Consider the following 144,179-nt stretch of genomic DNA (forward strand, 5'->3'; position numbering starts at 1 on the left):
AAAGGATTTAGTAACACTTAAGCAAGTAATAAATCGTAAGAATTTCAAAAGTATATAGTAATGGCATACACAAAGCACATGTGACTCAACACTGCCAGAAAGATTGGCTAAAGGGTCTCAGGAAAGTTCCAGAAGCAAAGAATAAAGTAATGCAAGGGGCAAGGCAACCAAGCAGTGTTGGAACTAATGGACCATTTATGTCTAGACCTCATTTCAACATCTTGCTTCCAATATGCAAGTATGCATTTGGTTGACATAATAAGGTGAAATACTTGGAAGGGAAAAGAAAACTCCTCTAACAGTAAAAAGATCGATCAGAGATGGAAGAAAATTAATACTTAATTGTTTATAATCAATGCATGGAGCAATGCTATAAGCTGACCAACTAGTCACTTTTGAGAAAGCCAGTACTTATCATGCTTCACCCTTTATTCCATGAGAAATAAACCCAACAAGTTAGGAAAGGAAATCCCCACATAAACAAAACCACATCATTAGTGTTCTTTTTGGTTTGTATTAAATCAGGTGCTCATTTGATTTAGAATTTGAGTGTTGGTAAAAACCTTCAAGAGTGCTTCAAATTATTTTAGATGAAATGTGATGAAAATATAAAATTCTCTCATTTTGACAATGCTGTTTTACATTTAATGCTTTAAAAAAAAAATAAATTCTTTAGTCAGAGTAACTGATACTAAATGACCACCCATTCCTAATACAATTATTTGAGAGTATCTAAAAATCTAGCAGGAGATGAATAATAATTATAAATATTGTAATAGGCTTATGCCCATCTTCAAAAGAGATGCAGCCTAAGGTAACAGCAGATTCAGACATATACAGCTCTCAGACTTACAACTGATAAATAGAGACACATTTTGTCAGGATCTGCCCAAGGTACACACAAACATCTAAATTAAGGCTTTGATAGACTGGTGGTAAGTCTGTGGGTGTGCAATGCAACGCTGGATTTCTTCACAGCATCTCCAGCTCCTATTACTATCCAATCTGTAAACCAGATGTAGGTGGGGAGGGTCTTCCGGGGCTAACAATCGACCTGCTAGAAGCCTTGTTTATAAGCAAGTTCTGAAATAAGAGTTGGCAGTGAAACGACTGGGAGGGTGCCTCACATTTTGTAGAGGGGAAAAGTGATGGGCACCTGCTGATAGGGATGGACTTAAAAAAGGGGGGGCAATAACTGAACTTCAGTTCAAGACTTTGAAATTTAGAGACCTACGTTTGAGCCCTACATCCAAGCCAATGGTTCTCATACTTCAGTTTGCAAAGTCAGCTGGACGATAGCTATGAAAATGTGGAAGGGTGCCTGGGCACTAGACCCAAAGATTCTAACCTGGGTGAAATAAGTGGTCCAAGAACCTTGTTTTTGAGAAACACCTCTCATAGCAAATAGCAGCACACACTCTGATTAAAAGGCCAAGATATTCAAGAAATGACACCAATGGGGTCATTATGTATAGGCAAATCTCTCAGCAGACTCCACCATAATAATACGAGGACCAAATTGACCCAATTAAGTTTCCTCTCCTTGTTTTTAACTGAAAGTTTGAAATGAACATTTAATAATGATTGTACCAACTCTGAGGTAAAAGGAAGAGCACCAGGGGTTTCAATGCTAAAATCAATCGAATTCCCTAGGAGGCCCATGCTACATAGAAATTAAATTTCTGCAGTGGTATTACAGTTATAGTATAGTGCACAGGGTCTTATTTTATTCTTTGTGTAGTTTGTATACTTTTGTATACTTTTACTATATTACCTACTCTTTCCAGTTAATGTTTTAGAAGAACTCCAAAGAGGAAAGTTCCTCTACATGCTCTCTCAGGTTTTCTAGACATTAATGTTCTCTGGTTTATAGCAATACACAACAAAGTTATTTACTTGGTTTTTTTTGGATGCTGGACACAAACATCTTTATTAAAGATACCACCAAAATTTTGGCAAACATTTCAAAACAGATTTGTAAACATAATGCTTCCCTTTTTAACTGGCAGCACTTTGAAAAGACAATACGGTAAGACAACACAACTTGAATCAACATTAGTTCAATATCCTTGTATTTCTGACATAACTTACGTTCCCACATGATAAAACAAGTGATAGTTAAATCAACGTCAACAGGTAAACTCCATGAAATGAAAGCTTGTGCTGTTTGATGAATCACAGTATGCTATGGTTAAATATATCCACTCTTGTTTATATTCCTGGCACCCAGGATGAAAAACAAAAATCTTTAAATATACATTTCATGTAGGTAATAACTTCTTTGCATATCTCTTTTCAAAAAATACTTTATAGCAGTATATAAATAGGTTACCTACATATTTAATTTTACTTTTTAACTACATATTTTATAATTTTGCCCCAAAACTATAGATTTGTTTCATTTTCATAACATATCAATTTTGCCCAAGAACAAAGCTGACAAATGGTTGAAATGGAAATGCTTTTGTCTTCCACAACAGAAGGAGCAATTTGATAGGAAGAAAAACCCACCTGCAGTCACACTCGCCAGTTGTCTCACCTGCGCGCTCGGCCTGCGGACAGTAGCAGCTTCTCTCCTTCGGGCTCGTTCACATCCACACCACCTCTGCACACACACACGGGCTGCGCACACGCTCTCAGACACACAGCGTACTTCCCACTGCTCCCATCATGTGGGAGGCAGCGTAGCTAACGATTAACACACTATTTACACAACTAGCAAACACCTTAAGGCAACCATTGCAAGGGGGGTTAACTCGCAGGGTGGACTTACTGTTCTATATCAAGTCAGTCTGTATACATGTGTGCAGCTACCACACACACACACTCATAGACCTTTCCATTTCTTAACCCTCCAAAACAATGTTTTAATTTTTTTTGTATTTTGTGCAAATTTCCAAATATTCCACCATTTAAGGCAAAGAGTTCTCATTAAGAAAGATCAGAAAATAGGCTTATGTTTATCCAAAAGCATTTCACCTTGCACCTTACTTTTTTTTTTTTTAAACACACATAACTTTGAAGTGTGGACACTGGATCCCCAATATCTAAAAAAATTATTTCTAATTACAAACAAGTTTTTAAGAAATAAACTGATTTGAAGTATAGATACTGGATCCCCAGTATCTAAAAACAAATTACTTCTATTGACAAACACAAGTCTTGAGGGGGAAAGAAAAGGACCAGAAAAAGCAGCTTCAAAAATAAAGAGAAGCAAAGAAAAATGGGGGGAAAAAAAGTAGGTCAAGTTTACAAATACTGAAACTTTCAACAGGTAAAGTTTCATTGTTTTAGAATCTTAGAGCAACTCATTTGGAATTTTAAATAAATAAGCTTCAGTTTATTCACATCTTCCGGTCCAAACAGAGCTCTAGTGCCAGGACTCCGCTTGCTGTTGGTCGAATTCTCCTATGAGTCTTTTGATGTGAGCCAGCTTGTTATGAAGATACTCGCATCTGTATTTTTCTTCATGGTAATTGGGACTAGACTGTGGGGGAAAAGACAACAAGGAATCAGGTTGTAGAATTGTAATTACTTCCCGACTTCATGCCAGAAAACCCACAGTGATGATACTTACCTGCCTGATCTTCTGATATTCGTGTAAGACTTCTTCATGAACATTCTATAACATTAAAAATTAAAAATCAGAAGAGAACCTTTTTTGTTTGCAAATTAAACAGTTAACACACATATGGCAAGGGAGTGGTAAATATTGATGATGGGAGGTAAATTGGTACAATCTTTAAGGAAGGCAATTTGGCAACTGCTATCACTACAGCAAATGCAAATCTGACTTGAAATTTACACTTATCTTTCAGATTTACTTGTGCCCGAGTGAAAATATCTGTGTAGAAGGTTACTCCCTACAACATTGTAAAACAAAAGACATAAAACAAAATCTAAGAGTCCATTAATCCACCCAAAGAAATACTAAGGAGACTATTGAAAAAGGGGGGAGTGTTCATGTACATATATAAAAAGAATTCTCTAATATGCGTTACGGTGTTCAGTGAAAAAAGTAAAGTGCAGAACAATTTATACAGTTTGCTATAATGTTTTAAAAGGGAGAAATAGGATGATAATACACTGCTTACAAAAATTAGGGGATATTTCAAAAATGAATATGAAGCAATAAAAAAAAGAAGCATTTGATTTTTTTTATTAAACAAGAACATCAGAAAAGCAAATGACAAGTCAAAGAAAGTTGTTCAATTATGCAAATGAGATGCAAAACCAACTTTTATTTCATTGGTGAAAATGCACTCTACAAAAGGCTGAAAGCATGTTCCCTGATCTTGAAAGAGCACATCCTGCAATTTCCCACTCTTGCAATGCCCCTGCAACACGATTTGCCCGAATGTGCAGTCTGGAGAGCCTTGGACATCTTGAAGTTGGTCAAACACAGACAACAGTGGCAACAGCACTTGGAACATCCCAAAATGCGATTAACAGACTGTGGAATCACTTTCAAGAGACTGGCACAGTATGAAGAAGATGGGAGCAGGGTTGCCCATCTGCCACAATAGCAAGAGATGACCGCTACTTGACCTTATTGGCAAGAAGGAACAGGCACTGTACTGCAACAGAGCTGCGGGGTAGTTTCTTGCTGCCACACGATGGATAAGCACCCAGACCATACGAAACCCGCTCCATTGTGTTGGACTGCACGCCCGAGAACTAGTGGTATGCATTCTGTTATCTGCTGAACACCGTAGAACCCACAGAAGGTGGGCTGATGAGCATCGTCATTGGACCCGCAATGAGTGAACTGTCCTCTTCTCTGATGAGTCACGGTTCAGTCTGCAGCCTCACAATCATTGTGTCCTGATCTGGCGTGAATGAGAACTACAGGAGAATCCACGTTTCATGTGAGAAAGGGACTCAGTGGTGGTGGAATTATGGTGTGGCCTGGCATCAGCATTGGTGGTCGTACCAACCTCTACGTCATCAGAAACGGATCGCTGACTGCTGTCAGATATCGAGATGAGGACCTGAACCCCATAGTGGTACCCTGTGCTGGAGCAGTTAGAAACAATTTTCTTTCCATGGATGATAATGCCAGGCCCCACCATGCACATCTCGTCAACCACATGCTTCAGGAGGCTGAAGTTGAACACAAGGACTGGCCTTCACGTTCTCCAGACCTGAATCCCATTGAACATGCTTGGGAAGCACTGGGAAGACGTCTGGCAAACCATCCAATTCCTCTCACAGCACTTCTTGAGCTGGAAGTTGCCCTGGAGCAAGAGTAGTGGAGGATCCCACAAGAACTGCTGGGCAGTCTGATCCTGTCCTGCCCCATCACTCTCAGTGTGTTTTGACAGTCTTGGGAGACCATACACCCTACTGAGCAGTCAATGTGTGGCACTCTGGTCCAGTCTGACATGCTTCTGTTCACCCCCACCAGTATGTTACTTGCTACTCAATCATGATAATTGAGTTTGTATCTCATTTGCATAATTGAACAACTTTCTTTGACTTGTTTGTTTTTCTGATGTTCTTGTTTAATATAAAAAAAAATGTTTTTTTTATTGCTTCATATTCATTTTGAAATAACCCCTAATTTTTGTGAGTATATATTCTAATAATTTTATTACTTCTAAGATGCCCATTTATTTTAATGAAATCAGATAATAATGAATCATACTTTTACCTTAACAATGATGACTCTTAAACTGATGACATCTTAGATTTAATTACATATGGTATATTATATGGATTTGCTTGTGGATATACATCTTACACACACACACACACACACCCCTCTGAAAGATACACTGGAAACCAGTACTACTGATGGCTTGTGGGAGGGGAATCAGGGGGCTGGGGAAAATGGCTAACCCTTATGCACCATATGACCGCATGTATGATGAAACTAAGCAGTTTCCAAATACTTACATTTATTCTGCACAACTCTATAATCACCTCATCTTATGGATGGTGATTTTGAAGCAAGTTAAATAACTTTGTGCCCAAAGTCACACGTATTAAATAGTAGGAGCTAGAAATCAAACTCGGGCATTCTGGCTCTGGCTCTGCAGCCTGCTCCTACCCACTGAGCAATCTTTGGAATTACACTGCAGTTTAAATATAATCACAGTGCACAGGTAAATACAGAAAAACAAACAAACCCAAACTATCATATCACCAACCTCTTGCACCCTCAAACACCAAGTCCTCTAGCAAAATCTATCATTCTAGTGGCTTAAGAAATAAGGCCCACTAAGGAAAGACATGAGGAATCTAGGGCAAGGTGCTCTCAGGTTGATTTCCCCACTGTGGGAAAACCCACCCAACCTCTCACTTAGGCTCCCATCAGAACAAAGGTAGTGGACTGGGATGAAGGCACCATCTGTGCCTGTGAAGTGTGACAAAGTTATCTGGCTTATACAAGGAAAGAAACATTCATTTATATTAATCCTTTTGCCAAGAACTATGAAAATGATCAGGTCAGGCTTCTACTGTTTTTTGTTAACTAGTAATGTTACCACTTAACGTAGGGTGGTAGGAACTGGTTACTACCTGCTAACAAGTCTCTGTCTCTGGAATAGCTGGAAGCACCATGCTTTTCTTCACTCAGACCCCAGACTTCTTTACATTCTAAGTCTATTCTTTCCTAATCTATGTCAGATTGAGGTTATTTAAAAAATTAATTAAAATATTTATTTGAAATAGCAGCTTTGGGTAATAGCACCAGATCTAGGAGCTATATAGTCTGAGTTAAGTTGGCAATGCAATAAAATATTTCGGTAAATCCTGAATGCAGCTTTCTTCCACTATTTAGTTGTGTGTGCTATTTTTCCCAGTACACTATATGTTATATTATAGTAAACATATAAGCATATATTACATTTTATACATATTATGTTAACTAAAAAACTTATTTTTTTCCATGGATGGAAATACATGTTCAATATTTACGTATTTTCAAGAACTATTTCAAATATTTAGTTACCTAGCTAATTTTCAATGAAAGCAAAGCTGCAGAGAAGCAGGCCAGCAAGCAGACTTGCTCTGACAGCTAATGGGGTTGGGCTGGGCAGAGGAAGAAAGTAAAACAGGAAAGTCAGCTCATCTCAGAGCAGATGCATTTATTCACCTGATACTCTTTGGAGCCTGGAGAAAGGCGCTTCCGCTGCGCATCCAGCTTGATAAATCTTCTAGCTACAGTCTCCATCCTGGCGTGCAAGGCCCTGTACTCTTCATACTCTGCATTGAAGTCATCTTTGTAATTCTGGCGTTGCTCATAGGAGACGATAGCAATGTATTTTCTAGTAAGAAAAACCGAAAATAGAGCAATAGCTGTGTCACTCCTTCAGAGACCTTCCAGATGAAACTACCCCACTTAAGAACTTCAGAGGCGAGTATGGAAATATAAGAAAGACATGGTGGCAATGGAATTAAAGTGCAACTATGTGAAAAGAAAACAACACTCACACAGATGTAGCTTCCTAAATCTTTCTCCACCCAAAATAATTCACTACATACCAGCGGCAGAGACCAACGTCTACTATAAGTCACATGGAGACAGAGGACTAGATGGGTAATGTGAAATCAGGAAAATGTCACATAGTAAGTGCTAAAGTCAGAGCTGTCCCCGACCTGCTGTGTACAAGGAGACCCATCTTCAAGCCTTTCAAACCTGCTTCCACCAAGGTGCTCCAGGCCCCTCTCCTCAGACCCTGTCCTCCCATTTCTGATTAGGCAAATACATATAAAATACAAAAGGGGAATTGTTTATCATTTTTAAAGATGATATAGTGTAACATGCCATACTATGTGCAATAGAAAGGCAGTGTTGTGCTATTAAGTGTAGTTTACTTTCTTAATAAAAATGCCATGAACCTATACTTCACATTATGACTATTTCTAGGGACCTAAATAAAGGCCATTTTGCCAAAGTGTCAGTTTATTCAGTGGTAAGTAAATTAAATGAGTATTTTATATTAAAACAGAGTTCATATTATTTGTTTGTGGATCTGGGGACTGGGATGACATCAGGTTCTGGTTTGGGTCTTTGCACTCTGCTTTTGTCATGGAATGCAAAATTCCCTTGACTCTTTTGAGACAAAAAGTGAGATTTCAAAGCAATTTCAAGGAGGTAGCAGGAGATTCAGAATGGCCCCGGGGGTACATAATGTTTTTCACTGTGGGAAAACCTTGGAGTTCAGTCCTCTCCAAAATGGCTTCAGATACTCTCACCAGTTTTATTTAAGATGTAATAGCACAGATACCTAGCTGCAAATGTGAGAAAGTGATAACAGCACAAGTGACCTAACGTCCTCAGGAATACTTCTGTTCCTACGAGTGAGTGAGGCAGTGTGTGCAGTGTGCGGACTCACAGCTGCCCTGCTGGTGCCTCTGCTCTAGAAGGAACACCGCCAGCCAAGCGGGCAGCAGTCCCCTCCAGACAGGCACCGCAGCAGAGGGAGCCCCAGGGAGGAACGGGTTCCGGGGATAAGCACGTGAGGAAAACGGCTAAACTGCTTGTGACACTCAGATTCCATTTGTTATACCAAGTATTTATCCTGCTTTCTCAAAACCACACCCTCAATATTTCATTTAATAAATTCCCTAGGAAAAATAAACTGATCAACAGTTGTGTGGCTATTATAGATTATTTGATTATACTGGCATTTTAATGAAAAGCATTTCACTATTTCCACCAAAGTTCAGGAGTTCTACAGTTGGCTCTTAATGCAGTGATGGAATAAAATTTAAATAGTTTATATAATTCACAACCAGAAGTAGAAGTAGTCTAATATATAAAAATTAGGAATATTGTAGTTAAGTATGAATTATTTAAAGCTGATCATTAAGGTTTTGTAGTATGATCTTTTGGATTCTTATGAAGCAACTTAAATTTTATATTTTTGATGACTTCTGAAAAGTCATGCTTTCTCACCATTTTTAGAAAACTTTCTGTATTTACACAAGATTTAATTTTTAAAAACAAATTGCTTTTACTTAAATAAAGCAAGCAAACAATCACATAGGTCATGTAGTTTTGTACTTTTTAAACAGCTAGGATGGTGACAAATGTACAGAAATACACTAATGCAGGTGCAGCAACTGGCCTTAAACTAGTTATTTTTTATTGTTTTGTAATTATTATTTTTTTTGGTATTTTTCTGAAGTGAGAAATAGGGAGGCAGAGAGACAGACTGCCACATGTGTTTGACTGGGATCCACCTGGCATACCCACCAGGGGGTGATGCTCTGCCCCTCTGAGTCATTCTATCGCCTTGAGGCAGAGGCCATAGAGCCATCTAATCTTCAGTGCCCGGGCCAACTTTGCTCCAATGGAACCTTGGCTGTGGGGCGGGGAAAAGAGAGACAGAGAGGAAGGAGGGGGTGGGGTGGAGAAGCAGATGGGCGCTTCTCCTGGGTGCCCTGGCCAGAAGTCAAACCCAGGACTTCTACACGCCAGGCCGACACTCTACCACTAAGCCAACTGGCCAGGGCCAACTAATTATTTAAAAAAAAAAAATAGAAATGGCCCTGGCCGGTTGGCTCAGTGGTAGAGCGTCGGCCTGGCGTGCAGAGGTCCCAGGTTCGATTCCCGGCCAGGACACACAGGAGAAGCACCCATCTGCTTCTCCACCCCTCCCCCTCTCCTTCCTCTCTGTCTCTCTCTTCCCCTCCCACAGCCGAGGCTCCATTGGAGCAAAGATGGCCCGGGCGCTGGGGATGGCTCCTTGGCCTCTGCCCCAGGCGCTGGAGTGGCTCTGGTCAGGACAGAGCGACGCCCTGGAGGGGCAGAGCATCGCCCCCTGGTGGGCGTGCCGTGTGGATCCCGGTCGGGCGCATGCGGGAGTCTGTCTGACTGTCTCTCCCCGTTTCCAGCTTCAGAAAAATACAAAAAAAAAAAAAAAGAATTAACTGATTAATTTAGTAAAACATAGCCTGAATCCATGGGGAAAGGTCAGAATTATTTTTCTGTCTCTCTACCTGATCTGTCACATGTACCAAGTATACATCACTATGACAAAAAACAGGAATTCAAAATCAAAAGAATGAGAGCACAATATTGCAGTTGTTATTTGAGGGGGCAGCAACTTTTTTTTTTCGTTGTGACACCTTAGTTGTTCATTGATTGCTCTCATATGTGCCTGGACTGGGGGCCTTCAGCAGACTGAGTAACTCCTTGCTGGAGCCAGTGACCCTGGGTCCAAGCTGGTAAGCCCTTTGCTCAAGCCAGACGAGCCCGCGCTCAAGCCAGCGACCTCAGGGTCTCGAACCTGGGTCCTTCCGCATCCCAGTCCGATGCTCCCTCCACTGTGCCACCGCCTGGTCAGGCTAAGGGGGGCAGCAACTTTCACAGCACTTTTAAAAAGAAGTGGGTTTACAGGTGGAGTGGTGAACCCCATGGTAAGTGGGGCCAGGTGCTGCGCCCCAACTGACCGCTCCTGGACCAACTCAGTGGTGGCTGCACCCCAGGGCTCCCCCACAGAACTCTGAAGCCTGCACGGCCTCAGATGAGCAGTACTTGGCATGGCTTCCTGGGGCTTCTCAGTTAAGAGATGATAACCAGCGTTATGGTATCCTGCTGTAGCCTTCCGCAGTAAGTACAGCTTTCACACTATTGGTAAGCGGAAGTAATATATTTTAAGTATAAGACGTTCTCTATTCTATCTAGAAATGAGCGTTTCATAGGACCTGGAAGGCTAACGAGCACAGTTTAACTCTGCCTACCAGAGAAAAGATGTTTATGCAGCCCAGATGCCATTGTCCATTCTATATTCAAGCTGTTTGCACATTTGTTCATTTTTTAAGCTATCGATAGACCCATTTGCTCTTTCACTCTCCATTTCTCTAGATTTTAAAACTTAATTATTTTCTTCTTATAGAAGCCATTGAGTCTGTAAAAAAGCTAGCATTATGTGTCCAAGTTATAATTTCTGTGATAGCCAGTTACAAAAATGTCCCCAGCCCAGCATTTAGCAACTTGTCATAACAAGAAAAACATTATAACCTGTACTAAAATGAGATGATCAAATTTTACTATTCTCTTAAAATTAATTTGATAGTTTTACTTAACTAAACCTCAGTCCATCTCCACTTTGTATGAACTGCAGAGGGAAGCGCTTCCTTCATCAGTAACATGTGCAGGAACGACTGAGCAGACAGACTGTCAGCTTTGAAGAGGCTGATCCCTGAAATCTTCCATAATCAAATGCTTGGCCTGGCCCCGGAACAAAGGACAGGCTTCTCTATACTTAAAGGCCACCACGCAGAGCTCAGAGCAGGGGGTGGCACAAGCTGCTGAAGCTGACAGGGTGGATTTGGGGCGAGCAGGCTGAATGGCAGCCTTTCAATTGCAGGGGTGGCTCCAGGACACTATTTCTGGAACTTCTTACTTTTTCGATTTGCAAATTATGGGAAAAGAATTTGCAAGTTTCTAAAATTAAACAGTTTTCTCCCAATGGCAGACATCTGAACTTACATCAAATAATCTGGGAGTTCAATTGTTGAAGAAGGCTCCGTGGAGGCAGTGCAACCCTCTTGAACTCCTACGAAGAAAAAAAATCCAAGTGTTCACCAACGGTATGGTTATAAAATGCCTATAATTCTAAAATAGATCAGAAACATCTGGAAGACTTTTCCTCAAATCCTATTCATCTATCTCAATAAGCAACAGTGAGCAAGGAATACAATTGAACACGAACAATGGAGGCCCTATGACCAGCGCCAGCAAAACCGACGCCAGGCATTGAAAGCACCCTGGCTACTGCAGTGTCTGCACAATAAAGGAATTCCATCTTAACCCAAGGTCAATCTTCTATTCTTTCAACAACAGTTGTGGCATCTGCCCAGCAATTCAAAGACTGTGGTGGCAGATGCAGCCAGACAATGGGAGATACAAATTTTATATCGACATCTACTTTTCATAGGATTTAAACAAGGCAGATGAGACAATGAAGTCAGGTAGCAGACTGTTCTGGTCCCTGTATTTTCATGGCTACCCTTTTTGTATGCAGACAGCAGAAGTGGGTAGGAAGTTTTCCTATTGGTTTAATTTAAAATAAGTTATTACTAAACACTGACTTACATTCCTCTAATTTCTAACCCTCCTAAGAAGAGAGACTTGTTTTAAAAAGAACAAACAGATAAAGTGCTAGTCATTCAGGACTATGCTATGAAAGTGTATAAAATCCCTGAGTATTTCATTTGTTTGCACCATTTCCAGAGGGTATGTTCAGACTTTTTACTAGGGTAATTCACTCAAAGTAGAGTTAAAATAACAACTCAGACCCTAACCCTGCCTGCTGGCAAAACACACAATTTGATGATTTCTTCGTTTAATATTTTAAAGGATGAGCATCTGAGGTGGGAAGTGTGGAGAGTGGGGCATACCCAGGAACCTGGTTTACTAACTCTGAAAATGAGGTGGTATTGCCTCTTGCCCTTTTCTGACCTGGCAAATTCAAGTATGACAGTGTTAGAGAGAAAAAGCTTACATCTACCTCTTGGGCCACTATATAGCATCATACTGATCCCAATATTTCACAAATACACTCTGACATGCAATATGCTCCCCCATGTCAATAAAAGCACTGTTAGCATACTCTTCTAGAGTCAAAGCTTCTTTTGTATGATAAAAATAGTTAAATCTAAGGACTACAGACTTTCAGTATTGTGTGCAAACTACAAAAGACAATACCCTTAAACTTTGTTCATCAAAGTAACTTTTCCAAAGTTGCATTTCCTTGGGGAGTTTTGCCTTAGTTATGCTTAGGATTTGAAATGGGCGGCACTGCTAAATGACCGGCTTGATCTTCTCTGTGCTGGCATAAAAGACACAGTTTTAGAGGACAACTCTTTTTAAAAAAAAACTAATTTTGTCATTAGGTTTTAAAAATCACTATATCCTAGGTAAGCAGTCCTACTGGTTAGTTTAATCGCCAACAGACTTGCACAAGACAAACTGCTTTTACTCTAAATGAAGATAATATTATGGATATGTAAATGTAATTGTACCTTGTCTGTTTTATAAAGAATTTGACATTTCCCCTGTGCTAATATTAATTAAAGCAAGGGTGACCTTGTGTCTGTGACAAAGAAGGAAATGAATATTTTTACTGCTAATTGTGTGTCTGGTTGAGTCAGTTCAAGAATGGCATATAACAGGTCATGTTGAGGTTACACAATACCATTATATCACAGTTATGGAAAAGGGTAACAAAGCCCACTTTCTTTAAAAGGAGGATGACAGGGTCATTTTCAAATGTCACTCACCATCTTATTAACAAATATAAAAACCATATTTAATAGCTGGCTACAAAGAGACCGAAAATGACTGTGGTAAAATGCAAGAAAAACCTGCTCAAAAATACAATACTAATATTAATAACTAAAAGGAAACTCATTTGATAAAAGAGGATTATAATTATGAACAGCACCACCTTACACTCATGACAGTCCCTCTTCCATTCATGTACTTGGGCAGCGGTTTTTAGAAGTATCAAATACCTTCGTTGGAATCTGGACTGGAGTTGTTCAGCTTGGCAATTTCCTCATCTCTTTTAAGGTCCTCTTCCTTTTCCTCCATCATCTCAATGTCGTGTTTATTTATTTGGTCCTTCTCCTTGTGTTTTTTAGACTTCTTTTTGGACTTTTTGTGAGACAGTGAATGGTTTTCTTCCATAGGCTTTGGACACGTTAGCAGAACTGAGTCAGAGGGTACGGTTCCCAGAGCAGTCCTAGAGGTATATTTGTCTTGCTGGTCCTCGTAGACACTACTGTTCTGACTAAAACTGTCAACAGGTAGGTCTTGAGTCCCCCCGCCTTCTGGAGTGCTGGGGGAGTTGGAGTTAGAGTGTACAGTCTGCGGAGGGTTGGGGACGGGCAGGTGGGTGGAGAGCAGGGGCGGGGCGGTGGGGATGGCAGCAGCTGCGGGCGGCGGTGGCAGGCCTGCAGCCAATTTGTCACTGGTGGGATTCAAATGACCGTTTAATGTTGGTGGCACTCTGTTTGTCAGGTGAGATATTCGAGCTTTTTTATTCATTAAAGGATCAATGAAATCTGAATCTAAAAGTCGTTTCTGTGGGGCAAAGGGGGAGAGGAGAACAGGAAAAAATATAATTTAATATATGCATCACTGATTACCATAAGAACACTGAGTATTTTTATTTGTACTTAAGTTTATGACTTGTGTTGTGTTAAACCTTTCTCCAAGCTTAGGCAAAAACAAACAAGCCATAAAAACAAAAGTGAAATAAATTCTCATGTCTAATATAAAAAAGAATCTGGCAAATGCAGGAGTGGACCAAAGAATGTGCCACTCTGACATTCTTTTGAGTTAATACGGCTGTTGTAATATTCATAATGTTCATGCCTTTTTCTATACGAACAACTGTAAACCTACTTTGCCTACACTGTATGTTTCTTGGAGCATTTATCTTTCTGATTATACAGTGTGGGGCAAAAGTAGATTTATAGTTGTTTGTATGGAAAATAATACAATCATAAATAATAATACAAGAATAAACTCTATTTCACATACTCTCAACTGTAAATCTACTTTTGCAGCGCTCTGGACAGGCCCCACCCTAAGTTCCTTGAGACAATGCCAATTTTTGTGAATTATACCCCTCAGGAGAGTATTAGATAGAGTGGCTTCGTTCCTCTGCTGACCGAGTTCTAATAAGCGAGAGCAGGAAGCAGGTTGTATCATCGCACTCTGTCAGAACAAGAGTAGGTAAAGGGCAACAAGCCTACTTACATATTTAACCTCCTCTAATCTGCTAACATGCTCCAGTTATGAATATTTTGGCTGCCATTTATTATTGCACCTGGCAACAGCCATCCCCTTCAGAGAAATTTCTCTAAGTATCTATCATTGTTGAAATACTATTCATTTCCCTCACTTCATTGGATTGAAAAATAAATCTTAATAACTGGTCTAGAAAAGTGATATGGAATTACTGTTTCAAAAATTTTCAAAGTCATGTTAATATTAGCCCAATTCAGCAACAATAATAGTATTTACATTAAAAAAAATTCAGTTGAAAAATATATCCAGTACACTACTGTGGCTTAAATTTCAGCTTGAGAGAAAACAACCTAATCATCCTGTTAATTTAATCTATTTTAAATTTAGTGCCATTGATTCGGCCCCCAGGGTATAATTAGATCAGAACTATAAGCAGCTTCATGGTAAGTGGCATTGAAATTGGGGCTTCTATGGATAGGGTACAGGCAAGAACAGAACTGCTTTGATTTTGTTTCTCCTCTGTTCCTCACAATAGGGTGCTAACATTTCCTGACTTGTGAATAGCCTTTGCCCAGGGCATGCTTACTGTTTGCCACACATCTGTCCTATCTCCCTAATCCTTGGAAGGAGGGTCCAGAGAGAAAAGCACTCTGTCACTAGTACTGGGGTAAAGAGGTCTGTCCCACTGTCAGTCCCAAAGACGTGGGAAATAGAGAGCTCAAGGCTGGCTGGGTCCTCTGAGACCAAGCAAATTTAATTCCAATGCTACCCAGGATCTCCCCCACCTTTTTCCAAGATAAATTGAATAGTTTGGGGGAGACTAAGTTGAATTGAAGTCCAATCGCAGTATTCTGATTGGAATCTAACTGAAAAGAGCTTTAAGAAAACATGTCTGAAAATGTCAAAATTTTTTGTTTACTTATTTAAAGAAACATTTTCCCCAACAAATACTTTTCTGAAACATGTTTCAGATAAAATGAAATATCTTCAGTTTTCTCTGTTATCTGAGACTGTATATGGGAGTGGAAAGGTCAATGTTTTTCAACTGCCAGTCAGCGGACTGGTCTCCCAGAAATTTCATGCCCATCTGCAAAAGAGTGAACCACCCTGATGTTTGTGTGACGATTACAGACCTAACGATGTTAATCAAATTCACTTATGCTCAGGGTGACTCCTGCCTTAATAAGTCCCTGAAATAATTCTCCTATTTTTACTGGTCTCCAAGTGTAAAAAGGTTGAAAACCACTGGAATAGGTCTTCTAGTTAATAATAAAATGGAAAAGTAGATAATCTTACAATAAAAAGTATCCTTTAAAAATGGGAAAGTAGATATTAAGAACTTTGACAAGCACTACAGCCCAGTGGAGAAGAGTTCTGGGCTGAGAACTTCTCCAGGACACAAGGCTGAGTCCTGCTGGAAACGAGCCGAGCACCCCCGGGGGGACAGCCATGCACCCCCGGGAGACAGCCGTGCACCCCGGGTGGACAGCCGTGCACCCCCGGGGAGACTCCCCGTGCACCCCCGGGGAGACAGCCGTGCACCCCGGGGGGACAGCCGTGCACCCCCCGGGGAGACAGCCGTGCACCCCCAGGGGGACAGCCGTGCACCCCCCGGGGAGACAGCCGTGCACCCCCGGGGAGACAGCCGTGCACCTTCGGGGGGACAGCCGTGCACCCCCGGGGGGACAGCCGTGCACCTTCGGGGAGACAGCCGTGCACCCCCGGGGGGACAGCCGTGCACCCTCGGGGAGACAGCCGTGCACCCCCGGGGGGACAGCCGTGCACCCCCGGGGAGACAGCCGTGCACCCCCGGGGGGACAGCCGTGCACCTTCGGGGAGACAGCCGTGCACCCTCGGGGAGACAGCCGTGCACCCCCCGGGGAGACAGTCGTGCACCCCCCGGGGAGACAGCCGTGCACCCCCGGGGAGACAGCCGTGCACCCCCGGGGGACAGCCGTGCACCCCCGGGGGACAGCCGTGCACGTTCTGTGGCTCTCACTTGTCTCACCATAAGTCAGAGGAACTGACCTAGATGGCCCCTAGGTCCATCTCACGACTAGGATTATACAGTTTTATGAAATATGAAATACCTGAGGAGAAGATGCAGTGTCCCTACTAGAACACACAGGAGATTCTGAACGGCTGGTGCTGGCAGTATTTTGAGATGGGTTTAGTTTTCTGTAAAGGATACACATGTTCTAGTTATGGAAAGGTTTTTAACTTTTCATGACAGAAAACTTGTCCTTACTTCTCTTTTCCCAACTCAATGTCAAAATAAAAATGACTAAAATAACTATATTTACATCATTTTTAAAGAAAAAAATTAAAACAAGAACTTACCTTGAGAGAATTGATTCTAATGACCGTCTGTCAAATTCATTATATCCAGGCCAATCTCTTTGAAGCTCTTTAAAAACATAATCCTTTAAGGTATAGGAGAGGTCCTTAGGATTCAGATTGGCTACCTGATACATGGTGTGAAAACAGAACATTATATCTTTTTGCTATTTCCTAACCTAAAAGAGACAACCTTTTGGATTTATATTGAAAGTTACTGTCAACTAGCCACAAAGGGACTGCTAGTTTTGTATATACCAGATCTCAGTAAATGTTCAACTTCATTTGGGGAATTAAAACTTTATATACATAGCTAAATATTTTTTTCCCCTGAATGGCCACTGCATTTATCATTTTTCCAATCAAATACTAAGCCCACAGTAGGCAAGAAATAGAGGAAGACTTTTTTAAATCAATTTTTTCTAGTCAAAGAAACTCAAAACCAGTTATGTTATCAATATCATTATTATCATTATCTACTTTAGATTCACAGTAAAAATCCTTGGTCACTTGTATTACATAGAAACCAAATAGTGCCCAAATGTTAGGTTACAGACTTTCCTTCAGTAATCATGGAAATTATCTCCATAAATAGTATCAATGCTGATACTGTCATTTTCTTAGATAGCTAAGCTTGCTCATTGTAGCTGCCGTGCTCTTGAAGAACCTCTTATTCAAAGTCCTTGAAATTCCAAAAACCAGTAAATGGAAACAAACCAAAATAATCCTCAAATTACTGTTAAACCCATTTATTCCCAAGTGGAGTCTTTTCTCATCCCCTAACGACAGTTCCAAGTGTCTAGGCCTAGATTCTGTTAACAAGACAAATGTAACAAATGTACAGATTTAGGAGTCAAACCAAGAGTCATATTTAAGGCTGGCACAAAACTATTCCTCCTGTCAGTTCCCACTGGAAAGGTCTTGTCAATAACTGGACTTCTTTCTCTGTAAGTAGTACCAAATATATATATGAGGATAGGACATGCTTTTCTCATAGCTGAAGCTGAATACTAATATGCTAATGTTGGTATAAAGTAGAAAATTGTAGCCTTATTTTAAAATTCAAATTAGCAAATAAATTAACATGACATGCAACTAGATGTCTCAAAGTGAAATAAATGTAACAATCCTCAGATTTCCCATTATCCAGGGCACTATACATACTAACAATACCTCAAAACTGAAGATGATGGTTTTATTCTTTTGCAACACTGTATCATGTCTTAAATATAAGAGAGAATAGATAAAAATAAACTTAGAAGTATTATCCTTTGAATAATAGATGAAAACCTGTAGTATTTTTTTTTTTTTTTTTTGTATTTTTCTGAAGCTGGAAACGGGGAGAGACAGTCAGACAGACTCCCGCATGTGCCCTACCGGGATCCACCCGGCACGCCCACCAGGGGCGACGCTCTGCCCACCAGGGGGCGATGCTCTGCCCCTCCGGGGCGTCGCTCTGTCTCGACCAGAGCCACTCTAGCGCCTGGGGCAGAGGCCAAGCAGCCATCCCCAGCGCCCGGGCCATCTTTGCTCCAATGGAGCCTTGGCTGCGGGAGGGGAAGAGAGAGACAGAGAGGAAGGGGGGTGGGGTGGAGAAGCAAATGGGCGCCTCTCCTATGTGCCCTGGCCGGGAATCGAACCCCGGTCCCCTGCACGCCAGGCCGACGCTCTACCGCTGAGCCAACTGGCCAGGGCCAGTATTTTTTTGTGATGGAATTAAAAACAAATTTATTTAGAAATTAAATTTAATGGGATGACATTGATCAAGTACACAGGTTTCAGGTACACATTTCTATAGCATTTGAACTGTTGACTGGGAAAAAAAATGATGGAATACCATTTATGGTAGATTTGAATGCTAATCAACATTTATGGCCCAAAGTCAGTAGGAAAAATATAGAAAGTTACAAACCACTGACTAATTAAATTAATGATCCACTCTTATACTTAAGCTTACTATTGTAAGTTAACTGGTCAGAGCTAATACTTTATATGTTCATATCTGTTAATGAAGAAAAGTGGCTGATCTCAATATAACCAAGAGTAGAAAAATGAAGAGTAATATAGACAGCAAACAGTATGCAGGGCAATACACATTCTAAACTATGTAATAGGAAAAAATATTCTAGTTTATAACAATCAAACACTGATAGTACATTGCATAAGGCCTATATAAACCAATATGAATTACGACAATAGATCAGGTGGTTCAAAACAAAACACCAACAATGGAAGCTTCTTGCTACTTTAACCTGACCAGGCGGTGGCGCAGTGGATAGAACATCGGACTGGGATGTAATGACCTAGGTTTGAAACCCCGAGGTCACTGGCTTGAGCGCAGGCTCATAGACATGACCCCATTGTTGCTGGCTTGAGCAAGGGGTCACTTGCTCTGCTGTACCCCCCCACCACCAAGTCAAGACACATGAGAAAGCAATCAACGAACAACTAAGGTGCTGCAATGAAAAACTGATGCTTCTCATCTTTCTCCCTTCCTGTCTGTCTATCTCTATCTCTCCCTATCTCTGTCTCTGTCACAAAACATAAAAAGCTTCTCACTTTTTAAAATGGAATTTCAAGGCAAAATTTATTTAACTCAAATGAAGATAATGACTCAAACTTTAAATACCCACATTGTCATTAGTTTTTTTTGTTTTTTTTTTACAGGGATAGAGAATCAGAGAGAGGGATAGATAGGGATGAGCAGACAGGAATGGAGAGAGATGGAGAAGCATCAATCATCAGTTTTTTGTTTCAACACCTTAGTTGTTCATTGATTGCTTTCTCATATGTGCCTTGACCAGGGGCCTTCAGCAGACCGAGTAACCCCTTGCTTGAGCCAATGACCTTGGGTCCCAGCTGGTGAGCTTTGCTCAAACCAGATGAGCCCGCGCTCAAGCTGGCGACTTCGGGGTCTTGAACCTGGGTCCTCCGCATCCCAGTCTGATGCTCTATCCACTGCGCCACTGCCTGGTCAGGCGTTAATTAACCCTTTGAGTAGTGAGTTTTTTTCATGCTCGCTGACCTCCGGGAGTGAATTTTTTTTCAAAAAATGAAATTAGTTCCAGTTACAGTTTTATTAACTTAAAATCATGTTTGATAACCAACTTATGGAAACAAGAAGAACATACATTTGCCTTTTTTAAATGTTGCCTTACACATTTTTAAAATAAAAATTTTTGTATGATCGTACTCTGATGGTCAGGAGGCACCAGGCCGTACATGAACAATCGTACTACTCAAAGGGTTAATGTTTAAACCAAGGTGCTTTAACTTAATATTCAGCAGTTATAGTTCATATGGCATTGATCAAAATGATTCTGAAATTTCTCTATCTATACTAATAGATACAACAAGAACAAGCCTTCTAAAATGAACTTCTCAACAAGAAGGTAGGTAAAAGGAACTCTCTCCTCCTGTGCTTACCTGTTGCAGAATTGCTCCGAGGGAGTTCTTATCTTTTTGATTGACACCATCTTTCTGCAGTCGAGCCAGTAGCTCAGGTTTCTTGTAGGCCTTCAGTGCCAGTAAGTGAATCACCCTGTCCCTGTATGGCCGCTGAGAAACACTGCTGCTGCCATGTGTCTTTCGAATGGTGTTTGCAGGGTTCATGGGGGTTGACCTTTTCCTCTCAGGCACTGCATCGGAAACAGCCTGAGGTGCTTTTCGAATTTGCACTCTTTTCCCTAAAGTCCAGTGGAAATGACATTTGTTACACATTTGTGGGTAAGCATCTAAGTTTCCACAACCCTGAGTTAGGTACCTGTTCATTTCTGGAGGGAATAAAGACCACTGCTTTCCTTCAGATTTTACTTTTAAGAGATATGCAAACAGAAAGCATTCTGAATAAATGGCCTAAAATACAAATCAGGAATTTTTTGATGGAACCATTTATTGAAATAAATACATAATATAGAACAGTGGTCCCCAACCTTTTTGGGCCACGGACCAGTTTAATGTCAGAAAATATTTTCACGGACCAGCCTTTAGGGTGGGGCAGATCAATGTATCACGTGACCAAGACAAGCGTCAAGAGTGAGTCTTAGACGGATGTAACAGAGGGAATCTGGTCATTTAAAAAAAATAAAACATCATTCAGACTTAAATATAAATAAAACGAAAATAATGTAAGTTATTTATTCTTTCTCTGTGAACTGGTACCAAATGGCCCATGGACTGGTACTGGTCCGTGGCCTGGGGCTTGGGGACCACTGATATAGAAGTATTTTGGCCATTTAGCTACACATGCATAATAACTAGCAACACACATTGTAGCAACAAACTGGAAATTTTAAGGATGTAGGTATTTGATGTTAAATAGAAATTTACAGAACTTAAATAAACACTTTATATATTACTTTTTCGGCAGATATATTATAAATATAGGAAACATGGAATAGTGAGAAAAACCCACTGTGCCTCGCTAAGAAAACACTCTTGCCTGAACTGAGGCATTACCTCAATTATTTCACAGACTAAGATGCTACAAAGAGGGGAGTCAGGCATAATTTGGGGTCAACATCCACAAGGGCATCCACGAGTACTATTCCTTTTCTACAGGCTGTAACAAATTCAAGGAGTCAAAAAGCAAAAACAAATAATACCAACTGACCAAGCAACCTGTATGAGAGGGCCAGACAAGCAGGATTTCTCCTGCGGAGCCAAGACTCCACAGTGAGGCAGAGGAATGGAAATGGTAAAGAGGCCAACTTCACATCATTTCTGCACAGACTAATACCATTCACAGAATTAATTTACTTTCTGTTTAGACTTAACACAAACAAGTGTTTGGCAAGTGGCTACTTCCAGAAAATATTTTGGACTGAAGTGACCTGTATACTATGTGAATGTATGAAGCAATCAGGCAGTGATTACTTACAACACCTAGTAACCACTTCTTGTTGAACTAAAAGAAATTAGAATGAAACTGTATAAGACTCTCACTTTATAGTTTCAGAGGTATAATTTTATAACTCAGTATATACTAAGCCCCTAACTCTATGCACTCTGATTAAAGAGGAAAGCACTGGTAATGACATGCAATGTGTAGCAGCAGCATTAGGTACAAACTTAATAACTAAAACAATGGATAAGTAAAAGCAGTCACTTAAGTGCTATGGTCATGAGTTAAAATAGCAGGTGTAAGGGGCAGGAGATTTACTGAATAATAATTCTGTCCATGTGAGGCTCCCTAGGTCTGGCCAGAGGAGCTGTTTGCTCGACACCATCCTACCTCAGGTAAAATAGTCTCACTGCCTCTTATAGTTCTTTACTAGCTGGACATAACTAATTATAAATACCAGATCAAATACTACACAACAAAGAAACACAACATTAAAGTGACATTGCCCAATGATAAGAAAAGCTATTAAATTAAGGTACAATTAGCCTGACCAAGCGGTGGTGCAGTGGGTAGAGTGTCCAACTGGGACGCGGAGGACCCAGGTTCAAAGCCCCGACGTCACTGGTTTGAGCACAGGCTTATCCGGCTTGAGTGCGGGGTTGTTGGCTTGAGCCCAAAAGTTGCTGGCTTGAGCCCAAGGATGATCGCTTGAGCAAGGAATCACTCGCTCTGCTGTAGCCCCCCACCCCATCAAGGCACATATGAGAAAGCAATCAATGAACAACTAAGGCGCCACAATGAAGAATTGATGCTTCTCATCTCCCTTCCTGTCTGTCTGTCCCTATCTGTCCCTCTCTCTGTCTCTGTGTCTTTGTCAAAAAAATAAATAAATAAATTAAGGTACAGTTAGAGTTTTGGAGATAAATTTAGATCTGTTCTCTGAGCTATCCTTAATGTAGAGACAGATCAATGTCAGATGAGTAGGGAACTGATTCATATGATGCATCAATTATGTGTTGAGGAGGGCACTATGCTGAGAACTGTACAAACGTTCGCTCTCCAGTATCCTGAGGATATAGATTTTGGTCTCATTTCACAGATGAGAAGGCTGAGACTGCTTGCAGTGGGATATGCTCAAATGGTTAAGTGCTCTCTCAGCATTTGGAGGGTTCTATGATCAATACCCAAGTTTACCTACTTGTACCTCCTTGTGGAAAAGGTTTTATGAACAAATGCCTAATGTCTACTGTTGCATCATGTTAGGCTGCAAGCTCCACGCAGGCAGGGCTGTGTCTGCTTTGTCGCTCAGCTGATTTTGACTCAGAATTTGATGACTAGCAAAGTGTCAAAGTGAATGACAGCAAGAGAGTAATTAAACAGCTGAGGAGCTGGGATCAAAATGGAGTGTATTTCTACATTGCCAGACTGCCAGAATTGGAAGACATTGAAAGTTCTAAAATGGCAAATGCAAACCTTCCAATCCACTATTTCTCAGTTGTAACAGTGTTAACAAACAGTACTATTCCTTGAATTCTTAATAGAAATTTGTGTGTGTGGAGAAGGATCAGGGTCACAAAAGTTTAGGAAATGCTATAAATTCCATATTCTCTTTCCTGTGTAACTTATTTAAACTTACTCTTCTCCAAACAAGTTACTGTGGTACCTCCATTCCAACTCTCTATGGAGGGAGCTAAGTTCAACACACCATGACTAGTCATTTAGAATGAATTCAAGCCAGCAAGGAAGCAAATAAAAACACAAAGTGACAGTACTACCACTGTGTTATGGGCTGCCCTACCTCTCCTGGATGTCTGACTCACCTCTGACCTCAGTCTCAGGAGAGCCCCAAGGTCTCCTGATTTACTCCCACCCTCCCAGAAGTAGACATGGGCAGACAAACAAGGGAGGCTCACTTTGCCCTTAAAAGGAGTGTAAGTATAGAGTTTGATAAGAAATTAGAATCTAGTCTGGGATGCAACAGGGTTAGCCACCTGGGGCGCAACGCTAGACTGTCATAAGTCAGTCCATGGATCTCCTACCCCCAATAGACTCACTTCACATTTACCTCACTTTTCTTTTAAATAGCCAGTCGTGGGGGCCCTGGCCGGTTGGCTCAGTGGTAGAGCGCCGGCCTGGCGTGTAGAAGTCCCAGGTTCGATTCCCGGCCAGGGCACACAGGAGAAGTGCCCATTTGCTTCTCCACCCCTCCCCCTCTCCTTCCTCTCTGTCTCTCTCTTCCCCTCCTGCAGCCGAGGCTCCATTGGAGCAAAGACGGCCCGGGCGCTGGGGATAGCTCCTTAGCCTCTGCCCTAGGTGCTAGAGTGGCTCTGGTCGCGGCAGAGCGACGCCCTGGAGGGACAGAGCATCGCCCCCTGGTGGGCGTGCCGGGTGGATCCCAGTCGGGCGCATGCGGTCGTCTGTCTGACTGTCTCTCCCGGTTTCTAGCTTCAGAAAAATACAAATACAAATACAAATAATAATAATAATAATAATAATAATAATAATAAAAAAATAGCCAGTCGTGGGGTAATCCATTTCTTTCAAATGCTGAAAGAACAATCCAGCCACACTGGGACACTGAGTTTTATGCAAAGATTACTTGCTCAAATACTCCCATTAGTTTGTGCCTATTCAACCAGGAAGGAGTCCTTTGGTTAAGGTTAGAAAGCGCACAGACGAAGAAATCATCAGGGCTAGGAGTAAAGAGTTTAGATGCTAAAGAAAAAAAAAGAAAAAAGTAAAGCAGGAAAATATCAGGTTCAAAGTGGACAGAAGAAAGGCTTTATTTTTATTTCTTACATTTGCCTCAGAAAAGCCTTTTTAATAAAGCCTATGGGAGAACCTAATTCTCTTTCCAGACCCAACTGCTAATCAATTCCCTGGGCTCCTTTTATAAACAGCAGCAGTAGGTCCAACAGGGCTGGCAATCTGGGGCTATAGTAAACTTGTTTCATAACAAGGAGTCTACTTCTAGCCTCTTCATTTAATGAGATGGTAGAAGTATCTATCCTTTCATCTAATGGCTGGAAAGTAAGTCTTAAAACAATCATCAGAAAGAGAGCAGGGGTTGTAGCCACATTCTGCAGTTGCTCTTCTGATCCATGGAACCTGACCAGAAGCCCTGGCAACACTGACCCAAGGCTTTAAAAACACTGGCAGGACTTGGATGATGGTGTGACTATCACGGTTAAATACAAAATCCACTGCAGTGGAATCCATCTCCAGCATTTGGCATTTATGATCACTTTTCAAAAGTTTACAATCAAAATGTATATACACAACAGACACAAAATATTAGAACTACAAAGAGCTGTAGGTATTATCTAATTCAAATATCTTTTATTTAATATTTGAGAAAATTAAGGTTTACTGATATTAAATGATTTGTCAAAGGTCACTCAAATATGCACTAACTCATCAGAAATGAGGATGATTGTGGCAGAAGTCGAGAAAATCAGAAACAGAATCTGAGAAATTAGATTGGTTGGGTTATTTTCTATACCTAAATAAATATTAGTATGTGTAAAAATTTGTAATTCAATAAAATTCCAGAATTTAGGTATGAGTCAGTGAGCAGACTTAAAATACTAGTAAACCTGAAGCAATGGTATTAGTGATTTGTTTTCCACAGACAGAAGAATTATAACACAACAGTGCTTATCACTGATATAAATGCCATGACTAGAAGTGGAAATATTACTGAAGAAATAATGTTTTCTAGGTTAAAGGCTCTCCTGCTCTTCTCCAGGCAAAATAGGTTTTGTTCTTTATAGCCCACAAGAAGCTTTCAGAAGGTCGTATTCTTGGATGACTTGGCCAGGTGACCCCTCAAAGCAGTCTTCATTCCCTTAAACTTGGCTGATTCTCTAAATCAGGAGTCCCCAAACTACGGCCCGCGGGCCACATGCAGCCCCCTGAGGCCATTTATCCGGCCCCCGCCGCACTTCCAGAAGGGGCACCTCTTTCATTGGTGGTCAGTGAGAGGAGCATAGTTCCCATTGAAATACTGGTCAGTTTGTTGATTTAAATTTACTTATTCTTTATTTTAAATATTGTATTTGTTCCTGTTTTGTTTTTTTACTTTAAAATAAGATATGTGCAGTGTGCACAGGGATTTGTTCATAGTTGTTTTTTTTTATAGTCCGGCTCTGCAACGGTCTGAGGGACAGTGAACTGGCCCTGTGTAAAAAGTTTGGGGACCCCTGCCCTAAATCAACAGTCAAAGGCCTGGCCTGGCATTATGCCCTCATAACCCCACAGTGGGACCCATTTGTCCTCTATCTAGCCTGACACCATTGAAAGAAACCTTATTCAGCAGGTACTTCTAAGATGGCATAGGTGAGCTTTTGGTATCATTTTATATGATATATTCAATTATGAATTACAGAGGTATCCCCTATGTCTTAAGAAAATAGCACAACTTGTTGGTGAAGCCAAATCCGTATCATTCGCTATTTGTTGATACCAACAACTTGGTATGTAAAAGGAGAGGCAGTCATACCCTACCTCACAGGGTGGCCGACACGCAGAATGCCAACCATTGCCCTGTGCATCACAGGCACCCAGTAAGTGCTGGGTAAAATTAGTATAAAAGGATAGCTGATTGATTTTAGAGAGAGAGGAAGAGGAGGAGAAAGAGGGAGGGGGAGAGAAAGAAACACAAATCTGCTCCTGTATGTGCCCTAACCAGGAATGGAATTGGCAACCTCCGCACATTGGGACGATGCTCTAACCAACCACACGATCTGGACTGGGCCAGGTTGCATTTTAAAGAATTGAATGAGTCAGACAGTTTTGAAATATTGAAAAAAAGCAGGAAGATATTTAATGAGCTACCTAGAAGGAAAGAAATATGGTAAAGGACTGATAAATGATAAAGTTAAAGGAAAAATATAAAAACATACCATAACAAAGAATGGTACAAAATCAAAAACAAAACCGAAAAGCCAATCTGGATACTAGCATTTTGCTCCCCTCTATTCAGAATTGATGAGAGTTTTCTTAAGGGTAGTCAGTCCAGTTTTGAACTTTGAAGTGAAGAATTGGAGGCAGTACAGAGGAGAGCAATAAACATAATTAAAGGGTTGGGATACAGGCCATATTAAGAAAAGTTAAAAGGAGTTGGGGTTATTTGACCTAGAGAATAAAAGAGTGAGGAGGTTAACGACAAAATTTAAGAGCAGCCGAGAACACAATGCTGTGATGGTGAGCGGCTGGGGGCTGAGGACACAGTACAGACGAAATGAGTGCCCAGTGACCATGGCAGGGCTCCAATGTGGGCACATGTGTGCACGAAGAGGGTGGCCAACCCTTCTAACAATGGTGGAGACGTAGTGTGGTTCAGATTATAACTTAGATGACCTCAAATTTTGCTTGAGTCACTCCCAAAAATGTATATAAATTATTTGAAACCTATAAGAAACCCTGCAAATTCTAAAATTCCCATGCCATTAGGGAGTGTATGGTCCATGGCATTCTAGGTGTTAAAAAACCTGTTGTGTAAGCTGCAAATGAACTATACCTGACCCTATCAAAACAAACAAAAACACACAAACAGAGGGGACACTCAAGGTTCATTCAACAGAAGAGTACAGTAGTCATTGCCAATTTTCAAGTTTTGGAATAAACTAAGATAAGAGTTTTCAGTTAGTTATAGTGGGAGAGGAAAAAAACATTTTGATGGCTTGTGTCTTCTAACAAACATGCCAATTTGTCTCAGTATTTCTAAAATGCTGGTACTGGACAGAGTAAAAAATACTTTCAAAGCAACAGGAATAGCAAATTCATAGTTTGTACTTAAATTTAAGCGCAGATTTTTAGCATTTAAAAATAATGAGATTTAGCCTACTAGCACAGAAAATTAATTAACTTGCTTGTGAGGACAAAGGAGAAAAAGAAGCAGGTTGGAAGTTGCTACCTCACTCAAGTGGAAAGGGAAGATGAAAATCTCCTTGCTAGTAACTTACTGGGCAGGGAACGTGGCCCTGTAGGCACAGATACCTGGGGAAGTCATGAACTGTTGTTAAACCAAACTAAATGTATCTAAGCTAAGCACCAGGTCCCAGGAGCAATGGCTTTGTTCCAAAGAAATGCTTATTCAAGACTCTAGTGGAGCTTCTCAAAGCTGAATATATTGTAGCTGGATCAACAATGAAAAAATACAGAAGCAGAAATCTACCAAACTATGGAAAGACATTGACTAAGGGATCTGGTTCTTCCAGAGACTCTTTTTGTAAGCATTTATGTTTCCATATTAATATGCTTTCACCATTTACTATCCAGTGACGTGTTACTAAACTGACCAAGGCCTCAAAGAGCTCATTCTTACTCTTGATAATTGCCTTTATTACTGTTAAGTCACTGTGAATGGACTCCTTAAAATTGTCAGGGCTACTGCTCATAAAGAAGACTCATCTTTCTGGTCTGATTGGTCTTTCTTCCCTTCAACCTGATGAATACTTGAGTGAGCTGATAATAAATATAATGGAAGTGAGGCAGGTCCTTAATTAATGGATGAAATTGAGGGTCCATAAATGATATCACAGTTGAGGTACCAAGGGCATCACCATAATGCTTGCTATAAGCACATCTCATATTTTGTAATAAAAATTTGCAGTTGTGCAAAGATCCTCTGACAATGTAAGCAAACCTGCAACTATAAGGTTATCAATTCATAAATCCTACTAAGAGAGTTCTTTGTAAAAATAACCCTACAGAAGTGCAAAACAAACACCATACCATCCACCGTTGAAATGACATCACCCAATGACAAAGAATTGACAATGGTATCATTCTTACAACCTCACAAAGTAAAATAACTTGACCAGATCGCAATATGGTAAAATAACAATACAACAGGATTCAGATTTATGAAAGAAATAAAAGCTTTAAATCTGTTCTTCAATTAACCAGCACTCTGAAGAGAATGACTTTTGACCACCATGTTATCCAAAACAGGAGGAAAACTAATTTTTGTGTTTTCATGAAATTAATATTACCAGTATTTACCTACAGTGATCTTGAATTATTCCAGTCAATCAGCGAGAAGAAGAAAGATATCTATACAAACCTACATATGGTCCACCGGGTTTGATAACTTTTGTGCTTCGATTGCGGGATTCCTCCTCTGCCTGGGTCATTCTTTCTCGTGTCACCTGATATGAGTCATTTGTTGCACACACTGTAATTTTATCTTGTATAAATCCCAGGCAATCGAGCTGGGAGGCTCCAGAGCTGTCAAATAAGATGATGGCTTTATTAGAGATGCCCCTCGTTTTGCAAAGTACAAGCAAGACTTGTAAAGCCCCAAGGTCAGCAGCCCAAATAATAACTTTGAAACCCTAAAAAAACTAATATTAGTAATTTTAAATATAGACTATTTAAAATATTTGAGTTTCTCTTCTTCATTTCATGTCACCCACCCATATTGTTAAAAGAATGGGTGAAGTGAGCACTCAGAGACTAAATCATGAAATTTTGAAAAACAATCAGCATTTGGAATGAATACCAGAATCCTGATGGGCACTAAAGTTCTTTCATTTAACAGTCACTATTTTTAAGAATTAGCAACATAGATATAAGAAATGTTAAAAGTTTACTTTTAGTGGGACCATAATATGCATGGTTTAGAACTGACTAGGTTAAACAGACATACCACAATTCTTTTTATCTCTAATAAGATATTAATTTTAAAGCTAAAATACTGCCAAACATTAAAGCTTACTTTATTATCCCAAAGATCCTAAACATTTACAGAATTTTTACTTACCACTTTGTTAAATCTACATAATATGACATTCATATAGCAAATACTGAAGAAAATACTGGACAAGAGATTTTGGCAATAATATATATATTTTTAAACTTTTATTTAAACAATCATGCATATATATTAACACTGGCTCAGAAGATGGCTCTGTTTCAAAGTCTTATGCTAATATTAGGGGATCATAATAACAATTCTACTGATATTTTAAAAATAAATTACTATGGCCTTAAAACAGATTGGAGTAAAAAGGTAATCAAAATATCATTGCAGCTCTGATACTCTTTCTAAATTTAATTGCAATAGCTTTGTTATGATGCTAAGAAATAAGGATCGATAAAAATTTATGTAAATTACTAATAACCTCACAAATACTATTTTTAAAAAAATCAGTTCAGCCTGACCAGGCAGTGGCACAGTGGATAGAGCATCAGATTGGGACGCAGAGGACGCAGATTCACAACCCTGAGGTCATCGGCTTGAGCATAGGCTCACCAACTTGAGCGTGGGTTCACTGGCTTGAGCGTGGGATCATAGACATGACCCCATGGTCACTGGTTTGAGCCCAAAGGTCGCTGGCTTGAAGCCCAAGGTTGCTGGCTTAGCCCAAGGTTACTCACTGGCTTGAGCAAGGGATCACTTGCTCTGCTGTAGCCACCCAGTCAAAGCACATATGAGAAAACAATCAATGAATAACTAAGGAGCTGCAATGAGGGCTTGATGCTTCTCATCTTTCTTCCTATCTGTCTGTCCCTATTTGTCCTTCTCTCTGACTCTCTCTCTGTAAAAAAAAAAAAAAGTTCATTCATCTCATAAATATGTATTTATTGGGCAGAGACTCCATTACAGGCAATGTCTGAGGTACACAGGCTGTGATAAGGACTGAGACAGATGTTCAAGGAGCCATCTAATGGGTGAAAGGACGAGCAAACTGGAAATTACAACAAGGAGACAAATACCAGGAGTAGGAACCTGAAGGAAAGTCCTTCACCTGGACTTGTGGGAGAGGCAAAGGCTTCCGAGAGGTGATGCTCAAGTGATCAAGAGGGATGACTACATAGGAGGAAGAAGGGCAGAAGTGCTTTAGGGGGATAAACAACCTCTGCAGGCCCAAGGGGAGCAAGGAAGAGTTTTTCAGTTAAGCCAAAGACAGCTCTAAAGAACAATTAGAGAAGAGGCTGAAAGTGCATGAGAAGTACAATACACAGGGCTTTGGAGGTCATAGTATGGATTTTTTACTTGGTCCCAAGAATAATAGAGGTTGAAAATAGGAGAGAGAAAATATCTTATTTGCATTGTAGAAAGATCAATCGGGATGAAAAACAGATTGGGAGGAAGGGGCACAGAGTGAAAGCAGGAAAGCAGTTAAGGGGCTAATAAAGGATTACAGGCAAGAAGTGACGGCTTGAACTGGTGTAAAGTGGGATAAATGCAGAATAGTAAACAGATTCCAGAGATAGCAAAGAGGCAGAATTGATAGGATTTGGTCAGTTATTAACCGGTAGAAGGTGGGGAATAGAATAGATCATGCGCAGGTTACCAGGTGCATGGAACTGTCCTTTATTGACACTGGGGTAGGGTTGGAAGAGAGAAATGAGTTCGGTGTTGCACATGGTGATTTTGAAGAAATGAGGAGACATCTCATTTGAGGAGAGAACCAACTGTGAAGAATACTAATATTTAAAATAAGCTAAAAGAAGATTAAAAGACCGGAGAAGACAGAAAAGTCACAGCCAAGGGGGTAGAAGGAAATCAGAAAAGCAGTGTGTAATGGAAGCCATTGGGATAGAATGCTTCAAAAATGCTGGCAACAAGTCTAGAATAATAAGAAACCAATAAGCATTCACTGGATGCAGGGCAAGAAGGTCAAGGCCCCCATAGGGGAGCAGTTTCAGTGGAATGGTAGAGACTAAAGCCAGGTTTTGGCCCCAGAAGTGACTGCAAAGGATGTTGTCTTTATTTTATTTTTTAATGAACAGGGATGAATGCTGAAAACCCAGTTAAAAGAGAGGAAGGAGGAAGGGAGATAAAGGTTTAACCCTCAGGGGAATCAGGATGGTAAAGAAAGAGCAGGAATAGGAGATTGTAGTAGAGTACAGAAAAGACAGTAGTATGAAAGGTCTGGTGGCAGGAAGTTTTAATTTCAAGATCTCCCCTTATTTACTAAGTAATTTACATAGTGAGAATAAGCTGCACCGGTTGCGAATAATGATGGAGTTATAGTTCACACCAGGGGTCCCCAAACTCTTTACACAGGGGGCCAGTTCACTGTCCCTCGGACCGTTGGACGGCCGCCACATAGAGCACTGACTCCTCCCAGAAGTGCAGTGGGGGCCGGATAAATGGCCTCAGGGGGCCGCATGTGGCCGTAGTTTGGGGACACCTGGACACAATTCAAGATCAAGAAACAGATCTTTACATGAAAACTAAATAGCTACACCCTGCAGGAAAGAAAGTACTTTAGAATCCTCTCCTCATCCCTTTTCAACTGACTTACCTTAAAAGTTTAAATATTTTGACATGTGTATAAACATTCTGTTTTGTGTGTGTGTGGCAGAGACAGAGAGAGTCAGAGAGGGACAGATAGACAGGAAGGAAGAGAGATGAGAAACATCAATTCTTCGTTGTGGTTCCTTAGTTGTTCCTTGATTGATTTTTCACATGTGCCTTGACTAGGGGGTTACAGCAGACTGAGTGACCCCTTGCTCGAGCCAGCGACATTGGGCTCAAGCTGGTGAGCCTTGCTCAAACCAGGTGAGTCCGTGCTCAAGCTGGCGACCTCGGGGTCTCGAACCTGGGCCATCCACATCCCAGTCCAACGCTCTATCCACTGCACCACCGCCTGGTCAGGCGAACATTCTTATAGTCTTTCTCTATCCTAGCTCCCTGTTCCCACACTTGAGTGTGCATTACTATACAGGGCTGTATGCCTCAAACGATGTATATATTTTCACTAGGTCTGTGAAGGGGTAGATTTAAGGAATTTTTGAAAGGTAATTTTGACTTTGGAATTTCTTCCATTTTACAAAAGAGAAATACACAGTTTAAAGAGATTTAACAAGAAAGATAAGACTAGTTAATTTGTAATTTTTAAACATTTACTTGTCAAACATTTAGTTTGAGCTCCACCAGCACGATAAGACTAGAAAAATGGTATAAGAAAGCTCCTGCCTAGAAAGTTTGCACAATTGAATGAAAGACAGGATCCATTGGAAAAATAAATTTTCAATGAAATAGGAAAGGTGGTCACAGATTATGAAAAGGTTTGTGTGCTAGGTTGAGAACTGAAAGTTTGAGTGCTTTTATCTTTTTAGAGGCAAATTTCCATTTATACCCATACTTTTTATAAGCATCTTAAATTATACTTTTTTTTAATTTATTTATTTATTTTTATTTTTTACAGAGACAGAGAGTGAGTCAGAAAGAGGGACAGACAGGGACAGACAGACAGGAACGAAGAGAGATGAGAAGCATCAATCATTAGTTTTTCATTGCGCGTTACAACACCTTAGTTGTTCATTGATTGCTTTCTCATATGTGCCTTGACTGTGGGCCTTCAGCAGACCAAGTAGCCCCTTGCTGGAGCCAGCGACCTTGGGTTCAAGCTGGTGGGCTTTTTGCTCAAACCAGATGAGCCCGCGCTCAAGCTGGCGACCTCGGGGTCTCAAACCTGGGTCCTCTGCATCCCAGTCCAATGCTCTATCCACTGCGCCACCACCTGGTCAGGCTCAAATCATACTTTTATACTTGGGTCATACTATATATTTATAAATTATACTTGAATTATACTACTGCATTTATCCCAATTTTCTCACAATAATAATTTCTTTTCTCTTGCTGCATCAGGTATAGCTTTTTTAAGTGTCTTTAAATTCTCCAAATAAGTAAGGTAGAAATAAACACACAGGGTATTTGTAATAGAAGGGAAAAACCATATTACCTATGATGATATAACTGCTTTTGAAAAGGGGATTAAGTTCCTTAATAAAATTCCTAATGGGACATCAGCTTGATGTCAAAATTGTATCACTCTCTAAATTATATATTATTTATAGAGAATTAAATAATAATTCTCTAAAGACAAGCATTCCAGGTGAAAGCACAACAATTAGAAATTGGTGTGTCCTGTGGGGTTTGTAATGAACACTGGACTGGAAGTTAAAACTTAGTTCTCATTCAGCCAGCTAAGTAACTGTGTGGATAAGTCACTTGTGAAAAGATGGGGTTGAACTACACAATTACCAAGGACCCTTATACTTGGTGATTCTGTAATTGATTGCAATACTATCCCATAGTTCTTTTTGCTATGGTGAAAATAATGCATGTGCTGTCCACGATGACAGCAACTAGATATGTGGCTTTTGAGCCTGCAATGTGTGGTTAATCTGAGTTAAGAACTGAATTTTTAATTTTATTTCATTTTTATCAATTGATATGTAAATAGCCACATGTGGCCAGTAGCTATCATATAGTAAATAGTGCGGAAAAGTCTATATAATCTGTAACATATGCAATTTGTTATAGATAACATAAGCCTGGAAGATGCGCAATTTTTAGAAAGCAAAATTAACATACAAAAAATAGTCACCTTAAACAAGAGAAATTCAGAACGCTTTTGTGATGTGTCTTATTTTATATCTCTGCCTACTGTGCTCACTTGAACCACAACTTTCCTTTTGTCCTTCTTCCATGCTCAGCAAGTACTTATACAGTTTCAAGTACAGCCAAGAAAAGAAATAGAAGTGGATGGCCCAGGGCACTTTGGGCCAATATCAGTGTCTCCCCGGAGGTTGGGGGCTCTAAGGCCTTGTCTTGATCCACAGGCAGAACACACTCCCCTACTCAAGGGACCCATTCTTTAATCAGAAACAACCACAGCACAGAAGACTGAAACAAGTAGTTTATTGTATATAGAGGATCTAAGTAGATAACAGTTTCCATGGCACCCTGGGATGTGGGTATGTGTTCTTATCTTCCTCCATTAAAAAAAAAATCAGAAATGACCACTGTACTGGGGTTAATTTCTTGTTTCCAATCTGCTGCAGAATAAAGATTTTTAAAAATCTACCTTAAAACAAGGCTTGCGCTGGGAAGAAGGGAATAAATAATATATAAAGGGTTTCCCTCCTTTACCCTTTAATACGAGCCTTGAGTGTACTATAAAAGACAGTTATTTAAATGTGGCAAATAAAAACTTTTTAAAAGTCACAACCCATGTTTTTTTTTTTGTTTTGTTTTGTTTTTTCCCTGAAGCTGGAAACGGGGAGAGACAGTCAGACAGACTCCCACATGCGCCCGACCGGGATCCACAACCCATGTTTTATAGGTAAAAAAACTGTACTTCAAAAATGCCTTGAAGTAAATCAGAAAAAACTAAGAACTGCATGATTCCATACATAGGTGGGACATAAAAACGAGACTCAGAGACATGGACAAGAGTGTAGGGGTTACAGAAGGGGGAGGGAGAAGAGGGAGGGAGAGGGGGGAGGTGAGGGGCACAAAGAAAACCAGATAGAAGGTGATGAAGGACAATCCGACTTTGGGTGATTGGTATGCAACATAATTGAATGACAAGATAACCTGGAGATGTCTTCTTTGAACATATGTACCCTGATTTGTTGTCACCCCATTAAAATTAATTTAAAAAAAAGAGTGGAAAAAAATTACTCGAGAGTAAGAATGTTAAAATTTTTGTGACTATCCCACAGTGACAAGTGAAATTTCTAGCACAGAGTAGGTGCTCAATATTTCTCAAACAGATAAATGAGCTTTGCAATTCAATTGAATAAACATTTATAAATGACTACTATGTATTTTATTGTTTAATTTTAAAAACTCTTAAAAACTTATTTTCCCTTCAGTATGGCTGAAATGAGCTTACCTGGAGAGCCTCTGCTGGATGCAGTCAAAGCTGCCCTGAGGGTTGTCTTTGCCCACGTTTGACAAATAGAAGTTAAAGGTATGTACTTCATTGATGGGGTCATTTTTGGGAATTTTGACAAGCTAAAAGGAGGGAGAGAGAAAAACACCTCAAATAAGTTCTCCATAGAATAATCTGACGGCTGACTTACTGTTTTTCTCAACGTTCATTTTATACTCAAGGCTTGTTGTGCATTTAAATTACCAAATCAGCCCTGGCCAGTGGCACAGTGGGCAGAGCGATGTCCTGGAGTGCCAAGGTTGCTGGCACAGTCCCAAGGGTGTCAGTTTAACCTTGAGGTTGTTGGTTCGAGCCCCAGTCAGGGCACGTATGAGAAGCAATCAATGGGTGCAAACTAAGTGAAACAATGAGTTATGCTTCCTCTTCCTCTTTCTCTCTCTCCCTGCCCTCTCTCTTCCCCTTCTTCTAAAAATAAATTAATTAATTAATAAAGAAATATAAATTACCAAATCATTCAAGGAATCTGGCAAGCAGGCCTGTAACTCACAACATTCTTATATCCACTTAAAAGAAGTTTATTAATTTTAGGAAGAAAGAGAAGCATGAACTCGTTCTACTTAGTTGTTCTGGTTAGTTGTGTACTCACTGATTGCTTCCTGTGCGTGCCCTGACCAGGGACTGAACCAGCATCCTTTGTGAGCCCAGATGACACTTTTTACTGATCCACCCGGCCAGGGCTGTTATGTCCATCTTTTAACCTTAAGTGCCAGTAATTACTTCTACTCAGTGATTAGTTTATATGAGGAGCCTTCTTCATTACAGTTCACATGAGAGAGTTATTAGTGAAATGGCCAAAATGTTCGTCCTCTTGAGCTACCCAGGTTCTTCTGTCTGACAGATATGACCCCTTGCTTAATAGCTTCTAGATATTTAAATGCTCTCTAAATCTTAGATGATTCTGCAGGACACTCTAAGGGTGAGCTCCAGGCAACACTGTTAAACAGTTGTATGTTTCCCATGGTCTTGCTCAAAATCTGGTTTCTCTAATAGATGGGAGACCCCATGAGTGAAGAGATAGTTGCTCTAGATGACTGAGCCCTTACACCAGGCACACATTCCTGGCAAATGGTAGAAGCTCAATTAACATCTGAACAAATACACTGGAACTTTCTCAATGTCTTTCAATTGCTCCACCCTTTTCAGTTCTTGAGACTTTTCTTCCCTTGGGTCTGCAGGGGCAACCATGGTGACAATTGCAAAAAGAATTCAGTGGCACGGATGTAACACATGACATCTTTTTCTCCAGCCACATCCCCTCCACCCCCAAATTCACACAGTCTTAGTAATTTAGTGGACAAGCAGGTAAGGAAAGGTGTTTTGTAATTTTCATTCTTCTTTCCCATTTCTGTCCTTTCCATGATTGGAAGATTAAGACTCAGAGTTAACTGGCTTCCGTGTGAGCATGCGTGCGTGTGTGACCTATGTTTGGCCCTTCAGGACACCTTGCAGCTCTGACTTGCTCACTCTAAAAGACTCCTAATCTCTGACTTACAGAAAAGCATTTAGAGCAACCAATTCCAATCCACACCCCATCCCTAAAAAAGTAAAGCAAAGTAAGAAGGAAGACATATTGCAGTGTATGACACGTAGTAAACATGCGATAAATATTTGTTAAAAGAATAAAGAAGTAAAATAAAAAGAATGAACAAGGAGAAAAAATAAGAAGTCAAAGAAAACCATCTTTTCATGGGGCAGGGAAGGTGGAGATGGTTGGAGGGGGACAGACGGTGATGGAGGGAGACTTGACTTGGGGTGGGGAACACAGTGCGATACACAGGTGATATGCTGTAGAACTGTGCACTTGAAACTGTTATAATTTTATTAATCAATGTCACCCCAATAAATTCAACAAAAAAAATTTTAAAAAGAAAAACTTTTTTCAAAGGAGATTCAAAATATCATACAGAGCTTGAAACATCAAATTTCGCCAAAGATGTTAAATATTAGATAATACTCCACAGAGCCTCCATTATTCATAAATTTAAACTATCTTCAACTCTATTGCAAATTAGTTCCCATTCCTAGAGTAACAAACCTCTACATTTATATCTACCATATAAATTATATCTTTTTTAGGGCCCTAAAGTTACTCCTGTTTCCCCAAACTTCCCCTAGTTCAAAAATGCTGGAACTTTGTGAACAGGGCTTAATGTATTGTCTCTCTATATACACCAGGCCAGCCCTTGTGACCAAGAATCACCCAGTCTACAATGTCAGCGGGGCCAAGGCTGAGAAACTATGGATCAGAAATATAAGCAGTCAGTCCTTCAGACAAGAAGTCAGAGAATTCTGACTCCATTGACTTCTGAAAGTTTATAAACAAGTAGAGGGAAAAAAGTACTCATTTTATTTCAAACAAAAAGGAGCCACTTTAATTTAAAACACTCCAGTTTCATAATTTCCAATCACAAGACACTGAGAAGTAAGTGCACCTGAGCCTTATGTACAGTTTATTTAGCCATTGAGAGAATGTGAAGATTAAATACGTACTGCAAATTAATTTCTACAAACTCTTCTAAACCTTACAAAGCCAACACATAAACAAATGGCTTAACAGGAGTTATAAAAAAATACTTTATTTGGAATGTCTACTCTAGATATCAAAGGAGGTCTTCAAGAGATACTGATTATGAACAAACTCTCAAAATAAGAAAGGATCACTTCAGGATAAAGTGAATCTTTGTAGTGACAATTTCTGAGAATTTTGTTTCCCTACTAAGTTCCAAAAACTTCACTGGCAATAATAATTTAAAAAGAACCAGTATAGTTTTCAACTTAAAAAGAAAATAAAAGAGTAACACTTATCTGGAGTACGTTTGTAATCCCCAGCATTTGTCCTTATCCTTACATATACTACACATTCTAATGAAGTTCCCAGGCTGCCAGCTATCAGTGTCAAGCAATATTTGTCCTCAGTTCTCTGGAAGAAAGGTAGTACGATCGAGAATGACAGCAGGACTTCTCAATAATCTCTCCTACTCACTGCCCCACTTTGTGGGCATGTGTGTGACAGCAGTGGGAGGATGGAGCCAGGGGAAGGCATCAAGGTGAATCAGATTAACTTGGGACCCAATGGTGACTCCCATTGCACATCACAGTAATTTTTCCAGCTATAGAGGCAGGGTGGGTGTTGGAGGTTAAGAAAAAATGAGGGCCTGACCAGGTGGTGGTGCAGTGGATAGAGCGTCAGACTGGGACGCGAAGGACCCAGGTTCAAAACCCTGGGCTCGCTGGTAAAGCCCAAGGACGCTGGCTTGAGCATTTTTTTTTTTAATTTTTCTTTTTACTAATTTTTAGAGAGGAGAGAGAGAGAGAGAGAGAGAGAGAGAAGGGGGAGGGAGGAGCAGGAAGCATCAACTCCCATATGTGCCTTGACCAGGCAAGCCCAGGGTTTTGAACCAGTGACCTCAGCAGGACGCTGGCTTGAGCAAGGGGTCACTTGCTCTGCTATAACCTCCCCCTCTCCCAAGGCACGTATGAGAAAGCAATCAATGAACAACTAAGGATACTAAGGAGCCACAATGAAAAATTGAAGCTTCTCATCTCTCTCCCTTCTTGTATGTCTGTTCCTATCTGTCTCTCTCTGTGTCTCTGTCACAAAATAAATAAATAAAATGAGGGAACACAGTGTTCTGAGTTTCTACATCATTTTTCCTCAGTGGTTTTCAGAGCAGCAGCAATGCAGAAGCTACAGATTGACCTAATCCCAAGCTTTTCCTGAAAGAGATCGAAGACCAAGATGTCACCAAGTGATCTTTATATCTTTAAAATTTCAAATGCTTAAATTACATGATCTAGAAATGAATTATATCTATTTTGTGAAGATGGTTCAAATTAGACAAAAATTTTATTTTTATCAATATCTAAATATACTTTTTAAAAATTTATTTTTTATTTTTCTGAAGTTGGAAACGGGGAGGCAGTCAGACAGACTCCCGCATGTGCCCGACCAGGATCCACCCACATGCCCACCAGGGGGCGATGCTCTGCCCATCTGGGGCATTGCTCTGTTACAACCAGAGCCACTCTAGCGCCTGAGGCAGAGGCCGCAGAGCCATCCTCAGTGCCCGGGCCAATTTTAATCCAATGGAGCCTTGGATGCGGGACGGGAAGAGAGAGACAGAGAGGAAGGAGAGGGGGAGGGGTGGAGAAGCAGGTGGGCACTTCTCCTGTGTGCCCTGGGACTCCTGCACGCCAGGCCGACACTCTACCACTGAGCCAACTGGCCAGGGCCTAAATATACTCTTAAGAATAAAATGGATGTACAATGGAGTATTTAATGTTTATAGCTGGTAAATCTGCATAAGAGTTTGGCCCCATGGCAATCAAAGCAGGAGACTGACTTTGTGGATATAGCAGATTGGGCATGACAATTAGGGTAGCTGGGGTAGTGGGGGTGGGGGCTGGAGGCTTCAGAACTAAACCAAGGTGACCTCTGAATGGACCAGAGCCTGTGGACTGTTGAAGACCACAGCTCAGGTGGGATCTGAGACCTTGTCTAATCAAGGATGATAAATCAGCCATTTCAGACTAAATGTGAGAGAAACTTGCAAATGTTCATCACTCATCTTTCTGACACCCCAGAGCCTATTCTACAGCTTGTCTAGATAGTGAAGTAGGAGTCATTCATTTCTTTCTTCCAGAACGGTTATAAAGCTTTTTGTATAAACTGGCCTTTAAATTTAAGGAATATTAAAAGAAGATGAAAATAAAATGACTGTTATTGGCAGGCGTAGGGTGGTTAGCCATCATGGGAAGAGAAATTCTGAGGTCTGAGTTAAAAGCAATCTTAGAAGAGGAACTCTTTGTGTGATATAAACTTCTCAATTTTAATTATAGTATTTTAAGCTTTTTCTATAGGTCAGTAGGAATAGCTTTATATTTAGAGAACCTTGGTCTACTTTAAATTTTTAGCTAAATGCCATAGAATGAAATATTTAAAAAGTATCAAAGACTATGATTTCAAACAGCTTCTTATTCAACACAAAGAATATAAAAATATATCACCATGTTCTAGGCAACTAGAAAAGTAGATTTTAAATTTCATTCTAAAAATAAAAGATTGGAAATCAAAGATTTAGGACCACTATCCACAACTCTCCTCCAAACTCTAGTTTGTCTTTGATAAAAAGTTATGAAGAAAGAGTTTCAGGGAATTTTCAGACATTTATAATTAACATAAACAGTATATACAAGATCTGTAAGTCAAAGCTTCTAATTATTCTGAGATACAAGCTTAGGCATGTGGCAATGGAATACTGTCTGAAAGGTCATTTCAACATCAAGTCACAGATCTCCTTTTACATAAGGATGTAGGGCAGAAATGCAATGTGCACACAGCTGCAAATTTCTCTCATGGGCGTGCTAACATCTGCTTAGAAGCCATTGGTACCTTTACTGCAGAGGTTTCATAACCTTAAGTCAAATACTTTCTAAATATTGGATTGTGAAGACCATCAAGGTTTTTGTTTAACATTTATTTAAAATAAATGCTTTATTCTTTTGTGGGTGTTATAAATGATTTAAGCCTACAGAAGCTTTTCTTGGATAGTAATTCTAGGAGTTCTAATCTCCCACCCTTTTGCTAAGTGACTCTAAACACTCAATGAGATGCTCATGACCCAGCCATACCACCGCTTGATATAATGCTTAGTCTTTAGGCGGTGGTGCAGTGGATAGAGTGTTGCACTGGGACGCAGAGGACCCAGGTTTGAAACCCGAGATCACTGGCTTGAGCGTGGGCTCATCTGGTTTGAGCAAGGTTCACCAGCTTGAGCCCAAGCTCACTGGCTTGAGCAAGGGGTCACTTGGAGTGCTGTAGCACCCCCCCACCCCCCGTCAAGGCACATATGAGAGAGCAATCAATGAACAACTAAGGTGCCACAACAAATAATTGATGCTTCTCATTTCTCTCCCTTCCTGTCTGTCTGTCTCTAACACACACACACACACACAGAAAAGGCAGAACCATAGTGCTGACAGGGCCTTTGAGATCATCTAGTTAAATTTCTTCATTTTACAGAAAAGGAATAGAGAGAGGCTCAGTGACTTGCTCAAGGTTATGACTCTATTTAAAATTGCAACTTCCTGTACTCCTGACCCTATAACCCTGCTCCATGTTTACCTAAAACACTTAGTACCTGTACTATTTACAGATTATGTTTATTGTCTTTCTCCCACCTATAATATAATCCTGGGAAAGATAGAGGCTTTTGCTTGCTTTGTTCCCTGTATATATCACCACCATCTTGGATAGTGTGCCACATATCAGTCACTCCATACATGTTTGCTGAATGAATGAAAATGTTCATTAATACCTGAGCCAGGACTTGAACAACTGAAGTGTCTGCCTTCTTTTTGTCAATATTTCCAAAGCATGCTGAAAAGTTTTCTTATATGAAAAAAAGGTTCTATCTTCAAATAAATTTGGGAAATGCCTGGTTAAAAAAAGTACTTTCTTTGCTGTAGGCCCTTTCATATTAAATGGTAGTGTCCCAATTTGTATGGCCTCATAACCCACTGGTTTCTCAGGAGGCCAGCCTGGCTCTTATTATGATTTGACTAATGTATCTATTATTTTACTATATATAAACTATATATCTTAGTTTGGATATGAATAAACTAAAAAGCCCGGCAGTCATACGAAATCACCGCTGTTCTAGATATTATAAATTGTAATTAAAATGATTTGTGCAAAGGTGTCTGCTAATTCAAACTGAATTACCCAGGGCAGGCGGCGAAGACGCCCCTTTGCTTAGTGCCCCACGGGGTTTCCCCCTTCTACTTGCTTAACTGCTTAAAGTAGAGTGCAATGAAGGAAACCACTGGCGGTACATTTCTTAAGAGCCACCGCTAGCTCAATAAATAAAGGTGATTTAAATAATAAAATGTAAACTCACATGTCAAAGATCTCTTTGTACACAACATTTCTTGTGTAGATCTTTCCATCATTTTTAAGCTTGCCTTGCAGAGGGCCATCAATTATTTTTAATTTTACTAATTTTACGTCCGTTCTTTCACGAACTCTTGAACAGGCAACATAAAGTTGACCGTGTCCAAATGCAGGCTCAGGTAAAAAAATGCCAACACACTTAAGACAGGCTTTTTTGTCTTGCATCTGAGGCAAGCCTTGTTTCTCTATGCTCATCAGTCTCATTTTGCCGAGAAAGACGCATTTGCTCTGCGACTGAAGCAAGCCTTGTCTTTCTCTGCTCAGTGGTTTCTTTTTGTCGAGAAAGCCGTTTTTGTGCAGCTTTAGCTCCTTTTCTCTCCTCTTCAGTGCTGTATTTTCTAGGAGGCATTCTTAAAAGAAATTACGTTAAGACGTAGTTTTTATGTAAAACAGATGATTGCCAATGCAAACAAATGTTCACCTTCCCCCTGACCCACTCAATTTGCGTTCAGCCGTGGCAACTTCACCCCATTGGCTAGTACAGTTACGCAAGCAACCAATAAACTATCGGCGACAAACAGACACTTAAGCCGCATATAATAAAGATATTGCTACAAACATTTAAACATTAGAATTCCCTGTTGTTCTAGGCTCTTAATGATTCTGTCATTTCCTAACAATCTAGAACAAGCAAAAGAAATGCATCTGCATGTACTATTCAGGTTTCAGAGTTTAGGGGCAGCATAAAAAAATCTATAATCAGAACAGAAAACAGAAACCTCAACCTGAAAGCCACAGTCCTTCCTATTTTGCAACTAGAGCTACAGTTATGACTTCAGGCCTAACATGGATTTAGGGAAGGGGAGAAAAAGGCTCTCAGATCAGCCCAGATGTGAAAACCAATGCTGGGGTGGGTGTGGGAGAATAGGAAAGGTAGGATACCTTTCACTGGCAACAGAAGTTAAGTATATTAGAGAAATCCTTAAGAACTAAATATTTCCACTGATGGAATGGCAAGGGTTGGGAGGTTCCCACACATACTAGAAATGTCTGAAATTTCCATATGATACTTGACTGAGGTAAGTAGTGAAAAATGCTAAATTTTCTAGCACAAAGAGAAATATTGGCAGTTATCAAAAAATTCAGGCTGTGAGCAATTAATATATATAATTCAAGAAAAAGTAAGTCCACTTATTTCCTTGCATTCTTCCTCTTTAGCAAGATGTATATTAAGGAAAAGAATAAAGTCAAATAACTTTCTCTATTATTCTTCATACAACTCCTTTTTATCCAGTTATTGGAATTTCTTAAAAAGTTTTTGATGCAAGGGTAGAGTAGGCCAATACTGAGCTTTCTTGGTTCTGTTACTTCTGTGGAATATGGTCTCATTAGAAAAATATTTTCTTGAGAATTGCATCGTTATCCCTAATGAACTTTCAAAGTTATGGCAATTTAGGGGAAAACATGGATGGCAACATTTCAAACTATATAGTTGTAACAGCTATGGAAATAAAGTGCTTTTTTTTTTTTTTTTGTATTTTTCTGAAGCTGGAAATGGGAGAGATGGTCAGACAGACTCCCGCATGCGCCCGACCGGGATCCACCCGGCACGCCCACCAGGGACGATGCTCTGCCCACCAGGGGGCAATGCTCTGCCCCTCCTGGGCGTCGCTCTGTTGCGACCAGAGCCACTCCAGCACCTGGGGAAGAGGCCAAGGAGCCATTCCCAGCGCCCGGGCCATCTTTGCTCCAATGGAGCCTCGGCTGCGGGAGGGGAAGAAAGAGACAGAGAGGAAGGAGGGGGGGGGGTGAAGAAGCAGATGGGGGCTTCTCCTGTGTGCCCTGGCCGGGAATCGAACCCGGGACTTCTGCACACCAGGCCGACGCTATACCACTGAGCCAATTGGCCAGGGCCTAAAGTGCTAATTTTTAAAAGTCAATTACACCCAAGTTACTATATAACTGAAACTAAACAAACAAACAAACAAAAAACTACCTGAGTAATTTTCAGTTCTTTTTAATACAAAATCAGCCTTCTAAATGCATGTAATAAGATGACATTGATTAATGGATGTTAATTTAATCAATTTTATTAACTGAGTGCCTCCTGTGCCAGGCATTGTTCCAGTTTCTGATACATTAATAAATGAAACTGACAAAGAGTCCTGTTGTGGTGGCACATATGGATAGAAACCCAGGAGCAGGATGATGGTGACTTGGGCCAGGAGAGATTTGGGATACATTTTTCAGGCAGAGGCGGCAATATTCCTAGACATAGTGAATGTGAGGAATGAAAGGAAGAAATCAAGGATGACATTAAGGTGTTTTCCCTTAAAAAAGACTGGAGTTGTATATTTCTGTGTGTGTGAACATATATACATATATGTGTCTATGTATGTATCTAGTATCTTGAATATAATAATGAGTACCTTATTGTTACTGAATCCATACTAGCTAAGTACACTAAAATACAAATGCTGGTTTCACTGGCTTCAAAGTGAGTTTTGTTATGACTCATTTTGTAGCAATGGCTAAAAATTATTTAGAAAAGACCAGGTGGCTGGGTCTTTGGTTGGTAGCTGGGTACTTCCAGGAAAAAAAGGGGGGATGACAGTTATTGGCAGGGGAAAGATGCAAATAGCAAATACTTGAGGTACTGTACCAGGGAAAAGGTATACAGACTATCAGGTATGAGAGAACAGAAAATCTGCTTTGAAAATGACTGTAAAACTGACCTATAGCTTATAGAAGAAAAGTGAGAGAGCCACTGAGAGAAACTAAGAAGTTTGTTCGAACTTCACTGAGTTCGAACTTCGGCTGAGCTATTTCAAGTCTTTCTTTGACAGCAGAAACAAACACTTCCCACTGAGTTCTGTAACTCTTAACATAAAACTGCTTTTAATTTTCATTTTTATTAACCAGTCCCTTCTAAAATTTAAGTATATTCCTTATACTTAAATAGAAATTAGAATTAATGCTTAAATAGAAAAGAATGCTTGTCTTACCCATAAATGTGCCCATCCGCCCACATCATCTGTCTACCATTCACCTACTTTGTGAGGTGTTTGGCATCCTGGGGAGTCAACCTGGACTCTTCTCTCACACCACTGAACACCCCTCAACATTCAGATAACCACAAGCTCTACTGCCTTTACTCCTAAATTCTCTAATGCATGTTCTCATTTCTTTCCCCTGCTTTGGCTCAATTACACCTTTTGCTTTGACAACTTTTCTTTCAATCTTTTCTTTTGCCTGTTCTTGGTCCCATTCTCTAATCATTCAGCTGCCAAAACTAGTCTCATAAAATGCTGGTCTGACCATGTCAGTCCCAAGAATAATTTATTTCTTCATGGTCCATACTACATATACCCACTGTACAGTCTAAGCTTATTAATAGGACATAAAGGTTCCTTCTCAGAAGGATCTGGGGCATCAACCTCCATTTATATGTGATGTTCCCACTTCCTTGTTTTGGCTTGTGCTAACTTATCCTTTATTTAAGATTCATCTTCATAAGCCCTTCCCTCAGGGAGATAGATTTAGAAGCCCCTGTCAGTGTCCCCACACCCCCTCTGGTCCATCTCTACTGCTGCTTCACTATACTGCATGCTAACTAAGTACCTGTTTATGTGTCATCCTCCCCACCAGACTGCAAGTTCTTTGAGGGCAAGGACCATGGTCTTACTTTTGTATGTATCTGGAACACAGTAAATACCTAGTAAATATTTACTGGATTCATCTGAAGAAACTTGTGACTTGATCAAGTTCACTCAGAAGAAGCCTTATATTAAGATACTAAAAAACCCCAAAAAAACCAAAAACAGAAATGCAGCTGAAATAGAGCACTTAAGAGTCTGGGAAACCAGACCTCCCCAGAACAGGCAAAAATAAATAAGAAAATGAAAGGTTGGGTGGGGTGGGGGTGGGGGCTGGAGGGGAGGGAATCCCATAGTTGCCTGCTGTGTGATAAGAATATCAGGATGAGAAAGTTTCTGACTTTTCTTGTGCTAATTTAGCCCCAAACCCTAGGCCAAGTGGCTTCCTGGGTTTGTGGAACTTAAATTTATAAGCTTTATTTTTTTTAAGTCTCTTTATTAAATACTCACAAAATACTCTGGCCTCACCAAATTTCACTTAAAAATATGACCCAGTGTACTTGAAACTACTTTGTATTTTAAAGGGTTCAGGGAGACCACACTAAGTAATTCTCAATTTAGTATCCTGGTCAAGTAGAAAGCAGTCCTTTGTTTTAAAAATGATTTTTTTTCTCCCTCAGAAACAAAGCCCAAATCTAAATTCTACAAGGAAAAAAAAAATCTTAAACATGCATGGCAATTTCCAAATTCATCGCCAATCTTCTTTCTCTTGCTCTCTTGGAGTCTCGTGGGAAGCTCTTTCTGTTATGCCAGGAGGAGCCGCGGGAGAAACATGGGTAGGAGTAAAATCGACGCAGGCAGTCAGCAACAGTTGTGTAAATCTAGGGAGAGCCTCGTACTATGCTTGACAGATGTGAATCCTCAAGATTGAGTTGCTAAAAGTGACCTAGGCCCTAGATTTTGCAAAACACATCGTTTCATCCCAACCTAATCAATGTTACCATGAAAACTTATAAATTCAATAACATAAATAATATTTAGGTCTGAAGACTATTTCCATATAGATTTGGGGGGTATATTTAACTCTTAATTCTGTTTTTTCAACACCAATATTAAACCATTTTTTGTAAATTACAGAATAACAGTTTTGAAAGAAAATCTTATGAAGAAACCCACCACATATTACGAATAGAGTCAGAGCTGCCCTGGTTGAGGAAAGGGATGGCGAGAGACTATATCAGCTAAGGCAGCCACTATGATAACATCACAAAATCCCCAGCTCAGGGGACCACAGACACAAAACCACACTCTGCACTAAGGAAAAAGAAATAGCAACAAGGTGTATAATAGCCAGGGGATATAATTATATTAATTAAATTTTAGTCGCATCTAAGTGACAAACACAAAAGACTGTTTGCAAAATATGAACTCTTCTGTGCCTTATAGATGCTAATCAGTGCCAAATATATACTTAAAGGGTACCAAAGGCGGGAAGTGGTGTCCTGCTGCCCTGTTCTCTTTGCTTTTTAAAATGTTTTATTATTGGATCCCTTCATATTTCCAGTTCAAAACTAGGTCTCTTTCAAGGTTTTCAGAAAAGAAAGTAAGAACTCTTTTACACAGAGATGAAGAAGGAGCAGTGCAAATAGGCTATATTTGGTGCTAGATCATGAGCTCTGGAGCGGGCTGCCCAGTTTCCAAGTCTGCCTCTAGAATCTGTTATCTGTGTCACCTTGGGCAAGTAACTTAGCCTCCTTAATCCTGTTTCCTCATCAGTACAATGTGGTTAATGGTATTACTTCATACGGTTGTTGCAAAGTTTAAATTTATATAGCTTATCATTCTCCGATTCAGTCAGAACTAACCCTGTATGGTATTTGATGTTAACTGGAATTATTGTGGTGATCATTGCAATATATACATATATCAAATCATTATGCTGTACACCTGAAATTAAGATAATGTTATATATCAATTATAGCTCAATAATAAGAGATTAGATTTTTAAAAAGATAACCCATCTAAGGTACTTGCAAAATATCTGGCATACAGTACATGTACAAAAATGTTTGCTTCAATGATGTAAAACAAAATTGGGGAGCTCACACTCTGATTTTGGCCTGTTTGATTTAAGCACACATACCTTCCTTAACATAAAGATGTATTTGATTTTTATCATATGGTAAAGGACTGGTAATAAGTGCCCTGTACATATTCAAAAATTGACAATACTTATTATGAATCCTTGGTATTTACGAGTCTAGAAACATTCAAGGTCAGCTTAATCAAAGCCAGAAGAAGCTATCTGAGAAAAACAACTAACCAAAAGACCAACAATATTTCTAATTGTTCCAAACTCAGAGAGAAAAGGTACAAAAATTAGTAAGTTACAACAGGTGTTTACGGAAGGCTGGAAAGTTACAGATGCCCGCTGCTCCTCTAGAAGGGAGCAAACACTGCCTCCCACGAGCCCCAGCCATAAAAAGAAGGTGCCGCCTTCAGAGCCCCAGAGAGCCCCAGATACTAGCTACAGCACAACAAAGAAAAAAAGAAAATAGAATTAAGGAATTAAGAAAAGGAATTATCTATGTTATCTGTGGTTCTCATGGGAAGCACAACTTTGTGACTAAAGCATTCAAAAGTCATAAATGCAAACAATGTTTTTTAAAGTTTGTGTTTCTTTTCTTGTGTCAAAGCTTACAGTATTTTAATTTTTATAAATCTCTTTTCAAACATTTTTCCTGAAAATATGTTCCTGAGGTAAGTAAGGTCCATTTCATAAAATTTACTTCTATTCAGTTTTCACTTGCTAATTTCCTTCCAGACTATAAAAGAAGTAAAACTATTTCTGATTTTACATGTATAAAGCTACTGATATGCAAAATGCACCAGAGAGCTGAATCAGAAACTGCAGTTCTGATCCCAGACAAGGAAAGGCTAAGGGAGCTCATCACCACCAAACTAGCATTACAAGAAATATTAAAGGGCTTCTTTAGGGAAATGAAGGAGCTTGAATATGAATAATAAAATGGCAAGTATAGATATAACAATAAACACTTTAAATGTAAAAAGATTCTCTCTCTTCTCTTGCACCCCCCCTCTAAAATTAAAAAAAAGGCCGGAGAGCTCAGGATAGAGCCTCACCCTGATATGCCAAGGTTGTGGGTTCGATCTCTGGTCAGCGCAAATACAAGAATCAACTGATGAATGCCTAATAAATAAGTGCAACACCAATTTGATATTTCTTTCCCTTTCTTACTCTCTCTAAAATCAGTCAATAAAAGTTTTAAATATCTAGAAATAAATTTTAAGATATTGAAGAAAGACACTTAAGAAAATACAAATAAATGAAAACATGTACCAGGCTCATGGATAAGAAGAATTAACATGGTTAACATGTCCATACACCCAAAGCATTTTTCATCACTAGAGCAAATACAGGGGGTCCTTGGGTTACAACAGTTTTGACATATGATGTTTTGAGTTTACGACATTCACTACCATAAAAACTTTAAAAACTTGAGAGGTGACTGTTTCAGCTTGTGCCGTTAGCGTCATACTGACAGACCACATGGGCAAACTAGTTCGGTTGCACGCAGCTTATGACTGAGAGAGTTGGCCTTCCCTAGAATGCTTACCTACGCCATTCTGGATTGTTGAAAGCACAAGTGTTCTGTTTGTGTTAGGCTAGGGCAGTGGTTCTCAAACTTTTTGAAGTTGGGGCACATTTAAAATCCTACAAATAATTGTAGGCTCACTATATACAAATTTCTGAGAAATGTTATAATAATTCAGTCAAATATTAAAGAAAAAATATAAAGTCCAAACTTAAAATATAAAGTGCTTTTATGGTAATTAAATGAAATAAATACAACAAAATTAAATTTATTCTGACATTAAAAAATTTTTGTTACATTTTTTGAGTTATGCTTTTTAGAATTCATAAAAAAGGGTTAAAAAATAAAAAAACGACAAAAAAGTTATCTTTTTATATATATAGATATATTCTTAGTAAGATTTATAAATTTGGCAGATCCCGGTGTGAATGTGTTAAGTTTTTTCATTCTTGTGTTTATGAGAAACATATAATGATGTGTTAATAATAAATATTATATAATAATGATGTGTTAACAAAAAGAGCGGTATTTCTGTAATGAAATGGTATACGAGAGTAACTATATTTCTTTTTATATCTGCGCACATGCCACAAACCAGCGCAACTAGCTAGTAATTCCAGGTCCCGAGTAGGAATGGTGCGGAATTAAGAAAATATGGAGTCGGGAGGGCCCTGTAATTGCTGCTGGCAAGAACAAAGCGTGCCCAAAACCCAAAACCGCATCTTGCTTTATCTATAGGGCAAAGTGAGGCCATTAGCAAATCAATGGTCTCTGACCACATTTCCAAGGCAACTCAAGAATTTTATCAAGTGCAGAAAACCCCCATCATACATATCATCTTAACTTTACACCAAACAAAAAAATAGAAGAAACTTGCCTCCAGTCTTTCCAGGGAACATGGGGGGTAGTGTAAATAATCCAGCACCACAGCTTAACAGCCTTTTGCAACCTAATCAGGCAAGTTGAGGTGGGGGGTTGGGCAGACTGTCAGTTTACAGCCAATTCCTCACACCTCTGTCCCCCCAAAATCTAAACTCCAAAATCTCTGTTGGTTTTTTGGTCTCAAACAGGTACATATTTCTCTGGAATATCATAGGGCGCACCTGGAAATCTTCTAGGGTGCACCAGTGCGCCTTGGCACACACTTTGAGAACCACTGGGCTAGGGTGTCTTTTGACTTACACCAAAATTCAGGTTATGTCACTGTCATAGGAACAGAACTATGTTATAACCCAAGGACTCCCTGTAATTCTAAAATTTATATGAAACCACAAAAGGCCCCTACAGCCGCAGCTATCTTGAAAAAGAAGAACAAAGTCGGAGGTATCATTCTGCCTGAAATCAAACTATACTAGAAAGCCACAATAACCAAGACAGCAAGGTACTGGCATAAAAACAGACGCAGAGATCAACAGAACAGATAGCACAGAAGTGAACCCATGTCTATATGGTCCATTTATGTATGTCAAAGCAGACAACAATATACAATGAGGTAAAGTGTCTATTCAATAATGGCATTAGAAAAGCAGGACAGATACATGCAAAAAAAAAAAACTGTACCACTTTCTCAAACTATTCAGAAAAATAAAGTCAAAATGGATTAAAAACTTAAATGTAAGACCATAAAATTCCTAAGGGAAAACATAGGCAGTAAAATTTCAGACTTTGCTCTTAATTAGTTTTTTCTGATACATTTCTTCAGGCAAGGAAAATAAATAAAAATAAACAAATGAGACTACATCAAACTAAAAAGCTTTTGTACAGCAAAGGGAACCATAAACAAAAAGGAAAAGACAACCTATTGAATGGAAAACATATTAATCATATATCCCATAAGAGGTTAATATAAAAAATTTATAAAACATTTATACAACTTAACACCAAAAACATAAACAATCCAATTTAAAAATGGGCAGAGGACCTAAATAGACACTTTTCCAAAGATGACATACAGATTGCCAACAGATATATGAGTAGATGCTCAATATCACTAATCATCAAAGAAATGCAAATTAAAACCACAATCAGATATCACTTCATACTTTTCAGAATGGCTATCATTAATAAACCAACAAACAACAAGTGTTAGTGAGAGGATGTGGAGTAAAGGAGGATCTGGGAATATATCCAAAGAAATACAAATCATGAATTCAAAAAGTTACATGCAACCCTATGTTCATTGCGGTGTTATTTAAAACAGCAAAGATATAGAAGCAACGCAAGTGCCCATCAATAGACAAATGGACAATGGATAATAAAGTTGTGGTTCATATATACAATGAAATATTACTTGGCCATAAGAAAAAGAATGAAATCTTACCATTTGAAACAACATGGATAAACCTAGAGGGTATTATGCTAAGTGACATAAGTACAAAGAAAGATAAATACCATATGATTTCACTTGTGGAATCTAAAAAACAAACAAAACAAATCGATTCCAAGATATAGAGAACCAACTGAGAGTTGCCAAATGGGAGTAGGGTAGAAGGGCTGGTTGAAAAGGTGAAGGGATTAGGAAATATAAATTGGTAGTTATAAAATAGTCATGAGATGTAAAGTATATCACAGGGAATATAGTCAATAATATTGTAATAACTATTTATGGTACCAGGTAAGTACTATATTTATCTGGGGGATCCCTTTATAAATCATAGAATTATCTAACCAATATGATGTACACCTAAAACAAGTATAAAATAAAATATAAAATTAAATGGCCATTCTGATGTAAATAAGAGCGCCTGTCAAGTCTCTTAGATCAATAGCTTTATGACTGTAATAAATACAGAACTAAAAAGATTCATTTTTAAGAATAGTATGCTTGAGCTTTTGGTAAAGCCAAATCTATGTCTTCAAATAGAGAAAGAAATATGTTGACAAAGAAAGGGCAGTGGTTTATATTTAGATAGCTAAGGTAATTATTGTATTTGGATAATTCATATCGCAAAATATTTGTATGATTATCATTTAATAGTTCTTTAATTCTGTTAGAAGACAGATTTACACACACCAAGGTTCCTTACAACAATGAAACTACATGAGGTAGCAAATCATTTTACCCCTTTGCCAATAACTCACTTTACTGTCCCATAAAAAAGATAGCCTCACCACTAGGCTTCATAAGATGTTTGTAAACAGGCATCTAAAGATGAGGGTGGAAACTCAAAAGCACCAAATTATCAGGACCATAAACAGTGATAAAGAGAAACAGAATGACAAAATAGCAAAATATGTAAAAAGTTAGAGAAATAGAGTAATTATTTCAAAACCAGTCCATGAATTACTAAAATAAGAACTTGCCACTATTTTGGTAGAAACAACAAGAAAATTAAAAACTCCTAGCAATATCAGATGGAGACAACAAAACATATGATGATAGTTCATAGTGTAGTATATTACCTACGACAGATATTATCAAGCAAATCACACTGTCAGTTTTTAAATATTATCAAATAATTCTGAAATTTAAAAAACATGTATTCAATATTAGCCAGGGAAAACACCTAACAGGCACTTAAACCGCTGTGGAAACAGAAGCAGCAGTATTCTGGGGGTGGCAGTGGGGTGAGCAACTGGGCGACAGTCATCAATAACTTTAACCCTTTGAATAGTACAAACGTTCATGTAAATGTACGTCCTCGTGCCTCCTGACCATCCAGAGTATGATCGATTTATTTAAAAAATGTGTAAGGCAACATTTAAAAAAGGCAAATGTATGTTCTTCTTGTTTCTATAAATTGGTTATCAAACATGATTTAAGTTAATAAAACTGTAACTGGAACTAATTTCATTTTTTGAAAACAAAACAAAACAACTCCCTCCCGAGGATCAGTGAGCAAGAAAAAAAAACTCACTCCTCAAAGGGTTAAAAGCATTCATACATTCTGACCTAGTAATGCCATAGCTAGGAATCTAGCCTGAAGAAATAATTAGAAATGGAAATAAAGATTTATTTATACACAAGAATGTTCATCATACCATTACTGATATAGAAACTATATAAGTAATAGGTAATGGCTAAAGAAATGCTAGTGTATCTATAAAAGAAAATGTTAGGTTGTTATTTAAAAGTAACTTTTACTATTTAATGACATAGGAAAATTCTCATGTTATATGTTAAATGGAAAAATCAGGATATACAAAAGCAGTAAATACACTGTGACAGTCATTTTTTAAAATGTATGTGTGAATATGAAAAAAAGAGTAGAAAAATCCAACACGAACTGGTTTTCACTGTTAGGGGCATTTATTGTTTACCTTTGTTTTTGTACTGTATGTACTTTTTACAATTCTCAACTGTGCATTCATTTGCTTTTCTATCAGAAAAACAATAAATTGTTTAAAAAATAATTAGAATTTGAGACTAGCACTCTCTCCTGTCAGCACACCACACCTTTGCCTCCCCTTTCTCCTTCCCCCACAGGCTGCACCTCCTAAACTCTGAGGGTCCCCATGTGACTTGCAACCAGGGGAGCAATGGACAGAGGCAACTCCTTCTGGGCTAGCTTCCTGAGCCTCCCTCTCAGGTTTTTCTGACTTCCCAGTTAGCCAAAGCTCATTTCTTTCCCATAACATTTCTAGAGAGCCAAAGCAGCCCCAGCAAGGCTTTCTGTTACTTCTTTTATCCTAAACCCTTCCTTGTTTCACTGTCTCCAGCTTTAATAAAGTACTTGAAAAATAAAAAATGAAAATTCAAATTTAAGTACTGTACCCACTATGACATTGGTCCCCAACCTTTTTTGGGCCACGGACCGGTTTAATGTCAATAAATATTTTCACAGACCGGCCTTTAGGGTGAGATGAATAAATGTATCATGTGACCGAGACAAGCGTCAAGAGTGAGTCTTAGACGGATGTAACAGAGGGAATCTGGTCATTTTTTAAAAATAAAATATCGGCCCTGGCTGGTTGGCTCAGTGGTAGAGCGTCAGCCTGGTGTGCAGAAGTCCCGGGTTCGATTTCTGGTCAGGGCACACAGGAGAAGTGCCCATCTGCTTCTCCACCCCTCCCCCTCTCCTTCCTCTCTGTCTCTCTCTTCCCCTCCCGCAGCCGAGGCTTCATTGGAGCAAAGATGGCCCGGGCGCTGGGGATGGCTCCTCGGCCTCTGCCCCAGGCGCTAGAGTGGCTCTGGTCGCAACAGAGCAACGCCCCGGAGGGGCAGAGCATCTCCCCCTGGTGGGCGTGCCAGGTGGATCCCGGTCGGGCGCATGCGGGAGTCTGACTGTCTCTCCCCGTTTCCAGCTTCAGAAAAATACAAAATAAATAAATAAATAAATAAATAAATAAATAAATAAATAAATAAATAAAATAAAATAAAATATCGTTCAGACTTAAATATAAATAAAACGAAAATAATGTGAGTTATTTATTCTTTCTATGAGGACCGTGACTTAATCACCTAATATGTCTTTGAAAAAAACTATATATTTTTTACAAACTCAAAAATTGTGAAACACTGTATAAGACTATCCAAAATTAATCCTGACTCATAATTCTCTTGAGTTCTCTGAGGAAGGAATAGAACACTATCTTCTTTAAAAAACAAAACACCAAACATTCCTAGTACAAGGTTTTTCTTTATAGTCAAATAGAAAACTCTCCAAAGAGCTGTGGAAATATGTCAGCATCATCTTTACTGTTTATTGGTAATGAAACACCCTCAAAGAACCTTCCCTCCTTCCTAGTCTGTGAAGACTGACTTTAATGAATTACCAACACAACTATTGTAGATTGAGAAAACTAAAAGGCATTCAGATTAGTCATTAAAAAGAATTTCTTAGTAGAATATTAATATATTTAGCAATATCGTTATGCCTTATATTCTCAACCTAAAATAAGATATCCTTAACATAACTGAGTGATTAAACACTACGCTTTTTAAGTATCTCAAATATTTTTAACTATGGCTGCTTAAGTATCAATCCACTAATACTGCGGGCCCAATTTAGTTCTCCTTAATCAGTTAGTTCTCTACTGCATTCCGAGTTTTATTACCTTAAGCTCCCTAAGAATCTTATCTTTTAAAATTCAACTAACTACTACTTTTCATTCCCATTGTCTGACCTATCTAGACCTGACCCATCCCCAGGGGAATTCACAATATTCCTGCTCAAAAATGTCAGCTGTTAAAAAAAGAAAAGTGGCTTCTCCCAAGCCACTGATAACACCAGCCTTCTGTGTGTACCTTCCTTCTGTTTGGGAGAAAGACCACAGATGGGGAGAGAATTTTCTTTCTTCACTGATAGATGACAAAGCAATTCTATCAAGTAGGTGACCAGCAATATGTTTAGCTGGTGTCCAGTTATAAGTAATTTCTCAAGCTGCCTTCTCCATTTTCCTTGTCAACCTGCTTTCTAAAACTTGAATAATCAGCTTTTCTTTTGGATTCTTGATATATTTAAATTTGGCAACTCAAAAATATCTTTTATGTAATTAGAACAATTAGGAAATATATATACATTAAATATAGATATATCCACAGTAAATAAATATATATCATTAGTAAATCACCATCTCTGACATTTTGTATACAGCATTTCATATTTTTTTGTAGGTTGATATTAGTGTTTGTGCATTTATTTACTTATTTTAAATTTGTATACAGGTCTTTCACCTTCTTGGTTAAATTTATTTCTTAGGTATTTTATTCTTTTGACACAACTGTAAATGGGATTGTTGTTTAATTTCTCTTTCTGATAGTTTATTATTACTGTACAGAAACACAACAGATTTTTGTAGATTGATTGTGTATCCTGCAACTTTATTTGAATTCATTTATTAGTTCTAACAAGTTTTTTTTTTCTTTCTGAAATCATTAAGGTTTTCTGCATATAATATCATGTCATCTTCAAAAAGTGGCAGCGTTAATTCTTCCTTTCCAATTTAGATGTCTTTTATTTCCTTTCCTTGCTTAATTGCTCTGGTTAGGGCTTCCAAAACTATGCAGAATAGGCCCTGGCCGGTTGGCTCAGCGGTAGAGCGTCAGCCTGGCGTGCGGGAGACCCGGGTTCGATTCCCGGCCAGGGCACATAGGAGAAGCGCCCATTTGCTTCTCCACCCCCCCCCCCCCCACCTTCCTCTCTGTCTCTCTCTTCCCCTCCCACAGCCAAGGCTCCATTGGAGCAAAGATGGCCCGGGCGCTGGGGATGGCTCCTTGGCCTCTGCCCCAGGCGCTAGAGTGGCTCTGGTTGCGGCAGAGCGACGCCCCCGGAGGGGCAGAGCATCGCCCCCTGGTGGGCAGAGCGTCGCCCCTGGTGGGCATGCCGGGTGGATCCCGGTCGGGCGCATGCGGGAGTCTGTCTGACTGTCTCTCCCGGTTTCCAGCTTCAGAGGAAAAAAAAAAAAAAATTTCTGCTATAAAACAAACAAACAAAAACTATGCGGAATAAAAGCAGCGAGCATGGGCATCCTTGTCTTGTTCCAGATCTTAGAGAAAAGGGTTTCAGCTTTTCACTGTTGAGTGTGTTAGCTGTGAATGAATTGTCATATACATATATGGCCTTAAGTTGAGAAATGTTCCCCCTATGCCTTTTTGAATTTTTATCATAAAAAGATGTTGAATTTTGTCAAATGCCTTTAGTGCATCTATTGAGATGATTATATGACTTTTTTGCTTCATTTTGTTAATGTGGTGTATCACACTGACTAATTTGTACATGTTAAAAACCATTTTACATCCATGGAATAAATCCCACTTGATCATGATGTATGCTCCTTTTACTGTATCGTTGAATTCAGTTTGCTAATATTTTGGTTGAAGACTTTTGCATCTATGTTCATCAGGGAAATTGGCCTATAATTTTATTTTCTTTTTCTTTTCTTTTAGTTTTTTATTAAGTGAGAGATGGGGAGGCGGGGAGGGAGGCAGAGAGACAGACTCCTGCATGTGCCCTGACTGGGATCCATCCACCTGGTAAACCCCCTAGCAGGCATCCCCAAACTACGGCCTGAGGCTGCATGCAGCCCCCTGAGGCCATTTATCTGGCCCCCCGCCGCACTTCTGGAAGGGGCACCTCTTTCATTGGTGGTCAGTGAGAGAAGCACTGTATGTGGTGGCCCTTCAATGGTCTGAGGGACAGTGAACTGGCCCCCTGTGTAAAAAGTTTGGGGACCCCTGCTACAGGGCAATGCTCTGGCTATCTGGGGCTGCTACTCTGTTGCTTGGCAGTCAAGCTATTTCAGTACCTGAGGCTAAGCCAAGGAGCCATCCTCAGTGCCCAGGGCCAACTTGCTTGGACCATTTGATCCATGGCTGAGAGGGGAAGAGAGAGGGAGGGGGAGAAGGAGAAGAGGTGGAGAAGCAGATGGTCATTTCTGTGTTCCCTGACTGGGAATCAAACCCAGGACTTCCACATGCCAGGCCAATGCTCTAGTACTGAGACAACTGGCCAGGGCCTATAATTTTCTTTTATCATGGAACGATTGTCTAGTTTTAGTATCAAGGTAATGTTGCCTTCATAAAATGAATTTGGAGTTCTTATCTCTTGTATTTTTTGGAAGAGTATGAGAAGAACTGGTATCAATTCTTCTCTGGATGTTTGGTAGAATTCACCAGTGAAGCCATCTGGCTGTAGACTTTTGTTGAAAGGTTCTTGATTACTGATTCAATCTTGATAGTACGTTTCTAGGAATTTATCCATTTCTTCTAACTTGTCCAATTTCTTATCACACAGTTGTTCATAGTAGCCTCTTATGATCCTTTGTATTTCTGTGATGTTGGCTGTAACAAGTCTTTCTGATTTATTTTGAGTCTTCTCTTTTTTTCTTGGTGAGTCTAGCTAATGGTTTGTCAGTTTTATTTATCATTTCAGATAATCAGCTCTTAGTTTTCTTGATCTTTTTTTTTTAATTTTTTTTTCTTATTCCTTGATCTTTTTTATTGTTATTTTACTCTATTTTTTTAAACTGATTTTACATAGAGAGAAGGGGGAGAGAAACATGATTTATTGTTCCACTTATTTATGCATTCGTTGGTTGATTTTTCTATGTGTCCTGACCAGGAATTGAACCTGCAACCTTGGTGTAGGCCTTGGTGACGTACCTGACCAGGGCCTATTTCATTTATTTCTCCTCTAACCTTTGTTATTTCCTTCCACTAATTTTGAGCTTTGTTGGCTTGTGTTTTAGTTCCTTCAGATATAAAGTTAGGTTTATTAGGCACATTGTTTTTTGTTGTTTCTTGAGGTAGGTATTTATTGCTATGAACTTTCCCCTTAGAACTGCAGCATTCCATAAATTTTATTATATTTACATTAGTCTTAAGGTATTTTCATTTCTCTTTTGACTTCTTTGACCAACTGGTTGTTCAGTAGGATGTTATTAACCTCTGTGTATTAGTGAATTTTCCATTTTTCGTCATGTAATTAATTTCTAGTTTCATACCATTGTAGTTGGAAAAAATGCTGAGCATAATTTCAATTTTCTTAAGGCGTATTTGTGGCCTAGCATGAGGAAAATGTTCCAAATACACTTGAAAAGAATGTGTATTCTGTTGCTCTGAGATGGAATGTTCTGCAAATATCTGTTAAGTACACCTGGTCTAATGTGTCCTTTAAGACTGATTTTCTTGCCTGACCTGTGGTGGCGCAGTGGATAAAGCGTCAACCTGGAAACGCTGAGGTTGCCAGTTCAAAACCCTGGGCTTGCCTGGTCAAGGCACATACGGGAGTTGATGCTTCCTATTCCTCCCCCTTCTCTCTCTCTCTCTCTCTCTCTCTCTCTCCCCTCTCTATAATGAATAAATAAAAAATCTAAAAAGACTGATTTTCTTAATTGGATTTCTGTGTGAATAATCTATCCATTGATATAAGTAAGGTATTATAAAGTTCCCTTACAACTATTGTATTGTCTATTTCTCATTTATGTATATTAATATTTCCTTTATATATTTATGTGCTCCAATATTGGGTAAATATTTACAAATATATCTTCATGTTGGATTTAGTCCTTTGTTTTTACATATACATAATGCCCTTCTTTGTCTCTCAACACAGTCTTTGTTTTAAGGTCTATTTTTTTCTAAGTACAGCTACTACAGCTTTCTTTTGGTTCCCATTTACATGGAATATCTTTTTCCATCCATTCACTTTCAGTATCTCTGTGTTATAACATCTGACGTGAGTCTCTTATAAACAGAATATAGATAGGTGTTGTTTTTAATTCAGTCATCCACTTTATGTCTTTTGAATGAAAAAGACATTAATGAAAAATAAATTAAATAAAGAAATTAAAGAATACAAATTAAACCTGATAATCTATATTCATGGATTGGAAGAATATTGTCAAAATGCCTAACCTAAACTACTTAAAGCAATAGCAATACCAATTAAATATAATCCTTATCAAAATCCAATGGTATTTTTCACAGAAATTAAACAATACTAAAATTTGTATGAAACATATAAAAAAACAAAACAAAACTGAATAACTAAAGCAATCTGAATAATAAAAAATGCTGGTAGCATCATGCTCCCTGATTTCAAACTATATTACAAAGCTATAGGAACTAAAATAGCATGGTACTGGCATAAAAACAGACATATAGATCAATGGAATAGACTAGAGAGAACAGAAACAAATCCATGCATATATGGCCAATTCATTTAAGACAAAGGAGCTAAGAATCTATAATAAGTAAAAGTATAGTCTCTTTAATAAATGATGGGAAAATTGGAGGGTCACATGTAAAACAATGAAACTGGACCACTGTCTTACACCACATACAAAAATGAACTCAATGGATTAAAGGCTTGAATAAAAGAACTAAAACAGTCTAACCAGGTGGTGGCACAGTGGATATAGCATTGGATTGGGACACAGAGGATCCTGGTTCAAAACCGGGAGGTTTCTGGCTTGAGTGCTGGCTCATCTGGCTTGAGTGCGGGCTCACCAGCTTGAGTGCAGGGTTGCTGACTTGAGCATGGGATCATAGATGTGACTCCATGGTCACTGGCTTGAGCAAGGGGTCACTCGCTCTGCTGCAGCCCCTTGGTCAAGGAACATATGAGAAAGCAATCAATGAACAACTAAGGTGCCACAACGAAGAATTGATGCTTCTCATCTCTCTCCCTTCCTGTCTGTCTGTCTCTCTGTCTGTCACCCCCCCCCCCCAAAAAAAAAAAAAAGAACTAAAACAATGTAACTCCTAGAAGAAAACACAGGTGGTAGACTCCTTGACATAGGTCTTGGTAATTTGTTTAATCTGATACCAAAAGCAAAAGCAACAAAAGCAAGTGGGACTACATTAAACTAAAAAGCTTCTGCACAGAAAGAAAACCGTCATCAAAATTGAAAGGCAACCTACTGGATGTGGGAGAATACTTGCAAATCATGCACTTGATAAGTGGCTAATATCCAAAATATATAAAGAGGTCAAAGAATTCATACAATAGCAACTCAACAGCAAACAAACAAACAAAACCCCCCAAACAATCAATTAAAAAATGGCCACAGAATCCAAACCGACATTTTCCCAAAGACATACAGAAAGCCAACAGGTGCATTAAAAGATACTCGATCATCAGGGAATTTAAAATCAAAACCACAATGAGATATCAGTTCACAACTGTGAAATGGTTGTCATCAAAAAGATGAAAAATAACAAACTTTGACAAGGATGTGAAGAAAAGGAAACCCTTATGCACTGTTGGTGAGAAAATAAATTGGTACAGCAACTATGGAAAACAGAATAGAGGTTTCTAAAAATTTAAAAGAGCTATCATATGATCCAGCATTTCCACTTCTGGGCATTTATCCAAAAGAAAACACCCCTATGTTCACTGCAGCAGTTTTCTACAATAGCCAAGATATGGAAACAACCTAAGTGTCCCTCAGTGAATGAATAAAGGAATTGTGGTATGTGTGTGTGTGTTTGTGTGAGTGCGCGCACGCGTGTGTATACAAACACATCATTAATGGACTTCAAAGGCATTATGCTGAGTGAAATAAGCCAGACAGAGAAAGATAAATACCATATCTCTCTTTAATGTGGAATTAATATATATTTTTAGTAATAATCGTTCCTGTCTATTTATAATATTCTGATATTTCTCACATTTTAAAAGAGACTTCTCTTCATTCTACTCTCCCACTATTAGGCTGCCAGTGATTTTTAAACAGTTATCTCTGAACTGATCATCTTAATAAAAAAAAATCTTACATGCTTTTTATAGTTTTTAACCTTGTCTACTTGGATTTTATACAGATAATGACAAATTTGCTTCCCCTTATCTATTATCCATTGCTTTTATTTCATTTCCTTTCGGTGACATTACTGAGAATTCTCAGAACAATGTTAAACTATAGATGTGATAGTGGGCATGTGTATTTTTTTTTTTTTTTTTGTATTTTTCCGAACCTGGAAACGGGGAGGCAGTCAGACAGACTCCCACATGCGCCAGACCGGGATCCACCTGGCATGCCCACCAGGGGGCAATGCTCTGCCCATCTGGGGCTTCACTCTGCCGCAATCAGAGCCATTCTAGCGCCTGAGGCAGAGGCCACAGAGCCAACCTCAGCACCCCAGCACTTTGCTCCAGTGGAGCCTTGGCTGCGGGAGGGGAAGAGAGAGACAGAGAGGAAGGGGGGGGGGGTGGAGAAGCAGATGGGCACCTCTCCTGTGTGCCCTGGCTGGGAATCGAACCCGGGACTCCTGCACGCCAGGCCGACGTTCTACCACTGAGCCAACCGGCCAGGGCCAGCATGTGTATTTTATTGCTAACATTAATAAGGATATTTCTATTGTTTTATCACAAGGTATAGTAAGTGGCTATTAGTTTGACAAAGATATTTTTTTTTTTTTGTATTTTTCTGAAGCTGGAAACTGGGAGAAACAGTCAGACAGACTCCCGCATGCACCCGACCAGGATCCACCCAGCACGCCCACCAGGGGCGATGCTCTGCCCACCAGGGGGTGATGCTCTGCCCCTCTGGGGCGTCGCTCTGCCGCGACAAGAGCCACTCTAGCACCTGGGGCAGAGGCCAAGGAGCCATCCCCAGCGCCCGGGCCATCTTTGCTCCAATGGAGCCTTGGTGCGGGAGGGGAAGAGAGAGACAGAGAGGAAGGGGGGAGGGAGGGTGGAGAAGCAAATGGGCGCTTCTCCTGTGTGCCCTGGCCGGGAATCGAACCCGGGTCCCCCGCACGCCAGGTTGACGCTCTACCGCTGAGCAAACCGGCCAGGGATATTTTTCATCATGTTAAGGAAGAACTGTTCTTTCTATTATCTACTTATCTGAAGTTTTAATCCAGATTTAATACTGAATTTTTATTCAATGCCTTTTTGGCATCTACCTGGTTTTTCTCATTTAACCCATGAAGATGACAAATTATACTTAAAGTTTATCACAATAAAAACAAACTTTAATTTATGTAATATTTGTTTCTACAAAACAAATATAGCTTGATAGTTATAAAGCTTGATGACATAATGAGCATCTGTGAACTCACTGCCCAGCTTAAGAAACAAAACAGCAAAATATTTCTACACATCTGCTCCTCTTCTATCCTGCCTGCCATTCTCTATCAAAGGTAACAATTTTTCTTTTTTGATTCTCATTCATTTTTTAAAATTAATTTTATCATGTGTATATACCTATATAACATATCCTTTGATCTTGCCTGTTATTAAACTTTATAAAAATACACACTATATATAGTATATGCCCACTTAGAGTTTTACTGCCATGTTGTACGAAGCTCGAACCCACTGTCCTTCACTATTGTGTGCTTTCCACTAGCCACAGTTTATCTCTATTATACTGCCATTGCTTTTTAAAAAAATTTTCAATTGATTTGAGAGAGCGAGAGAGAGGGAGGAAGAGAGAGAGAGAGAGAGAGAGAGAGAGAGAGAGAAGCATCAACTTGTTGTTCCACTTAGCTGTTCCATCTAGTTGTGTATTTACTGACTGCTTCTCATACATGCCCTGACAGGGAATCAAACAGACAACCTCTGCATGATGATTTATCCACTGAGCCACCCGGCCGAGCTAGCCTGCCATTGTTCTTAATTAGTGTGAAAACCTATGGCAAAAGGAGCTATAAATTCCCTAAAATCAGTAATTAAAAGTACCAACACTCAAAAGTGTTCACAAATAAACCAGTATTCTTGATAGTTGGAAAAAACCCAAAATCTTAAATATAGCTTTTTACCAGAATTCTTTCTGTACTCTCTTCTCACTGCTAGACTTCCAAGTATAATTAAATCATATTAAATGTCCTTTGGATTTGCCTTTTGAAAACCCTTTTGTTCCAAATCCCCATGCCTTCTGGACAGCTCCATCTTGATAGAATGAGGTGTGGTGTATTATCTGAACACCTGTACAGCATGTCCGAAACCAAACACACCCCATGTCTCCTGCCTCAATCTGTTCTTTCATCTATTTCAGATCTTGAATAATGGCCTCACCATCCAACCAAACGCTTGTCATATATATAGAGCCATACTCGACTCCTCCCTTTCCTTCCTCTGGATAAACATGTTAAATTGCAAAGCAGACTACATGACTCCCTGACTAACATTTTAATTTTAATTTCATTTTCTTTTTCTAAAATTTTTAAATAAATGATAATATCCTGCAGTGTTTTTTAAACCATACCTTCTGATCCATTGGAAGGTCATGACATTAGTTTAGTGGGCTGTGACCAGGCTTCTTTTAAAATGAAATAAAATAGAAAATATGAATACATTGATGAGGGATACATTTTGTGTGTTAACCTCTTGTTTTAGTTATGCGAAAGTGTACACCTGTATGTGTAAAATTTCACAATGTAAAATGTTTTTTCTTATCATGAATTCTTAATGTGTTTGAAGGCATCTATCTACTGAAAGTAGTTTTTCCTATTGGAGAGGTCAGAGGTCCCCTTTCAGAAAATGATGAAAGTTATGAACCTTCTCCTGAGAAAAGAATGTACATATACTGTACCTATACCCATGATATTCTTATCATAGTGCACCTAGCTATCATAAGAAAACCTAGTGGAAAAATTTTGAAGTCTAGATTTCCAGATTTCATCATAGACCACCAGGGAGATTTGATAGATGAGAAGCACTCATCTCTGAGGTGAAATTCAAATTCCTTAAGAAGGTGGGAATATTTGCTGTACCTGCTTACTGCTTTGCTCATGCTACAAAGCATTTTCCTCCTTTGATCTGCCCATTCCTGGTAGCACTTCTAACCTTAGCTCGATCATTACTTCTTCTCTAGACCTTCCTGACCTCCCTCTGCCCCTTGTTACTGAGGTCCTCAACAAATGTTCATGTGAATGTAATAGTGAATCAAGTGCTCAGGAAACATTTACTACAGGCAGGTGGATCAGTACCGTGATAAGAACAGGCTCTATAATCAGGTGCCTAGATTTGAGTGCAGGTTCCCTTACTCTAATTTATGTGAGCTGTAACAAGTAATTCAACTTGAGAGCCATAGTTTATACATCAGCAAAACAGGAGTATCTGTTTTATACAGCATTCTCATGAGGATTAAATCAGAATAATATATGTAAAGTGCTTAGTAAATGATTTTTAGCATGTAATACTTTATAAATTTTAGCTGTGATTATTGACAAGTAATTGGAATTTACATACAAAATAACAGAATAGATAATTGTGCATTTATGCTAAATATAGTACTAATCATAAGACTAATTTAAAAGATTGAAAATTCTTAGCCTAATAAGGACCAATTCATTAGCCTCAAAGCAAGACTGTGGACTTTTCAAATCTTTAAGTCAGGAACCTTTTTATTCTAAACTTACTTTCAAAACAAGTTACCTTTGTAAGTTAAGGTTTTTATCCTAAAAACAAATTTGAGAACATTTTAGTTCTACATTCTTGTTCCTTCCACTTTAAATCACAATTCAAGAATGGTTATAAACATGTACCTTCCCTAAAATAAGTGTGTGTGTGTGTATGTGTATCCCTTTAAATTCTCCATATTAACATACTGAGCTAAGAAGAAGTAGGCTAATTAAGAGGGGATTCAGGAAATAAAACTTTTGAAGAGATTCTATTTAGATAAAATCTAAGCCCTGGCTGGTTGGCTCAGAGGTAGAGCGTCGGCCTGGTGTGTGGGGGACCCAGGTTCGATTCCCGGCCAGGGCACATAGGAGAAGCGCCCATTTGCTTCTCCACCCCCCCCTCCTTCCTTTCTGTCTTTCTCTTCCCCTCCCGCAGCCAAGGCTCCATTGGAGCAAAGATGGCCCGGGCGCTGGGGATGGCTCCTCGGCCTCTGCCCCAGGCGCTAGAGTGGCTCTGGTCGCAGCAGAGCAACGCCCCAGAGGGGCAGAGCGTCACCCCCTGGTGGGCGTGCCGGGTGGATCCCAGTCAGGCGCATGCGGGAGTCTGTCTGACTGTCTCTCCCCGTTTCCAGCTTCAGAAAAATACAAAAAATAAATAAATAAAAAATAAATTAAAAAAAAAAAAGATAAAATCTTTTTGCAAAACATAGGAGCTCTCTACTTTTTTTTTTTAATTTTTATTTATTTTTTATTTATTCCATTTTTTAGAGAGGAGAGGGAGAGAGAGAGAGAGGAGAGAGAGAGAGAAGGGGGAGGAGCTGGAAGCACCAACTCCCATATGTGCCTTGACCAGGCAAGCCCAGGGTTTCGAACCGGCGACCTCAGCATTTCCAAGTCGACGCTTTATCCACTGGGCCACCACAGGTCAGGCGGAGCTCTCTACTTCTAATGCACTGCTATAGTTTGTTGACTCTCAGATGCCAGCAACTGTAAAACTATTCATGATTTTATGTACCACTACACAATATAAAATGCTGACAAACTATGACACAATACTAAGATGCCATTGATAGAGATGTATTCCAATTCTAAAGACATTCAATGTTAAAAATAAAACACACCTTGAAATCAACAGCATATAGCATTTGTGTGGTGGTAAATATTATCTAAAATAAGATCTTGGGCAGGAACATATTCTGCTAAATTGTTTTTCCTGCTTTAAATTTTTATTTCTTTTTAAGAAATTTCTTATAAGCTCATCTTGTATGCCTTATACATAGTAATAAGACAGAAGATATTTAAATAATGCTCATGGTTCAAATTTAGCTGTAAGAATCACAGGTGTTAAGAATGATAAAAAAGATTATCTAAGTTTAAATTAGTGCTATTAAAATGACAATGTCTGTAACATAAATGACTCAACTTGACAAGTTTCAGTTTTAAATGGGAAACAAAAAAAGCAAAGCCATCAGTGGCAGATTTTATTGGCAAACAGATGCCAGTTAGAAACAAGAACTGGTATTTCAAGGTCCTATTTACCTCTGTCTATACATTGCTTACCGTGGTGCCTGGTACACACAGAGTATTCATAAATGCTTACTGAATGAAGATAGTAAGCTTAGCTCACTGCTAAAAATGCAATTTATGGTACTAGTGGCAGCTGCAGATTTCAATAATAGTTGCAGGTGCTGCTTTCCAAAGTGACCACAGTTTGGTGAAGGGCAGGCAGAGCAGGATGGTTTCACCTTCAATGCCTGTTCCTGATCATGTTTTGGGAGGCTTGATCTCCTGGTAGCCTACACTGGAGCCTGTGTGAGGCTGTGGTCAACGAGTACTTTGAAATAGTTTCCCCAGGTACCACAAACACACAGAGTCAGCCTCCCAACCTCCACCATTCTGTACTCTTCCAGGGCAGGGGTGGACTGGGTCCCCTTTATGTCATTGGTGCCTGGCTGAGGTGTGAAGACATGGATGGTGAATTTAGTCTGTTCTCCTTATTGAGAAACCTTGTAGCTAGTTCTTACTCAGAAAGAAAAGAAGGGCAGAGTAGTGTGGCAAAATGAAATAGAGAAGTTGGTCAATTTACAATAGCTTCAAATTATAATTTAATTATTGTTTGAGATAATGTAGGTTTCCAGCATGTCAGCCCATTCTCCTGCCACATAAGCTTTTACATATATGTGTATAATATACATGTTATATATTTTACATTAAATTATAATATATAAAATAATCATTGATATATATCAAAGTAAACTCTTTCAAATTAGGTAATTTACTATTGTATTAATACTTTATAAATTAACATGTGGTTAAAGCATTATGATTCAACACAAATATTAAAATGTTATTTACACGTCAGCCACCATAATATTAAAAAAATTAAAACCAAACTACCATTACAAAAGGATATAATTTTACATCCTTCTAGTATTAATTACACTCAGAGCAGGGTGTATAAAGGTAGTTGTAAGTCAGCAACCTTTGAGCAGACTGACTAAACACAACTGTTAGCAAAACCAGTGGGCTTGCCAAACCAAAACAGCAGGGAGAGCAGTCCGAGTGCAGGCATATCATCTAAGAACCAATGGCAGCGCTGGGGATTTATTTTTATCCCTACTGCTGTTTCAAACAGAAAGTTATCTTTGCTTCCCAGGTATCAAGTAGGTTAGAGAAGGGCAGTCTGCAGAAAGCATTTGCAGGTGGGCTGAAATTGCCTACTAATTTCATATACTGTATAATTTAGTTTTTCAGACCTAATCTTCTCCCTAGCCTACAAAAAGAAAATAAACAATTTAAGAAAAATTCAAAATGTGTTGCTAAGTTTGGAAGTTAAAAGAAAAAAAAAAGAAAGAGAAGAAAAATCCAACCTCTGTTCTTTAGAGTTAATGACTCCACTGCAAGAGTTTTAAAGCACTATTCAATCAAGTCTTTAAAGTTAGCAGTTAAATGCAATTAAATCTTAAGTCACTGTGCCTTTTAGGAAGACATGCATTTAAAACTTGTTTTACTGGCTATTCCTTGTTTATTCTAGGAAAAGTGTGTGTGACTAAGTATTTTTTAGGAGACACTACATAGTACTTAGAGGAAATATTTTCTATTTTTCAGTCCTTTTCTTAAAAAAATTTCTAAATTATATATGCAAAACTAATTTCTATTTTCTAAAGCCTCAGGAAGTAAGCTAAGTCTGAAGTAAGCAATTAAATTAGAAAGAATTTTGGAACAAAGTCCTCATAACAAATACTAAGTTAATAATACCGGGTCTGGAATCTCCTTTACTGTGACAACGTTAACACTATTTCTCATTGCCCTGGGGCAATCGATCCCTGACCGAGTCCGGAGCTGCAGGGAAGTCCACTTTGCAAGGCTGCCACACACCAGCAGATGTGGCCCCTATTTTCTACAAAAAAACCTTGCCAATTTAGATTTTATCTGAATTATAAACATACCACAGATCTACCTTTTTGTGTATGTCTGTGTACATGGATTTTAATAAGCTTTCTGGAATTTTACATACCTACTGCCAGGATATAATATTTTGGATTTACTCAAACCTCTGTTTAAAACGCCGACTCATAGCAATCAGAAATATGCACATAAGCCCTGTTCCTAACAGTTCCCTGTTTCTAAAGTTCTTAGTGGAGGGTTCTGGATAAGCTCTACTTTATTAACTCTTTTCTGAGCATTAGTTTTTATGTTTGTTTGTCAGACTGAGTGCCCATGTCTCAACCATCCCTGTATTTGCATACTAAGCACATGGCACTGGTAAGGGCTAAAAGAATTCACAATAAGTAAGAAACAAGCAGAAGCATAACATTATCAGCACATCCATTGATAATAGTTTATTATAAACTATAATACTGTTAGTAGATAACTTCATTAGTTACAACTGCCATTACCTTAAAATACTGAGCTAACTTGCTTCCAGTACCTCTCCTTTTAAAGCTGTGCAGTAGAGTGGGGTGAATTTTCCCCTGGCCATGTGGAGACCTAGAGTATGGTAACAGCTTCGCCTCCAAAAAGAAACTTTCAACAAACATAAGAATATAGGGTTTAGTTTTTAAAACTGCACTGGGATACACTCTTTGGAAAAAATTTCACCTGCCACATTTTCGGTATATTTCAGTTGAAATATAAGCGAAAGAACTACTCTGATTTGTTTAAAGCTTACCTGACAATAAAGATAGCGCTTTTGGAAACCGGGAGCATTACACCAATGCACCCCTCTGAATGTTGTTAACTTGAACACCTTTAGTACTGTAGCCCATGCAAATCTCACCAGATGCTCTTGTTCAATTAAAATAGTCTATAGAAATGTATAATCCTAGTAAACCTTGAGTTAAAGAGCATCATAGGTATGCATTTGAGCTATGAGGATAATTAGTTGACCCATACTCTTCAGAGAAATCAACAAGGCATTTTTGGCTGATTTATGTAGCTCCTGATATTCATGAGTTTAGAAATCACAGTCAACTGCTCTTACAGGTATTTCCTCCTCTTCCTAAATTCATAAAATGGCTTCAATGACCATTCAATTTTCTGAGCACCTTCTTCCTCTAAAAAAAGGGGGTGAGATGAGTTACAAAAGATGCAATTTACATTTTTTATGATATAAAAGCTGCTGCTCAATTGTAATGATAAAAATCGAGGCAATCAATGCTTCTCAGAATTTTTACTCTTTAACAGCATACTGCCATACTTTAATGTTCCAGTAAGCATTTATTTAGAAGAAAATTTCAACCTAAGAGAGCATGTTGAGGCATAAAAGTAAATATGCTTAAAAGCTAACCTGCCAAGACCCAAATTCTGACCTTCTAAAGACATTACTGAGGGGGAAATAGCCTATAATTACAATAGTAATAAGCGACCAAAACAGCATAACCATGCAGACCTCGGCATCAGGGAAACAGGATATAATTTTAACACCAATGTTCACTCTTAAAATAATATTTTAACAATCCTTCAGTTATGCTTCAAATATGCCTACATATGACATTATCATGATAGTTGTATATTTTCAGTCACATTTGATATAGAAACTGTAAATTTGTTCAATTTTCCAAATCCTTTCTAGGAAAGCTTTCAAAGTTTCTGAAACACTGTATTAAAAGACAACTAAAACTTCTTGTTAGTAATAAGTATCTTTTGTGGGAAATCTAAATTTTAAATCTTCCATTTTAAATTCCTAAACATTTTCCACATAGGAAAACTGTAAGCATACTTCTTAAGAGTTTCTAAAGCAATGAGCACAGGCAATGTTAAATTATCATGCTGCTTTAGAAAAACAGAGGAGCACTGCGCAGAAGACCCTCACATTTGTGGCCCTGTGTATTTCCCGTGGGCTGTGCCAACCCACTCTCTCCCTTGTAATGACTCTTTGTTTTTACAAGTCCCCAAGGGCTGGTGAGAGCTGGGCAAAGAGGAGGGTGGGGGAGGTGGAATGCAGCTGCAGGCTCTGAAACAATGCTGAGTCCATACATTTTGTTCCCAGTTAGAATAATGAAAAGGGGACAGCAGTGGGGGTGGAGGGGTCAAGGAGACAGAACCCAGAGTAAGCAAGGTAGGGCCACAAATCCCAGCTGTCAGTCCGCAGCTTCCTTCCCACCCACTCTTCCTCCACCTTCTCCTCTACCAAACCCAATAACCATTCATTTCAGTCAACAGCTTATCTGTTAAAATTCAAACACCCATTAAGACTTAAACCAGTCATTATATCCAAATTACTTTTATCAGTGAATTTTACTCAGGCTAGGATGAAGTAGGAAAAGAGCTGGAATACACGAGACAGAAAAGCTTGGGAGAGGTAAGGAGATTCAGAAAAGTATGTTCAAGGTTTCAAATATACGCTGCCTGCTTTGCAACAGTACCTGCGACCTGGGGCAACTGGTATGCCAGAGAAACCGTATTCCTTAAGACTGATAAAAGCTGCATATGCCTGCATGAATCAAGAGTTTGAAAATCTGTGCATGCTGATTCCTCATCACTCAGTCTAACCTGGTGGCCCTAAGAAAATGTTCTTCACTTGCATTGCCCTGGCCTCTACGTCTCAACACACAGAGAGAGAGAGAGAGAGAGAGAGAGAGAGATGGAATTAAGGGAAGAAGCAGACCCCAAACAAAGTGACATCTGCTAGTAAGGGAAAATCAGTTCAAAGCGTAGGCTCCTCTTGTAGGCCCTCTCTCCCTGGTAACTGTGGACCGAAAAAGGGCCACATAGTAAACCTGACAAGCTCAGGGGAGGCCAGCATAGTGGGCCTTTTAAACGCTGAGACCTAAGTAACCACATAGGATGATCTGAAATAAAAATTTTCTAGCTAAAAGCAACTCATGGCAGGCAGTCATGTCCTAGGCCTGTACCTTTCTTGATAAAGGTCAATCTTTCCCTTAACTGAGCCTGTCTATTGTCTTTTTGCATCAACAAAAGCACACCTTTGGAATGTCAGGGTAATTTCCTTTTCCAGACCCCTCAGGACACAATCCCACCATAGAAGGAGATCACTGTTATTGTTATTGGGTTGTTAACTATCCTATAGTTACCTATGTAAAGGAAGTGTCTATTCCTTTAACTTTTTATCCAATCCCAGAGATTTCCCTGCTTTGCTTTCTCCCACCTCCCTAGTCTATCACTAATGAATTTCATGTAACCACCTTTTTGTCTTCCCCTTTGATTCATGTGTAAAACTGCCATTTTCCAGACCATTTTCTCAATCTGTTGAAATTTTCCTTCCAGGTAATTGTCATCAGTTTGGCTCAAATAAATTCATAACAATGTTTACAGGTTTGGAAGTTTCTTATGTCAACATGTCCCTTTACTGAATCCATGGAGCTCTCCAGGGTGCATGGACTCGGGATGCCTCTAGAACAGGGGTCGGGAACCTTTTTGGCTAAGAGAGCCATGAACGCCACATATTTTAAAATGTAATTCCATGAGAGCCATACAACGACCTGTGTACATTACACATTATCCAATAAAAATTTGGTGTTGTCCCGGAGGATAGCTGTGATTGGCTCCAGCCACCCGCAACCATGAACATGAGCGGTAGGAAATGAATGGATTGTAATACATGAGAATGTTTTATATTTTTAACGTTATTATTTTTTTTATTAAAGATTTGTCTGCGAGCCAGATGCAGCCATCAAAAGAGCCACATCTGGCTCGTGAGCCACAGGTTCCCGATCCCAGCTCTAGAACATCCCTACAGGTATTATTAACCCTTTGAGTAGTGAGTTTTTTTCATGCTCACTGACCCCCGGGAGTATTTTTTTTTCAAAAAATGAAATTAATTCCAGTTACAATTTTATTAACTTAAAATTATGTTTGTTTGATAAGCAATTTATGGACAGAAGAAGAACACACATTTGTTTTTGTTTTTTTTGTATTTTTCTGGAGTTGGAAATGGGGAGGCAGTCAGACAGACTCCCGCATGTGCCTGACCGGGATCCACCCAGCATGCCCACCAGGGGGCGATGCTCTGCCCATCTGGGGCGTTGCTCTGTTGCAACCAGAGCCATTCTAGCGCCTGAGGCAGAGGCCACAGAGCCATCCTCAGTGCCCGGGCCAACTTTGCTCCAATGGAGCCTTGGCTACAGGAGGGGAAGAGAGAGACAGCGAGGAAGGAGAGGGGGAGGGGTGAAGAAGCAGATGGGCGCTTCTCTTGTGAACCCTGGCTGGGAATCAAACCCGGGACTCCTGCACACCAGGCCGACGCTCTACCACTGAGCCAACCGGCCAGGGCCGACATTTGCTTTTTTTAAATGTTGCCTTACACATTTTTAAAATAAAAATTTCTGTACAATTGTACTCTGGATGGTCAGGAGGTACGAGGACGTACATGAACGTTTGTACTACTCAAAGGGTTAATGCTTGGCCCTGGCCGGTTGGCTCAGCGGTAGAGTGTCGGCCTGGTGTGCGGGGGACCCGGGTTCGATTCCCGGCCGGGGCACATAGGAGAGGCGCCCGTTTGCTTCTCCACCCCCTCCCTCCTTCCTCTCTGTTTCTCTCTTCCCCTCCTGCAGCCGGGGCTCCATTGGAGCAGGAATGGTCCGGGCGCTGGGGATGGCTCCTTGGCCTCTGCCCCAGGCGCTGGAGTGGCTCTGGTTGCGGCGAAGTGATGCCCCAGAGGGGCAGAGCATCGTCCCCTGGTGGGCAGAGCGTCGCCCCTGGTGGGCGTGCCGGGTGGATCCCGGTCAGGCGCATGCGGGAGTCTGTCTGACTGTCTCTCCCCGTTTCCAGCTTCAGAAAAATACAAAAGGGTTAATGCCATCAAAATTTTACCAAAAATACAAGAAGCCTTAAGTAAACAACCAAAACTAACATCTCAAAAAATAGTATCAGCATGAGCTAAAGACTACTTCAAAAGCTATAAAACAAAATTCAGGAGACCCTTGTTTCAATTAGGATACCATTCATGAACACCCAGTAACTGGGAAAGAAAAAAAAAAAAAAAACTTCCTTGTAAAGCAATCATGTAAAAAAGCTCCTCACCAGACACAAACACCTCCTTCATTACACAAGATTTAAAGGAATTCTAGTTGGTGTTGAATGATATAATTAGTCTCTTGACTCCTTAAATGTTTTCAAGTTATAAAGTTTAGAAAGATTATTTATTTACATTGAATTTTTGCATTTTGTGACATAAAAAATCACCAGTATGTAAATTGATAATAACCAGAAATACCCAACTCCCTTTTCTCTATCACTCTAAAATCTATTTCCAGTTACTCCAACTCTCCATACTACAGCCAGTATGCAGAAACAAATTCGAAAATGCATATTAATTTAGGTGAAGGAATGACTGAGTCTATTTATTAATAATACTACCAGTAATAATTAAATAATATTGACACTACTGTAAAGTTTATCATATACTATAAACACAATTCACAAGTGCATTTTTCTAGGAGTTATCATTTATTATATTTTTAAATGCAGCAATAAAATAGACAAAACCCTTTGTTTATTGTGTAATGGAAAACTCCATTTTATACATTTCATTTCCTAGTATGTACAATCAAAGAAATTAAATAGTATAGTTGTTAATAAAAACAACAAAAATATAATCAGAACTTTCCTGAAATTATGGTAAACAAAACATTCTCATAATACTTTGATGTATGTTACAATTCAATAAAATGGCTAAAAAAAGCTATTACCGCCTGACCAGCTAGTGGCGCAGCGGATAGAGCATTGACCTGGGATGCAGAGGACCCAGGTTAGAAACCCCAAGTTCCCTCGCTTGAACGCGGCTCATCCAGCTTGAGCGTGAGCTCACCAGCTTGAATGTGGGGTCACTGGCTTGAGTGTGGGATCATAGACATAATCACATGGTCACTGGTTTGAAGCCCAAGGTTGCTGGCTTGAGAAAGGGTCAATGGCTTGGCTGGAGCCCCCAGGGTCAAGGCACATAGGAGAAGCAATCAATGAACAACTAAGGTGCTGCAAAGAAGAATTGATGCTTCTCATCTCTCTCCCTTGCTGTTTGTCCCTATCTCTCTCTCTCTGCCTCTCTCACAAAAAACAAAATAAAACAAACAAACAAAAAAAACCCCAAAAAACAATTACCCATGATTTGGAAAAAATTACTGTCACTAAGTATATTATTTTTTAATAAATTTTTATAAAGTTTATTATTTTTTAAATAAATCAAGAAAAGATAATTCAAGTGTCTTAAAGATGTCAGAAATTTCATATTTAGTCACAAAGTTCACAAAATATGGGAAACATTACATTAAGAGGCACAGGTGAAAACAAATTTTAAGAGTTAAATATAATAGTATGTGATGTTCTTGTTAAATCAATGAGTACTCACCCCTTGGGGACCTTGAAACTGAATTGAAGGTCGAAAAGGAATTAAATTCTGTTTAAAAAAAACACATGAAAAACAAACAGGTCAAACTTGATTACTGTGACACAGAATTAAATGTTTAAACTTTAAATCTGTGCATTTGGTCAGCACTACAGCCTACAAATACATCTTTTCATTATATACTTAGATTTACATGTCATTATATTAAGATGCCTTCATGAACAGAATTGCTCTACTGACATGTCTCTGAATCACACAACGAAAGGTATCTTTTGGCAGTGTAGTTAATCGGGTTTTTGAAAATGACCGACGATTTGGCATAAATGAGATTCAGCTTTACAATGAAAAAACATACTGTTGCTTAGTTTCTTCAGATGATTTTAAAAGGGGTAAGGAGAGGGAAGAGATAATTGGGGGAACTTCGCAAAACTCTCATAGGATACTAAAAATAAAATTAAAGAAATATTTGAAAATTAAAGAAATACAAAATTAAAGTATATATTTGAGATTGAACTATGGTTTCCACTTACTCACATTTGACCAGAGATTAGTTTTTAGTTAAGGGCAAACAGGTTACCAATTTTCTCACAAGATTCTCACTAGAGTAGTACAATTTCTAGAATAAAATTTTGTTTTATTATGAGCTCTCATAGTTTTAATATTTTTAGAAAACCTATAATTGCAAATATCTACCATAGTGTCCAACATGATTTCCTGTATCTAAAGTCACAAGTAGGTTTTTTTTTGGGAATGCTTTTCCAAATTGCTAACAGAAACTCACAGAAAAATCAAATTTGGGTAACATTTAAGAATAACACATTAGCCCTGGCCGGTTGGCTCAGCGGTAGAGCGTCGGCCTAGCATGTGGAGGACCTGGGGTTCAATTTCCGGCCAGGGCACATAGGAGAAGCGCCCATTTGCTTCTCCACCCCTCCGCCGCGCCTTCCTCTCTGTCTCTCTCTTCCCCTTCCGTAGCCAAGGCTCCATTGGAGCAAAAATGGCCCGAGCGCTGGGGATGGCTCTGTGGCCTCTGCCTCAGGCGCTAGAGTGGCTCTGGTTGCAACATGGCGACGTCCAGGATGGGCAGAGCATCGACCCCTGGTGGGCGTGCCGGGTGGATCCCGGTGGGGCGCATGCGGGAGTCTGTCTGACTGTCTCTCCCTGTTTCCAGCTTCAGAAAAATGCAAAAAAAAAAAAAAAAAAAGAATAACACATTAGCCTGACCAGGTGGTGGCGCAGTGTCAGACTGGGATGTCAGACTGGGACGTGGGGGACCCAGGTTCAAAACCCCGAGGTTGCCAGCTTGAGCATGGGATTGTTGGCTTAAACTTGGGATCACTGTCTTGAGCATGGGTTCATAGACATGACCCCATGGTTGCTGGCTTGAAGCCAAGATTGCTGGCTTAAGCAAGGGGTCACTTGCTCTGCTGTAGCCTCCCGGTCAAAACACATATGAGAAGCAATCAATGAACAACTAAGATGCCGCAACGAAGAACTGATGCTTCTCATCTCTCTCCCTTCCTGTCTGTGTCTGTTCCTTTCTCTGACTCTGCCTATATAAAAAAAAAAGAGAGAGAGAATAACACATCAACTTGTAAACTACTCGTGACACCCTTACATTCAAATTCCATGCACAGAAACAGAAACAGTGGTTGCTGGTCATCTCTATCTCCACTAAAAACAGAGGCAGGCACCATGCTCTTCCCTTCAGCCACTGCACATTACCTACTACCTTAAGTTACTTTCCAAACCTTCTCTGCAGATTTCAAAGTTTACTAATTGGGATTACAATAAACCAGGGGTCCCCAAACTACTGCCCGCAGGCTGCATGCGGCCCCCTGAGGCCATTTATCCGGCCTCCGCTGCACTTTCGGAGGAGCACCTCTTTCATTGGTGGTCAGTGAGAGGAGCATAGTTCCCATTGAAATACTGGTCAGTTGTTGATTTAAATTTACTTGTTCTTGCCTGACCTGTGGTGGCACAGTGGATAAAGCGTTGACCTGGAAATGCTGAGGTCGCCGGTTCGAAACCCTGGGCTTGCCTGGTCAAGGCACATATGGGAGTTGATGCTTCCTGCTCCTCCCCCCCTTCTCTCTCTCTGTCTCTCTCTCTCTTCTCTCTCTCTCTCTCCTTTCTAAAAATGAATAAATAAAATTAAAAAAAAAAAAAATTTACTTGTTCTTTATTTTAAATATTGTATTTGTTCCCGTTTTGTTTTTTTACTTTAAAATAAGATATGTGCAGTGTACATAGGGATTTGTTCATAGTTTTTTTATAGTCCGGCCCTCCAACGGTCTGAGGGACAGTGAACTGGCCCCTGTGTAAAAAGTTTGGGGACCCCTGCAATAAATTACAGAGAATGGATGAAAAGGATGAGTATTTCCGAAAAGATAGGTCATTTGAATATAAAATCACATGGCAGCATTAACCATTCTATTATTATTTATATAAATAGATAAACATCTTGAAAAAAATTATAAATACTGTTATCATTGCTTTACTACCCTAAAATGATCATTTAACTTTAGACTTATCAGCAGGCTTAAAGTATTACTTGTAACAAATTCATTTCTTGGTGTGTGAGAGTGGATTTTTAAAAAAGAGAAGATAAAAGGGTAATGATTGAAATTTTATAATAATTTTTAGTAGTCATTCATTCTAATTCATGATCTTTTATGAAAATATAAAATATAGAGTAATACTGGAATTTCCTTAGAGAGAGAAAACCCTACCTAAACCCACCTTCCATAGTTAAACTTCTTCCGGAAGCAATGGCAGCCTGCCTGCAGAAGCCCAGGGAGCCCCCCTTCCTGTAGGACTAAGGTAGACGTACAAGTTGGGTAACACAGGTCCAGGCTCCAGTTTTCATAATATTGCCATCAGCCTTGACTCCTGGCTGTCCCTTCAAATCACAAACATTGAACATCTCTGAGGCTGGTTACATTTTCCTCCCTTACTTACTCCTTGAAACTCAGAAGCTATCTCTTCAGCTCACCACTGGAATTTGAAATTCTCTATTAAGTTTATCTATTCTTCCCACTGGAATTTGAAATTCTCTATTAAGTTTATCTATTCTTCCTGGTCAAACAAATGCTAACTTCTCTCAATTTTCAAATTGCTCAATTGTCCACTGGATATCACTGCTTCCTTACACTTAGAGACACCAGCTCTCCTAGCTGGGCCTTTGACATGATAAACAATTGGAGGCTCTTCTAATTTTTGGAATAAGAAAGTGAGTTGCTGAAAAAAGTGTTTCAGGGAAAGTAGCTCTTTCAGTCCTGTGAAAGAATGAAGGAGATGGACGGAAAGAATCAGTGATCAGCTCCAGGAAATATTGTGGTGGTAAGGCCCTAAATTAGTATGTGACTTCATCTGGAGCAAACAGGAGTTGGTGGACAAAGCAGACATTCCCAAGGAAGAACTATAAAATGTGCCGAAACCTTGAATACCAGGCACCAAAGAAAAATGAGGCAGATGTGGCTTCAGGGCTCCCAATCATCATTTCTGGCCAGTCAGTGCCCAAATTTCTCATATTATGCTCTTAGTCTCTACTTTGAAAACCTCTGCCTATTTCAGGCCTCTATCACCAAGCACCTTGATAAAGGCTTTTTCTCCCTTACTTGAAGTCCTTGCAAGTGCTGTTCATCATTCAAATAGCTAGCAGAAGCTCTCTCAGGCGCCCCTCTCAGCATGTTACACAACTTGCAGTGAGTGCGTTCCATCAAAGCAAAGCAAACTCCTCCACATAGAAAACAGATAGGCCATCTACAGGACCAACCAATTTCATCTTCCATTTTCTCCAAACTGGCTCAGCCATGTTAAACTTTTTTGTGTGTGTTTCGTAAACATTTTCTTCTCTATTTCTATCTCCCTTCCTGTTTCTTCAACCTGGCATACCTTCCCAAACACATTTTGCCAATCTGTGCTAATCACTCACTTAACATTCAAGTTTAATTTCTTCAGCTAGGCCTTCCTTTGGATCTATCAGGAATGCAAGGCTCAATGTTTTTAATGACTCCAAGGCAGGTAAATGTGAGAGACAGGGTGTAAAGCAACAAGGAGTAGTGAATACCTGGAGAATAAATGCCCAACCCAGAAAGGATTCAAATTTTTAAAAGTTAAATCTCTTTCAGGCCCAACAAAACACTGCTGCCACCACTGAGTTAACTCCCGTTAACTGTTGTTTTTGCAGATACCTGTGTCATGATTCTAGTACATTGGGGGTATATTTTTTCATAGGTTGTCTTACTCCTAGTTGTTATGATAAAGAGGAGTCTAATACACATTTAACTTTATACAAGTATTTATCTATATTATGCTCAGCTAAAAATATTACTTGGTCATGTTCTCTTTATATATGCAGTACACAGTACATACACACATTATATACTTTACAGATTATTATTCAGGGTTGTATAGACAAAACAGCACAACTATGCTTTATATCAGTTTAGAAGCTTTCAAGTGTAATTCTGACTTTATCCAGTTTTTGCCTCATCACCTGAATTTAGAACCTAATCTCCTGATGTGCTTGCTTAATTCTATTTGTATTGCTTGATTCCTCAACAAAAATGGTAATTTTTGTTTACATAATTTTGTAATGCACAGAACGTTTTTATACCAATTGTCTAAGTGAGCTACCCCAAACCAGCCCTGGGTGGTAAGAAAACGTCATTTTTCCCCATTTCAGAGGGGGAAGTAAATGAGCCTCCAGCAGCTAAAGTGTGTTGCTCAGGACCCTCATGCTAATGATGAACAGAACTGGACCTCAATTCCAGCCATCTGAATGCCAAATACAGAACCCGTTCTTTTTCTTGCCTCTATAGCAGGTTAGCTCGTAGTGTTGATGCTTAAAAACCCTTAAATATTCATTCAGTTCTTCTGGCATTTTGTTTCCAAATAAAATGAATTTCATAAAATTATTACAATTTACAAAGTTCAGTTTCTGATTAAAAAATAATAATACGTTTTTGTTTTTTCTGTAATGACCATGTATAAAAAGGAATATCTATAAATATTTGTGCTAGAATTTTTTTAAAAAAAAATAATAAAAATCTCATCTATGGAATAGTTGTGAGTGCTTATTCAAACTGGACAAACTAAGATCACTGTTACTAAAAAAAAACTTTTAAGATATCTGACAACCTAGAAGAGAAAGATAAATAAGAGACCCTTAAATGCTTTATTAATTTTAACCCCAATTTTAGATAAGATGCTACTAAAAAAAAAGTTACTAAGCATAGTCTTGAATGCTTTTAAAAAATGCAAAAGGTAGCTCTAGAACTCTATTCTACTTGTTATGCATCTGACCACTGTGTTAATGGGAGAGCTACCAGAAAAAAGCTTAAAGTCAGTATCAATATAAGCAAATGATCAATGTTAGTTTTTTTAACTAAATGTTTTTAAGCCTAAGTTCAACTGAACCTAAACTCACTGTATATTTTTTAAATGCAGTTTTAAAGGGTTGTGTAATTATAGGTGGCCAAATATAATGTGACATGTTTTAAAATAATATTTAACTCATTAAGTACATTCCCCTTGCAAATGAGTTTCAATAAGGCTTCAACTTTTGATTTTCAGCCTTAATTAAATATTTATACCAAGTAGCTCTTTTAAAAATCAAGAAACTCTAGGGTTTAACTGAAGAGTAGTTGGCTAAGATCTAAGTAAGATTGTGATTTGGTATCTTCATCCAGACAAGAAACAATGCAGTCTGGAACTGCCTAGGAAACTCCTTTTTGACAAATGCTTCAAAAACCTGATAAAAGTGATGTTTTGCAGTCAAGAGGCTCCGTTAAATTTTCAGTCCATTCACTGATTTTAGAGCTCCTTGAATTAACCCTGTATTCTCTTAGAAAATATAGGGCATTCTTAAGCATAGAATAAAAGTGTAGGCAATATTAAAATGCTCAAAAGTTTGATTATATTCTTGAGCCCTGCCATTACAAGCCAATTCTGCTGTAACAGTGTTCTATGTCCACTTATTTTCAGGGACTATTCCTCAAATACATCAGAGCTATAAAAGTAATATGTACTGTATTTTTCGCTCCATAAAATGCACCTGATCATAAGACACACCTAGGGTTTTAAGGAGGAAAATAAGAAAAAAATTATTCTGAACCAAATGGTGTGTTAAAATATTTAATAAAATACCATATTTTTCGCTCCATAAGATGCACGGGCATTTTCCTCTCCACTTTTGGGGGGAAAAGTGTGTCTTATGGAGCAAAAAATATGATTATTTATTAATCTTTATTTTATTGAGTTATTATATTAATGTCTGACATAATTCTTGTAGATTGAGAGAGAAGGAGCAAAGCTTAGGTTTCTTTCAAGTTAAGTTATCCTATAAAAGTTGTTATAATCATCTCTTGATTGTTTACACATGTACACAAATTAAATCTATGGTTACTTTTACTTTATCAACTGTCACTGTTTTTATGAATATACAAACATAAGAAATAGCATAAGAAAATCAAACGTAAGAAGAGTGATTTCTCTAAGAAACACATTACAGAGATTTTTCCAGCTTTATTTCCTAAGGTTACAGATGTACTTGAAACACCTGCTTCCCTTCTGAACCCATCATAGAACTCTGACAACTCAAAGTTAACTCTTGAATTATTCTTGAATTACTTAATTTAAAAATTCTTGAATTATTTGAAATCAACCAAGCATTTATTAAATACTTGATATTTATCTGAATGCCTAGATTGTGTTATAAATTATGATACAGACTGCTAAAAATTTCAAAGTCAAATTAATTTTGGAACTTTGTCAGAATCAAAAAAATCTATAAATGGTGATTTCTTTAGGTGGAATTGTTTCAAGAAATAATTATAGCTACTTTGTCACTATTTATTGAGTACTTAAAATGTGTTAGGCACTGTAATTATTTTTACTATCACCTTCTGTGAATTCTCAAAATATCCCTGTGGGGTAAATACTATAATTTCCACTTTTCAGGTAAATCCTATGAATTACATAAGGTTACACAGCTAATAAGTTACCTGGGACTTGAAACCTGGCCTGCCTCACTTTAAGAACTATGTTCTTACCCACAGTTTATATAGCTAGCCTCGCCTGCCCCTCCCTAAAACTTATATAAATGGGAAACATGTGAAAGTTAAAGATTTCAGTCTTAGAGATAAGAATTGAGAACTTTTGGGGGGATCACTTGTTTGGATTTTGCACTATAGCTTGGGGAAAATATCAGACAGTTGAATTTGTTTTCACTAGTGCAAGTAAAAAGTATTTATTTCCCTGGGATACAATTTGTATAAGATAGACCATATCTTTTTCCTAAAAGAAGTAGTATACCATTTAATAAATTTCGGTTATGATTTTTTAACTTAAAAAGTCATTTTATTCTGTTCTTTAAAACATCCCCTGAGAAGAGAAACTAAAGATAATTTAATTATTATATTTTAACCACTATAATAAAAAAATAAAATCTGGGCAGAAAGAGAAAAGAGGAATAAAGAAAATTGGAACTAAAGAAGGAAACAGCACAGAAATCAGACTTGATCCTGAAGAAATCAAATATACTAAGCTTTTGTTGTAAACTTATAATAATATGTCTAGAAATAACAGCATGAATGTGATATTTAGAGATCAACCAAAGTTGCCTTAATAAAGATTATCTCCTCCTTTGCCTCTAATCTTTTATTAGATGCCCCCCCAAAAGTCATTAAGCTTCACAAAATCCAGTATTTTGTTTTGTGAGTCAATTCACCTATACTGGTAGAAGAAACACCTTGTCTTAAGATTTAGAAGAACCAGATTAATTAGCATAAAGAATAAAGAGTAATTTCTTTCTGGCCCCTATTACACAGAAAAAAGTGAAATATAAAAGGGATTACCAAAACAGTAGTGAGAAAGGTGAAAATTTAATCTATTTTAACACAATCCAGTGAGAAGAGGTTAAAACCTAATCTATTTAACACAATCCTTGTTTTGAAAAATATCTCTGGCAAACTGTAGTTGATGCAGGCCAAATTTTAAAAAATATTATTGTTGTCTTAAATCTTTCTATTTCAAATAGCTCTTAAAGGAACACAGAAGGCAAAAAAAAAAAAAATCTAAATTGGATACCTGCTTAAAAATTTAGTTACTGTGAACTAGCCTTTAAACTAACAATACTTAAAATATATATAATATCCTGTGATTTTTTCAAGAGCTTAACATGTGCTTTATGACTGTATAAAAATGTCAAATCTAACTATAAATGTAAATAAAGATGTATTTCCTTGGATCATAATCTCTAGAGCAGAAGCGTAAGGAGAAGTGGTAATATAAACTTGGATTGAAAGATGAAGATTTTTAAAAATTTTTTTAAAGAGTTTATTCATTTTAGAAAGGGGAGAGGGGGAGAGAGAGAGAAAGAGAGAAAGGGGAGAGGAGCAGGAAGCATCAACTCCCACATGTGCCTTGACTGGGCAAGCCTAGGGTTTTGAACCTGTGACCTCAGCATTCCAGGTTGATGCTTTATCCATTCCACCACCAAAGGAAAGCAACAAAAACATTTTTACAAGGGAGCTATTAGAAAAGTTGACATTAGGAAACTACATGATCAAACTTAAAATAATTTTTTTCCATGGGGTGGAAGAGAGAGGAACTTAGTTGTTCCATTTAGTTCCACACTTACTGATTGGTTCTCATACTTGCCCTGACCAGGGATCAAACCTACAACCTCAACACACCAAGAGGACATTCTATCCACTAAGTTACCCATCCAGGACCTCATCCTTAATGTTTTAAAAAAATGACTCTGGTTTGCCATGTGGAGAATAAATTTGGGAGGCAGAGGAGAAGCTGGGAGGCTAGCTGCAAGCCCATGGCAGTGGTCCTCAAGAGAGATGACGACGGCTGGGACTGGAATGGTAATGACTGATGGAATAAGATTTTGATGATCGAAGACTGACAGGACTTGGGGCTGGATCAAAGAAGTAAAAAAAGAGGAAACAATTCAAGGATTACTAGTTAACCCCACTTACTAAAATGGGAAACACTCAGGAAAAGGTAAGTTTGAGAAGTGGAAATCAAGAATTGTGTTTTGATCTGTTAAGTCTGAGATAACTTACATTTTGATGAGATGAGGTATTTGGAAGTAAATACTTGTAGTTGGAAGGTCAGAGTTGGATATAATATTTGGAAATCTTTAACATATATGTAGATGGCATTTAAATCCATATGACTAATGAGTTCACCAAAGGAAAATGAAGAGAAAAATAAGGGAGCTGGGCCTCCAGCGTTCAAAGGCTAGTCAAGCAGAGGCTAGTCACAGCAGAAGAGACTGAGAAAAAATGGAAGGGAGGCAGGAGGAAAATAAGGATAGTGTTTCTATAGGAGGGAGTGGTCAACAGGATGGAATGCTGCTGATGTCAGGGACGTTAGGTACAGAAAGATGATCTCTGGACTCGGTAACAACGGACCTAGGCAGTAGCAATCTCAGGAGTGTGGAGGAGACAACCCAACTGGAGTGGGCTGAGCAGAGGATGGAAAGTGAAGAAGCAGATTCTGATTCTCAGGCACATCCTCAAACATAATCATTCTCTTTTTAGGTGTCCTCCTTTAATAAAAAATTTATTGCAGCCCTGCCCAGGTTGCTCAGTGGATGGAGCGTCATCCTGGCATGCTGAGGTCACAGGTTCAATCCCCAGTCAGGGCACATATAAGAAGCAACCAATGAGTGTACAACTAAATGGAACAATTAAGTGGAACAAGTTGATGCTTCTTTCTCTCTGTCCTCCCCACCCCCAATCAATGGGGGGAAATACTTTATTGCATTTTTTTTCATGTCTGCACTTTCTTGATGGCAGCAACTGTCCAATAACCTCTTTTTTTTTTTTTTTTTTTACAGAGACACAGAGAGAATCAGAGAGAGGGATAGACAGGGACAGACAGGAAGGGAGAGAGATGAGAAGCATCAATCATCAGTTTTTCATTATGACATCTTAGTTGTTCATTGATTGCTTTCTCATATGTGCCTTAACCGCGGGCCTTCAGCAGACCGAGTAACCCCTTGCTGGAGCCAGCGACCTTGGGCCCAAGCTGGTGAGCTTTGCTCAAAACAGATGAGCCAGCACTCAAGCTGGCAACCTTGGGGTCTCGAACCTGTGTCCTCTGCATCCCAGTCCAATGCTCTATCCACTGCGCCATCGCCTGGTCAGGCGTCCAATAACTTATTAATCTTTATCTTTCCAGTGCCTAGTTCTATGTCTGGCACATGTCAGAAGATTAATAAATGTTTGCTAACTGAATAAATGCATATTTGGTAGTTATAATTCTGACTCCTACCTCTATTCTGTTATTAAAGTAAAAACATCTTAAGATACTCATTTGAATTTTAATTACAATGATTGTTTTCTGGTTTTCAATAATTAAAACCAAAAGCAATGATACTAAGTAAATGTTATTTTAAAATATGCTAACACTTATGATTCTAAGTACGCACATTTAGATCCTAAAATACCTCAGCAAATTTTATTAGAAAGTTCAAGCCTGGCTCCACCTTTGAACAAGCTCACTGTTCAGTGAAAAAGTCTTCTAGCTAAGGTTATCTCACGGACCATGAACCAAGCACCCATAACTAGTCCATGATATATATAGGTATAACAAAAGCATTATGTACTCATGATGATCTTTTGTTTTTCACAATAAAACTGTCAAACAAACAAAAAGAGAATCAATATACTAAAACAGAAATAGAAGTAACGTAGAAAAAGCGAAAACATCAATCCTTTCAAAGCCTTTAGAAATCATTTCAAAATGATACTTGAAATGTAAATCCAGGTACATTATAGAGTTACTTAATGTTACAATAATCATCAGGGACAGAAACCACCAATTTCATTCTTGTTAAAATCAAATTTGCTTTTCATATTATCTGTGTTCTATGATGGTCTTTAGTGCAATTTATAGAGAAGGTTATTAAATAAAGGAAGCCCATAAACATACAAACGAAATTTTAAAAACCCCCGCTCAAAACCAAAATTTCTTCTATCTATAATTCTAACTTCCCCCAAAATATCATCAATCCTCAAATTTCCATCCAAATGTAAGTTTATGAGACATGTACACAGTATAGAAGTACTGTTCTAGTCTAACCTCAAACTCCCAAATATACTTCTCAAATATAAAACAGCTAATCAAACCTGAGTCTCTTAGTCACCAAAAGAGAGTAAAAGTTCATTAAAATGATACACATCATCCTTATCTCCCCCACCCACACCCTACTCTCCCAACTGCCTCTGATTTCCATTTTTCTACTAAGGATACATTCCCCTCCTATTGCTGATAGCTGAAGATCTCAATTCAACCCTATTACTTTAAATTTGTTGTTAAATTTTATAGATTCTATTCATTTCTAATGCTTCCCACAAGCATCTACTTTAGACCAAAATCATCTCTGGTCTGAACCACATACTTATTTGTAACTTATTTGTTTCCTTCCAGATTTACCTTATATTCATCATGCACACTAAGGCCAGAATAATCCAAAAGCACAGTTCAAATCATCTTAAATTTCTACTCAGTGTCTCCCTAGTGTTGACAAAATAAAATTCAAACTGCTCCAATCTGCCTTTCCTCTCTAAATCCAACTACATTTTTCACCTGCACCCCACATTAAGTGGAACAGGGTCCTCCTTACAATTCTGAGCCTGCTCCAGCTTTTCTACTGCTGTCCTCTCCTTACCTGTGCCATCCCTCTGTTGGAATTGTGGTCCTCCTCCTAGTCTCTGCCTACTAACATCTTGCTAAAATCCTTTAAGACCCCAGCATGTTTTTTTAGACCAATAACATATTGAATCCCCATAATGAGAGAAACTTATGGCATTTATCTAACAGTCTAACTCTATGAAACTAGTAGCCAAAAGCTCTGATTGTAGAGTCCAATACAAGGTGCTAATTTGATTCATGAATCTTTAAAAAGCATATAGCCTAATTAGTGAGATTCTCTCTTCTTATAATCCTATATTATATTGCTAGTCATAAAAAAAAATGCTAGGTTTGGCCTTTCCTGGCAAAGTAGTAAGGGTGGACCTTAAACCAGTTCTTCCTAAAGATTTAACATTGGCCCTCAAGAGCCATAATCCCATAACAGAAATGATAGATAAATAAACTGGAAGGGAGGGAGAAAGAGGAAGAAAAGAAAAACAGATAAATTCTTACTGATAAATTTGACCTGAGTTAGGCCATATTTCAATTTGGCTATGGAGATATAGCCATTAAACTATTGTAATGTTTCAGACCTGCTTTCATAGATTTTTGCTTAAATCATAGGAGATGTCACATAGAGCTAGAGGTCTTCAGGAGAGTCAAATGTGGAGTTACATACATGTTATTTTCTTTATTCTAAAACTTAGCTCATCTTAAATGCAGAAATGCCCAAAATATCACTTTTTAGAGACATCTTCTCAAATACTCTAAATATATTTCGTCCAAACTGGCAAATAGTGTGCTGAACTCTGGTGCCAACCTAAGCCTCTCTGTGGTCACTGTGAATTGTTAGAATGATCCAGCATTAGTTTAGCTGAAATTCGTATTTTCCTGCCTGACCAGGCGATGGCGCAGTAAATAGAGGGTCGGACTGGGACATGGCGGACACAGGTTTGAAACCCCAAGGTCGCTGGCTTGAGCCAGGGCTCACCAGCTGGGGCACGGGATCATAGACATGACCCCATGGTCACCGGCTTGAGCAAGCTGTAGTGCGTGGTCCACCCCCCCCCAACCCTCCACCACCCCCACCCCCCATCAAGGCACGTATGAGAGAAAGCAATAAATGAACAAGTAAGGAGACTAAGGAGCCACAACAAAGAATTGATGCTTCTCATCTCTCTCCCTTTCTGCTTGTCTGTCTCTCTTTCTCTCTGTCTCTGTCACAAAAAAAAAAAAAAAAAAAGGAAAAAGAAATTTCCTCACTCTCTCTGCCTACTTTATCACAAATTACCTAACAAGTGCTATAAGCACAGCTTCCATAGAGCAAATGGAAAGGATTGGATCTGGTGATTGTTCTCCAGTAAGCTTTCCTGTAAATCATTCCAAGAATTCTACACCCCTTTCCTTTTAAATTCTTTTCTTGGACATGTTCCAATCCCTCACATATGTTCTTTCTTTCTCCTCCCAAGTCTGGTGCCAAGATTCCCCGTCTATCTTTTTAGGCAATCTGGTTACTGCTTTGCACAGGGACGAGCATCCTCCTTTGCACTGAGCACCTGATCATTTGAATAAACTTTTCAATCACACTGCTACATGGGGCACAAGCTTGACTTGACTTGATAACAAGCATTTTAAGATCAAGTTCAGCCTGAAGATAGGACTAAACTAAAAGTCAGATTAATTTATTTAAATTAAACCTGGTTACATTTTAAAAGTGCAAAAAAAGGAATGTGCTAATGCAAACCTCATTGTTTTATTTAATAACATGTCAGATGACCGTAGCAGCTCTGTGCTGGCAGGTCTGAATGCTAGAGTGCTGCTTTCAGAAGAACAGTCTTCTGTAGTATTTATAAGGTAGATTATTAAACACACACACAATTAATAACAGGAAAAAAAGGAAGAGATAGGAAAAAATAAGGTATGAGTCTTTTTTCTGCCTTCAACCACAATTAATCACACACAGAAAAGCTCTGGTAGATTGAAAGGCTAAGGAGGGAAATCCCCGACCCCATGAGCTGCCAGAGCAGTGATTTTAAAAGAGCAAGTAACACAGTAAAGGGAGCTACTCTGAAAGACATTGGAGGTTGAAATAAGACTTTATTTTTGATTAGAAATAACAATAATTAGAGTTGACAAGAGAATGTGTTAATAGAATCCTTCTTAAAGGCATCTGCTTTCTGATATTCTGACATAAAGAATGAATGGTCCAGTCCCTGCCCCCAAATGTATCTATGCAAGACGTTTTATGTAATAGCTGGATAAACATGATATTATTTGAGTCGCCACGTTTAACGTTTTGGGTAAACATTTTTTGAAAGTAAATCGACAGGGTCTTTACACATGCAGAAAGTGTAAAATGCAATGACAGAATCTTCTCAGAATATTTTGATAAGATTTTTGTTACTATCACTAAGTAACAAAACTCAAATATTTCAAAATAAAGCCAGCTACACTACTAAAAAATTTAGCTGAAATATATTTTGAATTTTGAGTTTTAATTTTAAATACAGTTTTAGGACACATTTGGGAGAAATATGTAATTATAGTAATATATGCTCATTTAAAATATGTAGTTATGTAGTTATATATAGACCATGCAATCACAGACATCAATTTAGGATGACTATAAAATTGTAATTTTACTTACTTATTTAGCAATTTGTTCCCTCATATCTATAGCAAAAAAAAGCTTTACAATATATCCTAAACATCAATAGTAGTATGTCTAAATTTATTCTGCAAACTATGAAAATAGTGTTCCAGTTTACATTTTTTATATAAAATCAATTTGATTGCTGTGAGGAAAAAGGGACACTGGAAGGTAGGCTTCCCTCTCGCTCCTCTAAGGGAGGGTTCAGTCTCTTCCAGCCCAGCTCCAGCCACCTATGACCTAACCTTGCCCAGAATGCTGGGGTTTGCCACTGAAGGCTGAAGGTGCCCAGGACCACTGGCCCCATCCAGGACACTGTGGACGAGCCTACGGTATTTATTCCAAGAAGCAGGTAAACTGATCTCATTTGCACAAGGGCCACTTAACTATGTCTTGCCTGAATAGTCAGGTTTTTTATTCTTCCCTCAAAGATCTCTGTTGTGGGTGCTGATAGTCCTATTTTCTGCTGCTTTGTTTAATATATAGTGTTTCCTTTATTCCTCCCACCTCAATGCCTCACTGATATTTCAGGCTGGGACCTACTCCTAATTTAGAGCTCTCTTTCCCCCTTTTGCCAACTTCTATTGTGAATTTACCTTTGCCACCCAGCTTAGTGTATCCCAAGGTTCTCTTTACCACGCCACAGTCGCAGAGCTCCAGGGAAAAACAACCTGGTCTCATCTCTCCAGGCAGAGGAGAACAGAAGCTCCATCTCCACACATGCTGCAGATGGCTTTTCCAGTCTACCTGAATCATTACCAGCTAGAAGCAGCGGTCATTGGGACTTGGACGTGAGCTGCAAAGTATAGAATTGTGACAACAATTCCAGTGCCATGCGGACTTTTCCTGGATGTGGACTTTTTCTGGACTCCTGCTCCTTGTGATAGCTCCTAACAGACTGAACTGGGGTTGGGTTGCATTCACAGGGATTTGGCATGGTGTTGGTGCCAACTTGGACTTGGTGAACATGTTAAGGACACTACTCTTTTATGGCTTCTTGTTGTATTGGCCAAGAGTTTGCTTAAAGGCTTTAATCACTGTTAAAAAGAAAAATTATATATATATATATATATATATATATATATAGAGAGAGAGAGAGAGAGAGAGAGAGAGAGAGAGAGAGAGAGAGAAAGACTGGATAAAGAAGATTTGGCACATATACACTAAGGCAGGGGTCCCCAAACTACGGCCCGCGGGCCACATGTGGCCCCCTGAGGCCATTTATCCGGCCCCCACCGCACTTCTGGAAGGGGCACCTGTTTCATTGGTGGTCAGTGAGAGGAGCATAGTTCCCATTGAAATACTGGTCAGTCTGTTGATTTAAATTTACATGTTCTTTATTTTAAATATTGTATTTGTTCCCGTTTCGTTTTTTTACTTAAAAATAAGATATGTGAAGTGTGCATAGGGATTTGTTCATAGTTTTTTTTTATACTCCGGCCCTCCAACTGTCTGAGGGACAGAGAACTGGCCCCCTATGTAAAAAGTTTGGGGACCCCTGCACTAAGGTATACTACTCAGCCATAAGAAATGATGACATCGGACCATTTACAACAAAATGGTGGGATCTTGATAACATTATACGGAGTGAAATAAGTAAATCAGAAAAAACCAAGAACTGCATGATTCCATACATTGGTGGGACATAAAAGCGATACTAAGAGACATTGATAAGAGTGTGGTGGTTATGGGGGGGAGGGGAGGGAGAGGAGAAGGGGGAGGGGGAGGGGCACAAAGAAAACTAGATAGAAGGTGACTGAGGACTGACTTTGGGTGATGGGTATGCAACATAATTGAATGACAAGATAACCTGGACATGTTTTCTTTGAATATATGTACCCTGATTTATTGATGTTACCCCATTAAAATTAATAAAAATTTATTTATAAAAAAAATCAATTTGAAACAATTTCTGTATTCAAACTCAGTGGCCAAACAACTTTTAGGAGATATTTACTCCAACTACCATTCCTGAACTCATAATGTCCCTCCCTCCACCTCAGTCCCTATTTATAAAGGTTCCTAAGTTAGCATTCTTCATTTCTTCTCTAAAAATAGAAAACTTGAAAAATGTAGGTCAGTTAGGTTTGTCTTGTTTGTTTCCAATTAAAAATTCTATTTTCATGAATCCTAATAATTTCATATACTTGCTTAATTATTAGCTAAAAAACTTCTGTATTTTGTCTAAATCATAGTTTCCTAAAATTCCTGAATTTACCTACCTGAAGCCTTAGGTCAAGTGGCTTAATTTAGAAGACAAAATCTAATGGACAAAATAACCTGGATAAAAATAACTGATACTTGATTTAGGAAACTAACCTGTTGAAATTTCTGGCTCTTAGCGTCGCTAGAAGAGAAGGGGTAATAGTCATAACTTTGCACACAGACCAAAGCCACTCAAGGCCACTTGTCAAGCATTATGCACTTTCCTATCTGAGCAGAGGAACAGTGGGGACAGTTGTATGTCAGAAATTAAAGTCACTTTTTTTCCCAGAGAGAATAGGCTCTACCACCAGAAATTTCTTCCCAATTACCTAACACCTGCAATATACATATTTCCAAACAGCAGCTACAATTTAAAGTCACGAGCCCTACTTCTGATAAAAATGGAAAGTGTAAAATACCAAATAAGTGTGCTTCTACTAGAAGATAAAAGCTCAGCCTGAGGCCTACTGGTGACAACTGTTAGTCTTGCCAATGGGGGAACCCTTGTCTGGCTAGAACCAGGAGTGTAACTGAGGATACATTTGTGAGAGGCTTATCTGAACATGCAAGAGGATCTTACCTTAGTGCCAATAGTGTATACCAGGGGTAGTTAACCTTTTTAAACCTACCACCCACTTTTGTATCTCTGTTAGAAGTAAAATTTTCTAACCGCCCACCGGTTCCACAGTAATGATGATTTATAAAGTAGGGAAGTAACTTTACTTTATCAAATTTATAAAGCAGAGTTACAGCAAGTTAAAGCATACAATAATAATTACTTACCAAGTACTTTATGTTGGATTTTCGCTAAGTTTGACAGAATAAATCTTTATAAAACAACTTACTATAGTTAAATCTATCTTTTTATTTATACTTTGTTTGCTCCGCTACCACCCACCATGAAAGCTGGAACACCCACTAGTGGGTGGTAGGGGCTAGGCTGACTACCATGGTGTATACAGTCATCTGACGGGTCCCTTATTTTTCTCCAGTCTCTTCCTACTCTTCAACCATCTGGCGTTAACATTCTCATCCCTTTCCTGGGACTCAGTGGTCATACAGATTAGTGAGCAATGAGGGCCTCTCTGTCACCTCTCCTGGGTACCATCCCTTCCCCGAGGGCCTCTTCGTGCACCTCATTCCTGCCAAGTGTGCCTGTCAATCTTGCCGTAATCAACTGTTCAGTTTGCCTGCTGTTTTCCCAAGGTTGACCTATTGTCCCCAAAGATGCCTCGCTGCTCTGTGTGTCTTCTTTTGCTCCCTGGGTCTGTTTCTAACTGGAGGCTGGCCTCTTTCTACTGGCTTCTTCTTCTCTAGCCTCTGTGTGTTTTTCTCCTTATATCCCCTGACTTACCTTCTCCCCACTGTCATTCCTTCCCATGTCCTCCCCTTGGAACAGGCAAGCTTATCTCCATCTTGCAGGGCTGAGTTTCTCACTAGTGTCTGCCTCTGTCCCTCAGCCTGCCTATCTGGCTTCCCCCAGATGGGCCTCCCCACTCCATGCTAGTACTAGTCTTTTCCTCGCAGGTGCACCTGTCTGGGAGTAGCTACTAACACATGCAGTATTGTATTTCTTGTATCTTATTGCATTTCTTTTGCTGGGTGTACACTGACCTCCCAGCCATACACGACACATTTCCCTAGGATTTCATGGTGTGTAGGAAAGTATCTTCTCCCTCGGCATGCACTCCTGCCTCCTCTCCCAAGTCTGAATGTTTTTCAGTATGTGCCCTGAAGTGTACAACCGTGTGTTTCCTCAATTCTGTGAGTGCTCTCCTGAGAGCATGCTCAACTCTCTTTCCTGATGTTTACACATACCCTATCACTTGAGTTCATGTACTTCCCAAGCTGTGCACAACTGAATGCCCCCTCCCCACGTGCATGTTTATGTAGAAGGCCTCTCTGAACATGAGTCTCCTTTGGCCTGGGTTCGCATGCTTCCCGTGAACTGGGGTTACACCTCTCCTGTGGCTCTCACTGCAACTCTGTCTTCCTTCTATGCATTTAAAGTGCCTGGCACTAGTGGGAGCTCAACAGATGTTAAAGCTCCACTTTTACCGGAATAACTGAGTCTGCACTGGTGTCCCTCTTTGCCTGTTTTTATGAGATCAGTTCATTAGAGCCTGTTTCCTTGGTATGGATGGTGCTATTTGTCAGAAAGCTCTGTGGGTTATATCTCCCTCCAACTGTCGCTCTTCTCCGAGTAAATGTTACCTGTCCTCATATGGTATATACCTCCCTTCATGCACTGTGTCCATTCCGGTCTCCCTCGTTCATTAACGGCTTCCCCATGCACCCTGGTTGCAGTCTCTCCCCCACCGTGAGAATGTGTTCCCGGGTTTGTACTCCAATTGCAGCGTATGTGTGCCTACATCAGCCTTCGCTGAACTCGAGTTGTGTGTCCACGGTCTCTCTCCGGAATGCAAGGCGGGGTAAGACACGGGATACGGTATATCCTCCCTCCACCCTCACCTTCCTTCCATGTCTACGTCCCTGAATTCCGAGGCCGGGTACGAGGAGCCTCCACGAATCTGTGTCCCCAGTAACCGATGTCCTAATTCTAGGAGTGCGCTGGGTGTGTGCAGCTCCTTGAATCGCGGTGCTGGTGCGTCGCGGGGAACGCAAACGCCTGTGTCCCAAGTCCCTGGGAGTGCAGAGGACGAGTGTGTCCCCCTCCCCACTCCTACGTGGAGCGCCTGTGCCCCCCCATATGCAGAGTGCCTGTGTCCCCATCTCTAAGAGTACCCACGGTGTGCCCAATGCCCCTAAGTCCCTGTTAGTACAAGGCATGTCCCATACGCCGACCGCCTGTGTCCCTGTCTTTGCGAAGCCACATTGCCTAAGCGTATTGTCCCCCAAACGAGGATGGCTTGTGCCCGCGGGTTCTCCGTGGCTCATTACTGGTACAGCGCACCCCCCAAGCCCCCGGCCGTGAGAAGCGTGGTTATCTCACTTGTCTCTCTGGTACCTCTCTCCCTCTTTGGGACTGAAAAACCCAGAAAACCCGCGGGCGCCGTCGGAAAGTCCCGCAGCAGCGGCGCAACCAAGGTAGAGCAGCGGCTGCCTCGGCCCCGCCGCCAGGGGCCGCCCGCCCGTCCGCCCGCCCGCCTCTCAGCGCCCCAGCGCCGGGCTGGCCCAGGACGGCGGCGTCCGCGACCCTGCCCGGCCCTGCCCGGCCCTGCCGCCCGAGCGCTGACCGCAGCGGCGGCCAGTCACGGCCCCCTCAGCCGCCAGCCGGGTGCCGGGGCAGCGGGAGGCGCGGCCGGGCGCCGAGGGGCACCCGCTCCCTCCGCGAGCCTGGCCAGCTCACCTTGTGGCTCTGGTAGGTCTCGAGCGCCCGGATCGCCGTCTCGGTGAGCTTCACATGCAGTACGGTGATGTTGTCCTGCCCCAGCCGTCCACACGACAGCCCATAGCGCTGCGCTTCCCTCAGGCCCGCCGCCCCCCCTGCCGCCATCTTAAACTCCCCGGGGTGCCGCCGCCGACGCCGCTCCAGCTCTAGTCTCTACTGCGGCCGCGGCTGCTCGGGCTTCTGCAGCCGCCGCCACAGCTACAGCCATCCCGCTGCTGACGTACTGTCATATACTGCGCGCAGCCAGACCTCGGGCTGCCACCGCCGCCACCCGCCCCACCCTCCTGCCCCGCGCCCCGCCCCGCGCTCGTCTCATTGGCCCTGTTCCCCTCAGACCTGCCCTCACTGGCTGCCACCCTCTCGGGGGCGGAGCCCAAAGTCGCTGGAGTTTTGGTCTCCGGACGGGACGTCCGAGAGGTGAGAGGCTGACGTCGAGGTGACGCGCTACTTAATCACATCTTACGTCACGTCTGGTCGTCTTGTATCACCCGCCGCGAGTGGCTAGACAGGCTTGGGGGATACCCAGCTAATTGGCTGTCCAGTTGCCTGGTCTGATTATCTGGAGTCGGAGCCTTGCCCCATGGGGGATAGATAGTGGCGGATAGGGAAGAGTCTTACTGAGCAGCTGGTGGTCCTGAGAGAGGAGGACTCCTACCGTAAATGTGTGTCCGAGTAAGGACTTAGTCTCCTGACAGCCACGGAAAGCTTTATGGAGATTGGAGTATGCGTGTGTGGGAAGACGCAATAGGTGGAGTCACTGGAGAGCTTCTGCTCAAAACTCAGTTTAGTACTGGTGAACAGATGGAATTGGGGGAGATGTCCTTCTTAGTCTTTTCACTCTAAACTTGAAATTCGCGAGTCCACACTAGACTTTAGGTTTGTGTCAGGTTGTGAGGAACACCTTAAGTACAACATCATCCCTAAGGCTTAAATGCTTTTGGTGTGGGGGGCTATAGTATTGTATATTGAAAATGGACTTCAAGGTCTTTCCCACGTCCCGCCCCGTTGTGATCCCATAGGAACATATTGCGTTCCTCTGACATTGCCATGGGGCAGGCTTGTTTGTGCCCTTTTTTGGAGGGGCGTTCTTGGTGGGGGTGGTGTCTTCTTTTAAAGGACCGTGGAAGAGTAGAACTAGCCTCCATCTAAATGAAAAGAAACGACGCCTCTCATTCTCTGGTGCTGTTTGAGTTTTGTCCATTTTATTTGACAGGGATGTGGGAAAACCTAGCTGAGGTTTTATCTATTGATGTTAAGTGGGGAGATGGGGGTGCGAGGGTGTGCGGAGGCCGGGCATATTTTCCATTCCTCACGGTGCGCCGTGTGTAGGCGTGGCTAAAGGAGGAACCGAATCAGGAGCCCTCTTGAGGCTGTGTGTGGCTAGACTGACAGGCTCCTGGTCAGAGAGGATGAATTAGCAGGGTGATCAGAAACAGCAGATAAAAATAAACCATTGAAAGCCTTGAAATTGTTGAAAGGCAGTTATTTAAAATTATTTTTTTCAAAAATATTGAGACGCTTGTCGTTTCCCTCAGATTGTAAAGCCTTGTTGCGTTTTACAGGGATTCCCCAGAAAAATTTATCGGCAGTATTTCCCGTACTAAAATTGGAGAGGGCTAGATTTTCCAAAAAGGTCCAAGTGGGATTTTTTTATGACTCCACCCCGCCCCCCACCTAAATAAATTCCTTCCTCAGCCCACAAGTGGACTACCACTTGATTCAGACTTTCAAACATTGTATGTGCATAGTATGAATTACAAAACTAGTTCTTGCGTAGAGTATGGGCTAAACGGAAACACTTGTATTAACTGTTGGTTACATCACAGGAGAACATTTTAAAAATTGATTCAACTTCAAACCACTACAATTAGCTAGCTGTTAAGACATGATTAACAATTGTTAATTTAGTTTACTAAAGTGTTGGTTTTAAATTTATTGAATAGAGAAAATAAGGCAGTCAAAAAATAATTTTATATCTGGATTATTTTTACCTGTGTATGCTTTACTTTGATAGGGATGTATTTCCTTCGACATATCGAAAGCCTTAATTATTTGTCAGGGGGAGGAGTTTGACCAGAACAAGTAAAACCTGTATCCCACTTCTTTTCCTGTGAAGGTGGGTAAATCCCCTCCCACTTGGCATCTTAATGTGGCCTTCTCTTACTCAGAACTTCTGATGACATCCGGGGTGGGGGAGGAGCCAGGGTGGTTTTCACTGTAGTTTTCAAATATTTGACCAGCAGCCACTTTCTAGTAATTCATTTTCTTTTCTTAATTGTAGAAAAAAATTTCAAATGCCCTATTCTAGTGGGTAACAATGTTTTAATGGGCAATAGAAAATTGTAGTGAGTTACTGTTTATAGTTTTCCACTTTAGAGCTTCTTGACTATGGAAGGAAGCAATATCCATATACAAAGTAATATGGTAATCTACCAGGGTAATCTAGTAATGTTGCATAGTACGCATTATACCTGCCTGAATCAGATGGGCAAGTTGTGATACTGATAAGAGTAATTCCTTTTGAGAGGGCTGTTGAAAGTTGCTCTTTGGAAAGTTCACCATTTTATAGATATTTTCTGTATTATTATTCAGTTTAAATATCATTGAATGGCAATTAAGTGTAAACTGCTCTGGGGGGTTAAAAATTAAATGGTATAATATTTTATTTAAAGGAATCTTCTATTTAATATGGCAAATGATCTAACATACACAAAGCAAAGCAATTAAGAATTAATAAATGCTAATATGGGTGGTAATGGAGATAAGCTGACAAATTCAAAGAAAGGAGAAGTCTGGAGTGGTGGTGAAACTTAAACAGTCTAAACGGCTAAGGAGATTCTAGATAAGTGGGGAGAGGCCAACTCAAAATGATCTTGATCATTTTAAGTGAAACTTTTATTTTATGAATGAGGAAACTGAGACACTGTTAATTTACAAACAACTAGCTGTTAACCTTAAAATTTAAGCAGCAAAGATTATTCAAACAGCAAATGAGTTTATTTGTGAATAGCAGAGGAATTGCAATTTGGGACATGCAAACTATGGCAAACCATAGGCAAGTACGGAGAGACAAAGGAGGTCAGCTTTTAACGGGGTTCAGGAGGAAATTAGGGAGAGTTGTTTTGAAGAGGAGCCTGTTAGTAGAAAAGGAGAGTTTGAAATTGTGCCAGTTTCTTATTGGCAGAAAGTATAGAGCAGTTGCTGATCCTAAGGCAAGCAGGGAAGAAATCTTCCTTCTTACTGGCTATGTAAGCTCCCAGGAGTGAACTTTCCCTCCATAGCTTCCTGACTCCAATTTCCTTCATTCATTTTTACACTTCCTAACTTATTACAACCAGGAGAGACAGGGTCTGAATCAGCAGTTTAAGGGTCCTTCTAGTTCACTATATACACCGAATAGCTATTATTTGGATTTAATAACTGAAAAAAGTTTTGCATGGTAAGTCAATGCAAGGAAAAGGCAAAAAGGAAGAGACAGCCTATTTCATTTTTGATGTCTAGCATACAGCAGAGAAGAGGACCTGTGAATGTCAAGGCCTTTGCTGGCCTACAAATGCCAGGCCACCCCTCATTCCTGGTTGCATAATTATTGACCATTTCTCACTTATCCTTTCAAGCTGAGGTCACCAATTCAGATGACTTCACAGACCACGACATACCCAAAATGAGTGGAGCAGGCCAGACACAATGTCACAAGAACGGAAGGTGCTGCACTGGGCAGTGTTTGAAGGGCTCAGTGGTTTTCAGGTGCAGCTGATTGTTGCAAGGTGAAGATACAGGGGTCCAAGTGTTGTCCAATCTTCTCATTTTTTAAGAAAGGCTTGGAATTTCAGGTTTTTAAAATTTTTATTTATTGACTAACTAAAAGTTTCAATATACATTTTGTGAACATTAAAAGTCTTTGGGCTTTAGTTAGCCCACAGCTTTCTAATTTTCGACCTCTGCTCTAGTGATGTCCAGTACAGAAGGCCATCTAGTCTTATACCTGTCTTAATAGTTTTGTTAGTTATTTCTTAAAGCCACTTATAAAAAAGGTTATACTAGTGTCTCAACACAAGGCAATGGCTTCTGTCTTGATAAGAGAACTTTGATCCGTATAGAGTTATAGCAGAGAAGCTCTGTAAAAGAAGAATTCCCAGCTGAAAACTTTCTCCTTGAAGTTCACCTTGATGCCTCCTACCTCATTGTGTTGGACTCTGCACCATTATACTGCTCTCCTATAAGAATGCTTGGTCCTGTGCAAAAATCTCCTCCTTTCCTTGGATATGGATGAAGTAAGAGCTTGATGGTTTTAAAAGAACTTCACTAAATGTTTATAGAATAACAGTGAAATACCTGTAGGAGGGATATAAACATTTGCTGCCTAAAACACAGTTTAAGCTGGACAAATATTGTATCATGCATGATTATTTTTTACTCCACTCCACTTAAGTGTGAAAAATGTCACATTGCATTATTTATTATCACCATCACCATCATCATTGATAAATCTGGCTTTGAGCCCACCCCAACCCCAATTTAAAGTGTAGTAGAACAATAAATCCGCAGGTCTTACAAAGGCCCTAGAACAGCGGTTCTCAACCTGTGGGTCGCGACCCCGGCGGGGTCGAACGACCAAAACACAGGGGTCGCCTAGGTCGCCCGCCGGGGTCACGACCCACAGGTTGAGAACCGCTGCCCTAGAATATATGGGGAGGCCTCACTGGTCTATGGCCATCACTGCTGATACAATCCACTGGAAGCTCAGGAAGTTCTCTTTAGGAAGGGTTTGGAATTGGGATTGGGTAGAATCTAGATGGGAGGAACCAGACAACCTGAATTAAAACTGGGTTTATATAGCAAACATGCCAGTTTTATTTAGATTAAATATTTATTTGGGGCCTGACCTGTGGTGGCGCAGTGGATAAAGCATTGACCTGGAAATGCTGAGGTCGCTGGTTCAAAACCCTGGGCTTGCCTGGTCAAGGCACATATGGGAGTTGATGCTTCCAGCTTCTCCCCCCTTCTCTCTCTCTGTCTCTCCTTCTCCTCTCTAAAATGAATAAAAAAAAATATTTATTTGGTAGTGGGATTGAGGGTGGCACTGCTAGCAATTATCAGAAGGGAGGCTGAAACTCTCCCTAGCCACTATTGGCACCAAACATATGTCATCATGTCTACATGATTTCCTGAAAGGTATAGCTCATCTGAGAACTTTGCCAAGACTGGCAGCATTGGAGGAAGGTACCAGGACCAACCACCATCATCCCACTTCCCTGGGGAGCTAAAAGGACAGTGGACTTGGGCCTCTGGCCCTTCTCAATCTTGGAGAAGCTATACCACCCTAGACTCCTACCTCTGTATAGTCTGCAAAGTTCTTTTCTCCTCCTAGAACAGTCTGGTGGTTCATTTCAAAAATTGTGATCTGGGAGTAAATAAAGTACCCTCCATCCTCCTGGCATCCCCTACACCTCCAGGTCAAATCCCTTCTTTTTTTTTTTAAGTTTTATTTTATTTTTAAATTACAGTTGACATAGAACATTATATTAGTTTCAGGTGTACAACATAATGGCTAGACATCTATATACTTTATGAAGTCATCACTCCAATAAGTCTAGTACACATCTGACACCATACATGGTTATTAAAATATTGACTATATTTTCTATGCTGTACTTTACATCCTTGTAACTATTTTTATAATCAGGAATTTGGATTTCTTAATCCTTTTCACCTATTCTCCCAACCTTCCTCCCATCTAGAGACCCTCAATTTATTCTCTGTATCTATAAGTTTAACACAATAATTTGAAAAGTAATATGTACTTATATGCTCATTGCAGCATTATTTATGATATCCAAGATGTGGAAACACCCAAGGATTCATCAACAGAAATATGGATAAAGAAGATGTGATACATATATACAATGGAATATTAGCCATAAAAAGGAATGTAATTCTATCATTTGCAACAACATGGATGGACCTAGAGGGTATTCTGCTAATTGAAGTAAGTCAGACAGAGAAAGAAAAATACCATATGATTTCACTTATATGTAGTATCTTTTAAAAAAAAAAAGTGAACAAACAAAATGGAAACAAACTCAGATAAAATCGCTTCTTTACTCGTTGTTGGGCTGAGTAGAAGACTAGGTGGGCAGAGCTCTCTCTCTTTCAGATGTATAGAAAACACAACTCTGGCCCTGGCCGGTTGGCTCAGCGGTAGAGCGTCGGCCTAGCGTGCGGAGGACCCGGGTTTGATTCCCGGCCAGGGCACATAGGAGAAGCGCCCATTTGCTTCTCCACCCCTCCGCCGCGCCTTCCTCTCTGTCTCTCTCTTCCCCTCCCGCAGCCAAGGCTCCATTGGAGCAAAGATGGCCCGGGTGCTGGGGATGGCTCTGTGGCCTCTGCCCCAGGCGCTAGAGTGGCTCTGGTCGCAACATGGCGACGCCCAGGATGGGCAGAGCATCGCCCCCTGGTGGGCAGAGCGCCGCCCCATGGTGGGCGTGCCGGGTGGATCCCGGTCGGGCGCATGCGGGAGTCTGTCTGACTGTCTCTCCCTGTTTCCAGCTTCAGAAAAATGCAAAAAAAAAAAAAAAAAAAAAAAAAAAAAAAAAAAAAAAAAAAAAAAAAAAAAAAAAAAAGAAAACACAACTCTGGCTTCCCAGGACAGGGATACTCAGACTTTATGAACAGCTTTCTGGGATTGGTTCCCTTTCTATTTCTTGCCTTCCTCTTCTTGAAGAGCAGTGTCTAGGAAGTTTATGTCCTTTGAAAGCAAAAGACTTAGGCTCAATGCTCCTACACACCAAGAGAACTCCCTCCTTCTGTACCTATTAAAAAAATGTCCTGTCCACAGAATTGTTGTATAGTGACCGAAGTGTCCCTTTCTCCCATATCATAATTGTTTTTATGGCTTTTCAGCATAGTGCAGAGTACCCTGAAAACTGTTAAATAAACTGATAATGAGAAGGGTAACCTCATAACTTTGTTTCCTTGCTGTTTTGTATTAAAAAGGAACATGTGTGTTTCTGAATAAACTGAGGAGGTAGGAAGACCGGAGAGGACAAAACGTCCTATTAGCTTTTCACTTTTAAACAGGCTACCAGTGGGCCAAACGCCATCAACATGAAGAACAATATTGATAAAGAATAGCTTATCTTGATGTGGCTTTACCGTTTAAAAGTGATTAAGTTATATTACATCTTTGAATTTTTTCTCTACTTTGTGAGGCAGCCTTATTTTATACTCATTTTATCTGTGAGGTAAATGAAGCTCAGAGGGGCTGTGAATTACCCAATGGGTGAGTGACAGACTCTAGTCAGATCCTAAGATTTCCTTTTCCCCATAGAGCACTTATATATGTTTGAACATGACTCTAAGTTCTGAGGAATTCTACTGACCATGTCCGGTTGTCACAATAAAGGAAATAATGAGGAAATGGTTGGTTCCACTTTTGTGGCAGCTTGGGAGTTGGTTTTGTTGTTGATGTTGAAAGCAAAACTCAAATCATTTGAATGACTCCCTTTACACAAACACCAGATATACAATTAAATAATAAGAAGGCAAAAAAAAAATAATAATCCATTCAACATTGTTTTTTTTATGGCTAACATATTAACTTTAGTGATATTTTTAAATTAATTTTAATGAGGTGACATTGATAAATCAGGGTACATATGTTCAGAGAAAACATCTCTAGGTTACTTTGACATTTGATTATGCTGCATTCTCATCACCCAAAGTCCAACTGTCTTCTATCACCTTCTAACTGGTTTTCTTTGTGCCTCTCCCCTCCCCCAACCCCCTCCCTCTCCTACCCCCCCCCCCACCACACTCTTGTCCATGTCTCTGAGTCTCATTTTTATGTCCCACCTATGTATGGAATCTATAATTCTTAGTTTTTTCTGATTTACTTATTTCGCTCAGTATAATGTTATCAAGGTCCATCCATGTTGTTGTAAATGATCCGATGTCATCATTTCTTGACTTTAGTGATATTTATGAAAGCTAATTCTATTTTTATGTGTGGCATAGATAATTTGTAATATATTAGAACGCTTGATATAACAAATATACACAGTCATAGGTGCCCATTATAAACAGCCATATAATTTTAAATTCAAGGTTTACAATTGTCATATCCTTGCTTTTATTGTATGTTGTTTATATCTATGACTTATTTGATAATGAGTCTTTGATCAAAAGCACAGTTCCCCATAATATCACTAGTTCCCATGGGAAAATACCACTTACTTGATAACATAGTTTCTAGAACACAATATGAGGAAATGCAGAGAATAAATATATCACACATATGAACACAGACACTTTTCTGTTTCTACTTAGAGAATTAGAATTGTAGTCATCCTGATTCCATTTTGTTTTCCATAATTTATTTATTCAAGTATTATGTCTTTGATCTATTGATCTGTTATAGCTTACTGTGTAGGAGATTTTGTTGCTGCTTTGGATTTTGGAAATTTAAGAAGTAACATAACTTCTTAATTAACTTAATTAGAAACATGAAAGTACTATGTAGTAAGGAATATAAGATATGAGAGTAAGAGATATTAGATGAGAAGTAGCATGCAAACACTAATCAGAGATGTAGGAGTTCTGGATTGCTAGAATACACTCAGCTCAGGGCATTGGGAACAGTGTCATGGAAGAGTAAGCATTGGGACATAAAAGGTTTGAAGCTGTGATAATGAGAGTATTGAAACACATTCTAAGTTTAGGGATCTTATAAGCAGTGGTTTGTTAGCTATCATAATATGTTTTGGGGAATAGATAGTAATCTGGTTTAAATGGCATTGGGGCACATGAAGGTGGTTCTGAATAATGGAGCCAGAAAAATGGATTGGGGACAGATTGTGAAGAGTGTTTTCTTTTTTTTAACAAAACTATTTTTTTATTTATGATTTTAATTTATTGTGTTTACATAGATTCAAGTGTCCTACTGACTATATCTCTCCTCCCCACCCCCGTGTTCCCTTCAGCCCTCCCTTTGTCCCCTCCCCACAATGCCTTCCCCCCTTCTCTCCATGATGTGCTGTCCTGTTTTCTATCACACTGTGTTATGTATATATAATTTCACCAATCTCTTTCCCTTCTCTGATCCCATCTTCTCTTCCACTTTCCCTCTGTTCATTTTCTCTCTGGTCCCTTTGATCTCTCTTCTGCCTCTGTTCTGTTCCTCAGTTCACACTGTTCATTAGATGCCTCAAATGAGCAAGGTCATATGACATTTGTCTTTCTCTGCCTGGCTTATTTCACTTAGCATGATAGTTTCCAGGTCCATCCATGTTGTCGCAAAAGGTAAGATTCCCTTCTTCCTCACGTCCACGTACTATTCCATTGTGTATATGTACCACTGCTTTTTAATCCACTGGTCCACTGAAGGACACTTGGGCTGTTTCCAGATCTTGGCTATTGTAAACAATGCTGCCATAAATATGAGGGTGCATTTCTTCTTTTGAATCAGTGATTTGGTATTCATAGGATATATTCCTAAAAGTAGGATTGCTAGGTCAAAGGGCAGTTCCATTTTTAATTTTTTGAGGAATCTCCATACTGTTTTCCACAGTGGCTGCACCACTCTGCATTCCCACCAGCAGTGCAGGAGGATTCCCCTTTCTCCACACCCTCTCCAACACTTATTATGTGTTTTGTTAATGAGCGCCATTCTGACTGGTGTGAGGTGGTATCTCATTGTGGTTTTAATTTGCATTTCTCTAATGATTAATGATGTTGAACATTTTTTCATCTGCCTATTGGCCATATGTATGTCCTCTTTGAGAAGTGTCTTTTCATTTTTTTTTTTGCCCGTTTTTTGATTCAATTGTTTGTCTTCCTAGTGTTGAGTTTTACAAGTTCTTCGTAAATTTTGGTTATTAACCCTTTATCAGACATATTGGCCAATATATTCTCCCTTTGTGTAGGTTGTCTTTTTATTTTGTTAATGGTGTCTTTTGCTGCGCAAAAGCTTTCTAGTTTGATATAGTCCCATTTGTTCATCCTGTCCTTTATTTCACTTGCCCGTGGAGATAAATCAGCAAAAATATTGCTATGAGAGATATCGGAGAGTTTACTGCCTTTGTTTTCTTCCAAGATGTTTATGGTTTCACGACTTACATTTAAGTCTTTTATCCATTTTGAGTTTATTTTTGTGAATGGTGTAAGTTGGTGATCCAGTTTTATTTTTTTGCAAGTACCTGTTCAGTTTTCCCAACACCATTTGTTAAAGAGACTGTCTTTACTCCACAAAAACATTTTTTTTTAAATTTACTCATTTTTTAGATAAGAGAGAGAGAGAGAGAAGGAGAGTGGGAAAGGGGAAGGAGCAGGAAGCATCAACTCCCATATGTGCCTTGACCAGGCAAGCCCAGGGTTTTGAACAGGTGACCTTAGCATTCCAGGTTGACACTTTTATCCACTGCACCACCACAGCTCAGGCAAAGTTTTCAATATTGGGGAGTCTTTGGAGGCTTCTGACCAGGAAGTGACATATTGTTATCCATAAGTTAGGGCTATCCAAGTGATAACAATATGAGTAATTGATTGGAATAGGGGATACTGGAAAAGAGAAAGGTGAATTAGAAGGCAAAAGGTAATAAGGTCTGTGACAGGATATGAAGAGCTCTGTGAAAGTAGAGCTGACTGATATGGCAGCTTTATTTGGATATGAGAAGTGAGTGAGCATGAGGAACCTAAAATTACTAGCTTTAAGTTTGGTTTACGAGCAGATAGTACTGATATGAAAAGAAATAAGGAAATCAGGAGAAGGAGCTGGTTTTGGTTAGAAACAGTGGTAGGATATATGAATGGAAATATTCAGCAGGCATTTGGAAATGTGGCGCTTAGGCCTTCAGAGTCCATCTCTTTGAGATAATAGTGGGAGGCATGGAATTGGACAAGTTTTCTGAGGAAAGTTATGAGGAAATGGGAGGAGAAGGAAAAAAAAACTGGGGAATATTTGTAAATCATGCCCACTGTAAGGGCTGCACCCGCTCTTCCCAGTTAGAATCATGGCTATGGTAGGCCATGTTACTGCAGGTATCTTATATCTGAGGTGTATGTGTCCCTGTACATATCTCAATAGGAACATCACACCCAGTCACTTGCATTCAAACTTGTGTTTTGGAGTGGGAGGAAAAAGGTAAATACTGTAAACAGCTGCTCCTTAGGCATTGAATTTACTCTCAGTGTACACCAGCGGAGATGTGTTGACTTGCACACCTCATTTATTGAGTATGTTATGACATGAAGTAGGTATTTTAGGTAGTAAATGGTGAGCCTGAAATGTTCAGGTAACAACAGATAATTTAGGGAGAGTAAGCAGGGAGACCTAAGTTTGAAGAAGGCTCTACATCACTTGGGAGTTTGAAATAGGGTACTAATAGTGGAGATCATGAACAGTGTGATGTTTAAGGGCTTACTTGCAAAATGCATTTAAGAGTAAGAGATCATTGCTACTCACTACGATCACTATGATAGTAGTGACATACTGAATAAAGTTTACTGGGTGTACATTGAATATTGTTCATCCTAAATAGATTAAAATTTCAGTTCAATCCCAGGGAATATTATATAACTAGAAAAGGAAAGGAACTCATTTGTCTCCAAGGGCTGATATTGAATAGTACTTAAAGTGATAATGCCCCCCCCCCACTCAAATTGTTATGGGAAATGAATTTTAACAATGACTAATGAACAGAATGTGTTTGATGATCTGTAATCTGATCTTGAAAGCAGGGCCACTGACTGAGACTAAGTGGAACTGCTCTGTTTCTGATTCCATCCCTCTATTCCTTACTTTGAATATGTGTAAAGTGACTTTAGGTGACTTAAATCACGTAAGTTATTTGAATTGTGTTATTTTTCTTCAATATTCTTCAACAGAGAAAACATAAAAATTATAAAAAATATAATGTATGATTTGATTTACCTTCAAAGGGTATTAGCCCCATATTCAGTATAAATGTATCAAATCAGTATGTTATACACCTTAAACTTAGAGAATATGTCAATTATATCTTAAAATTTTTAAAGTGTAGCATTAGCCTCTAACAGGGATATTCACATTAAAAACAAACAAAGAAACAAACAAAAAACAGCAGTCCAAAATGTTAATAATCTATTATGACTCTGACCCCTTGTGAAAAAAATTGTACTGGAGTCAGCACATTGTACTAACATCAATAGTCTAGAAAGCCAAGCGGCATGATTTAGCTCTATCAAATGCTGACAAATGCTTGGAGCAAGAGGTCCATCCTATGTAGGTCTTGAGTTGATTAGTATCTTTGCTTCATTTTTAGTTTCCTAAAATTTAAAAAAACATTTTTTTTATCTTGTAGTTTTAAAATTAACTTATTTTTTTTATACTCACTATAAGCATATAGGTTTGAATATATCAATTATATGTTATTTTTGAATATTTTCCAAAATAGAAACATGGCATTGAAAATTTACTCTAAAAACAGAAAATTTGGCCTGACCTGTGGTGGCACAGTGGATGAAGCATCAACCTGGAAAGCTGAGGTCCCCAGTTCTAGGTCCTGGGCTTGCCTGCTCAAGGCACATGTGGGAGTTGATGCTTCCTGCTCCTCCCCCCTTCTCTCTCTCTCTTTCTCCTCTCTCTCTAAAAATGAATAACTAAAAAAAAATCTAAAAAAATATTAAAAACAGAAAATTTGAAAGCATTTTTTTGATTTGCAATGACAATTCTTCCAGAAGGTATATTGTAAGATAGCTAAGTGTTAGCTCAGAATAAACTCTTTAAATTTTAAATTATATATAGTAAAATTTACTTTTAGTTTTATACATTTGACAAACAGAACAGTTCTAGTACCCCTCCCCCCAAATCCTTCATGCTGTTCCTTTGACCTTCTTCCCTTCACTCTTCACTGCTGGTAAACAGTGAATCTGCTGTCTGTCCTTGCAATTTCCTTTTCCAGATATCATGTAAATGGAATCATACGGTATTTAGCCTTTGCAGTCTGGTTTTTTCCCCTTGGCATAATGCATCTGAGATTCATTCATGTTGTTGCATATTGCTGTAGTTTGTCCCTTTTTTATTGCTGAATAGTATTTCATTGTATGAATGTTATACAGTTTGTTTAGACACCAGTTGGAGGACATTTCTATTTATCTGATTTTTTTTTCTTTTCTTTTTTTTTTGTTTGTTTTTACTGAGACAGAGAGAGAGTCAGAGAGAGGGACAGACAGACAGGAACGGAGAGATGAGAAGCATCAATCATTAGTTTTTCGTTGCACCTTGCAACACCTTAATTGTTCATTGATTGCCTTCTCATATGTGCCTTGACGGCGGGCCTTCAACAGACCGAGTAACCCTTTGCTCGAGTTAGCGAGCTTGGGCTTAAGCTGATGAGCTTTTGCTCAAACCAGATGAGCCCTCGCTCAAGCTGGTGACCTCAGGGTCTTGAACCTGGGTCCTCCGCATCCCAGTCCAACGCTCCATCCACTGCGCCACCGCCTGGTCAGACTATTTATCTGATTTTTAATGATTCTAAATCTGTGATGGCGAACCTTTTTATAAAGACCGCCCACTTTTGCAGTGCTGGTCAACCTGATCCCTCCCACCCACTAGTGGGCATTTCAGCTTTCATGGTGGGCCAATCACAGTGCCATTGGTTGCTCTGCTACCACCCATCATGAAAGCTGGAACCCCCACTAGTGGGCGGGAGGGACCAGGTTGACCAGCACTGCAAAAGTGGGCGGTCTTTATAAAAAGGTTCGCCATTATGGTTCTAAATAAATCTTCTGTGGCCATTCACAAATTGTTTTTATGGAAACATAAGTTTTATCTCTCTTGTGCAATTACCTACGAGTGGGAATAACTGCATATAGTAAGTGTATAGTTAGTATTATAATAAATTGCCAAACTATTTTCCAAACACCTACACCATTTTACATTTGAGAGTTTGGGTTTATTTGTATATTTACCAGCACTTCAAACTGTCAATTGTTTTTTTTTAATTTTAGTCATTCTAGAGGTATATATTAGTATCTCATTGTGGTTTTAATTTGAATTTCCATAACAACCAATGATGTAGAGTATCTTTTTATGTGTTTATTTGCCATCCTATATCTTTTATGTTGAAGTATCTTTTCAGATCTTTTGTTCATTATTTTTAAAGTGGGTTGTTTTCATATTGTTAAGTTTGAAAATTCTTTATATAATCTGAATACAAGTTCTTTGTCACATATGATTTGAAAATATTTTCTCCTAGTGTGTGGCTTGTTTTAAAATTTTTCTTAAAGTGTCTTTTGCAGAGCAAAACATGCCTTTTCATAGAGCAAAAAAAAAAGTTTTTAATTTTGATGAAGTCTAATTTATCAGTTTTCTTAATGGATAGTGCTTTTGGTTTTATATCTAAGACCTCTTTGCCTAGTCACAAAAATTTTCCCTTATGTTTTTTTCTAAAGATTTTGTGATTTACATTTATGTCTGTGGCTCATTTTCAGTTAATTTTTAGATAACATGTAAATATGTGTCTAGGGTCATTGTTTTGCATATAGATTTTCACCATTTATTAAAAAGATGACCTTTTTTTTTTTATTGAATTGCCTTTGCACCTAGGTCAAAAATCTGTTGACTCTAAGCATTTATGTGGGTCTATTTCTGAGCTCTCTGTTCCATATTTGCGTGTTCCATATTTGATCTATATGTCACTGCTTTCATCAATACTACACATTGTCATGATTATTGTAGCTGTATAGTAGAATTAACTTTAAACATCTCTGGTAGAAAGAAACAAGTTCTCTATAAGTCTAGTCAATTTCCTTTTTCATCATCTTATCCCAGCAAATCTATTATTTCTCAACAACTTCAATGTCTTCTATCTTTATTCAGTTTATATGTTGACTATAAACTCAGAATGGGCCATAGCCCTATTTCTTTTTCTTTTTTTTTTTTTGTATTATATTTTTCCAAAGTTGGAAACGGTGAGGCAGTCAGACTCCCGCATGCGCCCAACTGGGATCCACCCCACACGCCCACCAGGGGGCGATGCTCCGCCCATCTTGGGGCGTCGCTCTGCCGCAATCAGAGCCATTTTAGCGCCTGAGGCAGAGGCCACAGAGCCATCCTCAGCGCCCGGGCCAACTTTGCTCCAATGGAGCCTTGGCTGCAGGAGGGGAAGAGAAGAGAGAGACAGAGAGGAAGGAGAGGGGGAGGGGTGGAGAAGCAGATGGGCGCCTCTCCTGTGTGCCCTGGCCGGGAATCGACCAACCGACACTCTACCACTGAACCAACCGGCCAGGTCAGCCCTATTTCTTATATCCCTTCCCTGGATAGGAAAGGATCCCTCTGCACTATGGCATTTAACTAGAGCCTTCTCTGCATCACAGTCAAAATACAGGCATTTGCAAAAAGAACCATTTACTAAGCTACTGTCTGTAGACGCTCCCCTTCTCTTACAAGCCTACCACCTCTCAACCAGAGCTGCCTGGACAGTTGTGACACCCTACTATGCATTGACAACCAGCTTCCTGAACGTGGCACAGCAGTTGGTGGGAACCAGCTGTTATGAATCATCCCACTTCAGATTTCTGCGTTTTGAGAAGTGATGCTAATAGAGCCAGGCTGAATGGTATCTGATTGGGAGAATTTCCATTAGGAAAGATTTCTAGTGCTTCAGCAATTGGACTTTTTATTTTTAACAGGTATGTTCCAATTTCCAGATTCTGCATGAGCTAAGTGAGATAGATAAATGTTGTTTTCATCAAGCATTTGTACTGGCTCTTATTTCTTTCTGAAAAGCAAATGAGCATGGAAACTTTAAAAGAAAACAAACAAATTCTTATATTATCAATTCTTAAATGGTTTTACAAGCTTTCAGGTCCCTTTTGGAGACTATCAAAAGTCTGAAATATTCTCTGCCCAAGATATGACTCGTTATGTTTTGGATTTGGTGAAGCATTCTCGAGTGCCTGAGATGGTAGCCTCACCTTACATACCTTAAAGATACAATCTTTTTCTTGGCCTGCTAAAGCCAATTTCCCTCCCCCCCTTTTTGTAATTTTATTAGTTTAGATAGACTTATGTATATTATTTCTTTCATTTTTAATTTTTAAATTTTATTTTTTTAAGATTTTATTTATTCATTTTAGAGAGGAGAGAGAGAGAGAGAGAGAGAAGGGGGAATGAGCAGAAGGCATCAACTCCTATGTATCTTGACTAGGCAAGCACAGGGTTTCGAACAGGTAACAGTGTTCCAGGTCAACACTTTATCCACTGTACCACCATAGGTCAGACCATGAGTCTTATTTTAAAGCATAGTATTTGTTAGGAAGTCAAAGAAGTTTACAATCATCAGGACAAGTTTTTGTGCCTATCAGCCAATAAATACACTGAAAAGAAAAATAAATTTTAAAATATTGGTAAAGGAAAAGTATACTGGTTTTTATGAGTTACCCCCAAATTAATATTGTCCTTACTTTAGAGAAGAGAAGAGAGTACCATGACGAAGGAGAAAGATAGTGACTAATTCTGAATGTACCAATTATGTTACTAGTTGTGTGCATGGTGGGAGGAAAGGGAACCTGTTACCAGCAGCCTGTACAGGCTGGGCCAGATTTTTTATAATGATGCTGAATCACATCCCTGAATATGAGAAAGACAAATTGTGGCTGGAATTTTTCTTATGCTAAGAAGTGCTGGTTTCATATAGTCAATTAAACTTGTGTTAGAAGTTCAACATTTTACATTTGGTAGTAACAAGTAATTTTTAGCTTTGGGTTTGTGATATTGTAGGGCAGAAATTCTCAAACGTTAAAGTACATAAGAATCCTCTGGGAGCTTGTTAAAATTTAGGTCTCTGGGTGCTCTCGGTCCCTGAAGCATAACGGCGCCACTCCCATCGTCCCCTCCTTGCCTCAGGCTTGTTACCCTTCCCTTTCTCTTTCCTAAGCTCCAAGGCCTTTTCTTTTGGCTCTTTAACTTGTTTCCTGAGCTCATTTCTTTTACTACTACTCACTTCTTCTACTTCTGTGACTTTCTAATTTCTTATTTTTAGAGAGAGAGAGAGGAAGGGAGAAGGGAGACAGAGAAACAGAGCGAGAGAGAAACATAGATTTGTGGTTTCACTTGTTTATGCATTCGTTGGTTGATTCTTGTATGTGCCCTGACCAGGGATCGAACCCACAACCCTCTTGTGGGGTAGCTGTGTTAGGCTTGCTTGTGGGGTTACCAGCTGCAAGCACTTTGTCTGATTGGTATGTGAGCACTTGGCAGAGGCACGTATGCATAGCCTATATAAGGCTATGGGTGCTTATCCTGGGCTGCGATTCTCCCAGATCGCTCTCCCAACACCGTGAGGTGCAGTTTTCCCTGCTCCCTTGTCCTCACTGCGAATAGCAGCGTTTCCTTTGTTTATTAGCTCTTTCCCTTTTGTTGTTTATTTGCTTACCTGTCTTTGTGAGCCTCCCATAAAGGGGTATGGCCGACACTTTCCAGCTCCGCAGTTTCTCTACTGTCTGCCGGAATCCAGAGTGAGCCTGCTGGCCTCGGCCACTGGCCTTACACTTGTCACATCAGGACAATGCATTAACCAACTGAACTGCCCAGTCTAGGCTACCTCTGTGACTTTTAAAATAAACTTTTCTTATAATTTTAAAATAAAATAACATAACATAATATAAAATAAAATTTAGGTCCCTGGGCTTTAGCCCTCAAAAGTTTAGATGTAGTAAGTCTAGTGAGTGTCCAAGAATTTGCATTTTAATAAAAACCTCATTTTGTTTGGCACACTGAATCATCTCTTAAGAAGTTGCAGAATTCTCCAAACAAAAACTGTTGTCTCTAAATTGAATTTTTAAAATACTATTTCACTTAGCACAAGTAGGTGTTACAAAACCTAATGATGATTGAGCTTCAGAGTTCCAAAGCAGTTAGCAATAAATAGTTTAGATTCTGAAGGAGTGAATTAAGACATACTTGTAAAGAGCAGTAGTATAGAGACTTAAATTAGATTTCTTTCAATTAGAAGTTACTAGTTACACAATTTTCATTTCCAGTTCATCTATACACAGATAGTATTAGATAAGGGAGGTAGACCAGCCATAGATACCAGGGGAATTTCACAAGGTTCTTTATAATCATTTAGAGTTTGCTGTGCCCTTAATGATGTTACTCAGGATCCCATTAAGTTAGCTGTAAATATAGTAATTGGCCCCTTGGCAATAGCCAGGGGCTGTCTAATCCTGTGGTTCCACCCCATTCTGGTCCTATTGGAGACAAGATAGAAATTGTTACCTGTAATCTTCAAAGGACACTTTCCTTTCTGAGGACAAGACACCTGTGCTCCAAAGGAGATTTCTTAAAACACAACAGGAGTCCCTTGAGATGCCTCCTCTAATTCAGGCAGGCACTTATGATGAACTTTTAAAAGTAATTTGAAAATCTCATCAAATACAAGTAATCAAACCCAGATTCTCCACTAGGTATTCTGTCGACCTAGCACTGTACCTTTCCATCTGCCAACACCAATATATTTTGAACAGGGTTTTTCTCTGCCTTCTGTTGATACTTAGGTAGGATGGAGATTTCTAGTTTATGAACTCAGAGCAGCTGTACAAATGAATATGGTAGTATATAAATTGTTTTTTCTTGTATGTAACAAAGGAAATAAAATTAACTGACCTGATATTCAAATTCAGACAAAGTTCTGCAGATTGCAGAATTAGAACACCCAAACCAGAGATTACTTTCCCCTTCTTGGAAGCCTTGTCCTTATGGTTCATATGTGTATTTTATGAAACTTTTCTAACTTTTCAAAGCAAAACTTTGGCAAGCAAAGACATTTATAGACTCTTCCAGAATTGGAATATACTTTTAAAAACATTCAATCCCATCATTTTCTAATTTTAAAATCTCATCTTGCTTCTACTTTAATTCTCTAATTGTCAGCTATTTCTATTTTATTAATATGCATGAGACTTACCATGCATATTAATTACCATGAGACTATACTAATAATCAAGTTCAGCTTCTTTAGGAAGAGGTCTTCATTTTGCACAATTGACTGTGGATAACAAATAGGGTTTTATAGAAGGTAAATGCACAGGGTTATTAATTATGAATTCCTAACTGTGCAAGTCATGGTGGGTAGTCATGCCCCAAACATATAACTTCTTTTTTAAAAACATGTTTTACTTATTGATTTGAGAGAAAAAAGAGAGAAGGAGAGGAAGAGAGAGATAGAGAGAAACACTGATTTTTTTTGTTCCACTTAGTGTATTCATTGGTTGCTTCTTGTATGTGCCTTGACGGGGATTGAACCAGCAACCTTGGCGTATTGGGATGATGCTCTAACAGTCTGAGCTGCATATAACTTCTTTATAAAAGGGTTATCTTTGCCTTAAGCAAGCCCTGTCTATTATTTCTGTGCATCTAGGTCAGGCGTGGCCAACAGTTTTTGCCCCTGGGCCAGATTAGAAAGAAAACTTTTTTCATGGGCCAGATGAAATATTAAAATTAAAAAATGTTAAATACAAAAATGATTTGTTTAGTAAACAAAATTTTATTATGTAATTTATTTATGAATAAATGTAAGTGAAAAAAATTTTAATATACAATATTATTTTAATAAAATTATAATTACATACCATATAAATATCCAAACTGTATTGCAATCAGTTGAAACAATATTTAATTAATAGAATGAGCTTGAAGGGGTTGTATTGTAAATAAAACAATTATTTCGTTTTACAAACAGCCTGGACACGTTTTCAGTTATCAACTGCAGCTATTGTCTATGCTACAATGCCACTTGATTCAGCACACTTGACCACAAAAATAACAAATTGTTTGACCTTGGGTGCGTATTGGCAAACTCCGCCTACTAGAATGTGGGTTTTACATTGCTGCTAAATGTCAAACAGTTCATATTGACTACAGATGAGTACAAAAGTTGTAAATCCTTGTAACGGAATTTTTTAAAAAATAAAGAAGTATCGCAAATACATTTGACCAATTATTGGAAGTTAACCCTAGATTAGTCACACGTGGAATTCTTTTCTGCGTATCACTATCTTCTTAAATATCTCAATTTCCAATAATCAAAGACACTTCCGCTTCTTAGTAGCTGAGATTTTAAAGTAGCGAAGAATATTAAAAATTTAATCACGGGCCACATAAACTCTTTACAGAGGCCGGATCCGGCCCACGGGCCGTATGTTGGCCATGCCTGATCTAGGTTAACAAACTTTTGAAATGCCTCCTTTCAGACCCCTCCTTCTAATATGTGACCACTTTTTACTAATTCCTCCTCCTAAAGCATGACCACCCTCAATGAGCACATAACCTTAACTATTATGAAATCTATTCTCCACCTCTATATTGCCTATCCTCATGTAATCTTCCTTACATTTCCTCCTAATTTCAAATGTGTAAAAGAAACTATAAAATTCTTACTCTCCAGAGCATTTGAGATCTTGCTCCCTAGCATGTATCATTGGTTTGGCTCAAATAAACTCTTAACAATTCTCTACAGGTTTGGACAAATCTTACGTCCACATGGCCTTAATAGAGATTGGTGAATTTGATCATCAAGTTGGCAGATATCTTTGCTCATTCCCTATATTCCTGTTGCATGGAATTGGCTGTCACATTTTCTCATTTCTGATATTTTCCCTGTGACTCACTCGTTGTGTGGCCCTGCGTAAGTTACTTAACCTCTCTGTGCCTTAGTTTTCTATAAAATGACACTCAATAAATGACTGCAGGATCCTGATCATCACCAGCCTGGCCATGCTATCTTAATTTTAATCACTTCACGGTGTCTTTTACAAGATTTCTGTCATCTCTCCTATTTACATTGGTCTGTAATTTCTGCATTTGTCCATTTCTGGCTATATCTTGTCCAGTAGAATTCTGCCATACCAGGAATTGTGTGGCACTGCTCAAGGCTCCGGAATGATGGTTTGAAGGGTTGTGAGATGGCATGGCATAACACAGGCTGCGACTCAGCTTGGTGTGATCCTAGACCTACCACATACTTCAATTTACCTCAATAAGCCTGAATTTCTTACAGGTAAAAACGAAGCTGTCATGAAGTATAGTATTAAATGATTTAAAATATGTAAAAGCATTCTTTTGAGTGGGTGACTAGTACATAAAATAGATACCATGCCCAAGCCCCACCCTAAGATTCTGATTTCACTGATCCTGGGTGGGTCTCAGTGTGCTCTCCCTCTCAGGGGCACGCCCTCACTTTCCCCTACCCCTCCAGGAGCTGACCTTTGCCCTTCTCCCTCCTAAACTCCAGTGGCCCTTTTCTGCCTCTGTAACTTGTTTCCTAAGCTAGTGCAGCCAACTGGCTCACTTCTGCTACCTCTGTGACTTTCTAAATAAACTTTCTCTTATAATTTGAAAAAGAAATAGAAAAAAAAAGAAAAAAACCCTCTCTAGATGACTCTCACGTGCAGTAAGGATTGAGAATCACTAGACCGGATCAGTGATTTTCAACCAGTGTGCCTCAAGAACTTTTAAAACATGCAATACCCGACTCCTTAGGGGCACTGACCTCTTTTCCTTTAGATTGTCAAATTAAAAAATGTCAATAGCCAATGCAAGAATAGCCATCTGGTGTTTATGAATAAAAATTATATCTATATTTTTTGTCAGATCAGCTAAATACATATGTTATTTTGGTGTGCCACAGAATTTTAGTAACTAGTTTATGTGTGCCATGAGATGAAGAAAGTTGAAAATTGCTGGACAATTCTCAACATCTAGCCTAATAAGCAGTGGTACAAGCTCACATACTTATGCCTCATGCCCTTTCATTTTATAGTTTAAATTCTGTCTAGAAGTCACTGTCTCCTGGGTGAACGAGGCTGTTACAACGAGGCAGGGCGACTGCAGGTCTGCCCTCCTGCCAGCATGGGGTGCAGAAAGTAAAAACGGAAGCCACCTCCAAAGAAGAAGATGGCAGGCACCCTAGAGACCCAGTTCACATGCCCCTTCTGCAACCATGAGAAATCTTGTGAGGTGAAAAGGGACCGTGCCCTACACCGGAGTCATCTCTTGTACTGTGTGCCTAGAGGAATTCCAGACGCCCATCACATATCTGTCAGAACCAGTGGACGTGTATAGCGATTGGATAGACGCCTGTGAGGCAGCTAATCAGTAGCAGTGCAGAAGACCCACCCCCTTGGCAGCGTGCTGCGGTGGACTGGCCCACTGGGTACCAATCCAGAGACATTCCTGAGGTCCAGGGTGTGGGTCCAGGGCCCTTGCAGCCGTGTGGGTGTGGGTAGAGGGTGTGGGTGTGAATTTGTAGCTGCAAGTGTGGCCATGGCAGTGTGCTCACGGGCAGGGGGTGAGGTTGAGCGGTCCTGGGCCCTAGGGCCTGAAGTTTGGCCCCAAAAGCCTTTGACTTGCTCCCTCCTTCCGCCCCTGACCCCCCTGGCTCTAGAGTCCTGGCTTCTCCAGGGGCCAGTGTCCTGGCACCCTGAGTGAGGGCAGGCACCAGAGATTTCCTCGGAACTCTCCAGCCTCCTCAGCCACCTCCCCAGCAACTTGCCCATTTGAACTGCGCTGCCAGCCCCCCTCTGCCTTCCAAGGACTGTGGCCTGGGATTTAAAACCATAGACCCCTCACCTGGGCCCGGGCGGGGTGGCCCTGGTTCACGTTTAGTTGCTTTTATAGAAGAGGGAGGACCTGGGTCTGGGACAACTGTTTGTCATGAGCCCTTAAATAAAGCAGCCCATGCCCCCCCCCCCCCAAAAAAAAATCTGTCTAGAAAATAATCTGGGAAGATAGAAGGTATGTGAAAGCTGTTGAAAGGATGAAAAACTAACGGCTACAATTATTTAGTACATACATACTGAATAACTTTATTATGGTAGGTTTTCTATGATTCTAAGTCAAGAAATTTTCTATTGAAAATATAAGTAGATTTTAGGCTGCCTCAAATCACTGTCCTACAACATAATGTGGAAAGTAGTTGTTGTTTTTTAAAAAAGCAAACTTCATGATTCACTTAACAAGGACAGGATATGTATGCTCACGTAGAGCAGAAGAGTAAATTAATTGAGTATTTGGAGTCTGATATGTTGTAATGAATTGAATTATCAGGTGGTGACTTAATTGGGCTATTGAATGAATTACCATCCCTTAAATGTGGAAGTTCACACTTAGCTTCATCAGTCTTGTCAGTGAACTTGTGGCAGTATCCAAAAGATCAAATTACATTTCTGAAAAAAATCCAAGTAGTTTATGTTAAAGAATAATGAGTATCAGAGGCATTCGGGCCCTATCATGTAATATTGCTAATGTTCCCTTAAAATTCACTGCCGACAAGACTGGGAGGGTACAGAGAAGTAGAAAGAAAAAACTAAAATCACCTTTAATTTCATACCCTGAAACAACTATTATTAAGAACTTTATTTATAAACTCCTCCTAGCCACAATTATATGTATTAATGATATTAAAATATGGTCATTATTAGAGATAAAACTTTGCATTTATCCTATTAAACCAACTCTGTGAGAGCACATTGCAAGACAAAATAACTTTTAAACTTTTGCTTTCTCCTCAGTTATACATGAGCTATGCTAAATATTAATAAGTTCAAGGTAAAATATGTAAGTAAAAGGAAGATTGCTACTACCCAGGGTAGAGAAACAAGGCAATGAAGAATAAATCATGTATGTTATTTCTGAATATCACTTTTTTATTTGATAATAAATTACTTATGAGAAAGAGTTGAAAAAGGCAGGGCTCTCAAATTTTTTATGGAAAAGGTATAAGATCTCAAAAATACTTCAGAGAAAATTGGATTAAGTTCAGTAGTGACCTTTAGGGAGTGGTTCTGAGTAATTATTTTATGAATGGATTAAGGAATAACTAAATATATAGGAATATAAATATAGTTTCTAAAATTTTAAATCCTTTCTCATTCTTTCTTCCCAGACTTATTCCAAAGTCCCACTTTTTTTTTCCATATTCTGCCATTCAGGAATTTTAATTTTTAAAAGTGGGAAAAGAGTTATTGCTAATATATCTTTTTTAAAATTTAGAAAATATTGAAGTGCAATTGAGTCTTAGGTATAAACAAAATGAATTGGGAGATTTGTGCTTACAGTGCTTGGTGCAGGCTTATACATTGTGAGGTCGGTTGGCAATGGGGGAAGGTCACGTGAGGAACCAGGCCCAGGAAATTTGAGTGGAACCTCCCACACCCATGCCCACCAAAAAGAAATGGGCTGGAGCCCTTTGAAAAAGAATGACTGTCTGTCAGCCAATGAAATTTCGCCACATTATATCAACCCGACCACCCTATGGACGCTATAAATTACCCCCAAACAGGGGAGGCAGCACGACTTCTCTGGCCCGTTTTGCAGACCAGAGAGCCTTGTCTGGATGTGCTCTACTAAATAAAGTTTTTGCTATTCCACATTTGGTGGCTACGCCCTTCTTTCTTCCTCGGTGGGGAAAATACCTACATAAACTGCTCACAAATATTAGGGGATATTTTATTGCTTCATATTCATTTTGAAATATCTCCTAATTTTTGCAAGCTGTATATTTTCTATGGTGGAAAGTTTCCTTTAAAGAGAGGAATAAGTGAACCTTATGTTGCTGAAGGCTTCCTGGAGCCATCTTGTAATGAATGCCCATGTACTTGCCATGCAGGTGTTAGAAGTTCATCTTTTGATTCCCAATGGCCTCTGTAACACTGATTATATAATTTGCCAGACTTTTGGGTAGACAAATTTTTTTTTTTAGGTTTGCTCACTTGTATTGGGGCCATGCCATGTGAGTATAGTCTATGGAAGGCTGTGGTGCTTGCCCTCAGGGCAGCAGATTGCAAATTGCAGATTGCTTTCTGCTTGGGAGGGGCCACTGTTTGCTATTGTTTGCTAGAGAAGGGGTTTTATCTCCTAGCCTGTTTTGCAGAAGAGTGGGAGCCTAGGAGTCTGGAGAATGAGCCTAGGTTGTAGAACTGGAGACCAAATTGGGGTTTGGGAACCCTGAGAGAAAGGGAAGCAGTTTCCCTGCCTGTTTGCTCTTCTACCATTACGAGACTCTAATAAACGGAACGGCCCACCATTTTCTGGCTCCACAGTTCCTTTACTGTCTGTCTTCCTGAATCCAATATGAACCTGCCTGGCCACGAAGGTGATAGCCACTGGCCTTACACCAGACCAAGCACAAAATGAAGATGTGGTGCTCCTTATTCAGAGAACAAAAAAAGTAAAGTAGAAAGTGTGTCCTTTCTTCTACAGTCTTTCTCTCAATCTGAAATGGTGTTTTTATTGGCTATTTAATGTTTTGTGTCCTCAAGCATGGGGACCCTAGCCTGGCAAGTGCAGATTATCACAGGTCCCCATCCTGTGACTAAGCACACATGCCACCAACTGACTGGTAGGTTCTCCTTCCCCCAGCCTCTAGACAGACCCATATCCTGGCAGGAGATGGAGAGGTCACGCCAGGCAACTCTCCTTGCTTGGTCCCACTGCCCATGGGAACTCACAGTGGATAGGCAACCCTATGAGGGTACTGAATCCTCCATGCCAGAATGTGCTAGGTACCTGGACTTTGGTGGGTAAGAAGCTCTCTGACCACCAGTCACCTGTGAAAACCCTATAGCCCTGCCAGTCTGAAATGAGGATGTCTGCTGTCACACCTTGCCTTGAGATGTCTCAGAGAGCAGCAACAACCTTGTGTCTACGCACAGACCTCCACTGGAACTGGAGGTCAGTAGCAATCGCCAGATGAGGACCAGGAGAGTGGAGGCCAAGAGGTCCCAAAGTGCCAGGGCAGCTGGGAGCCCATCCCAGTGAGGCAGGGACGGGGGCTACTAGGTGAGCTGAGGCTCCAAGCTTCTAGTGCATGCTCTGTGGGCTCATAGGACTTCACTTACAAGACAAAAAGGCAAAGATAAAATTAAGAATTTCAAGACAAACTGTAAACCTCATGGGGGGAGAAAGTCCTTTGGGCCAGTACCCAGTGTGACTGAACTGGTTGCATACTAATGAATTGGGCCCTAAGCCTCTGGAATAACCTTTTGAAACAAAAATGAAGAAACTGTTTTTTGAAAGAATAAGAAATACATGAATATCACTTTGGCTTCTTGTATATTAATGCTTCTAAACTTTAATGTGCATATTAATAATCTAAGGTTCTTATTAAAATGCAGATTCTAATTTAGATCTGGGATGGGGCCTGAGATTCTACATTTCTATCAAGTTCCCAGCTGATGCCAAAGGGGTCTGGGAACCACCCTTTCATGTCATCCCCCTCCCCCCCAACACAACATTTTATTTGGACATAATTATAGACTCAGAAGAAGTTGCAAAAAATAGCACATAGACTCCTATGTACCTTCAGCCCCCAATGGTGACATAACTAATGTGCTCTAAAGTTGTCTCCTTGTCTCTAAGCAAAATAAACCAATTTTTAAAATTAAAAAAAAATAATTGATTTTAGAGAGAGGAAGGGAGAAAGGACAGAAACAAACATTGATCTGTTCCTGTATGTGCCCTGACTACAGACAGAACATATAATCTTAGCATTTTGGGACGACACTCTAACCAACTGATCTATCTAGCCAGGGCTGAAATAAAAGTTTTGAAAAGGAATTTAGATTTGGGAAGATAGGCACATTCCTTGTTAAAATTTTATTATATTGAAACTGAAATTTGTTCAAGATTTCTGACATAATTAATATGCCACTTTATTTTACCTTAGCAGTAGGGTTAATTTTTAAGTTAAAAAAAATTGACTTACAAAGATGAATGCCTAAGATGTTCTTTACATTGTTTATAATGCCCAAAAAGTGTGAAAATAAGTTATTTATCAGGGCTTTTGTTCAATTTTATACCATGGAATCAAAAGGATGAGGTAATTCCATATTCATTGACTAATATGTCCAAGATGTATTAAGCTACAAATAAACAAAATATATTGCAAATAAAAGAAGCCAGACAGAAAAGAATACATATGGTATGACTCCATTTATTGAAAACATAAAAACAAGAAAAGTTATAGTGCTTAATGATGTAGGCTTAGGCAGTGAAATTAAGAAGACAAACAAAATACCTCTTGATTAGAAGTCAGTGTAGTGGCAACCTGTGAAAGGGAGTGTGGGTGGATTTAGTGATTAGCAGGAACCAGGCGAAGGCTTTCTAAGAGACTGGCAGTGTTTTACTTTTCAAGCTGGTGATTGCAAGGGGTTCATTTTGTTGTTTTGGACACTTATCTATGTGTATATTAGTTTTCAAAATAAAAACTATTTTATAACTACATTAAGCATATATAAATAGTGTCTGTGTGTATATATATATATATTTATAATACATATCCTTGTGAATTCATAGACAGTTTTTTTTAATTTATTCATTTTTAGAGAGGAGAGAGAGAGGATGAGAGATAGAGAGAGAGAGAGAGAGAGGAGAGAGAGACAGAGAGAGAGAAGTGGGGAGGTGCTGGAAGCATCAACTCCATTATGTGCCTTGACCAGGCAAGCCCAGGGTTTCGAACCGGCGACCTTAGCATTTCCAGGTCGATGCTTTATCCACTGCGCCACCACAGGTCAGGCTCATAGACAATTTTATAAAGGATACACACACACAAAAAGAAAGATCTATGGCCATTTGTGATCACCTTTAGGTGGTGGGAATGTTGGGTAGGGAAGATGTCACTTCACACTTTATAATTTGCATTTTACAAAATTTTATATTTTCTCTGTAATCATGTGTTACTTTATTTTCAAATGCCCCCTCAAAGATTGTATGTGAATATAGATCATTCCATTTTTTACCTGTTTCTGTACTATTTGACTTTTCTTTATAATCATGCATCACCTTAAAAATGCTTTCTCAAAATTTGCACATGAATACATGTATATACATATGATTATCATGTATACATATTTATATTTGCTTGAAGAATTCTGGGATGATATTCATAAAACTTTTGTTGCCCTTAGACAAAAACACAGCCAGATATTTCTCTAGCAAAATGGGTTACTTGGGAACAACATATAATTGCAATTCAGGACATGCAATATAATGGCAAACCACTTGCAAACCCAGAGAAATAAAGGTGGAAAGAGCTTTTTTATGAACTGGGGAGGGGCTGTTATAAATGTTGAGTTCATTGGAGGAAACTGAAAGTCCGAAGTAAAATGATTATTCATTGGCTGAATTACAGCAGTCTCCCATTGGCTGAGCCATTGCTGGGCAAGGAGGAATCTTTCCCTAATCCTGCTGAGATAGTAAAAAGCATCACTTTCTATCAGAGTTGATGGCAGCTCTCTTTATGTTGGGTCAGTAGTGTGCATTGTGTGGCATGTACATGAGAGTTCTCTCTTTTAGCCTCCAGATTTCTTTTTAAACAAGATTTCTCTTTATTAATTTTCACACTTTTAACAGTAATCACCTTAGAGGGGTGCACTGGTGGGGGGGATAATGCATTAGGGGAGGGAAGAACTTTCACTTTTTACTTTTTATAGTTATGGTTTGTTTGAATATTTTCTTTTACAGTGAGCATGCACTACTTTTAAATTTGTAGCACATACCAAAAGTGAAATATAGTGTTTTTCAGAATAATTTGTTTTATAGGCAGAACAAACTTGGAGGGAGAGAAATGGGTCTACTTAAAAATGAGTCTGGGTTGGGGGAAGACTCATCTATAGGAAAACATGCCCTAGAATACAAACCCACACCCTTGCCCCAACACACGAATGCCTGAGCCTCTGATAATGGGCTTCTCCGATGGAATCTGAAATTAAACCACCGAGGCAGGAATCCTTAAAACCAAGCACAGGTCCTGGCCTGTGGAAGGTAGTCCTGAGTTATTTGTTGAATTTATTGGAAAAGAGTACAGTGTTTAAATGATATTTTACTCACTAAACTTTCACTGCTTGTCCATGCTTTATGTTTTGTTAATATGTTAGGTGTTTTGTTAGAGCAGGGGTCCCCAAACTATGGCCTGCGGGCTGCATGCGGCCCCCTGAGGCCATTTATCCGGCCCCGCCGCACTTCTGGAAGGGGCACCTCTTTCATTGGTGGTCAGTGAAAGGAGCATAGTTTCCATTGAAATACTGGTCAGTTTGTTAATTTAAATTTACTTGTTCTTTATTTTAAATATTGTATTTGTTCCCGTTTTGTTTTTTTACTTTAAAATAAGATATGTGCAGTGTGCATAGGGATTTGTTCATAGTTTTTTTTATAGTCCAGCCCTCCAACGGTCTGAGGGACAGTGAACTGGCCCCCTATGTAAAAAGTTTGGGGACTCCTGTGTTAAAGGGTTGAGAGGTACAGAACATGATTGATAGGATGAAAGTGTGTGATTTAGTTGGCTTTTTAAAAGCATATGATACTTTTCAAATGGTTAATTAACAAGGATACTAGATCCCAATTATTCTGTGAAGGTTAAATTATCTAAAATTCAATAGGAATGACTGAACAGACAAGAAAAATTCATCTGAAGACTAAATATATTGTAGGGAAACGGTAGTGGTATGAATTAAAGTTCTGATACTTAAACTCTGTGAGTAATCCAAGTAGATCCAACATTTTGTTGTTGGTAGTTAGATATTGCCAACAAATGATAATAATAATGTTTTGTTGGCAAAAGAGGCAATCCAGTATAGAGATGAAGAAGGGAACTTCTCACAGAAATAAGAGTTTTTAGAAATAGTGCCCAGCACTGGTATAAAACTGTGTTGCAGAAGACAGTAGCAATTGTACACTTGACGCTGCTGAGCACTAAAATGTGTCTGGTCTGGATTGAGATGTCTTGTGTCAAATACACACTAGATTTTGAAGACTTAGTTTGAAAAATGGAATGTATACTGTTCACAATATTAAATATTAATAACATTTAACATTGACTACATGTTAAAGTGATAGTGTTAAGCCTAATCCGGAGGGACTCGAAACATTGAAGACATGAACAAAATCCGTCGATTACACACCAAAGCTTTATTGTCTAGCTTGGTCAAGCCGGGGCAACTCTGACAGAAATCTGAGGGAGAGCGCGCCGGCCCTTTGTTCTACCTAGTTTTTATAGTTTTGCAAGAGGGAAGTATAGAAGCAAAAATTGCAATTAGGTGCCCTTTACCACTATTGGTTATAGTCATATGCCCTTTAACATGATAGGACCATGTTTAATTTGCAAGCCATACAACATTTTGGAGAAAACAAAATTTACAAGTCAACACAATGATAGAAAGATGTCTCTTTACATATTAAGAGACATTCCTATATTTTCTAATGTTTATCCGCCATCTCTTTGTCCAGAGTCACACACATTAACTATACGCATTTATATGGGAGAGGTAGTTTCTGTGGGGACAAATGCCCGCAAATGGCTCATTACTATAAGAAAAGGTTTATTTTGGCTTTTCTCTTCCTGCACCTGGCTAGCCATTCACCCCTTTCCCCACAGGTGTGGTGGAATGTCAGGGAATCCATGTTTTCCTTCCCTTTGCATTTACAATACAATGCCAAGGGCCATCCTGGTTTTATGCCAATCACACAGTACAGAGATTATTCACAAAATTTCTCTGCACCCCTTAACCCAAATTAATAAAATGTTCTTTAAGCCTCTTAAAATATTAATATCGAGTCTGTAGCTTTTGGTACTTTACAACACCTGCGGGTGAGGTGGCGCAGTGGCTCCTCAGGGCTCCTCAATAGTATTTTGAAATATATTAGAATGAAAAAGTATTATTAAAATTGATTTCACCTGTTTTATGTGGTTGTTCAAAAATTTTCAAATGAACAGTGTAGCTCACATTTATAGCACACTTACGATTCTGTTAGACAGTGCTGGTGTAGAAGGTCTGATTAGAATTAGAAATGAACCAAGAATCAGCATTCTCCATGTCTTACTTTATGACAGGGAAAAAGAATTCCAGGGAGGGAAGTGCTTTGCTCAAAGGCACAAACATGGTTGGTAAGAAGTTGGGTGGGGCCGGGGGTGGGAGGCAACTTCCATCTTTTGATTCTCTGTCTCCTATTTTCTGGCTTACACAACTAGCCCCAAATGGAAAATTTGAAGCCAGAGAAACAGACTTCCTTAGTACATTTACACATCAAACACCCTGTTTCTTTAACCTTTTAAGTGCTAGACAATGATAAAAACAGTTCTAGGGATTTGGAATAGGATTGAGTGTAGATAGGGGTTAGAAGACTCTTAGCATTCTATTTTACATACCTCTGTGTTATTTTTAAACCTAAGGCAAGGATTACTATTAAGAAAGAAGAAAACAGGTCTGGGGTAGGGTGGGGATAAAAAGCATTCAGATAAGGTTCAAAAGAAATCATGGCTTGAAATTCAAGTCTGAAGATATTTGAAGTGGTTTTTTCTACCATTATCTCTTTCACATCTCTAAACACCCTTAGTTCATTCTTTCTGCTTTCTGTGGGGTGCTTCACTTTTTACATTACTAAAGCAAAATCTGCTGGGACAAACTAATTTTTGAATCTGCAGCTATAGCTCGAAAAACCTGTGTGTTTTTTCTACTTTTGGTAAGCAGCAGGCTGTAAGAATGATTGGTGATTTTGTTTCAAGGGAATTCAAGTCTTGTCTTCTAAAGGGCACTCGCTAAGAGACTAGATGTTCCTATTTAAAGCCATTTGCTACAATCATCGTTGAGATTTTTTGCTCATGACTTTCAGAGCTGTTACTTCTGAAGGCAGATTCTTAGAACACAAGTTCATTTAGCTTCAGATTGTACACCGCCTTCTTATCGAGCAGCTGTGCTGAGTTCCTGAATGGAGAGCTGATTTCCACAGTACATTTTATAGCCAGCCACCATTCCTGAGGATAATCTAAGATGAATTATTATTATTCTCACTCCTTTATTGTAGGAGAGTGTTGGGCAGATAAAATTATTATGCTCACTTTGTTAAAGATGGCGCTGCCCATGAGGAGGCCGTCCTCCAGGTGAATTTAATGTGTTTTGGGGTGGGCTAAAGGCAGGCAGAATCCTTGTAGCCTGGGGCTTGGTTTTGGGATTAAGCCTTTCCTACCCTTTTTGATGTGGGTGGTACAATCCAATCATGCCTCAGAGAAGTGACTTTGTATTAGAGACTTCCCTATTTTGTATATTGGATTAAAGGTTTTGATTCTACACTATAAAATGGGGGCAGAACGGGAGCTTGCTTTTTTGGTTCCTGAGATTAGCATGAGAGAGCAGAGAGAGCAGAGCAGAGAGCAGAAAGAGGCCATGTGGCCAGGAGAAGCAGCCAAGATGGCGGAGTGTTGAGTGAGAGGCCAGTTTGTGCAGTTTGTGCAGGAGAAGGAAGGAGATGGGGAACAGAGGTGAATAAGTCTGGTGAGCTAGAAACCTTTGATTCTAGGAAACTCGGATAAGTCAGTAGCTTTGTGAGCACTGAATGTGAGTGGGTTTTGGAGCCCAGTGTGTATTTTTTACTTGCCTGCTGGGTGCAAGCTAGAATTAAATATAATGGCCCATCAGTTATTGGCTCCGTTGTTTCTTTACCGACTGTCCGAATCCAATGCAAACCTGCATGGGCTGGGCTGCTGTGGTGGTGGCCGTGGCTGCTGGCTTTACAGAGAGAAAGACATACTTGGCTAGTGTGAGGGGTGAAGTTTACAGCAGTGTTTTCGATTTTCGTGGCAGTTTCTTTAAAGCCCGTGCGTTGTTGACTTTCTCTCTGAACCCCAGAACTCCATTCAGTGGTCCTCTGACCTAAGACAATAACAGGTTGGAGTACATGTGGGTATGGTGTTATTTCTTCTGTTTAACTTGTCAATATTCTAATTTTCTCTTCTTTTAAGCCCTTTCAATCCCTGAAACAAAAAATAATTCTGTCCTGGAGACAGATATCATTTTCTGCACTTTTTGTGCAGCAAGTTCGAAGGGTTTAAAGGGAATTTCAATTTTATTTTTCAAAAATTATTTGCCAAATACACATTCAGATATCTGAACCTACCTAGAAGCTGAGCAATCTCAGTCTCTTGAATTCCAAAGTCTGTTTCCATTCATTTCACAGTCACAATATTAAGCGCCTGTTCTATGGCAGGGTGGGTTCCATCCATTAGAAGTAACCTTGACAGCTCATCAAAGAAAAAAAAAATTAACTCTGTATGGTGATGGATGTTAACTACACTTATTGTTGTGATCATTTTGCAATATATACAGATATTGAATCATTATGTTGTATACCTGAAACTAATGTAATGTTATACATCAATTATATGTCAGTTAAAAAAGAAAAAAGAAGTAACCTTCGCAGTGTGAAAAATGCTGCACAGAAATCCTTGGACCACCCCTAAGGACAGTTGGAAGAGCAGAATGAAGGGATGGAGGGCTTGAAGCTGACAAGCCTGGGAGAGCTGAACATTCCGACCTCTAGAAATAGTCAAATACTACATAATCCAAGCCTGTATGTACCCTCAGTTGAGTTGCTACATAGGGCTTTAAATCCCCGAGCTTTGCTCTTCTCACAACTCCAGGAATTGAAATATTTACATATGACCCTGGTCTTAGCTCTATCAAGACAGTGGCAGTGTGGCCTCACACTAGCTGAGAGTAGCTGCTCTTTGGTCATTTACTCTGATTTGCAAAGAGGAGTGGGACTCTTTTTAGCATTAAACTGTTAACCATGCCTAACGAAAGAGGCAGAGGCAGCACCCTTTGGGGAATGGTTGTTCACTACTAGCGGGCCTGGGTCACACCAGTGGTGTTACACAGTGGAGGTTTCGGAGATATGCATGTGCCTCCGTCCTGCCACAGACCAATTAAATAAAAATTTCTTGGGAGTGGGACATGGGGACAAGTGTTTTTGAAAAACACACCACCTAATATGCAGCCAGTGTTGAGAACCATTTGTGAAAACATCAGACCTCACTAGAGACAGATGTGGGTGTAAAATCCAGAGTTTACCACTTAGTAGTTGTCGATCTATGAGCAAGTCATTTAATGCCTCTGAGCCTCAGTTGCTTACCTGTAAAATGGGGACAAAATTGTACCTTTCTCAAATTTATTGTGTAGCACATAATACTCATTGAATTGTAGTTATTGAGATGAATCTATGGTTGTTCTGGCCAAATGATAGCCATTAGCCATATGTACCTGTTTAAATTAAAATGAGATAAAAAGTTTGTTTCCAAGTCCCGCTAGCCACATTGCAGGCGCTCAGTAGCTACATGTGGCTAGTGGCTACCACATTGGATAACATAGACAGTAAACATTTCTTTCATCACAGAAAGTTCCAAAGGCTGGAAAATACTAGTCTATAGCATCTGCTTCACTAAGAGCTAAGTTTGGTTAGGGAAAGTTCATATTTAATTCTGTTCTGGAAAACTAACCACATTTGTTACTGTCAGGTAAACAGCAGGCCTTTTGGCTTGAGCAGAGAAGTGAAGGAAATCCAGTGACCAGCTCTTTTTGGAGACTCTTTTTTCTTGTTCCTGTATACCTGTAAATGACTTTAGTAGTAAACAAACAAGTGGGAACATCCAATCGATTGTTCAAATAATGATCTCTCCTCCCCTCCTCACCCCACAAGTTCCGAGGCCACACATACCATTTAGTCCACTTTTTGAAGTAAAACATTAACTTTTCCTGCTCTGTTTTTTAGTACCATATGCACTATCAGTGAAGCTGCTGGTGTGTGTGTGTGTGTGTGTGTGTGTGTGTGTGTGTGTTTGCTGGAAAGTAGAAGAGGAAGGGGCAAAGAGGAGAAGAAAGAGCTAGCATTGGTAAAGGAAGTCACTAATGATCTGTCAGAGGGAAAAGAGAGGCCATAGATAAGATGTGTTTTATGATTTTATTATTAGTAATGTTTATTTCAGGTATTTTGATATCTCTTCTATTCTAAAATATCTTTAGTGTCATTTTGATTGACGAAGAGTAGGTAAGAGCACAAGTTTTGAAGTCAGGCTTTCTGAATTCAAACCATGCTTCAGTATTTACCAGCTGAGTGACCTTGGGCAGGTTATAAATCTTTTTAAGTCTCAGTTTCTTCATTCACAAAATGAAGATAAAGGTTAGAATCTATACCTCATAGGATTGTTGCAAGGATTAAATGAAGGAATACATGTAAAGACCATGTAGTGTCTAATACCAGATAGACGTTCAATGAATTTTAAAAAAATATTTAGAGAAAAGAAAGGACATTGGGTTAGGAAACAAATTCCCCACAGGTGTTTTAAATCTGTTTTAAAATGGGATGCTCTGTTGCTTTGTCATATCTTTTAGAATGAGTAGGTCCCTTTGTTTCTCAAAAAAGATTTATGGTTTGTGTTACATAAATGTTCCACTTGCACTACTATACTTGTTTAGTTAAGCACAGGCCTAGCAGCTGGGGAAGTGTCAAAGTCTGAAGAGCAAATGTATTGTTGATTTGAGCTACCATGTGTTAAAAATTGCAGTATAACCAGTCTTAAAAACAAGGAAGGTTCTTGGTGGAAAAGAAACCACAAGCTATCTCTTAAATTCACTTTAGGTTTGTTTTGTCTTTCTGAAATTATGTTTTTATTGGCAAAGTCACTTTATTATTTTTTTAAAATCTGAAAGCATGGCATATCCTTCAGGTTTTTATTATTTAGATGTTTCACACTCTTTTATTTTGTTATTCAGTGTGACAGTGTGACATACTTAAAAACTAGCTCCCCAGAGAGTGGAAACTGCTCTCATTTATTTTTAGTAGGAGCCTGTATTGGTTCATATAGCTGCTTTCCCAGCTGAAATAACATAGCAGATTGGTGCTGTTTGAACACTGTTAATTGCTGAAAGTTTTTAAACTGGTAAATAGGTTTGATTAGCTGGAATCCAAATAGTAACCCAAAGAGACCAAACCACTTTTGATAAGATAAACACCACTAACCTTAAACATTTCCTTTGGATTATTTTCCAGTGGTATGAAATGTTAAACTAAAAAAAGTTTTTTTTAAAGTTTAGAAAGACTTCTGGAAAAATTGTTTGGGATATTTGAAAACAAGTTAATGGTTATTATGTCCAGTGTATGAATTAGTAGTTAATTATCAGCAATGCTGGTTCTGTATCATTAGCTCATGAAAGCTGAGCAGTAAATTTCATAACAGAAAGTCTTTTTAATAAAAATTGATTGGGGTCAGAAAGTCTTGATTTATAAGATCACATTGTACACTGTCATTTCTGTTTTGGCAACTTCAAACAAATAGTAGTAACTCCGACAAGTGGACAATGACCTTTTAATAAATAAAATGTAATATAGATTCTTTATTAAGCATCTTAAATCTCAGAATTGGAAAGCTTTCTAGAATAAAACTGCACTTTTATTCAGCATATGAAATAACCATTGGAAACAACAAACATTTTTTTTCCATATTCTAGGTTCTAGAGCATTCATATTAAAATTAAGTTTGTTTGAGGTGTATTATCTAATACATTTAAAATTGTTGTCATGAAATATTGCTCATGTGAACCATGCCCATTCCCTTAACCCTAGAAATAGAGGCTAGAACACAGTAAAAATAACCAAAATGTGGTTATTTTATGTCCAAAGATATCAGTTTTAGAATACTACCAACTCACTTTGTGTACTTACACAAATATTTTAAACTCTCTGTGCCTCCTATTGATAAGAATAGGGGTAAACTAGTTTATAGGGGGTAAACTAGCTTTCTAAAGTTCTATCCTGCTCAGAAATTTAATGATAAAGTAACATAATATTTAAAAAATCTTATTTTCTTGGTTCACTACTGAAAAATAGCAACCAGGAAGAAGAAGAAAAAGAGAAAACCTACAGTCCCACAGGTCACCACTAATATTTTGGGATATTAACTTCTAGTTTTTTCTTTTATATTTAAGAAAATTAAAGTTGAGCGTATATGCTTAATCTTGAACATTAAAGGCTTTTCATAAACAGAATTTTAAAATTGGCTTTGTGAATATAAACATTTCTTTTTCTATTAGATATTTAAGTAGCATCAATTTTTTTTTACTTCTTTTCCAAGTGAGAGGAGGGGAGATAGACAGACTCCCACATGCACCTTGACCAGGATCCACCTGGCAACCCCCATTTGGGGCTGACGTTCTGCCCATCTGGGGCCATGCTTGCAACTGAGCTATTTTTTTTTTTTTTTTGTATTTTTCTGAAGTTGGAAACGGGGAGGCAGTCAGACTCCCACATGCGCCCGACCGGGATCCACCTGGCACGCCCACCAGGGGGCGACGCTCTGCCCATCTGGGGCGTTGCTCTGTCCTGACCAGAGCCATTCTAGCGCCTAAGGCAGAGGCCATAGAGCCATCTTCAGCACCCGGGCCAACTTTTGCTCCAATGGAGCCTCGGCTGCGGGAGGGGAAGAGAGAGACAGAGAGGAAGGAGAGGGGGAGGGGTGGAGAAGCAGATGGGCGCTTCTCCTGTGTGGCCTGGCTGGGAATTGAACCCGGGACTCCTGCATGCCAGGCCGACGCTCTACCACTGAGCCAACCAGCCAGGGCCACAACTGAGCTATTTTTAGCACCTGAGCCTATCTCAGCACCCAGGGCTGATGTGCTCGAACCAATTGAGCCATGGCTGTGGGATGGGAAGAGAGAGAGATAGAGAAGGGGTAGGGGTAGGGGTGGAGAAGCAGATGGTCACTCCTCCTGTGTGCCCTGACTAGGAATTGAACATAGGACATCCACACGCTGGGCTGACGCTCTATCACTGAGCCAACTGGCCAGGGCCAGTATAAATGTTTTATATATTATAAATAGTGCTTCAGTAAAAATATTTGTGCATAAGGGTCACTCTTCCCTGTGATTCTATTTAGCATTATTTTCATTGGATAGAGTCTCAGTAGTGGAATTACTAGGTTAAAGATAAGAATAATTTTAAGGCCCCTGTGTATTTGCTTTCCAAAGGGGTTTGGGTCTTGGTATACTTGATATTGGATTGTTAATTTCTGAAGCAATTGATCAACAGGTTAAGTTACCTCTTATGGCCTCATATCATTAAGAATAAGGAGAATTTTTGCATTCTCATCTATTGTGCCAGGATCTATATAGTTCAGACTGTTTAGATATGATTAAAGGTGAGGGAGCTTTGGAAACAGTTGTTTTAAATCCCTTCCTACACCAAACAGCTCTGCAATGGACTGAATGTTTATGTCTCTCCCAAATTAGTCTGAGGAGATGGGCATTTCAGAGGGGATTAGGTCATGAGGGAAGAGCCCTCTGAGTGGGATAAGTGCTCTTAAAAAAGAGACCACAGAGAGAGCCCATATTCATTGTAAAGACTCAGCAAAAAGACAGTCTATGAACCAAGAAGTGGGCTCTCACTAGACACTGAATCTGCTGGTGCCTTGATCTTGAAATTCTCAGCTTTCAGAACTGTGAGAAATAAAATTTTTGTTGTTATATAAGCCACCCAGTTTGTGATATTTTTGTTATAGCAGCCCAAACAGATTAAGAGAACCTCCTACATTCTATGTATGACCCAGATCTGGGCCATGAGCGTACTACTTATCCCTGGCCACAGGAAGAAGCAGGCTAAGCAGAGTGATTAAAAGCCTGGGACATATAACATCATAGCAGCTCAAAAGCTCTTGATCATATGCTCCATATTTCGCTAGTTTTCTGCATTGTGAATTTTACCTTTCTATGGTAGCATAAAAACAAAAAACTATGTTTCCTAGTCTGCCTGAAGCTAGTGTCCAGATATTCTTCCTAAGTGATACCTTTTTGATGCACCAAGGAAAACTTTCACTCAGAAGCAAGGTATAGGAGGAAGCAGGCAGGTCACAGGCATTATTCTGTTGTCTCCAGAGTAGATGGAAGACACCAACTTTTTTTTTTAGGATCGGAGGTGACAACAACTTGATTCATCCAGTTCTTGAGTGTGATACTGAGAGAATCCTGACTAACACAAAGCGTCAAAACTGGATGCCCATCTTAAAGCTCTAGCTGTAAGACTCAAGTATTATATTTCCTCTACAATAATTTTCCTGACTTGGTGAGTCAATCTCATCCTTAAATAATAATTATTTTCATGATATTGATAGTTTTATAGTTTTTTGAAGGACTCTATTCTAGCAGCTTGTATGTAAAAATTATCAGCACTGAGAATATTATACAAGGGCACTTTGGCACAAATTAACCACTGAGCCAAATGGAGACTTCTATTATTCTACTTGGAAACATTTATTCGTGATGTGAGTCTTTGTAGGACTCAGAATAGCAACGACTCTTAAACTTCAGCTGTAGAGCTTGATACGATGTATATTCGTGACCCTGGCCTGTTGGCTCAGTTGTAGAGCATTGGCCCAGCTAGCGTCTGGAAATCCTGAGTTTAATTTCTGGTAAGGGCACACAGGAGAAGTGACCTTCTACCTCTCCACCCCTCCCCCTCTCCCTCTCTCTCCCCACCCCTCCCGCAGCCATGGCTGGAATGGTTCGAGCAGTTTGGCCCCGGGAGCTGAGGATGCTCCATGGCCATGGCCTCGCCTCAGGTGCTATAAAAGCTCGGTTGTTGAGCGATGGAGCAGCGGCCCCAGATGGGCAGACCCTAGTCAGGGCAGATACGGGAGTCTGTGTTTCTGCCTCCCTGCCTCCTCACCTCTCACTTAAAAAAAATGTATATTCCTGGGCTCTACCCATGGAGATTCTAATTCCATTGGGCTGAGGTTGGGCCCAGGAATCTGTGTTTTAATAACACTTCAGGTGATTCAGATGCAGGTGATTCATAGACCATACAGGTCTATGAATAACAGGATTATACTTGAACTCCTTACACATCTTTCATTCTTTTTTATTCTCATTTATTAGTGTTAGCCCAGTGTCTGGCACATAGTAGGCATTCTATAAATATTTACTTAATAACTGAAATTGTTCATTGAACGATAAATAGTAAAGACCAGAAATATTGAAAATAGTCATACTTTTAATATACATGTCTCTCAAAATCTAAGAATGCTTTGGAACCAAAGAAGCAACTTGAGTAATTTTTTTCCATGTAGCAATTCTATAGATTCTCTAAGGGTCACACTTCTGGTTCAATGGGTTTCCCACTAAAGGCAGGATTCATTTTCCATGCATGGTAGAACATAGGATACTACATAGTGATTTTTCATTCATATGTTTATTCGGGGAAATTGTACCCATATGTCTGACATGTTTATCACTAAGTCGGATGTCTTTTCCCAGAGCTGTAGTGCTCATATTCTGGAAGGAGTTTCCCTCCTACTGCTCTTCTAGCCCTCCCCTCTGTGACATTATCTCTGGGTATCAGGAGCTTCAATTTGAAATGGCACCTATTAAGATACAAGTATGTTTTGATGATGTGGAGATAACTTAATCACAGGACTTAGATGAAAGCTCAATTATTTCTCCAACATCTGCTCTTTTTATGTGCCTTAGTTTGTTTGAAAAGTTAGTCATGATAACTGAACTAACGGCAGTTGAACATGGCTTGGCAAGAGAGGAGAAAGACCAGGAACAAGGATTGTAGCTCCAGGTTCTCAGAATAGATGGGCACACCAGCTGGCCTTGGTCAAAGAGGTCTTGTATAGCTCATTTCCACCTGTGGGAATTCTGACCGTCATGCAAGACCGTCTTGTTCAGAAAACCCCTCTTGCAGAAAGATGACTTTCTCGGTTTTCCTCCTATCCAGCAGAACATTGTCATCCTGAGAACCTCTATTTCATAGTTATTTATTGGAACCCTCTATCTTTTTTTGTCATATAGTACTTTGAGCATTCTGAGAGCAAGGCACCTGGACTGGATAATGATGCCATAAAATGTGAAGGAGCCATTGTCAAAGAGCTCATGCTTCCCTGCTGTGAATGAAAGGACTGAGACAAATATGCTGAAATATATTCTCTTTTATTTTTTTTTTCCTGAAGCTGGAAACGGGGAGGCAGTCAGACAGACTCCCGCACACGCCCGACTGGGATCCACCCAGCACGCCCACCAGGGGGCTATGCTCTGCCCATCCGGGGCGTTGCTCTGTCACGACCAGAGCCACTCTAGCGCCTGGGACGGAGGCCAAGGAGCCATCCCCAGCACCCGGGCCATCTTTTGCTCCAATGGAGCCTCGGCTGTGGGAGGGGAAGAGAGAGACAGAGAGGAAGGAGAGGGGGAGGGGTGGAGAAGCAGATGGGCGCTTCTCCTGTGTGCCCTGGCCGGGAATCGAACCCGGGACTTCCGCACGCCAGGCCGATGCTCTACCACTGAGCCAACCGGCCAGGGCCTGTATTCTCTTTTTGAGAGAGTTTTTGTGGGAGTGGAGGTGGGAGAAAGGGTAAGAATCTTAAAGATACAGAGAATAGAGAGTATCTGGAAATTGGCAGTATATCCATATAATGGAACATTAAATCACAATGAAGAGAAGAATCATTTTAAGGTGTATAAGTGGGCCAGTGATTCATTCACTTATCTTTTTATTTAAAAAACATCTTAGTGAGGTATATTTTATATATCATAAAATTTATTCATTTCAAGTGTACAATTTAATGATTATTGGTAACATTACTGAGTGGTGCAACCATAACCATAAATCAGTTTTAGAACATTTTCATCCTTTCAACAATATCCCTTATACCCATTTAGAGTTATCCCCATTCCCACTCCCATGCCTGGGCAACTACTGATCTACTTTCTGACTATAAATTTACCTTTTCTGGATACATCATAAGAATGGAATCATACAATACTTAATCTTTTGTGTCTGCCTTCTTTCTCTTTGCATAATGTTTTTTATAATTTTTTTTATTTTTCTGAAGCGGGGAGGCAGTCAGGCAGACTCCCGCATGCACCCGACCAGGATCCACCCAGCATGCCCACCAGGGGGTGATGTTCTGCCCATCTGAGGCCTTGCTCCATTGTGGCCAGAGCCATTTTAGCACCTGAGGCAGAGGCCATGGAGCCATCCTCAGCGTTGGGCCAACTTTTGCTCCAATGGAGCCTTGGTTGCAGGAGAGGAAGAGAGAGATAGAGAGAAAGGAGAAGGGGAAAGGTGGAGAAGCAGATGGGCACTTCTCCTGTGTGCCCTGGCCGGGAATTGAACCCGGGACTTCCATCTGCTGGGCCAGTGCTCTACCACTGAGCCAACCATCCAGGACCTGCATAATGTTTTTGAGGTTCATCTGTGATGTAGCACATGGTGGTAGTTCCTTCCTTTTTATTGTCAAATAGTATTTCATTATATGGATATACCACATTTATATAATTTTATTTTTTAAATTTTAAAGTAATTTTGAGATGAGAGATAGAGTGAGAGAGATCGATCAATTTGTTGTTCCACTTATTTATGCATTCGTTGGTTGATTCTTGCATGTGCCCTGATGAAGAATTTATATCCAGAATATACAAAGAACTCTTACAACTTGATAGTAAACCCACCACTTTGGCATGTCTGGAGGATACTCTAACCGACTGAGCTATGGGGCCAGTGCTGGATATACTGCATTTAGCATATCCATTCAACAGATGATTAACATTCATCTTTGTTGTTTCAATTTGAGACTATTAGGAATGAACAGTTCTATACCATTCTTGGTGTAGAAATGTTCTTTGTTTTGTTTCTTGTGTCTAGGAATGGACTTGCTCAGCCATTTGGTAGTTACACGTTTAGCTTTTTGACAAACTACCAAACCATTTTTCAAAGTGGCCATATCATTTTATATTCCCACTAGCAACATATGTAGGGTTCCTGTTTCTCCACATCCTCACTAATATTTATTATTGTCTATTCTATTTATTATAATCATTTTAGTGGGTATGAAATAGTATCTCATTTGTGTTTAAATTTGCATTTCCTTAATGACTAAAATTGTTGAACATCTTTTCATGTATTTATTAGCAATTAGTCGTTAGTCATTTGTGTATCTTCATTAGTGAAATATTAGGTCTTATATTTTGTCCATCCTTTAATTGAGTCATTTGCATTTTTATTATTGAGTTGTAAGAGTTTTTTGTATATTCTGGATATAAATCCTTCATCAGATGTGTGTTTTGTAAATATTTCCTTACAATCTGTTGCCTTTCTTTTTATTGGCACCTTTCATAGTACAAGAGTTTTAAAGTTTGATGAGGTCCAATTTATTATTTTTTTCTTTTATGGAATGTGTTTTTGGTGTTGTATCTAAAAAAAATTGTTGCCTTACTTAACGTCTCAAAATGTTTTTCCTATATTTTTTCTCTTTAGTTCTTTCATTTCAGCCTGTGATACATTTGAGTTAATTTTTTATATTGTGTGAAATGAGGGTCTAAGCTTATCATTTTGCATATGGATATCCAGTTGTCTTCACCTGTTTTATAAACGGACATCTATTGAGTTCTTGGCTTTGAGGTAGGCACTGCTGACATAAAGATAAATTATGTTCTTTCTAACTTCAAGTGCAGTATTAGGAGATATACGTCCATAACCAATGAATATAGAACAGAGGACACACCAGTTCAAGGTCGGATGACTTCAAAGAGAATGGCTCTAAGGTAAACTGAAGAGGATGGCTTTGGTGTTCTCAGAGAAAAGACCTGTATGTATTAGCTTAATCTAGTATAGTGGTTTCAGCTTCTTTGATCTCTTAAAACAGGTGGTAGTTTGCTCCCACCTGTCTTAAGGTGTATCTAAAAACTGTATAATCAATAAAGAATTCAAATACAGATGTTTGCTAATGATTATTTTTTAAGAAAAGCACTTGATATGCTAAGGATAAGGGCTATAGTGACATTTTAGAATTGATCTTACTTCAGGTTATACCCAGAAAACATGTCTTCCATATGGGCATTATTTTAAAAAGTGGCTGAAAACTCTGGTTTAGTGGATGAATATTAGATTAGGAATCAAGAGACTTAGTCCTGGGACTATCACTAATGGCTCGTGTTCTTGAAACATCACTTAACTTCTGAGACCCTCAATTTTCTCCCAGTATACAGTGGTAGTTAATTGCCAAGGTCTTTTCCTTAGAAATGTTGATTGTTGATCATTCAGTCAGCATTTATTGAGTACTTATTTTGTGCCAAGCAGTATGGAGTATATTAAGCTAAAGTAAGACCAAGATGCCAGATGATTTGATAGAGACTGATGTGAAACTATATTATATACATTTTATGCTATGTATATGATTCTGTTGGTCTATAGTTACATTTTTTTTTTCTGACTGAGGAGTTAACTAGGAAGAATGTAGCAGGAAAAAAAGTGACCCTGAAGATTAGTTTACAAAACATGCCCTGTAGGAGCGAGTTCACATGTCAAACATGTGACAGAAGAGTTCCAGCCTGCATAGCTGCAACCAGCCTGTGGACAATGAGATTTCCTCACATTGTGGTAAAAACATATATTTATTTCCCTAAGAGAAGTAAAAGAGAAACACTTATGGACCATGTAAAGAACTTCGCAGATATTAGGTTTTTAGTTCTCTTTAGTGTATTGAAAATTATAATAGATATTTCTTTTATTTTAGGTTTTTCCTAAAGAGCAAACCTGCAGTATAGGACATTTTGTTAAGAAATATATTTTTAATATATGCAAGAGCATGAATCTGATATAAATCAATTTTGTGCCTCCATTTCCAAGATTTGTCTTTTAGATTTGAGTCACATTATTTCTAGTACTTTTTCTGAATTTCCTTTTAGAGCTACTGTACCTCAGACTTGAACCTAAATAACCTAATAGTCTTTTGTAAAGTATAGACACTGAGCAACTGTGTTTTGAAAGCTTTTCTGAGCAGGGGTGTCTTTGCTTATTTGATTTGAGTCCCCCCTCCAGTTCTTCTTTGTTTATCTCCACACACATGTACACTTTCCTCTTCCGAACAGTAGACAATCTAGGGCTGCTTATAAGTGAGTATTGGAACTGTTTGCAGGATGACATCAGCGTAATGGCGCGGTAGGAAGCGATACTGATAAATCTCCCCCAAAACTCAACAAGATCTTCAACCAGAAACAGAAAAACCTATCCTTGGAGCCTCCAGATGTTTTGCAATACACCTGAAGGTATGGTCGAGTGAAAAATTGGCTAAATATATAATCAAACCCCGAAGGAAATAGGGAGTAAGAAATGTTCCGCTTTCCTCAATAACCTTAACAGGGTGGCTTTCACTGGGAACTGAGAATATGGAACTGTTTGTAAAGTTATAAGACATTAAGCTGACATTACATTACAGTCATGTAACTTTATAATTAAGGTAGCCTTACATTACAGTCATATAACTTTATAGATTATCAATGGTACATTCTAAACGGCAGATGTACCATTTAGAAATAACTATTGTTTGAGTGTACTTAGATATGTCTTAACTATACATTGTGTTTTGAAAAGGCTTTGCCTTGGTCTACTAGTCAGGATACTTGGTTTCCAGGGACAGAAATGCAACTTAAATTAGCTCAAGCAAAAAGAAAAGTTGTTGGCTCTTTTAACTAGAAAGTCCAAGTGTGGATCTAGCACACTGAATCCAGGGACTCAACTGAATTCTTGGCTCTCTCACCCTCTGCCACTCAATTCATCATTCCTCTGAGTGATGACTCCTTTCTCAGGCAGCAAAGATGACTATTGGTACCTCCAGGTTTATCTGGTTCTTACAAGCCAAAATCAGAGAGAGACTTTATGGGGTTTATGTACTAGATTTTATCAAGGGGCTCTGAGTGATCCTGCTTGGATCATACGCTCAGTCCTTGCATCAATCTTTGTGAACAGCAGAGAAAGGTATAAAGATACTACACAGTCGTAAAAAAAGAAGGAAATCTTACCTTTTGCATTGGTATGGATAGACCTGGAGAAGATTATGCTAAATGAAATAAGCCAATCAGAGAGAGTCAAGTACCATATGATTTTACTCTTATGAGGAATCTAATGAACAAAATGAATAGGTGAAATGAGAGACTCATACACAGAGAGCAGGCTGACAAGTATTGGGCAGGGGGACTGGGCAAGGGAGTTAGAGGGATAAAGCATAAAAGGGCAAAAAAAAAAAAATAGACAAAACCCCTCATGATCATGGGGGAAAAAAAGATTGATGAGAAGAACTGTCTCAGTTCATGAAGCCAGGGCAGAGTCAGGTGCTCTGATTCTCCAAGTTACACCAGTGAAAGAGAAGCAGGTCTCCTCGTGGATGCTGGGAAATACAAACAACAGATCCACTACATTTGGTGAGGTGTTAGTAAACACTTTCAAGTGAAAAGAGACAGCTCTCATTTGCCACAAAAACACAAATCAGCTATTAATAATATTGTAACATTTATTTGTCTTTGAAACGATCTCAAATATTCTAGGAGTCTATTAAACTCATTCTCTCCTGATTTTACTTATGGTAATATAATATTTTTTTCATTTAGTTGAGATTAAGTGTTAATTCTTAATATTGATTTCAAGTCTTATGAAATTTTTGTAAATAGCACCATTGTGATTTCTTGCTTGAACTATGTTTTACATTAAACATCACAATTGTCCTATTTTGACACTTGAGAAAAATCATTTAAAAGAGTGGCTCTTCTTTTGTAAGTTAGATGTGTTGATGGTGTTTGGTTACCTAGGATTAAAAAATTTTTTTGAATTGAATTTGTTTCAATGCTTTGCTAAAGACTAAACAATAGTTTTAAGTGACCACAGTCATTTATGCTTCAGGTAAACCACATTTCCCTTGTATAGAACATTTTCAAGTCTCAGACCTTGACCCTGACAAGCTTTCTGAGAGAGGAATATTCCAAAACACATATGAAAGAGAAAATTATATTCAGGCAGTTTAAATAGCATTCCAAATACAATAATCCTTTTTTCTTTTTTACATTCTCATAAATTAGGACAGCTCCTGCTTTTAAAATAGAATAAGAAAAGTAGTGACATACATACAGAATAAACCAACATTTAAATATAGCACATTGGGATTCTTTGTATAGCAAAGATGAACAATAAAATGTAAGTTGATTTTGGCTTTAGAAAACATGCTAGATGTTGACTCATCATGCTGTGTTACCATGCTCTACAGCTGTGTGGGGACTCATGGGATGAAAGAAAAAGTGAAAATCATTACAAAAAGGCCCTGCTGTATTTTTATCACTAAATCTCTTTGACTATGTCCAGAATAGATATATTTTATACAGAATTCCTATGTATATGGTTAATTTTAGCAAGAGGATATTTTGTTCCTTTAAGCTAGTGGTCATAATATTAGAAGCATTATGTGAAATAATGACTTGTTCCTAAGAAATACACACTGAAATATTTAGTGGTAAAGGGTGTGATATTTCCAACTTATTCTCCAATGGTTTAGAGAGCAACAGCAATAATAACAGGATGCTCTATTATATAAATGTTTCATAATTTATTCAATCGGTCCTATGTGGGTAATTATACATAGAGGTGGATGAGAAAACTGGGTAACTTCAACTAAGGTGATTGGGATTTCTTTAAGTAGCTTTATTATTTGGCTTGGACTGAATGCTATATAGTCCAAAGTTTTAAACCATATACAAAAGTCGATATACATGCCATTAGAGTTAATAATTGAGTTGACTGTGTACTTCAAATATTACCTCAAAGGACTGCTGGTAAAATGTGAGAGTGGAGTCATTAATAGAGGAGAGATTTCAACACCATTTAAGAAGACAGAAAGCAAAGAGATGCTAGAACATAGGTCTCCAATTTGAAAGAGTTCACAATGTGTTTAGCACAGTGAATGAGAAGACACTTCTAAAACAAGTCTTCCTTAGTCTGTGGCCAGTTGGCTCAGTGGTAGAGCATCAGCCTGGATGTGGATATCCCAGGTTTGATTCCCGGTCAGGGCACACAGGAGAAGTGACCATCTGCTTCTCCACCCGTCCCCCTCTCACTTCTCTCTCTCTTCCTCTCTCTCTTCTCTCTAAAATGAATAAATAAAATCTTAAAAAAATAAAGTTAAAAAAATAAAATATAATATAAAACAAGTCTTCCTATAATTTTAGCACCCTAGGATTAAAGAGAAATGCTGGGAGACCAGCTAGCTCATATAGATACTATATGTAAATAAAAAATCATAGTACATCTCAGTAGAAATTTTGGAAAATAGAAGATAATAAAGCAATGCCCCTAGCATTCTGAGAAAAAAGTTATTTTCAACCAAGAATTCTGTACTCAGGGCCCTGGCTGGTTGGCTCAGTGGTAGAGCATCAGTCTGGCATGTGGACATCCTGGGTTTGATTCTCGGTCAGGGCACACAGGAGAAGAGACCATCTGCTCTTCACTTGTCCTGGTTGGTGCACATGTGGGAGTCTGTTTCTCTATCTCCCCTCCTCTCACTTGGAAAAGAAAAGAAACAAAAGAATTCTATACTCAGCCAAAATAATCAATTGTGACTGTAGAATACAGTTCTAGATAGGTGAAGTTTAAGAAAGTTATTTCCCCTGAGGCTTTTTATTTATTTATTTTTATTTTATTTTATTTTATTTTTTGTATTTTTCTGAAGCTAGAAATGGGGAGAGACAGTCAGACAGACTCCTGCATGCGCCCGACCGGGATCCACCTGGCACGCCCACCAAGGGGCGATGCTCTGCCCACCAGGGGGCGATGCTCTGCCCCTCCGGGGTGTCGCTCTGCCGCGACCAGAGCCACTCTAGCGCCTGGGGCAGAGGCCAAGGAGCCATCCCCAGCGCCCGGGCCATCTTTGCTCCAATGGAGCCTTGCTGCAGGAAGGGAAGAGAGAGACAGAGAGGAAGGAGAGGGGGAGGGGTGAAGAAGCAGATGGGCGCTTCTCCTGTGTGCCCTGGCCGGGAATCGAACCCGGGACTTCTGCGCACTAGGCTGACGCTCTACCACTGAGCCAACCAGCCAGGGCCCCCCTGAGGCTTTTTAAAGAAGCGATTGGGAGATCTCTTCCAACAAAATGGGAGTACAACCCAAGAAAGACAAAGACCTGAGGTCCAAGGAACAGGAAATCTAACACCTAAATTTATTTTCTACTTAAAATATTTTCAACTTAGGATGTTGGACATAACCCCCCATCGCAAGTCAAGCAGTGTCTATATATGGCAAATTAGGAATTCAAATCCACGTCTAGTTCTCTGAACTGCATATGCATCTGAACCACACATTATACTCATCAAAAGCTATCATATTGTTAGCTTTTATATTTTGTACCCTCCGGCTTGATAAGCATTTTGAAGACAAATACCTGGTTTTGCTTATCTCCTT

General features: G+C 39.4%; 1 protein-coding gene, 1 non-coding gene and 1 pseudogene across 2 annotated transcripts; 1 reads left to right on the top strand and 2 right to left on the bottom strand.

Moving 5' to 3' along the window:
- Positions 1 to 2,384: 2,384 nt before the first annotated feature.
- ELL2 (elongation factor for RNA polymerase II 2) lies at positions 2,385 to 95,381 on the bottom strand. Its single transcript, XM_066381878.1, has 12 exons — positions 95,072 to 95,381; positions 75,249 to 75,296; positions 35,543 to 35,664; positions 28,966 to 29,129; positions 20,480 to 20,739; positions 17,057 to 17,181; positions 16,807 to 16,894; positions 13,474 to 14,044; positions 11,447 to 11,513; positions 7,100 to 7,271; positions 3,578 to 3,622; positions 2,385 to 3,487 (listed from the first exon to the last, which is right to left on the bottom strand). Exons 1-12 carry the CDS (start codon positions 95,216 to 95,218, stop codon positions 3,371 to 3,373), a joined length of 1,926 nt encoding a protein of 641 aa, XP_066237975.1. The 5' UTR covers positions 95,219 to 95,381; the 3' UTR covers positions 2,385 to 3,370.
- A 21,621-nt stretch (positions 95,382 to 117,002) lies between these two features.
- On the top strand, positions 117,003 to 117,555 carry LOC136404482 (transcription elongation factor 1 homolog; annotated as a pseudogene).
- A 26,192-nt stretch (positions 117,556 to 143,747) lies between these two features.
- TRNAT-AGU (transfer RNA threonine (anticodon AGU)) lies at positions 143,748 to 143,823 on the bottom strand. Its single transcript has one exon. It is a non-coding gene; the product is annotated as a tRNA-Thr (tRNA).
- Positions 143,824 to 144,179: the final 356 nt, after the last annotated feature.

Source organism: Saccopteryx leptura, chromosome 4, assembly GCF_036850995.1.
Source record: "Saccopteryx leptura isolate mSacLep1 chromosome 4, mSacLep1_pri_phased_curated, whole genome shotgun sequence".
Lineage (NCBI taxonomy): Eukaryota > Metazoa > Chordata > Mammalia > Chiroptera > Emballonuridae > Saccopteryx > Saccopteryx leptura.

Excerpts from the sequence above, each read along its gene's own strand:
- ELL2 (XM_066381878.1), bottom strand. The coding sequence starts at position 95,218 with ATGGCGGCAGGGGGGGCGGCGGGCCTGAGGGAAGCGCAGCGCTATGGG. Across the intron at positions 35,665-75,248 it reads AGTTTCAAGGTCCCCAAGGG|CTTGTCAAAATTCCCAAAAA; the intron begins GTGAGTACTCAT and ends CCCTCCTTTTAG. Across the intron at positions 7,272-11,446 it reads GAACTCCCAGATTATTTGAT|AAAATACATTGCTATCGTCT; the intron begins GTAAGTTCAGAT and ends TTTTCTTACTAG.